The 144,179-nt window shown below is 39.7% G+C and overlaps 3 protein-coding genes and 1 pseudogene across 6 annotated transcripts; 1 reads left to right on the plus strand and 3 right to left on the minus strand.

Moving 5' to 3' along the window:
• Positions 1-5,372: 5,372 nt before the first annotated feature.
• On the minus strand, positions 5,373-21,307 carry LOC125415167 (olfactory receptor 4C11-like; annotated as a pseudogene).
• A 3,006-nt stretch (positions 21,308-24,313) lies between these two features.
• On the minus strand, positions 24,314-29,531 carry Uqcrb (ubiquinol-cytochrome c reductase binding protein). Its single transcript, XM_048457331.3, has 4 exons — positions 29,413-29,531; positions 27,017-27,088; positions 25,036-25,202; positions 24,314-24,521 (listed from the first exon to the last, which is right to left on the minus strand). Exons 1-4 carry the CDS (start codon positions 29,429-29,431, stop codon positions 24,444-24,446), a joined length of 336 nt encoding a protein of 111 aa, XP_048313288.1. The 5' UTR covers positions 29,432-29,531; the 3' UTR covers positions 24,314-24,443.
• A 1,437-nt stretch (positions 29,532-30,968) lies between these two features.
• Positions 30,969-53,633, minus strand: Mterf3 (mitochondrial transcription termination factor 3). 3 transcript variants are annotated; one of them, XM_048457424.3, is made up of 9 exons: positions 53,468-53,626; positions 51,728-51,858; positions 48,785-49,124; positions 46,727-46,879; positions 41,552-41,741; positions 35,532-35,679; positions 34,959-35,030; positions 33,827-33,988; positions 30,969-31,265 (listed from the first exon to the last, which is right to left on the minus strand). In XM_048457424.3, the coding sequence occupies exons 3-9, from the start codon at positions 49,107-49,109 to the stop codon at positions 31,071-31,073; spliced, it is 1,245 nt and encodes a 414-aa protein (XP_048313381.1). In that variant the 5' UTR covers positions 49,110-49,124; positions 51,728-51,858; positions 53,468-53,626; the 3' UTR covers positions 30,969-31,070. The 3 variants fall into 3 exon arrangements, with proteins under 3 accessions (XP_048313381.1, XP_048313383.1, XP_048313382.1); XM_048457426.3 differs by lacking the exon at positions 33,827-33,988 and having other exon boundaries at positions 53,468-53,633; XM_048457425.3 differs by lacking the exon at positions 51,728-51,858.
• Positions 53,634-53,916: 283 nt separating this feature from the next.
• On the plus strand, positions 53,917-111,391 carry Ptdss1 (phosphatidylserine synthase 1). 2 transcript variants are annotated; one of them, XM_048457420.3, is made up of 13 exons: positions 53,919-54,236; positions 65,085-65,176; positions 73,865-73,909; positions 76,997-77,121; positions 82,876-83,034; positions 85,538-85,689; positions 89,340-89,481; positions 91,276-91,388; positions 93,443-93,508; positions 101,055-101,154; positions 107,843-107,911; positions 108,922-108,991; positions 110,367-111,391. In XM_048457420.3, the coding sequence occupies exons 1-13, from the start codon at positions 54,058-54,060 to the stop codon at positions 110,474-110,476; spliced, it is 1,422 nt and encodes a 473-aa protein (XP_048313377.1). In that variant the 5' UTR covers positions 53,919-54,057; the 3' UTR covers positions 110,477-111,391. The 2 variants fall into 2 exon arrangements, with proteins under 2 accessions (XP_085535259.1, XP_048313377.1); XM_085679133.2 differs by lacking the exon at positions 82,876-83,034 and having other exon boundaries at positions 53,917-54,236.
• Positions 111,392-144,179: the final 32,788 nt, after the last annotated feature.

Below are 144,179 nucleotides of genomic sequence, written 5' to 3' on the forward strand. Positions count from 1 at the left end.
ACTTTTGTTGCCTTACCCATGTTCTTTCATCCAAATCCTTAAAGGGTAAGGCACTTAAATACAGTTGGGGAGGATTAGTGCATATGGAAAGGCAGAAGGCTGAAAACAGATTTCTCCTCCATGGCAAAGGGAACAAATACACAGCTGCAGTGCCCACACACATCTAGAGAGCTGATGCAAAGGAAGGATAGCATTTGTCAAAGGTAGCAGATGGGCTTGTTATCATGTGAGTAAAAGTCCAGTCAAGCTCCTGGGGAATGGTACACTGAGGAGTAGGAGGAGGAGAGGTACTAGGGCAGGGAAGCACACAACACGAGCTGACAGCCCTTACACAATGAGAAATGGACCACAATGAAGCAGCAGAAGGGAATTTCTTTTATAGAAAGAGATAGTTTTTTCTTTTTTTCTTTTCTTTTCTTTCTTTCTTTCTTTCTTTTTAAGCCCCCATTCCAGTAATTAGAAACTGTCAAAATTGTGCTTAGTTAAATCAGGTTAATTTGCTAAAGTTGGCAGTGGAACTGATGTTAAAGGTTGTCACAGTCAACATTTGGTGTGGTGTGTCCTGGGGGCACTCTATCATCACTAATTGAGTAAATGACATGAACAAAAGAGATGGACAGGTCTCTCTTCAGCTCATTTCACAGAGTCCTGCTGCTTGGGAAGGGCTTCTGCCAATCTTAGCTTTTCTTCCAAAAAAAAAAAAAAATGGCGCTGGAAGCAGCTTTAAGAATTAGGTCAATGAGATAGGGCAACCAGAGAGAAATCTCTCGTTCAAGTGCATCTAATTTGTGGGCAATACCCCCTTTAGGGCCTTATCACAGAATCTTTCAGCACCTTAGGTTCCTGCAGAAGTTACCAAGAAAGAATACTAGTAACATCTGACATACAAGGGACAGAGTTTAGCGCTGGAGAAGAGAGGCCATTGCATGGCAGACTAAAGGCATACTGAATGCAGAGGGCCACACCACCCTGTGAAGTTTGACTCCAAATCCTTGGTGTAAGAGATTTATTTTGGGTCTTGAAATGTTTCTGACTTAAGGCAGGAACTTTGCAGCCCTTGAGAAATCAAGCTGCACCAGTTGGAGCCGAACCAGACAACCTGCCTATTCTGCTAATTGAATTTGGGGATCTTTGTTGATGTAGCCTGCCTGGACTGGACATTGGCTCATCTCGGCATGAATGCCTAATCGAGTGTCCTAGGAGGACGCAGAACCCCACACAGTAAATGAGCCAGATGGCTGGGCCATGGACAGTTTCAAAATGTCTATATGTGGTTATTCTCAGTTGGTGACTCTTTTATTTCTTACTGATCAATTAAACTTGTCTAGCTATTAAGAATTAAATACTCTAAGTTAAATCAACTAAAATTTAGCAAACGGAGGCTACTTCTGCCTCTTTCTCTAAGAACCCTCCATAGAATTAACAGTTAGGTGTTAATTGCGAATGATTAAGAGCTTACCAGTATCAGAGTCCTTTCTTTAATATTAATGAGATGGATTAGCATGGAATGTGTCTTCTATTAATATTATAAATGGAAATCTGCATGGCTCACTGAGTACTGTTTTGTATTAGAAAGGAACACTTAGTTTAAATGGGTAAAAAAAGCTACATTCTAAAATGTGTCTTCCTTTCAATTGAGAAGTGAAGTTACTGAAGAAAATGTTCAGATATCACTAATGTAGAGACGAAGATAGCATTTTAGCAATGATCATGGTAGCAAACTTTCACATAACACTTTCATCTGTAGTTCATGAATAGGTACAGTGCATTATACCAGCTTAAATTATTTTATAAAGTACATCCAGAAACCACATCATCCCAGAATACTAAAATGAATGACTTGGCAGTTCTAGGCTACATCAGTCTCTTGTATTAACTTCCAACATCACTACTTGCCTGTTTTTTTTTTTTTTAACTACTAATTGTTTTCTCCTGCTTGTCTGGAAACAGCAGAAGACCACTTTCCTCTTATTGAAGAAGTTAGAGTAACTAATCATGTCTCCATTCCCACCTTTCCAATAAAGATGCCTCTTTAAAAGGCTTGGATTTTACACACTGTTGTCTTAGAACCGACCACAATGAGTCTAAGCTATAAGATGAGTGTCATTATGTTTCCTTCCATAGGTGGAGTCATTGAAAACGACATTCATTTTGTTAAGTGCTATTTGAACAGGCTACAGGGCCATAAAAGATACTGCAATGCAGAACAATTATTTTTAGGCTTATGGTAGAGCATCATTTTAACTCTTCTTTTCCCTTGTAAACATGTTTTAAGTGAGAGGACGGAAAGGTATGAATTCATACAAATCAAGGTTGTGTGAGTGCTGTAGCATTGTTCTTTAAGGGCTTAACCTTCCAGGTTGAACATTTTTATCTCCTATTCTTTGAACTTCCATATACATATTTATCATTTGCCTGGATAAGCAGACATGCAACCAAAGACTATCACATGGTAACCATGTCTCCCTTCTTAATAATATCTGAGATATTCACTATTATTCTCATAAATACTGAAGAACATGATGCGAAAAATCAATTCATAACAGCTGTTGCAGGTAGAGGAGCTATAGAGATGACATAGTTGTTCAAGTACTTGCTATGCAAGCAAGAGGGCCTGGGTTCCATGCCTAGAACCTCTCCCTGCCAAAAACCACCCATAGTGGCATGTTTGTCACTTTAACGTTGTGATGGCAGAGACGGGGGGGGGGATTCCTTAGGCTTAATGGTGGATCCTATAGACTCACTGGGACACAGCCCAACCTAATTGATGAACTCCATGACGCAAGAGCCCCTGACCCAAAAGAAATAGTTCATGGTGCCTGAACATTGATACCAGTGATTGTTCTCCAGATACCACAACTCCACGGGTAGGACAACACACATGCACCCACAACTGCTCATGTAGAGCATGCACGTGCATGTGCGCGTGCGCACACACACACACACACACACACACACACACACACACACATTGTGAAGATTGGAATCTAAATGAGCATCAAAGAGGCTGGGCCTGTGTATGTCCTCTCTCCTCTTCTTTGAGTATAGTGTCAGTGACTGATGATCTATCACACTCACAACTGGGTTCATTTTTGAGCAAATCAAAGATTAAATTAATGTGTGGAGTTGACCCAGTCAAGTGATCTCTTTAATATTCTTTCCTCCGAACCTGGGGAAAGCAAGCGACCTTAGAGATTGCTGCAAAGAGGAGAGTCTCTAGGAAGCGCAGGCAATTTTAGCAGAGAGCTGGCAAGAAGGAGGGACCCACAGTAGTGCAAACGGTACTCCCAAGAAATGAATTATATCAGAAATCTGTAACATTGAAACAGAGCCTCAAGTTTAAGGAGGGGCCACAGCAACACGGGCATGTTAAATACAATTTAGGAGACCCTTGGAGGATGCAGCTAAGTCACAGATAGATTCTTGACCCAGCAAAACTACAAAATAATAAAGTCACATTGTTATGAACCACTAAAGCTTATCACCCTTTGTTAGCAGCCATAGAAAACGAAAGATAATTTGGTTTGAACAATGAAGAATAAATCTAACTGACACAATCACTCTTCACATTTAATAAAACCTGGCTGCAAACTTATAATAGCCCACAAAACATGATGTCATTCATAGCAAATGAAAACAATCATGTAGCCTCAAGTATTATTGCTAATTACAAAGAAAAATCAGTGTTTCATGATCTTGCTTCCTTTTGCTCTTTGGATATTATGTTGTTATCATTGGAAATGACACTACTAATCATTCTTGGGTGACTTTGCAAGAAATTGGCAAGGCATCTCTCCTAATTCTCTTTGCTACTCATTGGATTCAGACTCAGAGACTCATTAAAAATGTTGAGTCCTTTACCCAGTCTACAAAATTTTGCAGTCTTGCATGGCTGCACCCAAGATAGTGAAATGCCCCAATTATATATGCTTTTAAGGACTCTTGGGCTCAAGAGATGACAGTTATCTGCTCCAGAAACTCTTAGGAAATGGTCAGGTTTAAATGTGGCACTGATTGAGTCATACTTCTTGTCACCTCACCTGAACATTAGCCCGAGTCAATAACATCCAGAATGGAACACATCTCAGGCACTGATTTCAAATATCTGAGATTCTGCCTTCTATCTTCCTTGGCACAAAGCTCTGGTGTTGTGTTGGTTGGTTCTAGGTTAACTCGACACATTATTATAATAAAAAGTGCTTGTGAGAAACACTTCTGTGGTTATAGCCTAGTTACATTCCCAAGTTGAACTAAAGTCATCAGAGAAGTATGGTTTTCCTTTTTCTGTTGAATAATCCTGGCAAGAGGCTGTATTTATTTGTATGTTATACATTTCTCTACATATCCATCCATCCTTCCCTCCAGTAAGCACCTTGCATGGGCTCCCTCTCATGGTATGGATCTCTATCAGTAACAGTCATTGATTTGCCACACAACAAGTCCTGTGCCACTTCTTGAGGGTAGGACAAATTGTAAGTTGATGGTTTTATGGCTGAGTTGTTGTCACATTCCTCCACTGGAAACTTGGTCTGATAACAAAAGATGGCCAGTTAAGGCTCTGTAATACCCATTACTAGAAGTCTTAGCTATTGCCCCCTAATATACTCCAAAAATTTTGGAAAATAAAGAGGAAATGGATAATTTTCTTGATAGATACCAGCTGCCAAAGTAAAATAAGAATCAAATAATTTATAGATCTGTAGTTCCCAAAAAAAATAGAAGCAGTCAGTAAGACTCCCAACCAGAAAAAGCCCAGGACCAGATGGTTTCAATGTAGAATTCTATCAGAAGAGTTAATATCAATACTACTCAAAATTTTTCACACAATACTAATGGAAAGAATATTGCCAAATTATATTATGAGGCTACAGTTACCTTGATACAGAAATTATACAAAGATACAACCAAGAAGGGTAATTATGTACCACTCTTCCTCATGAACATTGATGCAAAAACATTTAATAAAATACTGGCAAACTAAAAGAACACACAAACAAATCATCACTATGTTCAAGGAGCCCTCATCCTAGAGAGCAGGGATGGTCCAACATATGAAAATCTGTCAATGTAATCCACCATATTAACAAACTGAAATAAAAAAAAAACACATAATCATCTCATTAGATGCTGAAAAACCATTTATTAAAATCCAACACCCTTTCATGATAAAAGTCTTGGAGAGATCAGAGATAAAATGAACATACCTTAACATAATAAAATGCAATATCCAGGAAGCCAACAGTCATTATCAAATTAAACATAGAGAAACTCACAGCAACTTCACTAAAATCAGGAAAAGACAAGCCTAGACACTCTCTCCATAGCTATTAAATATAGTACTTAAAGTTCTAGTTAGAGTAATAAGACAATTCTCTTTTCTTTTTTCTTTCTTTCTTTCTTTCTTTCTGGACTTCAAAACATTTTTAGATAAACATTTTAAGTTTATGTCTTTCAGTCTTACATACCTTATATCTCTTTTATAAATTCCTTCTTTGAATTTGTTAACAAAGTTACAGTTGTAAGTATATCTATGTAATCTTTAACTCTATCAGAGAAACTTTTCTTAAGAAACAGAAGTTGCCAAATATTATTTTGTAAACTGGAATTTAGAACTTAAAATTCTGGAATAACAGAGTCACAGTATGGTTATGGGAGACTGAAACTCACAGAATATAAAAGAAGTGATATACACTACACATATCAGTATAGTTTATTGTAGACTCTCTTGATTTCTACTAGCACTTCAAAATATAATTATACTTTGAGATAAAGAAATTATAAGACAGGTCTATATCTCTGTTAGAGAGCCCATGACCTACCTGCATGAGTAAGGATAAACATTTAATCTCAAGGATTCAAAAAATAAATAGAAGGAATATACAATAAAACAAACAGGCATTACAAAACCATGTTATCATATGACTCTTTTAATTTTTCATTCTCCATTCAATTGTGCACATAGCCAGGATTCCAATTTCACAAGCTCCATTGATTGCTTAATAGCTCTGACCAGGAGTGAGCAGGGCCAGTCAGCCTCTCTTGGCCAGCAGTATAAGAAATGGAAGTCTTTACATCCCCAGATACCTTAAGAAGAAAACTCTCGTCAGTGCTTTCAGGGCTGTAATTCATATTAGGGTACAAGGGTAGGTCACCCAGAGATATGTAAATACAAGGATGCCACTTGCAGTTTCCAAAGTTCTCTGTAGCATTCAATGACTTCTCTTCCTTTTTTAAAAAAAAGGACATGGTTCCTAAGACATCATATCAATTCTTCCATAAAATATCAATTCAACTTTTGCATCTTTTAATTCTCTTTCATATGCTAAAGTTTTGTGAAAAACATTGTGAATATAGTTAATAAAAACAAAGTGTAAAAAGTAAGACCTCCTATGCCCATGTGTTGTAGACTACTTCCCATTTTCTCTTCAATCAGATTCAGTGTGGTCAGGTTAATATTGAGGTCTTTAATCCATTTGGACTTGAGTTTTGCGCATGGTGATAGAAATGGATCTACTTTCATTCTTCTACAGGTTGACATCCAGTTATGCCAGCACCATTTGTTAAAGATGTTTTCTTTCTTCCATTGTATAATTTTAGCTCCTTTGTCTAAAATCAGGTGTTCATAGGCTTGTGGGTTAATATCTGGGTCTTCGATTCGATTCCATTGATCAACAGCCCCAGTAGCACAGATAATAAGAGCAACAATGAATAAGTGGGACCTCCTGAAACTGAGAAGCTTCTGTAAAGCAAAGGACACTGTCATTAAGACAAAAAGGCAACCTACTGATTGGGAGAAGATCTTCACCAACCCCTCATCAGACAAAGGTCTGATCTCCAAAATATACAAAGAACTCAAGAAACTAGACACTAAAACTCTAATTAACCCAATTAAAAAAAGTGGGGTAATGAACTGGACAGAGAATTCTCAACAGAAGAACTTGGAATGGCCAAAAGACACTTAAGGTCATGCTCAACCTCCTTAGCGAACAGGGAAATGTAAATCAAAACAACTTTGAGATACCATCTTACACCTGTCAGAATAGCTAAACTCAAAAACACCAATGATAGCCTATGCTGGAGAGGATGTGGAGTAACAGGAACACTCATCCATTGTTGGTGGGAATGCAAACTTGTGCAGTCACTTTGGAAATCAGTGTGGCGGTTTCTCAGGAAACTGGGAGTCAACAAACCTCAGGACCCATCAATTCCACTCTTGGGAATATACCCAAGAGATGCCCAATCATACTACAAAAGCATTTGTTCAACTATGTTCATAGCAGCACTATTTGTAATAGTCAGAATCTGGAAAAAACCTAGATGTCCCTCAATAGAAGAATGGATAAAGAAGGTGCGGCACATATACACTTTAGAGTTCTACTCAGCAGTAAAAACAATAACATCTTGAATTTTGCATGCAAATGGATGGAAATATTAAACACTTTACTGAGTGAGGTAACCCAGACCTAAAAAAGAGGAATATAGTATGTACTCACTCATTAGTGGATTCTAGCCATAAATGACACTGAGCCTATAATTCGTGATCCGAGAGAAGCTAAATAAGAAGGTGAACCTAAAGAAAAACATTGTTATCCTCCTGGATATTGGAAGTTGACAAAATTGCCGGGCAGGGGTTGGGAGCACGGGGGTGGAGGTGAAGTGGGGTTAAGGGGAGATGAGGGGAGAGAAGGGAGAAGGGGAGGATGGGGAGAGCTTGAGGGAATGGGATGGTTGGGATGGAGGAGGGGTGGATGTGGAGCAGGGAAGTATATATCTTAATTAAGGGAGCCATTTTAGGGTTGGCAAGAGACTTGACTCTAGAGGGGTTCCCAGGTGTCCAAGGACATGTCCCGAGCTTGTTCCTTGGGCAGCAGTGGAAAGGGTGCCTGAACTGGCCTTGTCCTATAGCCACACTGATGATTATCTTGCATATTACCATAGAACCTTCCTCTGGCAATGGATGGAGATAGAGACAGAGACCCACATCGGAGCACTGGGCTGAGCTCCCAAGGTCCTAATGAGGAGCAGAAGGAGGGAGAACATGAGCAAGAGAGACAAGACCGCGAGGGGTGCATTCACCCACTGAGACGGTGGGACAGATCTAATGGGAGATCACCAAGGCCAGTTGGAAAGGGCCTGATGGAGCATGTGATCAAACTGGACTCTCTGAATGTGGCTGACAGTGAAGGCTGACTGAGAAGCCAAGGACAATGGCGCTGGGCTTTGATTCTACTGCATGGACGGGCTTTGTGGAAGCCTTGTCTGTTTGGAAGCTCACCTTCCTGGACCTGGGGGGAGCGGGGAGGACCTTGGATTTCTCATAGGGTAGGAAACCCTGACTGCTCTTTGTCCTGGAGAGGAAGGGGGAGGGGGAGTAGGGGGAGAAGAGAGGGAGGGAAAGTGGGAGGAGAGGAGGTAGAAATTTTTAATTAAAAAAATGTAAGGCCTCATAGAACTCAAGTTTTAGTGGCTATGTATGGTTCTTTGCAATTATTTATTATTTGCAAAAAATAATTCTTACAGATCTTCCTAAGACAAAAGTTCTCAGAGGAGAGGATTTTCTGGTCTCTTCTTATTCTAGAAGTATGTTTGTTAACATTGAGGTAAAATGTGATGTCAATCTCACAGCACAATTGCAAGATTTTGGAGAATATAGAAAAGAGAATTAAAGAATTTCTGTCTAGAGCACAGATATTATCATCACAGACCAAAAATTTATAGCAAGTATTATAAACATTACTAAACACCTCCAGTCATTGCATAACAAAGAATTCATTTCTTTAATATTTTAAAAATAAATTTTTATTTGCTTTGATAACTCAGGTTCATAAAAGGAAACTTTATAATTTGCTGTGGTATGAATATAAAATGTCTCACAAAGGCTTTTGTTTTTGAAAATTAGTCCCTGACTAGTGGTACTATTTTGGAATGTTGTGGGAAATTCTGTTCACTGGCTTAGTTGGTCTATTTATGGCCCTAGGGCATTGGTTATGAATTATAGCCTGGTCCATATTCATACCTAAACACTCCCCATTTATGCTTCATGATCATTTAAGATGTGATGAAGCAGTCATGCTCTACCTGCTCAGTTACTTTAGCCAATTTGCCTTTCCTGCTAGACTGGCTGACAACTGTAGTGTACCAGCTGTGTGCTTTGAAACATTCCCTCCAGGAGAGAGAAGAGATGAACACGAGATTCAGAAAATGAACAACACACAAGTCTCTGGAACTCCTTTAACTTAAGAACATTCATAAAATGCTCTCCAAAAAATTCTGTGAACAGTAAATGATTGCTGAAGGAGGAAACATTTTGACAAGTCATGCTGCCTGTAAGATACTACCCAAACAAAGTCTTTAAAAGAAGTCCAGACTTGCAGCTCTCCTAGATTAACACCCTCCCCCCCAAACGGGTGTGCTCTCCAGTGATAAAGATACACTTGCGTCACCTGTGAATAACCCCTTACTCATACTGCTGTACATCGTCTCAGTATCCTGATGGACATTATTGAAATAATTACTTTGTTCTGTTGCTACTTACTCCCTACTTGGGACATATAGGTATGTGATCATATCTCCCCCAGAAAACTTTCAAAGTCTCAAATTGTACCCATAGTATCAGGAATTCTGTTATCTCCATTTCTGTAGCTCTTACATTAAAGATATGGGCCACTGTGTCTACCTTTTTAAAAGTATGCTTTTGAGAGTTTGAATTCAGGTTTTCATAGTCAGGTGACAAGCACTTTCCTGAGTCTTCTTCCTAGTCTGAAGGAATACATTTTAATGAAATAATTTTATTTCACTAAAAATATATTTTATACTATATATACTAGCATATTGTAAGTACATAACATATATATGCACTCACATATATACCACATATATGTATATACACACATGCAAGTATATGTGTGTATATATATATATATATATATATACGTGTGTGTGTGTGTGTGTGTGTGTGTGTGTGTGTGTGTTACACATATGAACTCATGGAGACTGACAGCAAGCAGAAGGTCTGCAACAATGTCAAGCCTGATTGGGATCAGTGTTAAGATAGAAAAACAGACATAGGCTCTCACACCAAATAAAAAGCTATCTACAACTATATCTGCTTGAAAAATAAATTTTCGCTTTCTCCAATGGGGAGTTATTAGGTATAAAAGTCATACTTCAGAGTATGTACCCTGCCAAAAACTAATTGGTCAATATAAAATATACTCAATGCTATTTTTGTAGACTTTTTGTCTTATATTGCTTTGCTTTGGCAAGTTTTGTTTTATTGTACTTTTGTTTATATAATTTGTTTTAGATTTTGTTTTTGTGGAGTACATTGTGGTTTTTACTTCTGTTGTTTGTTTTTCAATGAGAACTGGAAGGAAAAAGTGGAGTTAGTGTATGGGACAGTGGGGAGAGGCTGGAAGAAATTGAGGGATGAGAAAACTGTGATCAGAATACATTATAGAAATTTTTCAGTAAAACATATTAGTATGTTTCTGTTTCCAACACATAAACATAAGGGTTCTCTATAATTCATCTAATTATAAATGTTGCATTAACAATGCTGTTTCACATGAGAGAAAACTGACTCACACAATTCTGTTGTGAGATATTTGATTGCAATGTGAAATCTGAGACTGTGCTAAGAAAATTAACCTTGGCGGGGCCAGCAGCTAATTGACAGGAATTAGCCTTAGAGAGAATGGAGGAGACAGGAATGCAGACAGCAATGCATAGGAAGGAATAGGGAGGGACATAGAGATTCAATTTTTTTGGTTTCAAACCAGTGGAGAGACTCTTCTCTTGCTCGGTCTTCTGTCTTAAATAAAGGTCAGCTGGTTGCTTCTTGGATTCTCTGATCTAACTTTTTTGTTCACTGCAACACATTACTCCCTAGTGTTCATTGGTAAATAGAACCATAAAGACTTAGTTCAAGCCTACATGGCTGAATTCAGGGGGACTAGAAATCCTGCCATGCTACAGTCTTAGTGGTGGAATGTTGACTGTGGGGCCAAACAGTGCAGACCATAGTTAAAACATGTGTAGATTCAGGTACAGCCACGAAGCCAACAGAAAAACTATATTTGTCATTCCAAAATGGACAGGACCACACAAACAGAGAAGCCACACTAACAGTGTGCTGCTTTTCTTACAAGGATCTCTCCAAGTCACAGCCATCGCTTATGGGGAACTCCACATAAAGACTCAGGAATTATGGAAGGGACCCTCACCTTGATGTTGATATCACTGCTGCAGACAAATTGAAAAATCAATGATTTGATGAAAAACCTGGGAAATTTTTAAAGAAAGAGTTAAGAAATTTTCAAAAGAAAATTTCCCAAGTTAAGAATGAGAAATATCAAACTTCAGGGAGTTAGAACTCTGTAGTGCTAGAATGTATAGCATGAAAATGGAAAGTAAATAAATGAAGGAATAATTAACTTAGCTTTAATTGGCATAATACTGATTACAATTACTATAATTTTAGCAATACATATTTTACCCTTAAAATTCTTCGGTAAAAGTGCCAAATATTAAAAGTTAATAAGATGCAAGCTTTAGAAAGATGTACTATTGTTAAGATATAAGCTTCAGAGAGACCTACTAATAAAAATAACTCAGACACAGACAGAGGAACTTAGACAAGTACCTGCCATAGCTATGCATGATGAAACTTAAGAGGGGTGGCTAAAGTTTATCAGAAATCAACTTTAGATTCTCTAACTACTATACAAGAGTGACCAGCAGATGGTAGGCATTGAGAGGTGACGTAGAAGTTAAATGGAATCCTAAGAAAATATTTAATTTGAGGAGAATTACGGAAGTAGTCATTTCATATGGTATCTTTTCTGTCTATGTGAAGCATTGTTAAAATCATTGGCAACTCAGAATTCAATTATGTCCCCAAACTCAAAAGATTTAGCTACAGCAATATTAGAAGCTGGTCCTCAATTACAATTGATAATATGGTGGAAGCAGGAAGAAAGGGCCATAGAACAATGAAACAAAGCTAGAAATATTGATATTTTTCAAGATCAGTTATTCAGGAAGACCAAATGCTGAATTTCAAAGACATTTTGAATTTGATGACCACACCTTTGTCCTATGGTGTTTAGCATCTTTGACTACTCAGGACAAGATCAAAGAATCAGAAAGGAGGTCTGAGCCATTTACTAAAACTATATATGGCACATATAAGCCTTCACTAATTGATTGATTGTTTTCAGCTGTAAATAGAATAGCATCAGACCCAGAAGTCAGAAAACTATTAATAGAATCATTGGTTTTAGAAAAAGCTAATTCAGAATGTAATGAGGTCATTAGGCAATTAAAGGCCAGATCAACAGCAATAGATGATTGGATTAGAAATACAGTTGACCTTCTCTCCTTTGATACAACACAAAAATATACAAGATTCCCTGAGAAAATTAGGAGTATGAGGGTGGTGGGAGAAGGAACAGAGGAGGGAGAGGAAGAGGGGAACAGGGGAAGGGCGAGGAGAACTTGTGTGAACTGTATTATTCAGATGGGGGGAGATCAGAAAAGAAGAGCAAGGAAAGAGATATCTTTATTGAGGGAGCAATTATGGGGCTAGCAGAAAATCTGGTGCTATAGAAATTCCAAGAAATCCACAAGGACGACCCCATTTATGACAGACACATCGCTTTTAGAAAACAATCCAAACACTGAACTTTTTATATTTCAGGAAGTGAAAACAAATGAATGTATGAATACTATATCATATTTTATGGGAGACCTGGTTGGAATTAGTAACACTTTCTATTGGCTAATGAGTAACAAGTTTCAGAGAAAATGATGTCTGGTCCTAATTAAGTTGGCATGCAATTTAATGCAACAAAATAAGCATACTAAACATTCATATTATAATTCAGTGCTAGCCTGATGCTGTGCACAACTTATTTTTTCTGAAAGCTTTGGGTATGGAGATTTTATTAGCAATTCTGACCAGTGAATCTACCCATATTCCATATTGAATCAAAGGAAATAGGGAACATGACTCACTGTAGGAATAGTGAGTTATCTTCAATTTGCTATTGAGAAAATAATGGTATTTTATGAGTACCTGCAGTAATTACAATTACTTTCAGCAGACTTAGAATATAACTAAAAATGAAAAGAATAGAATCTTGTTTGAAGGAACTCTTCAAACAGAAACTAGAGAAACAATGGGGAGTGCTGGCTTGATACACTGACTCAGTCACTACGCCTGGTAAATGAGGAGACAGGTGACTACTTCACTAGAAATGAACATTAAAAGATGAAAAAATGGAAAACTGTTTTACAGGAGTTTTAGCAGTTGTGAGAAATATATTTCTTCTTATTGAACATGCATGTTAGCATATGACTGTTGCATAATTTATAGAAATATTGCAAAATTTAAACATTCAGGGAAAAGAAGACCCAAGCATAAGATTTGAGAAAAGCTGTCAGGATATTACCAGAAAACAAACAAAACAGACAAACAAACAAAGGAAGCAGAGAGGAAATCTAATATACTAGATTTTGTGCAAAGCTTGGACACTTTTAAAAATTGGGGACTGCCTGCTTAGATGAAAGAATAAAGTAGAAAGACTAAAGATACATAAGTTTTATGAGATAACCTACATTCTGTCTAGTAATGGCACAAAATAACCTAGGAATTTATTATAGTCATCAGTTAGGAATATTATTTTAGAATATGTAATTTTTAAACATAAATTTTGTTGGATATATACCTAACTAGTATTATTCTGCTCTGTGTAGTTACATAACACATGGATAGAAATGACAATTTGAATTTGAATACTCTTTCTATATTCCTGGTAACTGATGATCAATGCCACCAATTTTTTTTTGTTTTGTATTTTCAATATACCATGAACTAATCTTTTCAAATTGTCCCTTTCCTGACTAATGGCAGTAGTGGAATAAGTGTCTGGTTGCATTTAGTTAATTTAAAATTATTTGTTCATTCTCTGACTAATTATTGCCATCCTCATTTTTAATTTTTATTTAGGACATGAGAGAATAATATATTTGTTCTGAACTTTTTTCCTTTATTTATTAAGGAGTAGTAAGAACACAGAAAGCGATATGCTGTAACATATAGCTACAATATTCAGAAATGGTAATATTTGATATCTAGATTCATTCAGTCATAATTTTAACATGCCATAAATTTTTCATGGCATCTTTTACTTCTGCATTCCTTAGCGTATAGATGAGTGGGTTGAGAAAGGGTGTTCCAATTGTATAAAATACTGCTACCATCTTGTCCATAGGAAAAGTGGTTGGTGGCCGTGCATATATGAAAATGCAGGGACCAAAGAATAGGATAACTACTATGATATGAGAAGTGCAAGTAGAGAGAGCCTTTTTCCTCCCTTCTGCACTATGGTTTCGCAGAGAGTGTAAGATGACAAAATACGAGATCATCAAAAGAACAAAACTGCTTGAGCAGATTGTACCACTGTTCGACACTAAGAGCAGGTTTATCATATATGTGTCCATGCAGGCAAGTTTTCACAGGGCTGCAAGTCACAGCAGTAATGGTCAATCAAATTGGGCCCACAGAAGGGCAGTCTCAAGGCCAGAACAATTTGAGCAGTGGAGTGTATAAAAGACCCTGTCCAGGCGAGAACAATCAGGATGACACAGACCTGACGGCTCATGATGACTGGGTAACACAAGGGTTTGCTGATGGCCACATAACGGTCAACAGCCATGAGAATAAGGACAAAGATCTCCATGCAGCCAAATAGATGGAGAGCAAAGACTTGTGTTACATTCATTAGGAAATGATGCTCTTTTTAGAGATGGCATCCACAATGAGTCTTGGGGCTGTGGATGTTGAAAAGCATGAGTCAGCGAAGGACAAATAAAACAGGAAGAAGTACATGGGACTCCTAAGGGTCCGGCTGAACTTGACTGTCACAATAATGAGTGTATTCCCCACCACAGTACCCATGTAGAAAATTAAGAAGATTACAAACACCATTTTCTGCTTTTAGGGGACCCTGTGTCAAGCCTAACAGTATAAACTCAGTTACACTGCTGTTCTGCTGCATTGTGTCAGTCCATGAGAGGAAATCACAGGTCAGAAATAATCTGAAAACGAGAAATGAAAAGTATAAAATGCATGCTAAATTTGGAAGTTAAATAGGGTCCGTCCAATGACTTACTAATTGCTATTCTCTATTTTTGTATCTGAAATTATCAGTTCAATCAATATTAAATAAACTGCACATTAAAATAATGAAGGAGCCATAGATTTTTGGATAGAAGCATTAATTTTGGAGGTATAATTTGAGTAGTTAATTTTCAGAATTAAATGCCCCTTACTAGTTTATATGAGATCTGTTTATGATTAGTATGTTGAAAACATTCAAAATATTTTGCTAATGATCATTTAAATATGTGAGCCTAACAAAAGAGAAACAATGATAATAAAACTTTATATTTGAAGAACAACCCTGTCTGTTTATCCCACAGTAAGAATGACTTAATTACCTTCTCCAATTCAATATATTCCATTTTAATAGGTCTCAAAATCTTGAAGCTGTTAGGATTACAAGAAATTTTTATCAGAAACACTAATGTGAACATGCAGGAAAGAAGAGAAAATATCTGAAATAAATTAGAACTTTTCTTAATTTTCAGGTTTAAAGAGATATTGGTATTCCAGTTAATTACTGAAACTTTGATGGAATTCATACTATGTTTATTATGGAGTATTTCATACACTGATACACACACACATATATGTATGTATATGTGTGCTTACATATACATATGTTCGTTTACTTTCTAATTGTTTTAATTATATATATATATATATACAAAACAAGTTAAAATAAAAAATTTACCAAAGTTGTATTTAATAGACACATATCAACTGATTTTAAAAGAGATACCTTTCCCTGTGGAAATTAAATACATGAAATGTGCAGTTCGATTCATTGAGTTATATGCTTAGATTCCAGCTGGGGAGCTTCATATAACAATGCTTTTAATAACTATTTTTTAAGCAATGTTGCTTATACATATGTAAGAAAGTCAGTTACGTTTGTTAGTTACACAGAAAAGGTGTTTACCATAGGCATAACCACTCACTGGAAATGACAATCTGTTCAGCATTTTTATGGCTGCAAGGGTCAAAAAGGACTTTAATATCATGAAGTTATCACTGAATTAAAATAAATCTATGAAGACTTACATTAGAATATTTCTGGTCACATCAGTATGTCACTGGTCCATCACAGAAATTCAGTTGCAAATATGAAGCATTTACGCATTTTGAAGATGAAATAAATCTCTGGAAATACCATTACATGAGTGAGCTGTAAAGATAGTTCTGAAATTGAGTGTCCTTTAAATATTTCATACACAATTACCATGTGGACATTAATTGAAGGCTCAATTTGTTGGATGTATTCCAACATCACTCTTTATGAATTGTCTTAGCCAATGAAAACATTCTGGGGTTGAATTAGGTAAGATACATATTATAGACATATCTGCATATTTGCACAATATACATAATTATTAAAATATTTATTCATGTGGAGTACAGGCATTTGGATTCTTTATAAACTAAATAAAGTGATACCTACTTGTAATTCTAGCACTTATAATACCTTGAAAAATGAACGCAAATTTAAAGTCAATCTTTGCTGAACGTGATACTTTTGAAAAGAATATCAAGTACAAAGAGTGCTATATAAGTTACAAGGACTAATAAGAAGCCTGACCTAATGGGCCAATCAGTTTATAACCTTATGGAGTCCTGTGTGTGATTTTTCTTTGGGGTTTGCTGGCTGTGGGGTACTGGGCGGGACAGAAACCCCAACAAGCCAGCTTTCATGTTACAGTGCTATACATGCTGACATGAAGAAATTTCATAGGATTGACCAATGCCCTATAAACATAAATTAATCATGTTCTACAGCACTTTATATTTAGCTATCATTTAAAAAAATATTTATCTCTATCATACTACATTCATAGAAAAATCATCACCTATCATAAAGGATTTTTAGTAATATATAAAATGGTTATACTTTTATATATTTAATATTCTAATATTATTAGTCTAAACTTACTTAATAGTGTCCCATTCCAATGGGAGATATCATATATTTTAAAATTTTATTTTATCAATTTAGATTTCAAAGTACTCCTTCAATAAAGCTTCTAAATGTCTTATTCTTCAAATGATCCTAGTATATGTCAGACACTGGTCATGACACTAGTATAACTAATATGCTGCAGGCACGAAACATGATTAATTTCATGAAAATATTACCTGTTTGGTAAAATATTATTTGAGATTAAAGATTGTGAAGAACAAAATACCACAACATTGAAATACATATAATTTTATCATATACATATCAGATTTCTCATAGACACAGATAATCAAATAAATAACTGAATAAATTGGGCATAATATAGAAAGCTCCACTGAACACAATTTTTGAATAATTTATGCATTGTGCCCTCCAATAATTTGAGCATAATTATCTACCTTAGTAAAGTAAGCTGATCAAAGAGTCTTACCTCTAGAGATGCAGTGGAGGAAGGACAGACAGAGTTCTTTGGAAGGATGAACAGCATAAATACTTAATTTGTCAAGTGAGAAACATTAACAAGAGCAATGTTAATGCATATTGTAACATGCATATACATCAGACATGATTAAAATTGCACTTGGATAATTTGGTATTTCATACCAAATCCACGAAGGCTTTTATCAATAATGCCAGATATAACCAAATCTTGTTTAGAATTTAAAGACATGTCAATGCTTGTAACCCATTTTTATAATACAAATAAACTTAGCCATTACGGAGAACATTTTGGAATTTTCTAAAAAATAAAACACAGACATGCCTATGACTTAGCAATTATCCTGTTGGCATCATATGCATAGGAAAAAAATCAGTATTTCTTAATTCATAACATTACTATGATTATTGTATCCTTATTAACAACACCCAAGATAAGGAACCAACCATAAGTTCCATCAACAGTGCTGTAGTTTGTCATTGCAGTAGAAAACAGCATAACTAAAAGAAATCTTGGACAAAAGGGTTTGTTTGACTTATATATTATAATTCATCACGGAGAGAAGCCAAGACAGACACTGGAGACAGGAAATGAGGAAAAGAAAAACTGAGGAGGAATGCAGATTCCTAGCTTGGATTTTAACTGACTCTGGATCCATTAAAATTGACATCCAAGATTTGTATCACCAAATAGATGATTGTATAAAGAAAGTATGGCATAAACAGGCAAGGAAATGATATTCAGCCATAAAATAGAAGGAATTTCTGGCGTGTACAACAGTATGGACAAAGCTGAGAGACAATATTGTAGGTTAAATGAACTGGACACAAAACGTAATAAGCAAAATCTCATTTATACTAAAATCTAAGACAGATTCACAGCAGAATGGTGGTTTCTAAAACAGTGTGTTGTAGCAGACAGCTATTGGTCAGGGGACAAACACAGACCTGATTTGAGATTTATCATACAAATGTTACCTATAGATAATAATAGTAACATACTGCATTTCAAAATGGTTAAAGCACATTTTAAATATAGGCACCACAAAATACGTGAAGTGATGAAGCAATCATTTTAGTTTAGTCATATCTGTCTATCATCTTGCTTTTTATGTATCTATATATCTATATGAACATTTACTGTCTTACTTTTTATGTATGATCTTTTGTTAACTGAAACTAAGGTGAAGGAAAATACAGAATATTAGTAGTTAGTTTAGAGCAGAACAATAGTAGAGTATACCTTTCTGAGTTTGCTATTTCAGTTCTGTAAATAAAGTTGTGGGGGATGCGTTTTAAGTAGATTTGGGCTAGAATAACAATGGTTTGACTTGGTGAATGCTTTAACACCATGGCTTCATGGTGTGGGTGAAAGTATCTTGATTGCCCTACAGGAAAAGTCAGGTTTATACACTGTTGGGATATTATAAAAGGGAGAATTATCATGATTTCACAAGGTTTCTACAGAATTCACAGTGACTTATCTAAAAGACAGGTGTTCCCACAGCTCTGCAAAAACGTGTTCTTCATAATATTATATTTTTCGTGAAATTGTCTAGTTGTCTGTCAACTGTACATTTACTATATAATACATGTGGACTCACCACACTTTGCCATCAGGGAAATGCAAATCAAAATGACTCTGAGATATCATCTTATATATGTCAGAAAGGCTAAGATGGAAAACACTGATGACAGCTTATGTTGGAGACGGTATGGTGTAACAGGAACACTCCCCCACTGCTGGTGGGAAAGCAAGCTGGTATAGCCATTTGAAAATCAATATGGTGGTTTCTGAGAAAAATGAGAATCAATCTACTTCAAGACCTAGAAATACCACTCCTGGACATATGCCCAAAGGATGCTCAGTCATACCACAAGAATGCTTGCTCAACTATGTTCGTAGCAGCATTATTCATAATAGCTAGAACCCCTAGATGCCCCTCAAACAAAGAATGCATTAGGAAAATGTGGTACAATTACACAATGGAGTGTTACTCAGCTGTAAAAAAACAATGACCACAAAATTCACAGGCAAATGAATGGAACTAGAAAAAAAATCTTTCTGGGTGAGGTAACATTATTAACAGATTTTATGCCATGAATGTCTCTGCCTTGCCTTGCTTAGTCACTAATACTTACGATAAACAAACTAAAAGAAAGTTGGGAATATCCTGTTACTCTAAGTTCTTTATCATGGTTTTGAGGTGCTCAGAAATGACAGACTTACAGCTAAGAGAGGAATAAGTTTGACTCAAAGGCAAAAGATGCACTGCTTGTAGTCATATTGATTTATCATCTTTCTTTCTTTTTTCTTTTTTGTTTTTGGTTTTTCAAGACAGGGTTACTCTGTAGCTTGGAAGCCTGTCCTAGAACTAGCTGTTGTAGCCCAGGCTGGCCTCAATCTCACAGAGATCTGCCTGCCTCTGACTCCTGAAGTGCTGGGATGCACCACCACTGCCTGGCTCTTTACCATCTTTCTTAAGGAATCATTAGAAGAAGAATATTGTACACATATGGGCAAAGTTCACCCTGAATCCTAACAGTAGTGTCACAATTTTCAGATTTTAGATGTAAGTCACTTCAAAAAGACACCGAGGTGGAAAGCTCCTTTGCTTCTCATGTTCCCTTAATATTCTGTCTCTCTATTTTCGCTCAGAAATTACGAATTAATCACTCTCATTCACCTCTTTTGTGACCTATTTTTTTTTAACAATTCCATCACTGACAGTAACACCAACAAGGACTGCTAAAGATATCTTTGAGTGACTCAGAACAAAGTTATGTTATACTTTTCCCCTGTATTATATTGTCTTTGAATGTTTTAGCACTTTGAAAACCTAAATTACATGCCCTTCTAAATTCCTCAGATCTATCACCCACTTTATTTGTGAGGATAATACATTATGGTAATCAGCATAACTGATAAGGGTGCCCTTCTGCCCTACCCCCATATGCCAAAAACAATGCTTATTCTAAGAATAGGAAGTAAGTGTTTTATCAGGAGAGCTTTACACATAGTTCAGTTCATATATATATTTGTTATATGACACCATACTGAGGTCAAATGAACTGAAGGTAATTTTTACCTGGTTGTCACAGGGACTTCAGATAACCAGGAAAGAAAATCAAGAACTAGATCACAGATTTAAAACATAATAAGTCTTTCTCCCACCAGGAAGCTGCATGATGGTTCCATTCCTTTGGAGTTTCATTCCTGAAATTCAGAACAAACTGTTGGCAAATGAATAATAATGAGTAGTCTTCAGAGAAAGTTGAATACTTAGAAAATAATGAGACTAGGAAAAAAGTGTTTATGAGCACTAATGCTATCACATCTTCCTCAATGAGCAAGTGAAAAAACCCACAACAGCATTATTCAAAGTTGTTTACATGAATAGCACTGGAAGAATGAATCTCTCCATGTATATAGAAAGTGGACTTATTAGAATGTCTTTCAAGCTGTGGTCCAGGCAATCAAAAAAAGACTGCCTAATAATAGAAATTTGAAGAGTAATATTTATTAAGTTCATAAGGCTGGATATCTCAGCTGGTCTTCAGAATATACCAAATTTTCAAGGAAGTAGACTCTAATGCTGGTAAAGAAATGAACTTGGTAGCCAGAGGTAGGACAAGCAGGCAAAGAGAGAGCTTCACTCTTCAATAATGAAGAGTCCAGGAATAAAACAGAGAAATTAAGGGTCCAGTCCAGAAATACAGAAATATAAAGCTCAAACACATTTTGGAGAGAGAGAGAGAGAGAGAGAGAGAGAGAGAGAGAGAGAGAAGAAGGAGGAGGAGGAGGAGGAGGAGGAGGAGGAGAAGAAGAGGAGGAGGAGGAGGAGGAGGAGGAGGAGGAGAAGAGGAGGAGAAGGAGGAGGAGGAGGAGGAGGAGGAGGAGGAGGAGGAGGAGGAGGAGAGGAGAGAGAGAAAGTTGCCAGCCACTGTTAACATTTAACAAACACTTTCTGCCTTAAGAGCAGACATCCTGGCAGCCACTGTGTACAGAGTTAAACTTTTAACAATCGTTCCTGCCTCCCAGCTTTCCCACGAGGCAGGTACTGGCAAAAAAGGTTAGCTTCTAGCTATGGCCTCTATGGGACCCTCTGCTTGTACTCTTCTAATGTCTAACTGTCCCCTTGTGTAACTCTACTCTCTGCCTTACATTCTTTCAGGTGCAGTGAAAAGTGGCTGTGCCAGCCACTAACTTTCACAAACACTCTAAATTAATATTCTAATGCTGTAGAAACAAAAGTTGTAAAACTAACACTGTAACATGACTTTAAGCCTGACCTCAAGGTGGTAAAAACTCTTTGACACACACATGGTGCTTGATTTACTTACCTCTTCATAAGGCTCCAAATCAGCCCCCAGGGCCACAGTTTCAGATATCAATCTCTGGCTGTGGTTACAGATACAAGTGACAAGTTTTGTGTGTCCATGGTGGTTTTTTTTTTTTCTTTTTCTGGATTAAAGCTTGCTTCAGGTTTAATAAATTTTGGTGGTCTATCCCACCATAATTGTGTGACCACCAAATACAACAAATATCCTTTATATATGTAGGGGACTAACAGAAAGTGTGACCCAGATTTAGGGCAGATCTTATTCTTTGTTTGGTTGTTTTTGTCTTTTTCTTTGTTGGTGCTTTTGAGACAGGGTTTTTTGTGTAGCCCTGGAATTCATTCTGTAGAAAAGGCTGGTCTCAAACTCAGACAACCTGGCTGCTTTAGCCTCCTGCATGCTGGGGTTAGAGGTGAGCACAGCAACCAAGCATTTAAAGGTGGATATCACCTCAAATGATCCAGATGAAAGACAGGTCTTTAATTTCAAAACCTTTAGAAAAATCCCTCATCGGTACACCCATAGGGTTTTAGTTAATTCCAGATGTAGTCAATTTGACTTCCAAGATTAGCCACCACAACAGTCAAGACAGAAGAAATGAGAATAATTGTTACCTGAAGTGGGCAGGGAAAGGATGGGAGTTATCTCCAAAACAATGCTTTTCCAAAACAAAAGAAGCATGTAGATTTTACTAAGGGAGTCTCTACACATTTGTGTTGAGTTCTGTCTATTCCTAAGCAGGCTCAGTTAACAAATTCATTTCTGAACATGACGACAATGTAAAAGTGAAGATGTTTAGGGACATTCTCACTTCAAAGTCATGTAGAAACATATAAATTATAAAAATGATGTAAAGAAATGCCTTAGGGGTGTTCATCTTGTACCACAAGTGTTAGTATTCAGGCATCTGTACTGGTCTGCCCTTGGGGTTCTGACAGGATATGTCCTCAGCTGAAGTCACTAAGAGCACCTCCTATGCACATTAAAGGTGGGCCTTGCCCACTTCCTCTCTCTCCCTTTTCCTCCCCCTCCCTCCCTTTCTCCCCTTTTCTCTTTCTCTTTCTACTTTTTTGCCTGTCTCTGTCTCTTCCTCTCTCTCTTCTCTTCTGATGCTCCTTTATCCAAAGACTGGTCTCCCTACCTTTCTCATGTTCCCTTTACCCTAATAAAAAATTCCTCCATGTGAGCTCTTTTGTGACGCTTTTTAAATTTACAACAACAAGGTCTTATAGCTGAAAATCAGGTAAATGACACAGTGAAAGAAGATTGTTTAGGAGCCTCTGTGACCTGTCAATCTTGATGTTTGATCTAAAAGATAACTGTACCAATGCTATAATTCTCACAGATACAAAAGTTAGAGAACATAAATACAAAAATCTTCAAGGAAAGGTCACTTAACAGCACTGTGTACTCTGTTCTTAGATGGACGGTTATGATAAACTCTATTAACCTCAGAATAGAGCTGCTTTCACCTTGGTGCAGGCTACCTCGGCAGAAGACCACAACTATTTCCATGCAAGATCAGAAGGAGTTCATTTTAACTAGCCCTGACTGCTGTCTCAGAACTGTGACACCACTGTAGAGAATTCTATTCTTTCCTTTTCTTACTTTAAAAAATAAATAGTTGTATGGGTGTTTTGCCAGCATGTTTGTGCACAGTACCTACAGAGGCATGAAGAAGGCAGGAGACGCCTGGGACTGAAGTTACAGCAAATGGTTAGCTACATGTAGGTTCTGGGAATGGAACCTTGGGATCTGTAACAACACTCAGTGCTCTTAATTGCTGGGCCATCTCTCTAGTCCCTCTTTTCATTTAAAACTATTTCCATAATGATGTGGGAGGTCCTTCTATCTCTGTGTTGATTTTATTGGTTAATGAATAAAGAAAAGTGGGTTGGTCTATAGCATGGGAGGAGGAAGGCAGAGTTAGGAGAAACCATGGAGCTACTGGAGACAGATGCTGGTTGGAATCTAGGTGTTAAGCCACAGTAACATGTTGATACACAGATTAACAGAAATGGGTTAAATTAATATTAAATTCATTTCCATTGTTCACTTTAGAAGCTGATGGCCCATCTGTTCAGTGCTGGTTGCCTCTTCCCTCATCTCACAACTGCAGTTTAGGTCTTGCTATGACTTCCCAGTGTCTCACTACCCCACAAAGGGAATCTAAAGCTGACTACAAAGCTTATATAAAATGTTATATTCTTTAGTAACCTGGTTAATTATCTATCCAATGAAGAGATGATGAAAAGAGACTTTCTCATTTTCAGGCAGCTAAGCAGCAACTAAAACATCTTAGAAGTCTGGAAAAAATTGTGTCAGAAAAATGATTAATTATCAAAAGTAAGACTTTCCAATGATTAATTATCAAAAGCAAGACTTTCAATTAAATTAAAAAATTCCAAGAATGGCTCCAAAACACATTTATTTAAAGTGAGGCATCTGCAGAGCAAATAATTCTTAAATTGTGATTCAGGTTGAAACAAGTTCATAAAAATATGCTGAGACCAGGCACATCCACAGATCTCAACGACAAGATTACTTCTTTGCCCATTCTTCTTTCTCTTTTCTTTCCCGAATAACTTCTTTCAGATAGGGTTTAAGGTAGAATTTGTCCTAAAGAATGAAGAAAAATAATGGTCTTAAACCTCAAATATAAAGAACTTTCTGCTTATAGCATAAGAAAATATAATCTGAAACTTCTAGGAACTATGTGCTTTTTAACTGTAAAACCTCACAAAGATTACACAGTGAGGAAGTTAGGAGGAGGAGTACGGGGGCGGGGGAACAATGCCTATAAGTTTGCCAGGTTTCAACGATATCTATGCTAGGAACAAGAAGATCACTCAGGGATCTTGATATAACTAAAACTCTTTGCATTAGAGAAAGAACTGAAGTAGAGGGGAAAAATGCCACAAGACAAAAAAACCTGGATTCTAGCCCAGGCCTTCCATACTAAAGACTAGCTTAGTGATTGTAGAAGTCATTTCAGCTCACCTCACTCAGCTGTTGAAATGCTACTTATGTAGGAAGAATTGGAGAACACTAAAGCACTGTACAAATGAGTTTTTCCTGTTTTTGACTGTATGCTGAGAGACAAACACTGTCAGACAAAGCAAACCTACTCTACCTCCTCATATTTTGTCCACTGCTCCTTAGGCAAGATCTGATGCCGCATGCTCAGGTCCAGGGCTCTCTTAATTCGAAACATTCTGTCATTATAAAGATGCTCAGGAAGCCTTCTTATGGCTTCTTTCACATCTTCAGTCTCATGTAGTGTATCATCTCGCATTAAACCTGTGATAGAAACAGAAAAACCAGATTAAACAGCTATGTCAATTTTTTAAAAAAGTGATTTTTAAAAAGTCTCATTAGGTAGTCCGGACTGGCCTTGAACTCAGAGAATAACTTGCTTCTCCCCAACTCAGTCTCATATTAGCCTTGAAATAACCATCTTCTTGCTTCCATCTCTCCATTGCAAATTATAGGCCTACACCTAGTAGGAGATTTTTCATGTATGTGTGTGCATACACATACCTGTACCTCCACATTCATGCAGAGAACAAAGGGTAAACTTAAGGTGTTGGTTCTTGTCTCTCCACCTTTCAAGAGCTAGCCCACCAGCTTCTAGAGATTCTTGTCTCTGCCTCCAAACTTCCCAGAGTGGCACACTGGGATTATAGCTGCTTGTGCTATTGTTTCAACTTTTTTTTTTAAAAAAAATGTTTATTTATTCATTGTATATACAGTATTCTGACTGCACGTCTGCCTGCAGGCCAGAAGAGAACACCAGATCTCATTATGGATGGTTGTGAGCCACCATGTGGTTGCTGGGAATTGAACTCAGGACCTCTGGAAAAGTAATTAGTACTCTTAACCTCTGAGTCATCTCTCCAGCCACCCTGTTTCAAACTTTTATGTGGGTTCTGAACTCAGGTCATCACCATCTCATCCACCCAGGAGTTTTCTTTTCTAAAGAGCAAAATATCTTTAAGATTTATTGGTGTGAGAGAATTGTCCGTATTCTGACAATAATGTTTTAAATAAATGCTGATTGGCCAGGCAGGAGGTATAGGTGGGTCAACCAGACAGGAAGTAGAGGTGGGGCGATGAGAACAGGAGTATTCTGGGAAGCAGGAAGCTCTCTCCACACTCCTGCCCAGACCACTGAGAAGCAACATGTGAGCTGCCCTGCTGTGAAAGGTACTGAGCCATGTGGCTAGCATAGATAAGAACAATGGGTTAATATAAGCTACAAGAACTAATAAGAAGACTGAGCTAATGGGCCAATCAGTTTTATAATTTTATGGAGATCTCTGTGTGATTTTCTTTGGGGCTTGCTGGCTTATTGGGGTACTGGGTGGGACAGAAACCCCAACAAGCCGGCCCTTCATGTTACAATTTATAACTCAAGACTTGACTGAAAAAGCACCAAATCACTATATAAGATGGAAACCAAAAGAATTTTAGACCTGAGTTATTTCTTGAAGGAATATCTGGGCCTTTTAAAACCACTATCATAAAATTTCTATTTTATATGACCCAGATCAGAAAATATTTAAAACGTGTATTTTGCCATTGAAAACACAAGTAGATCACATCTCCTCTAATCTGAGATAAAGAAGATATTAAATAACTAGGACTAGTGAGATGGTTAGGCAAGTGAAGGTATTGAACAAGCCTAATGACCCAAGTTTGATCCCTAGACCCCATGGAGGAAGGAAAGAACTGTATCCTAGAAGTCCTCCTCTGACTTCCACAAGCACACTTGGTATAATAAATTCTTCTTTAAAGTCATAAAGAACTTAAAATTATACTAAAGACCCCCAAGATCTGCTGATGCTTCCATTCAGCTTCTAAACCACAAAGTGAAGATCAGAGCAAATTAGATAGCTCTAAGAAAGCTCACAAAACATATAAAGATGTGGGGAAAAAAAAAACATTTAGAATTTTAGTCCATTTTGATTTCAAAAGATCAAAAACTCAAAATATTTTAATTTTAAATTTGATACACACAAAAACAAAATAAAACATCTTTTTAAGACTATAAGAATTTTTAAAAAGCACAGCATTCAGGAACAACAAGAGGACCACAGAAAACAGAAACTCACCCAGTTTGTTGAATCCTGCAGCATTATAATACCATTTTCGAAAACCATCCAGCCACTTGCTTGATGCTGCAACTATAATTACCACACTGTTAGTTGCTACACTTACAAATGAACACATCAATAAACAAAGAACTCTCATACTCTTATAAACCTAAGAAAGAATATCCCTTTGCATAATTTCACTTACAACATCATGGGAGAAAACCGTGAGCTCAAAATTAAAGGTGCCTAATATCCACAGAAATACTTCCTAACACTTTGGGTTCTAAAAGTTCAAAGGCCCTCTGCCTTGACCTGCTACTATCAGAACTGAAAGGACAAGGGACAGGAAAGAGACCTGGAGCATTTCTATCATTTGTAGTCACAGAAAACAAATTTTTCTTTTTAAAGGGGGTGAAGCTATGAGAGTTCAGGTTAGGTGGCAGGTTTGTTCTAGTCTCAAAAACTTTTAGTCTACATAATCTAATTTGGACATCATTTTAAAAATATAATTACTGGAAAAACTTTTATAATATCAATTAATCATTTAAATAGCAATATGTTAGTAAAAGAGCCCATTTTCCTCCTCCCAAACAGCTAACTGAACACAAATAAGGAGGAATACTTCATGTTAAAATTTATTGTAACAAAGCATGTATGTAAACTCAGCACTCAGGAAGCTGAGGTAGTTTAAGATTGTAAATTCCAGATCTTGTATACAAAGAAAAACTAAAATAAGGACTGGGAATGTAGCTCAGCCTTGGAGCTCAAGCCTAGCAAGCAAAATAACCCATGCAAAAACAACTCATAATTCTTTGGGGAACAAGGCTGAGCATGATGAATAAGAAACCTCAAAGAGGTCAAGGAAGCAGGACAGTGCCTGATAAGATGGCATCTTTCACTGACCTGGAATTTGCCAAATAACTATCCGAGATCCACCTGTCTCCACCTCTCCAGCATTAAGATTAAAAGCATGACAGGCAGGTCTCACCATGTAACTGGCTGGTCTGGAACTCAGGCTTTATTAAAAAACAAAAAAACAACATGGGTTCTGGAAATTGAATTCAGGCATGTGCTTGCACTGCAAGGCAAGCATTTTATCAACTGAGTTCTCTTCTCATGGACTAAACTTTCTTTTAAAATTGTGACTAGGACTAGTTTCTTACCAAAGAAGAGAAGCAAGTTCTCAATTAGCTCCTTCTGACTTTGTACACCTTAGTTTAGATTACTATACGGCTTTCTCCAACCTCAGAAATTAAAATAAAATTGGTTCTAAGGAAAAATTAAAACAATTAAGGGCTAATCACTCAGTTGGTACAGTGCCAGCCTAGCACGTACTACAGTCCTGGGTTTCAGCACCAGCACGACATAAAATGGGTGTGGTGGTGTATTCCTTCAATTCCAGCATTTTTAGGGAAGCAGAAGGATCAGAAGTTCAAGGTCACCCTTCAGTACACAGTGAATTCAAGACTGGCTCAAAAATTCAAACATAAAATTTAAAGAATTAAAAATAAATCTAACAACAAACACATAGGAGCTAAACTGTAAACATCGCAGTAATTATAATAACAATTAAATTTAACACTTATAACGTGCCAGGCACTACTCTGCTCACCATTTTCACATTAGCTAGTTGAAAGCATGTTGCAGAAAAGGAAGCAGGCTCATGGAAGGGAGTCAATCTGATCTATACTGAAATCAAGTCTCTAGTATTAAACACGAACACCGACGCAGAATACCTTAAATTTAGTACCATTTCTTAAAATTTTTGTCAAGTGGGTGACCTTCACAATTTCTAGGGCCTGTGAGAAGGGCCAGTATTTTTAAAAGCTATTCCAATTTAAAGCGCCAGAGGGCAAAGAGTGAATGAGTTAAATATTCTGGCATTCTATACCACGACAAATTCGTTCTAGTGCCTACAGTAAACAAAAGTTGTTTCAGCTCTGCAGCTCACGTTCCAGATACACCTCGCTAAAGCTATAAACCTATCTAATCTCTCTCTAATTTTGACAAAAGTTCGTGGGGGACTAGCTCAGAGAGTTATTTGCTCCTATCAATGTCACCAGCATGAAAAAGGTAGGATTTACGTAGCTAGTGCAGAGGACCGTGTCCGTCTCCAAGGCCTCCCTCAGTCCACTGCGGAAGACTTTCACTCACCTCCTCACTTCCCCAAGCAGTCCTAAGGTCGAGGGAAAGGAGCCTGGACCCACTGTCCAGCCATGAAGGGCTCCTTCCGCAGAGGTCCCGTTCCAGACCTTAGGCGGGCCGGGCCTGGCTCAGCAAAACCTGAGCTGGAGCTGGACTGGGACGCCACGTCCCTTACCCTCAAAGTGACTAGTTTGTTAGAGCAGAAGGGGAGCAAGATGCTAGGATGAAAACCGCCCCGCGACATTCACTAAGGAAGACCAGTCACTTACCAGCAGGTCTGCCCGCCATGATGACCTGAGATCGAAGCGCTGCCTTCTGGGTAAGTCCTAGAGGACACCCAGAGCTCTCGCGCAGGCGCCTGTCAAACCTTGGAGATGGGGGGGGGGGGGGAGGTGAGGAGAGGACTCGTGCGCAGGCGTCCTGCATACTTCCTGGTGTGTGGAGGGGAGCAGCAGCGTGGAGGGGCGGGGTGGCTCGCCCGAGCAGGCGCAGCTCTGACGGCCCGGGGAAGGCTTAGGTGACCTAGTGAAGTCCCTACTTTGGGCTGATGATTTTGCGCTCTGTTTCAAGGAACTTTTTTTTCTTTGATACAATGGGAAAAACAGTGACTGAGATATTAGGAGACTGTTATTCAAGGTTTTGTTACAGGAAGGCACTTTTACGATATTAATGGAGTCATGATTCAGAGTTAGGAAATGTGGTAGAAGATTTTCAGGCACACAGATTCTCAGTATGGAAGGAGAACCCCTTTGATGCCCGAATTCCTTATGTCAAATGGTGCGGTGTTTTAATACAATCCACATACATCTCCTGCATTCTTTAAATCACCTTTAGATTACCTTTAAAACAGGATATAAAATGCTGTCACGCTGCATTATTTTGGAAATAACACAGGAAAATGTACAGTCATTAAGACTCTTGCGTCATTAAGAGTCAATAAGTCAGTACACTAAGAAGTCTTCTGTAAAACAATCTCTCCTAGAAATGGCTGCATAAACAACTGGAATGAATGGCAATATCAATGGATATGCCGACATGGAAGGGGGAAACTTTTGAGGGGTCCCATCCATAGACAAATAATTATAGTTAACTAATGACTATGGGATTAGCCTCTGTATTGATTGGTGTAGTGGTTTGAGTAAGAATGATTAGTTACCAGGGTGTGGCACTATTTGAGGATTAGGAGGTATGAAGGTTTTGGAGGAAGTATGTCACCAGGAGTGGGCTTTGAAGTTTCAAAAGTCCGTGCCAGGCTCAATCTCTTTCTCTCTGCCTATTGATAAGGATGTAGAGCTCTCAGCTATTTCTTCAGCACCCTATCTGTCTGGGTGTGGCCATGCTCCTTGCCATGATGATAAGGACTAATCTCTGAAACTGTAAACCACCACCCAATGAAATGCTTTGTTTTATAAGAGTTGCCTTGGTCCTGGTGTCTCTTTACAGCAACAGAAAAATGACTAATGCAGTTGGCCAATGCAGAATGATGAGCCCTGAAACCATATACACAAAAGCAACAAAGACTCAGAAGACTGTGCTTATATATTTGTGCATGCACACACACACACACACACACACATATATATATATATATATATATATATATATATATATATATATATATATATATATATATGCACTTAGTAGTAATAAAAAGAAGCTATCAAATTGAGGGAGGGTATAAAAAGGGTGGGAGAAAGGGTACCTGGGAGAGTCTGGAGGGAGGAAAGGGAACGAGAAAGTGATGTAATTCTTCTAATAAAATAAATAATAAATACAAAAAGCCAACCAAACCAAACAAGTACCAAAAATCAGAATTATGAAAAAGTTTTCAATATTGAAACCTGAGGCATTTATTTTTAAAAATACACTGATTTTTTTTCAAGTATACATTTACTTTACAACAATATATTTGAGTTTTCATCAAAAACTAAAGTGTTTTTAAGAATTTCTCAAAATCATTTACTGAAGTTTTGGCAATCTCTTTGCAGAATACTTCATCAGGAATAGATACGACCTTGTCCAAAGAGACATAGTTAGGTTTTGCTGGATCATACTGTGCTTTTCCCAAGTAGACAAGAAACAAGTGTCTTTCTTTAATTTTAAATACTCTTGTATTAAATACCTGGAAAAGAAAGAAATTTACAATAAAAAGCTGAAATACTAACACATTTTCTTGGTTACCTACTTTAACAAGTTAGTTACAATGACTGTATGTTCAATAAATATGATTAATGCTAAAGGATTTATGTTCTATGGTTTCTGCTCAGAATTATAGTTAAAGAGGTTGAGGGAGTAGATCGATTTAAAGATAAATGTGTAGGACAGGAGAGGGTCTGAGTTTGATTCCCAGTACACATGTATTATTAGGTAAGAAATTAGGGGTTGAGCATAGTGGTGCCCACCTGCAATCATAGCACTTGGTAAACTAAAGCAAGAGTAGTAAGTCTAGAACCAACCTAGGTCACGCAGTAAGTTCCCAAGTACGCCTGAGCTATTGGGCAGAAATCCTGGGCTATAGGGCAAAAGAGCATCTTTAAGAAAAATGAAGGAGAAGAAGGTAAATTATGATTCAAGAGGGACTAAAAACCAACACAGAATGATAATGAAAGAAAGCTTTTGCTGGATGATGGTGGTATGTGCATATGGGAGGCAGAGGCAGGAAGATCTCTGAGTTCTAGGCCAGCCTGGGCTATAGAGCAAGTTCCAGGGCAGTCAGGGCTACACAGGGAATCGCTGTCTTGGGGGTGGGGAGTAGCCATCATGATGATGCGAGACCCAGGAGAGCATTACAAGAGCAAATCCTTAGGTTTCACCCCCAAACCACCTCATCTGTAACTTGGGAATGAGGCCCAGAAATCTGTTTTAACAAGTTTTTTAGAACAAACATTAGAGAACAAGATCTCTGTCAGCAAAAGGGAATTCATCATCTATGTAGTGTTGAAGTGTCTCTGTTTTGATCTTTAAATTCTGTTACCCCCAAAAGAATCAAAATGAAATGAGGCTGTCATTTTGGGAGGTGAAGAGGGAAAGCATACCTTTTCCTGTTAAAATCCCCAAAGGAACCATGAAACAACTAAGTGCCTAAAGCCTACTGCTGCAGAGGTGAAGGGAGGACAAGAGAAGGGCTCCCACTGGAGTGACAGTCTGCAGCACAAGGACCTGGGGCTCCTGAAGGACTCAAGCACTTCTCTTGGCTGTGGGACACTCCACGGGGAAAATACTTTTAGATGTCTTTCCTAGTGTACAAAGTGCTAACTGTGCACAAGGAGAGACAGGAAGAAAAACAACTGTTGAAAATTCACTTGAGAACAGTGACCACAGAAAGTATATGCTGCTAACTTGGTGTGACACTGGTATGCTTCTAGAACAAAACATCCCTTTGTGTCTCTGCATTGATGGTCATGAAGTTCATAGAAAAAGAAACATGAGATAGAATAACACATAGAAACATAGAAAAAGGAGACCTGTACGAACTGGCACAAGCCATCAGTGTTGGATTTGCAGCCAAGGTGCTGGACTAAAAGCCCCATGTGAGGTTATGGAGAAGAATCATAATAAAAAACAGACTTGCTGCAAAGAGACTGAGAGGAAACGAACAACTACCAAGACAGACAGACTCCTACCCTCAAGACACACCTACACAGCCTACACAACCTTCAAAACCCACTACAGGTTTTTGTGAGACAGTGATTCCTGGGCCAGTGGTGGACAGGAATCTCACTTTGCCCCTTTGATCCATTCTGTAATGAATGACTGGACCTCACTTGTTGTGGGATGATCTTTTTGTACACTGTAAAGATATGTTTCTAGCTAAGGTACCTTTTGATTGATTTAATAAAGAGTTGAATACCCCACAGCTAGGCAGGAGAGAATAGGCAGGGCTTCTGGGGAGAGAGAGAAGCAGAGATGAGAGGCCAGTGAGATGCAGAGCAGGTTGGGTGTACAGAATGGGGGATAAGTAAAAGCCATGTGGCAGAACATAGATTAATAAAAATAGGTTAATTTAAGTTACAAGAGCTAGTTGGGAAGAAGCCTAAGCTAATAAAGGCCAAGTTTTCATAATTAATAATAAGTCTCAGCCATTATCAGGGAATTGGTGGCCCCAAGGAAAGTCTAATGAGAAAGATAGTTATACCCACTGGGTAGGACAAGGTCAGGTTTCCATATAACCCACTCTCAATAATCTATTGATCCAGGAGACAAGAAACTGTCACTGCTTTTTCATAGATTACTTATAATTATTCCATTATTATATATTATAATTATTCCTAGAGTCAAACAATTCTAGGCCTCCTATACTTTTTTTTATAATGTGCCAGCATCATTCTATATTAAGGGCTATTCAGATGGGCAAATAAACATCTCTCTATGTGAAGGAAGTGGACTAAATACAATCTAGTTCTGGGAGTTATTAAGGTTATATATCTTTTCACATCTCTATATCATGAACAAATAAAACAATAGTTTTAAATTTAATGGATTAAAGTCCAAGAGACTATGCTTGAGTTTTCTCCTGATTCCAACAGGCAAAGGGAAGAGTAGGTAAAACTTACAAAGAAAGAGACAAATTGAGTCTTCTTAGGAGTCCAGCAGCTGTGAACTTCCTATAAATGCACAGCACCACACCTGAAGCCTAAGTGCAGAACAAGGGCAGCTGTCTGAGAGAGCTGGGAGATATGTTACCTGGGGGAACTTGACAATGATGTGGTGGGGAATTTTCATCACGTTGTGTACATAATCAAAAGTTTCCGTAAGTTTCCTTTTGTTTGCAGTTAGCATCTTTGGGACTCTGGTGACCATATGCTGAATTTCATTATGTTTAAAACCAAGTTCAAGGTGATAAACCTATAAGAAAGTAAATTCTCAGAGTCATGAGAAGAAATAGTCTTTTGGTACTATGCTGTAGAGCAAATTGATTCTTCTAAAGTTAAAATAATGACCTTTTAAAATTTGGGGGCATTTATACCACTGCCCCTAAAGGGATTATAGCTCACTGGTTGGGGTCACCCAAATTTCAAACCCCTTACCCAAGCAAAAGCTCCTCTACATTGATGGTCATGAGGTCCACAGAAAAAGAAACACGAGATGGAATAACAAAGGAAGGAGGCCTGTATGGACTGGCACAAGCCATCACTGTTGGATTTCCAGACAAGGTGCTGGACTAGAAGCCCCCGTGTGAGGTTATAGAGAAGAGTCATAATAAGAAAAAATAGACTTGACTGCAGAGACTGCGAGGAAACGAACAACTACCAAGACAGACAGACTCCTACCCTCAAGACACACCTACACAGCCTACACAACCTTCAAAACTCACTACAGGTTTTTGTGAGACAATGATTCCTGGGCCAGTGGTGGACAAGAATCTCACGTTGTCCATTTGTACTCTGGTATGCAGAGACTCTCTGCAATCTTGAGAGATAACATGTTATTTGAAACTGAGGTATACTGGAGGCTTGATTTTGGGGAACAACAATGAGACGGTGATCCAATCTGAAATATCTTCAGTGTGAGTGAAAGCCAGCCTACAAACCACAATCCCAGAGAACTTGACAACAATGCGGACACTAAGAGAGACTTACACAGATCTAATCTATATGGGAAGTAGAAAGTAGAAAAAGACAAGATCTCCTGAGTAAATTGGGAGCATGGGGACCTTGGGGGAGGATTAAAGAGGAAGGGGAGAGGAAGGGAGGGGAGCAGAGAAAAAAGTAGAGCTCAATAAATATCAGTAAAAAAATAAAAAACAAAACAAAACAAACAAACAAAAAATAGGAATGTAAAGAAATTAGTTTCTTATAGCTTGAAGATATGTTACCTTCATATTTTCTTTCACAGGCTCCAGACTTCCTGTTAGTAGCCTTGGAAGACGAACAACCAGATCTCTAGTCTACAGTTAAAACATAGTAATTATCATCACTATACATGCATATTTAACTAGTTTGGAAAACTAAGACATTACAAGGAATGCCAAGCTAAAATTTAAAATATGACCCAATCAAAGAAATGACAGAAAGCTTGGAAGTATGTATCAACCTAACATTATTTGATGAGAAATGTAACATGGAATAAGAATTTAAGAAGCTATTGATGGTATACTATAAAGTGATGGAGCCTTCTTTTTAATCAGGCTAACACAATTTTTGTACAGAAAGTATATTGCATTTATAGGATTTGTGTAGGTCAGACACCTAGAAACATGACATTTAAAGGTTACCAAAAGAGAAAATACATTTCCTTTATCTATCTATCTATCTATCTATCTATCTATCTATCTATCTATCTATCTATCTATCTATCTATCTATCTATCTATCCATCCATCCATCCATCCATCCATCCATCCATCCATCCATCCATCCATCCACCCACCCACCCATCTATTTATTTACCTTCTTCACACTCAGTTCAAGCTCTTTCTGAAAAAACCCCAGTCTGTTATCCAGTCTTTCCACAGAGAAGCTCAACAGAAATGGTGCATTTCTGACCATCCGCGCGATATCTGTCTTACTGAAATGTTTTGACTGTAGATAAGCTACTCTGGAGAAATAATAATAAAAAACATATGCATGATAAACATTTCCTACAAAAATAAAATTTATTATGCTAATTTCTAAGGTAATATCTAAACTTGTTTTGAGACCTTGAGTACAAACAGGAGTACTGTTATTTACATAATTTCTACCCCACCTCTCCTGTGTCCCATCCTCATCTCTTTTCAATGAGTTATTTTTACACATACATATATATATATATATGTATATATATTCACACATATGTATATATAAATAGAAACTTCTGAGTCTACTCAGCGCTAATTTTTTTTTAAAGGACCCTATAACGTCCCATAAAAAAAGATCAATAAAAGCACTCTGTAAGCTGTGTGGTGGTGGTACACTCCTTTATCCCAGTAGAGACAGGTGGATCTCTGAGTTTGAGGCCAGCCTAGTCTACAGAGCAAGTTCCAGGACAGTCAGGGCTACACAGAGAAGCCCTGTCTCGAAAACCACCTCCTCCCCAATAAATCCCTTTGTAATATCCCAAATATGGACACATTTTCAGGAGAAGCACTGACAATTTTTTTTATTAGCTTCCATTTACTTTAAATCAGAAAATAATTCTAATATACTTCCGGTAGATCTTTAAATTAAATAAATCATTATTATATGTGTATGATGGGGGAGGGGAGCATACACATGCCTTGGGGCTCAAGTGGAAGTCAGAGGGCAATCTTAGGGGTTGGCTTTAGCTTTCCACCTTATTTTGAGACAGGGTCTCCCATTGTTCATAGCCACATAAGCCAGGTTAGCTACGGTGTGAGCTCCAGAAGATTCTATTCTCTTCCTCCCATCACCAAAAGCTGACTGAGATTACAGATATGAGGCAAAGCACCTGGCTTTTTGTGGTTTCTGGGTATCCATACTCAGGTTCTCACACTTGGATGGCAAGCACTTTGTCCACTGAGCCATTTATTCCCAGTCAAAATTTTTGGTTTTGAGACAGAGTCTTATTACTTAGCCCAGGTTAGTCTTGATCTTTTCATTTTCTGGGCTTAGTTTCCCAAGTGCTGGGATTACAAGCATGCATTACACACCTTACACAAAACAATATATATTTATATAAACTACATACAGTTGATTCATTTAGAAATTCTACAAAAGACCTGCAATTTTATACACAAAATTATTTTCACTGAAAAGAAAGTAAGTACATAAAATTGGTGCTATTATGGATATTGTAGAAAATAAGCCTGCTATATCTAGCAAAGCCAAAAACAAGTTTTAATTAAATATTTTATATCCCTGCCTACTCAGTAGGAAGTTACTGTTTATCATACATCTTTTTGAGTATATACAGATGAAATACTACAAAAATTCAAATAAACATTTCTCTGCCCAGTCAGGAACATGTGACAGGCAACTTGAGCAAGAAACTTGCTTCCTTAACACAGGTTTCTTTTACAGAATTAAATGTAGGGAGATGCTTTATACAGTAAGCAGTCAAGACTCTGGAATTTGGTCATCTCAGTTGGAATACTAGCTCTGCCATCTATGCTATGTGTGTAATCTTGGGAAAATTACTTAAACTTTCTATACCTCATATAATAATTATGTGAAACCTCTCAAGTGATTCCCACTGCCTGATATTCATGCTTTCCTGGAATAAATCTGGAGCAATGAGGCACACTGACTTTTGAATGGTGAAGGAATCTCTCCCCGAAGCCAGGATGCTGGGTGTGAAGTTCTTAGAACCACCCTTTGCCTGTGCCACGTGAAAGTTTGTATCATAGGAGCCTATAAGTCGCACAAGAGAGCATCAGTCTTTTAAGTCTGTGCCTAGTCCAGTGCCTTAACTATGAAAGATGCTCAATGTAAAAAATGCAGATGTTTTGAGGTTCATTTTTTTTCTTACTTCACAGAAAAGGAATTAGTTTATTATTAACTCAAGAAACTGCCAAACCCTTACCAGTTCAATCTCAATGTGGAGAACAGTCTCTAGAGCACTGGTTTTCAACCTGTGAGTTGAAACCCCTTTAGGAGAGGGTTAAACGACCCTTTCACAGGAGGGCATATCAGATGTTTACATTACAAATCATAACAGAAGCAAAATTATAGTTATGAAGTAGCAATAAAAATAATTTTATGGTTGGGATGACCACTGCATGAGGAACTGTACTAAACGGTCAAAGCATTAGGAAGGTTGAAAACCACTGATCTTGTTACTGGACAGCAAGAGGAGACAAATGTGATCTTGGCAGGACCAGGGGAAAATTATTCTAGGCAGAGATTGAGAGAAATGTCCAACAGATGTCAGAGATGGCTGAGATGGAACTGAGGGGTCTTGGCATTTCACTGAGGTAAATGCCAAAAGTTATGAGTGATAGTTGTGATTTGGGTAATAAGACAAACAGAATAATAGTATTTCCACTTGATGTGTCTGAGAATACACACCATGGTGAGGTAAGAGTTAACTTAAGAACAGGGCAATGTTCTGAATGGTATTATGTATATTAATATGTAATACATCAACATCTTACAGTAAATGTTTTCAGATTAATAACTCTCTGACAGATGAATGAAATGCAAAACTGTTTAAAAATGCTCTAATGGTCATCAACTAATCTTGCCTTTCAACCTGACTACACCTGGAATCAACTACCCCAAGTTTCTGGGTATACCTATGAGGAATTTTTCTTTTTCTTATTTTTTTAAAAAATTTATTTATTATATATAAAGTGTTCTGCCTCCATATATGCCTACATGCCAGAAGAGGGCACCAGATCTCATTATAGATGGTTGAACCACCATGTGGTGTAGGTAGAGGACTGCGCATTCATTTCCAGGCCGCCCAGACTGCAAATAATCAAACAGCAACTATATTATTTACAATTCTGTTTGGCCAGTAGCTTAAGCAAATTTCTATCTAGTTCTTACATCTTAAATTAACTGATTTCTATTATTTTATATTTTACCACGAGGCTCTTGATTTACCGGTACCAACCTCTGTCTCCTCTGGTAGCTACATGTTTTCTCACTGACTCCACCTACGTTTTCCTCTATTTTTGCATGTCTAGTTCATATAGCACACCATTAAGTAGTTCAGGCAAGAGCATTTTCTTGCCCAAATGGCTAGCCAGCTCCATAAGAAGCCTTTTCGATGCCACCAGGAGCAGATGTGTCTCATTGTCATGAAAAGTCATAAGATCTTAAAACAGTTAAAATGTCATATTGTTTAGGTCTTTGAAAGGTTGGAAGATTATCTATCTAACTGAAATATATTTCTATATATCAAGAAAACCTAACTGACATGATCACAAGTCTGACTATTATAGAAGACTATTAACCTGTATTTCTTAATTATACATCACATTTTTAAATGAGCTACACAAACACAATACCTTAATCAAGAGCAGAAATATATATATATAACAAAACTGACCTTAAATTTGTATCAATAGACCAAGATCCATACCAATGCATTGTAATTATTTCTATAGCATATCCTCCTTTAAATGTAAATAAGCATTTATAAACAATATTTGAGAACTTGGGTGTAGTTCTCTCTAAATGCTTCCTGCTATTTGTTGGGTAAAGTATTTTTTGGGGGGTAGATTATGGAGACCTTTCAGAGGGTCTTGATCCATCGAACCACATTAGTCTGGAAGAAATCCACAGGTTCTCATCCTCTGTGGAGACAAAAGAAGAACCTCTTTTCCAAAGCAATATATCCTTAGACTCAAATTTTGAAGTCAAGATACCTTTAATATATATTGGTTTAGCTTAGCAGCCTGTACAATGAAATGTCTCTCTGTACTTAGCTCATTGACAGCCAAAAATTTAAAGAAAACACAATAATATACATAATCCAGACTCTCTGTGTATACTTCATTTTTAGTTTTCTTTACTCTATTACTTTTTCTACAAGTTTAATATAGATTTTATTACCTTTACTCTTTTAATCTATGATTGCCTATATTCTATCTTTTTAAAGACTTTATTTTTTTATACTCTTTTTCTTCTCTTCAAGTCGATGTACATTTATCCAACACAGTGACCCATTTAGAGGTCTTTCTTATCTGAATTTGTCTTTATTGCATATCTGTAATCCTTTTCTGACCAGGAACACTTTTAAAATGGTAAGCAGCTTGGTGGCAGCAGCTCTAGATGCTGGCTCTGCCTCTCTCTGCCTTTCAATATGGAGGTACCATTACCACCGAGTAGGAGCTACATTCACCAGCTTAACTCTGAGAAGCATGTAGCACATAAAAACTTTTTATTTGAGTAACAACTAAATCTTCCAGGCGGTGTACTTTGCGGCCTGGAAATATCTCTGTGTATGGCAGTGGGAATCTGCCATGCTCTCTTGCCTATGCACTCCTAGCAGACCTGACCCTGCCACCTACCCAGGTGGGAAGCGCTGAGCCACAGGCATGGTCTCAGCTACTTTTCTCCTGACGCCAAATGGGCATATAAGCATTTGGACCTGAAGTGAGTGGTGGGCACCAGCCCCAAATGTTTCAGACCATACTGGTACCCCAATTTGTAGGCAGAGACTGATTGTTCATTTCCAGGCCACCCAGACACAGAAACTATATTACTTGGAATATTGTTTGGCCAATAGCTTAAATGTATTTCTGGCTAGAGCTCTTATATTTTAAATGAATACATTTCTATTATTTTATATTTTACCACAAGGCTTATGGTTTACCAATAGTGGCATCTGTCTCCTCCAGCAGCTACATGGTGTCTCACTGACTCTGCCTATTTTTTCCTCTGAATTCCCACCTTACTCTATTCTGCTAAACCACTGGTCGAAACAGCTTTATTCATTAACCAATAAAAGCAACACATATACAGAAGGATTTCCCACACCAATGTGGTTGTTGAGAATTGTACTCAGGACCTCTGAAAGAACAGCCAGTACTTTTAACCTCTGAGTCATCTTTCTAGACCTGAGGGATTTTTCTTAATCAGGTTATTTGATGGGGGAAGACCCACCTTAAATCTGGCCACACCTTCTGATGGCAGCCTACATAAAAAGACCTAGAAGAGGGAAGGTTTTGCTTTTTTGTGTGTTGCCCTCACTCTACCTGACAAGATAGAAATTCATTTATCCTGTTGCTTTGGCATTCCTTTGATGGTATCAGTACCAATTTCTTTGGGATTCCACCTACACACCAGGAATTCATGATTCAGCAGCTGTCTAGGTCTGCTGAGACGTTCGACTTCATGGACCAAACAATTAGAGCATCCTTGGCCTTTTCGTTATGAGACAGTCATTGTTGGACTAGTGAGTCACAGCCTGTAATTCATTCTAATAAATGTATATTAAAAGACTACCAGTTTCCTTATTTAGAGAGTCATGACTATGATAAAGGGAATAACCTTTCAACTTATGGAAAAGTGTATTATAAACAAATTGCTCAAAGAATACTAAATGTCTGCTATCAAAAATTAGAAATGCTAGGTATGGCAGCACACATCTACAAATTCCAGTACTTAGCAGGCCAAAGTAGGAGGATTATGAGTTCAAGGTCAGTTAGAGGTACATGAGACGACCATGTCTCCAAACAAGAAGAAGTAAAGAAAACAATCACAACAACAACAATCTATGAACTTGTAAGTGTACTTAGATAATTTATTATTTGTTAATAGAGACTTTAAAGAGACATTTCCAGGTTCTGAAGAGAAATATTTCAATACTAATTCATTAGTACGTTAAAAAGAAAAACAACTGACAGTTGACAAAACAACTATTTTACTCTATTTGCATTAAAAGTGCATAACTATAAGAACCATTCATAGTCACTCAATAGATCCTTGAATAGCAGACTAGAAAATTTCTCACACATACATGAGTAATTCTTCCATAAGCACTTCCTAGGTTATGTGGAAATGATTTCAAACGTTACCTTGTCTTAAGATTTTCAAGATCTTCAGAGAAAATAGTATAATTTTTTGTCAGGAATGGTCCCAAGTGGCTATCTTCTAAACCCAAATCTTTAAGAAATAGGAGTATTTGCTTAATGTCCTTTTCAAAATCCAGTCTTAGAAGAAAGTTGGCTACATCAAGATGTCTTTCTATCTTAGACAAATCCACTCCTGTAACAAATGGAAAGGATTGGTTTAAAGTCAATTTCTTATTCAGTCATTAATTTCACACAGGAAAAATTACTGATGAATAATCTATTTAAGGAAGAAATGACAAATGGAAACTTAAAAAGTATTCTTAAATGAAACTGGTTGTAGAAATAGATTAAAATTAATTATAGTGTTTATGTCAAAGGTCAACGTAGAGGTAAATTTTCCCCAAAGAGAAAGTCACTAAATCACTCAGCTTCTTGGGAGGCTGAATGATTCAGGAGAATCATAAGTTTGAGGCCTGCTTGGGTTACACAGTGAGCTCATGGTCAATGTTGAAAGTTGAAGAGAATACTTTAAAGTACAAAAATAAAATAAAATCTGCAAAGGCTAGAGATAGTTCAGTGGTATAGTGCTTGCTTAGTATACATAAGACCACAGAGTCAATCTTCAATGTGACAAAACAAAACCCATTTACTAAAATGATTTTAGAGGCACCTTCATACAGAAGCAATGAAATAACATTGTCCCCTAATAGCATCCACAATCAAAAATACCATCATATTCACTCACCAAATTTAGAAACAAATGTAATTCCAAATCTAAATTTCTTGGTATGAGTATGTGCACACCCACCCACACCACACATTGAACACAGACCAGAAGCAGACCCAGAATGAACATAAGCAATTTATCACACACTAGGGATGGCATTTTAATTCAATAAGAAAAAGATAATACTAGTCACTAAAGTACACTGGGACCACTAGTTACACTGTTTCTGTGTCTTATTTCCAGATTGATTGATAATCTAAATATATGCTAGTTCTACACATAGAAAACAAAGAACGCAAGCAGATATTAATTATGGAAAAATAAAAAAGCCTATGGCTAGCTTTCTACTTACTTTGTAAGAGAAAGGTTTGGAAAGTTACCCAATAAACTGGTAATAGTGGTTATACTTGGGAGCAAAGGTACCTCTTGGAATAGCTGAACTTCTATCAACTATATATAGTTCTTTTTTAAAAAAAAAATTTATTTATTTATTTATTTATTTATTTATTTATTTATTTATTATGTATACAATATTCTCTGTGTGTCTGAAGGCCAGAAGAGGGCACCAGATCTCATTATAGATGGTTGTGAACCACCATGTGGTTGCTGGGAATTGAACTCAGGACCTTTGGAAGAGCAGGCAATGCTCTTAACCTCTGAGCCATCTCTCCAGCCTCCATATAGTTTTTTTGTAACTTAAAAAAATCACACAAAATCAAGTCTCATAAATGAATGAATAAAAAAAGGAGATGGAAGCCAGTTTCAAAAATCTGTGATAAATGGGGAAACAAAGCTTTAAAAGTAACCTAGAAGACTTGAACTCCAAGTGATTTTACACACGTTGGAGGGCCTTGCGCAGTTTGAGTTGTAACACCCTGGCTGTGAGGAAATGGAAACCTGCTTTTAGTAGTAGTGGGAGCGTGGAATCCCATCAGGAGAGCTCAAGTCCTCAGCTCACTCAGAATTCTACTAAAATGAAAAGCTGGACACTGCCTACTGTGGACCAGACACTTCTGCTAAGCACTGGGATGAAAATGAGCAATACATGCTCTAAATGATTTGGACAGTGCATCTCTTACTGTTACATGTATTTAGTCATCAGTCAGAACTGGAAAGAAGAAACATTATCCTACAGAGCTCAAATACAAAGAAATATAATACAGCAGCATGAGCAGAGTAAATGGACACACAACGTCTATCTAGCAGCGAGATAAGGAGGCCACGCCTTTTCCAGAGCACAGAGGGAACTGTAAGCTATTAGTGAAGTGTTGCAAGACAGAAGCTGTTGCCATGGGATGAACAGTTAAAGGACCTGAAGAGTGGGAACAAGGAAAATGACCTGACCTGACCCTTCTGCCCTTTATGTCATAGGAGCCCTGTGCACAGGACTGGCCTCCTAGGATCTTGAACAAGCAGAGAAAGGAGGAAAACAAACAGAAGAGAACCATACTTTGTCACTAAAAACACTGACAAGCAACAATGGATCCTCCAAGTTACTGTCATTTACAGTTACTTCTAAGATATGCTATTAAGCTTATTAGCATATACAAAACGAATAACTGAAACATACCTGGAAGCTCTAAGTATACTGCAAATTATTTATAGGTCTGGATCATGGTGATCATCACCCTGAGTACCTGCTGCAGGCTAGGGAAGACGTTCTGGAAGAAAAGGTAATTTATTCTCCTGCACACTCATAGCAGGTGTCAGATGTCATCTTTTACCTTTGAACTTACTTCAGAACATCTTTTAAGCTGTGAACATTCCAAAATTCAATAGATATTTTAGGTATATCTACATCTTTCTGTGGATATTTAAAACATACTTAGTACATCACAGATTTCCAGAACTTACTAAGTATGGGAACTTTGTTCTTTTCCACCAACATCTCCCCATATCCTCCTCCCTATTCCAAATCACCATTCTTCTCTTTCTCTGCTTCTACTGAGACATGTCTTTGCATGCAAGTCCTCCAAGTCTTGTTGGGAATGTTGGTACGTCACTGTCTACTATTGTTGACTAGTATTCCATTGTTTATTTGTTTAACACATTTCTTTTAACCATTCAGTAGTTTATGGATACGTAGGTTAATAAAAAAGGCTTTATTTGTATTTCTAATTTTAGAGTTCTCATTTTACTTCCACCTTCATCTTTCAGTTCTTCTCAAATAGGTATTTGTAATCCTGACTAGCCTAGAACTCACTATGTAGACCAGGCTGTCCTTGATCTCAGAGATCCACCTACCTCTGGCTTCACAAAGAGATTCCATGCCTAGCCTCACATGAAGCTTTTTGAGAACATAGATTCCTTGGGTACCTACACATTTGGGTAACATCTGGCTAACTAGGTCCTAAACAGGAGTGAAACATGACCATATTTTGTCATTAGTACAGGTATAAAAGCAGGCAAAGTAGAACTCAGAAGGGTCAGTCAGATAATAGGGACAGAGAACACATTTCAGAAGCTATTTGAACTTGAGATAAGTTCTCCAACTGCCAGTTAACTAAAGGAGTGATGTAGGCAAGAGGGGAGGCTGACAAGATGAGCAGGAGGAAAGCAGGGAGAACTCAAAGACCTTCGAAGGCTTCGAAGATTTGAAGCAGGGCTAGAGAGATGGCTCAGAGGTTAAGAGAACCAACTGCTGTTCCGGAGGTCCTGAGTTCAATTCCCAACAACCACATGATGACTCACACCCATCTATAATGAGATTTGGTACATAATAAATAAATTAAAAAGAAAAATAAAATTAAAAAAAAGATTTGAAGCAGTTAACCAGTGCTTTCAATTAGCAATTTAGAAGGAACACTAACACCATAGAGATTTTTCAGGGTCAAAATAGCTGAATAGGAAGTTATAAACTTAGGGGCTGTGAGTTTGGCTCAGTAGGTATAGTGCTTGCCTTATAAACAAGAGGACTTGAGTTTGCTCCCCAGAAGCCACGTTAGCCACATTAAAAAAAAAAAAAAGTCTGGCAGCTGTGCACTTATAATTCCAGCAGTGGGTAAGTGGAGACAGACAAATCCCTGAGGCTCATTGGCCAGTCAGTTCAGCCTATTTGCAAGTCCAGACCAAGAAAAGAAGCTGGCCTAAATCAAAACAAAACAAAAGGAATTAATCAAAAGAAAATAAAAACTATCATTTAGCCACGTGTATACACACACACACACACACACACACACACACTTGATAGGATTATCAAGGTAAGTAAGTGACAAATGAGTTCTAAAGAAGGGTAATTACAGAATAAGAGCAAACTTGAGAGAGATAGAATATGGAGGATAAGGTTCTAAAGAGATGTTAAGGAGGGAGGGAGAAAAGAAAGAAACAAGGACAACCCCTAAGAGTCTCTTGCATGGCGCAGGTATTTTTTTCCCTTTTCTGATAAACAAAACAGCTCTCCAAGATATGGTGAATGAGAAACAAAAAGGGAGCTTCTTTGGTGAAACAAGATTTATCTATATCCCCCAAACACAACATATGAAAACAGAATTATCAAAATAAGACATGGAAAGGCCCACAAATAAGAATTCTAATGGAAGATGCCAGTATGTGAAACACTGAAAATTTTAGAATTTGTACTTTTTGGATTTTGGATGATCAACTGGTAAAGTCTATGCAGATATTCCAAAAAATATAAAAAAGCCTCAAATTTCAAACACTCTCAGTTCTTGGTATTTTGGGTAAGGAATACTTGTGGTTGTTTGAATGAAAATGATCCCATTGGATCATAGGGAGTGGCACTATTAGGAGGTATGGCCTTGTTGAAGGAAGTGAGTCGCGCTAGAGGTGAACTTGAGGTTTGATGTTTAAGCCAGGCCTTGTGCGACTCTTCCTGCTGCCTGCAGAATCATGCAGGACTCTCAGCTCCCCTCCAGCACCATGTCTGCCTGCATGCTGCTATGCTTTCAGTCTGCCCTAATTAAATGTCTTCCTGTATAAGAATTGCAGTGGTTATGGTGTCTCTTCATAGCACTAGAAACCCTAAGACAATACTCAATACCTATTAAACAACAATAACAACCAGAAATTGGAGTATCTAGAGAATAAGAGGTCCAAGATAAAGTACAAGCTAAAAACATGATACTATGTATGGCTATATGTGGAAACATTGATTCCTCAATCTCTTAAATATCCAATTCCTCTTAACTTCTCAGGGTCATTACTGCGAAATCAAGAAATCAAACCAGACTCAAGAAAGACAGGTTCAACAAGGTTGCTACATTTCAGACAGGACCAAAGGAAAGTGTGCAATGAATAGCTCTAGCTGCCTTTAATTCAAGGATAACCTACCAGCCCGCATATTAAGAAAGTTATGGTACAGGATGAAAGAACAATCCAGATGAGGGCAGTAGGCTCCAGGAGGAAGGTCAGGGGAAGACAATGCAGAAAACAGTGCACCATGGATCAACAAACTAACACATCACAGGATGACTGGTAGGTTAGAAACTTACCAAGCTGCACTAGTTGCTGCAGAGTCTCGGAATGATCTATGTAGTCTCCAAGTGTGAAGGAGGATAAGGGCAACAGAGGGTGTGCGACAATCTGAATAGCCTCCTCCTCTGAAATTGATTGCATTGGAGACAGCGAAGGTAAGTCATCCAATTCTTTGCAGCGAGTCATGAGGAAAGAGAGAAGCCATGTCATGTACATATGGAACATTCTATAAAGGGGCTACAGAAATGGTTCAGTGGTCAAGAGTACATACTGCTCTTGCAGTTTGGATCCCTACATCAGAAAGCTCACAATCTTATAACTCCAATACCATCTTGTGGGCTCCATGGGCATCTATACTCATATGTGCACACATATACACATATGCATAATTAAAAATAAAATTCACCTTAAAAAAGAAAACAACCCAAAATCCACTTCTATAAATATTCTATCTTCCTTAGTTTGTGTCTTTCATTGGTTAAGTACTGAGATCATTTCAGAATTAGATGTTTATGAAGTACAAGCTTAGAGTGATGGTCCACACCTGTAATCCCAGCATTCCACTGGGCAGGCTGAGACAGGAGAATTATAGCAAGTCTGAAGCCAGCATGGCCTAAGAGTGGTGACCCCCATGTCACAAAGGTCCAAAACTATCCTAAGATTTAAGAGTACCCAGAGAGAACAACTATTCTCCCTTCAAGGTATGAAGTTTGTTGGTAAAGTTCAAGATATTCAATCTATTTTTGAGACACTGAACACAAGCCAGGCAATCATCCTACCTCATCTTAAGTGCTAGGATTACAGATATGAGTCACCTTGTCTGGGTAAGACACAAAACTATTTCTCTTCACCTTTTATCAACATGTAAGAATGTTAAAGATCTACTGCTCTTCAGCAACATTTTGAGAGACATGGCTTGTGAACTTGGCCAAAAGTATGGCTTTTTTTTAATACCCCAAATTCACATTCTAAAGTTATGCTATTCCGAATTTATTCATTTTGATCCAGTGTGCTCCTCTCTAAATTCTCTTAAGAGAATGTCTATGTTCTATCATCTGTAAACCTTTGCCAGTCCTCTAATTTGCCCTGATATGAATTCTCTGCTATTGTTTTAATATGATTTGGTATGAAAGACATTTGAAGCTGTGACTTTAAGGAACCCAGATTATGATCTCTTACTGTTTTACTCTCTTAGCTATCCTCACTTTTTTCACAGCCAGCTTCTCTTCCTTGCCTCCCCTTTTAGAATTCATTCACATTCTCCTCATGGAACATTATTTTACCTGTGGCATAATAATATATTCCTATATCAAGAGGCATATAGAGAGGAGGGTTGACTATAAATCAATTCAAGGGAAACCTGAAGTGTAAACTCACTGTTCCCACTTGGTAACTATTATACAATATATATGTCAAACATATATACATATAAATATGTATAATTATAAATATATAAAAATAAATATAATTAAAAAATATATGTCAAAACTGTATACCTCAAAGATAAATATCAATTAAACCCTAATAAGTCTAACTAATGCCAAAAAGACACTTTTCAAGAGAAGCTACAAAATCAAATATTTAAAAAGCAAATGTTTTACATATTTACCTACAAAAACCACAAATTAACCTGGGAACTTACTAAAATAACAGTTTAATAAAACTAAATGAATAGAACCGATACTGTTCCTTTTCCTGCCTGGTATGAAACATGACATGAAATGGGCAAGTATTGTCTAAATATGTAGTGTTGTGTGATACTTTGTTTGTGTTATGACAAATAAAGCTTGCCCTGAGATCAGAAGGTGGAGCTAGCCACTAGTTAACCATAGAAGCCTGGCGGTGGTGGCTCCACCTTTAAACACAGCACTAGAGAGGTGGAGAGAGAAAGTGATTGTGGGGCTGGACTGAAGGAGACAGGTAGGAAGCACTGGTGGCTGCTTCTCTGATCTTCTAGGTTTTTACCCTAATATCTGACTCCTGGCTTTTTATTAAGATTAATTAGATTAATGCTTCAATGTAGCATGATCAAAACAACTCCTGAAAAGGGGACTTTTCTCAATGTTCAGAATTACCTTCAAGAAACAGCTCAGATTCAAGGCTGGGTATCCTCTCCGGCTTTTCACTCACTGAAGGGAGCAGAGTGCTTTGCTCAGAACTGTTCTCTTGCCTATTGGAGTTGGCAGTCTGGAAACTATTCCACAAGGAGGATGTCTTGTAAGTCTTAATTCCCCAGTGGAGAAAGCAATTGTCAGGGGACAACAGAGCCTGAGATGAGAAGCCATTTGACAATGTTTTTCCTGGTCTTGTAGAGCGTTTTGTGATCTGTGCAGCCTTAATGAAGTTACTGAATTTAATTGAGTTGAACCATCTGGGTAACTGTTCAGCTAACAGGGCCATTTTTTTTTTCTCAAACTACAAAGGAAAAACACAACCATCAAAAGAAGACAGATTAACTTACTCAAATGTTTAAGCCAGTAGTGAAACAGCAAATGAATAATAATAAATTTCTTCCTAAAATAAAAGATTTAAACAAATATGTTTAGGGTAGTCAAATGTTTCTTATATATGAAAAGCCATAACCAAAGGCAGTCTGAGCTACCAACCAAAACAGGAACTTCAGAACTGGAAAAATAAAGATATGCCTTACAATTTAAAAACAAGACAAAGAATGACTTTAAACCAAAAAGATCTGTAAATGCTCAAATTACAACAGATCCAAACCAACTATTAATTTTATCTTCAAAAGGAAAGAATAACAGTAATGTAATGAAATGTTCTTAGAACTTGGTTTGAAGTGTGTTTAGGAAATATATTACAGATTATAATGCTGAGTTACTAAAATGTATTTTATGCATATAAATTAGTCAAAAGTTAAAAAAAAAGAAACCCACTGTTTTAAATGAGTCATAATATTGCTAAATCAAACACCAAAACTGCTGTCTGAATCTGATACCCAATCCTTCCAAAGACAACAAAGGTGGTTTCATAAAATCCTGCTGCAAGAAAAGAATGGCTTTCAAACAGAAAGGGTCAAAGTAAGGAGCAGCTGGACATGGTAATGAACACCTCCTCTAACACCTTCTTGGGACACAGGCAGCACTGAAAGTTTAAGGAAAGCCAGAGCAATGTATTTGAGGCTGTTTAAAAAAAAAAGAAAGAAAAGGATAAAACTCAAACAAGTACCAAACCAACCCCAAAACCAAAACAGCAGAAACAAAGAAGTAAGTGACCAGCAACACTTAAACACTAATTAAAATAATCCATATAAACAATATGGAAGGGGAGGTCATGCTTGTAATCCTAGTACTCAGTAGCCTGAGGCAGGACTGCTCAAAGTTCAAGGCCCGCATGAGCTGCAAATGTGAGACAGATTCAAATAAACAAACAAATAAATGGAAAAGCCTCAATAAATGTTAGCCATGATTATTGACCAGACTGTATACTGTCCCTTTAAGAAACAAGCCCTACCCACTCCCCTTCCCCCCTTTCCCCAGTATACCACTGAGGCAGGCAGATCTTCTTTCTTGCTTGCAGCCCAAGTCTTTTCCTTTCCACGTCTCCCCCTAAGAGGTAGCTGCTGCTGTGGCTCCCCCCTTCCCCCATTCTCTCTCTCTGCTCTTCTCCCTTCTCCCCTTTCCTTCCATAACCCACTAATTAAATATCTAACCCCACTCTGCACAACCAGTCTCAGTCTATCCGTCTCTGTCTCTCATCCACCATATGACTCTGTGCCTAGGACCAGCTGGCCCTCATGGCCTGTGGGCCACTTGGAGGTTTGCTTCCTGGGACCTGGCTGCCTTTGTGGCCTGCCCACTGCCTGCCTCCACTCAGGGACCAGCAGTGTGGTCTCATGGCCAGCTGCACACAGTCACTACTCGGACACAGCACAGTGTTTTTATTTAAACCATAACATTGGTGCTTGGTGACTCAGCAAGGCTCGCCACATTCCCTCCTGTCTGTGGGTGGGCCGGCTGAGGACACATGGAACCCTGGGCTGGGGAACCAGGTTTCTTTACAACAGCTCTGCATTCAATCTGCCTGAATGCTGACCTCTACACACACCAGCAGCTTTGGTGGTGAGTTTTCCCTTCCGGTCAGTCAACCACAGCCATCATGGCTACAGTCCTTTTCCTTTGGACCACTCATCAATGGTCCCCACCGTGAGAGATCACTCGGAGCAGCCTTGGGCCTCTTGGCTTCCAAGTTGCCCCGACCAAAGCCAGGCAGGCTTCAGCACCCCACCTGTAGACAAGAGACGTCTTTTTTGCCGTGTCGCCGCCATTTTCACACCCCACCTATAGAGGGGAGACATCCCCCCATAAGCCTTGTGGTGTCGCTGTTTTCACATTTTCAACTATGGTATAAACCCTCACTCCGCCTGTGTCCCACCAGCTTGGCTTTTCTTCAAACTGTCCCTGCTACAGCTACTGCTGCCAACAAGTTTGGTTGGATCCATGAGGTGGCTGTTTTCAATTCTAGCCTTTTGCTCCCCGCTGTGGCTTGTGGCATGGAGGCTGGGCGACAGGGCGGATTACGCCTCTAGGTTTCTCTTCCATATAACATGTGACCTTACTACTATCTTAACTGAGGTCAGGTGACTTCACTGCCATCTTAACTGAGAGCCAGGTCAGGTGACCATGTCCCGCCATCTTTACTGAGGTATTCCCTGCCTGGTTCCCCTGTGTTGACTCTGTTACCTGTGTGTTTTGTGCAGTGGCATGCCTCTGGTAGGGCCCACAAAGAGCATCCACTTTGCCCAATTCCTGTTCACTGTGTATGTATTCATACATGTAACTTAAATACACCTATGTTTACTGTTAAATGTTATAATTGTCTGTTCATTGTATCTCATTCCAGACTACAAAGCAATAAGTCTCATGTTTTAAATGTACTTTTAAGTCTCTTACATAAAATACTATATATTTAATCCAACCCTGCTTTACCAGTTGAGAGCCAGTACTGTCAAGCTCAGACTCAGCTCTCCAGTCAGATTCTATACTGTAGTTATAACTCACCTATACCGGGCAAACAGCCTTCATCTACTCGGGGACTCCCTTCCTGGGACCCGGCTGCCTTTGTGGCCTGCCGTGATCTTGGGACCTGCTTCCCGCCGCCACTCAGGGACCTGCAGCGTTTTTATTTAAACCTTAACACAGACAGACAAAAAAATGTTAATTGTCAATTAACTCTTGCTTATGCCTCTGTATTTTGATTTTCTACACAGTGGAATTCAGCTTGTTTTAGGCCCTGAATCAAGGGTCTAGTCTCACAAACACTTGAGGGTTAACACTTGGAGGTCTGTAGTTTGGGGATGTTGGCTAAGTTTTATACAAGAGCAAATCTCTTTCCTTCTTAAGTGACCCGAGGAAGGGTGTGCTTGCAATAACCTTGTGGGATAGGTAACTTTTGTTACATTTTAGGAACCTCCAAACCTGTCAAAATTTCCCTCAAACTTCTTATATTCTCCATAGTAGTGACATCAAAGTGGTAACTCAGTTATGTCACCGAAACAAGACCAAACTTTTAGTGAACCTTCCACACAGCCAGATTGGTCCTATCCACAAATGGTCAAGGACAGGTATGAACGATGTGGCTCAACACAAAATCATAAGCTTTCTTAAGACATTTCCCCCCTTGGTGGTTGTAACTTTTTTTTTTTTTTTTGTTTTTCAAGACAAGGTTTCTCTTGCTCTGTAGACCAGGCTAACTTTGAACTTACTGAGATCTGCCAGCCTCTGCCTCCCAAGTGTTGGGATTAAAGGCCTGCACCACCACCGCCTGGCGAAAACCAGGTTCTTGATGTGAACTCGCGGCAATGTCAAGACTGGACATGCTATTCTAACTCATGATGATGGAGGCTCAAAAACTCCACATAATGCTTTTATGTGTGTTGTGCTGGTGAAAACTGAACCTGGGCTACACTCTCAGCTCCAACGTATGTTTTCATAAAGGTGGAGAACACCTAAGTGTCTAAGCACTTTGTGATACTTCTAAACCAACTCCCAGAGTCTGTCCAGAAACCTTCCTAAATCTAGTGGACTCACTGTTAAATTCTTTTTCCATTCAAAGATTTGAGTTCTAACCACTCATTTTTACCCTCCACTTTTACTTGCAACTACACTGCCCTCACATAACTGCTCCAATGTCGAAGCCATCAGAACAACCAACTATGCAGAAGAAAAAAGCTCGGCCCCCTCCCTGGACCCACCTTCCCAGGGACTCTCCAGCACCAAGTTAGGACCTTGAACCTCAGGGGGTTCGGGTTTGTTGAGTGGGAGCGATTACAGGACAAGTGCAGACACACACAGCTCTCAGAAACGAATAAAGATTTGCACTCGTGTATAATGTCCTGCGGTGTGTACATCAGGAAGATTTAAGAAGAAAAAAGAATCCTTAACATCTCTCAAGCTGTACCCCATACACTATTTCGTTAAGAACAGAAAAAAGAGCGAGAACAGATTTTTCTTGGTTCAAGATCTCAGCTTTTTAACTAACCCTGGCACTCCAGAGGTGAAAAGCGCACTTCGTAATAAAGGGCCTCTAGGTAGCGCAGGCTCCCTCCCTAAGGTCATTTAACCAACACTCTTTAACCAAGCGTAGTGTTAGGATGCCTTAGAGTCCCTAACAGAACTTCGGCAGGAAGACGCGACACTCTCGAGCCTCCTTCTAAACAAGCGTGGCAGCGTTGCCACCTACAAGGTTCAGGGACGCACAGAACAAGCCCGAATTCCCTCTCCGGGTCACCGAGAACCTACCAGCCCTCGCGAGGCTCCCAGCTGCTGCTGTTGCTGGGTGCAGGCAGATCGGGCTCCAACACCGCCGGGCCTCCTGCTCCCAATTCACCTGGGCCAGGTCCGCGGCGGCGCAGATCGAGCCCGGCTACACTGCCGGGTCGCCCAGCAAACCAGCCAGCGATTCGCCGTGCCTGCCCGGCGCCGCCACCTACGTGAGGTGAGCTCCGAGTGGGAGAGACCATCGGCGGCGGATTGGGAGGGGGAGTCGGTGGACAGAGCCTGCCAGGGTCTTGGAGGACCTGCTACCGATCGACACGTTCTCCAATTCAGTGACTCCACGGCTCTGCAAGGGAGGGTTGAGGTTAGAGTGAGCTCTCCGTGATGTCTCCCTGCCAGGGCCAGCCGCCTCGCGGTCCCCCCACCCCGTACAGCAGTGGTGGCGCCGCGACCACGCCCTCGCGCGTCGGCCCTTCCCTCTGCTAGCACCCTTCGCAGGGCGCCAGCCCGGGTCCCGGCGTCAGGCAGCTACACTGCTGTGGTCTGTCACTGCGGAGGTCCCAGCCTTCGCGGGCCGGGGCCTCCGCCGCCCCGGCAGTACGGGGAGAAGGACCATGGCGTCCTGCGTGGGGAGCCGTACTCTGAGCAAGGATGATGTGAACTACAGGATGCATTTCCGCATGATCAACGAGCAGCAAGTGGAGGACATCACCATAGACTTCTTCTATCGGCCGCACACTATCACCCTGCTCAGCTTCACCATCATCAGCCTCATGTACTTCGCCTTCACCAGGTGAGGTAGGCCTGATCGCGCGCGGGGCGCCAGAGGCCAGAGGATAGAGGCGACAGGGAAGCTGTGGCTGGGAGGATGGCTCTGTGTGACTGGTGGCAAGGAACCGAGTAGCTGCTCCACGCGTGCAAGCTCGCGGACACTGGGCCCACGCAGCTCCTCCGCCCACCGCGTGGCTTACAGTCCTCTCTGCTTACTCTTCCACCTGCTACCCTTCACCTTTAAACCCCGTCTCTCACATTCGGTGCCTCGTGCCACACCAGGAGCTCATGCAGGTCACCTAGTCGGGTCACCCACATCCCTTGCTTTCTATCATTCCCCACACGTCACTACCGGGACGTTCTGCTCCGCAACCACTTTATCGATGGTCTGTTCCTAGCATACCGCATGAATCATTCCGTGACTGCACCGCTTTTAGAGCAAACTACACCCCTAAAACACACCACACGGAGGCCTGGTATACAACTAGATTCCCAAGGAACTCTTCTGGTATGCAGTATTGCCAGGAGTGCAAGCGCGCATGCATATGTGAGGTGCACCACAGTGTTTTTCCAATACAACACCTCTTTTATGCATTGCATACCATCATCTAACATAAGTTTCCCCCGCCCCCGTCTCGAACACTACAACATCAACAGTCGCTGTTGACACACATCCCAGTGGACATCTCCCATCAAGCACAGCCCGATATCCAGCAGTTCCAATGCATTGTACTGCATAGGCTACAGCTGATCACACATCACACGGGGCAAACCCTGCCCTGTCATCCATCTCCTGATATACATGCTGAAAGGAGGCATTTCAAGCAATTGTGTAGTACCTGGAGACTACTAAACTCTAACAATACTAAACCAAACACATAAAATGTATACAACACAGCACAGCTCTCTTATTCCCCTAAAAATATATGCATGTGTTCAAAGCACTTCTAATAGGTGCTTGCATTCATACTTTTCAAGGGTTCTGCTCCTGTGGCTTCTTGACCACAGCCAAGGAGCTAATGGATCCCACAGCACACATACCCCATTTTTATTTAGATTTGTATGATCTGAATTACATATTTTAAAGAGAGGGGAGTCATACCCTACCTGCCACACCATTATGACTTCCAAGAATGACTGCGAGAGACTGTTGGTTTCAAAATTGGCCGTGCTTTTAGTGAAGTTACTTAACTTTGTTCTGAGTAGGAGGGTCCATGCCTGCAGAATGAATAAAATTTTTATATTCACCTCAGGGTATGAAGACTAAATGAAAATGTGCACACCTTTTGAATAGAGTACCTGGTATATGATACCTGTTAATGGCGCTTTCTTGAGTTTCCACCCCTTCTTTTTCTTTGTGATAGGATTAGACAGTATAGCCTAGGCTAGCCTTGATCCCTCTCTCAATCCTGCCTTATTCTAGTGTTGTGAGTATAGGCTTGTGCCACCATATCCTGCTTCTCCTCATATTTTTATCCAATGGTCATTCAAAGCCTGGGAAAATATGCAGAGGTAAATTGACCAGTCACAAGTATTAAAGAAACTTCTGGTATCTAGTAGAGGGGAAGAGAGAAGTTTCTTTAATTAAAGAAACTTCTGGTATCTAGTAGAGGGGAAGACAGAGGCATGCAATGCTACATACAGAACAGCATTGTACAGCACAGACTAAATTGCAAATGTTTATTTTATGAATCATTTCAAAGATAAAAATAGTAGGTAACAGTTATTCTTTCTTAGGGGTGCCATGACCATCATTGTAAAGTCTGCTAATATCTTGCATATCAGACCTGCCTTCCTATAGTTCTGACTTTCGAGAGAAGTCACTTTGAGATTAATTATGGTTACCTTCAACTGTTCATTGTGCCATCTGATTTTGCCACATAAAATATATATGCCCACATAATTTGTTAAACCCCAGTTTCCTCATCTATATACAAAGTGAAAATATCAATATTAACATATCATAGGCTTGTCATGAGAATTAATCTTTTTTGATAGTAGTTTAGCTCAGTGCATGACATTGCGTTAAGTGGTTAAAAAGCATGATTTCATCGTTTGATAATGCTTTCTAAATTATATTTGTTACTGAATATAGTTTGTTATGGAATTGAGAAAAATGTAGAGGCATTGGAATATGAACTTAGTATGACATACCTACTTGCTTCACGACTTCATCTAATAGGTGGGTTTTAAATGATAGAATGAGCTGGGTGGTGGTGGCACATGCCTTTAATCCCAGAAGGCAGAAGCAGGAGGATCTTTGTGAGTGCAAAGCCAGCCTGGTCTACAAGAGCTAGTTCCAGGACAAGCTCCAAAGCTACAGAGAAACTTCGTCTCAAAAAATCAAATAAATGATTAAATGATGAGGGGCTTCTTTTGAAATGAGAAAAGCAATTATATTATTTTATATTAGATGGTGAAAAGCAAGAATCAACCATATGTCTTTAATATTATTATAGGCCCTTTCAAAATAGATCTTTCTCTTTTCTAAGGCAGAAAGTAATGTTCTGGATTTTTTTATGCCATATTCTGTCTAGTTGATGCATTGAGACAGTGAAGTATGAATAATGAGTGTGACTTTTAGCAGCTTGTCAAAAAAAATTTTAAAAAGTCTGAACCTTGGGTTATGGATCTCTCCAGAAGTTATAACAATTTTATTTCTTCTGTTAGTTTCATAAAGAAATCACACATAAAGGAACTAATTAATCACACATTTTACCTTAACATAAACTCAGAAGCATAATTAATAGAATTAGTAGTTATCAGTGTCTTTTTGTAGTAATTTATGATCCAATAAGTGAGATATTATAAAGATAGCTCAATTTTACTCCATGAAGATTGAAAGTATGTTTTTTTAAAAAAAATTATTCTTCCTTTGGTATTTTTCCTGCATGTGTCTGTGTGAGAATGTCGGATGCTCTGAAACTGGAGTTACAGACAGTTGTGGGCTTCCATGTGGGTGCTGAGTCGAACCCAGGTTCTCTGGAAGACCAGTGAGTGCTCTTAATTGCTGAGCCATATCTTCAGCCCCAAATGCAACGGCTTCTAAAATGAAAATTTTTCATGTATGCTCTTTTGTAATGACCGTAGTACCTTGTATAAACTTTCAGTTAGGTAATTTTCAGTGCAGTTCTTTCAATCAAACAATTAAAATATGGCTTAATGTTTGTTTTGCAAAGACTAGTTATCTAAAAGTATTGAATACTTCGGGGGTTTTGTATTACCGTATATAAGAATAGTGCCTGGTGAGATTAAGTGCTATGGATACCATGAAAGAATTTTGGAATGTGAAGGATTTGATACTTCAAACAAAAGTCTGTGGTAAGGTTGGGTTTGTCCAGCAGTTCTTTTAGAGAGTTCTTTTGGGTTGAGTATCATTCAAAAGTCCTTATTGATGGGAGGTTAAGTACAGGGTTTGATATTGGGAGATGGAAGAATCATTCAGAGATAGTGCCTGTTGATAGATTCTTATGATCACTAAGGGCATTTTCTTGGATGGTTGCTTTTAAATTTACCCCACTCCAAAACTTCACTAGAAAAGTCTTAGAAATGGAGGAACCCTGTTCTCTGGTCCACTACTTTAAATGCAATCATCTGACATAGTGACTTTCCAGCAGCCAAGACTACATAGTAAGATCCTGTATCAAAAACAAAACACCCCCCCCCGCCCCAGATTGCAATCACACAAGGTTCTGTCATTGTTATCCATGATATGAAGGGATACAGGAAATTGGCAGCCCTGTTAGCACTTGCCAACAGGAAGTTGTCTAGATGAGGTTGCCTCATTGCAAATGGCTATACCTATGTGATTATCAATTCATTTGTTCTTGTTTTCTCTGGATATGGAACTAAAGATAGAGGATAGACAAGGGGCAAAAGAGTGAACAGATATTTGATTTGTTTTTAAGTAATGGTTTTTTCTTAATTTCCCTTACCAGCTTTGGAAATTACACCTTTTTCATTTTAACTTGGATCATTATTTCTGGCTCTCTATGCTTCTCTAGGAGTTTCTCCCAGACTTTCTGACTTTTCCCCTCAAGACCATATGAAGACCCAATAGAAAATGCCTCCTAATTCTACCAACGCGGTTGTCTTGGTCCTGCTTTTCTATATCTTATCTTTTTTATCTATGTAAGAGAAACCTTGATGTCTCTGGCACCAGCAGTGCTAATTGATGGTTTGTAGTAATAGCTCAAGAAGTACACAGCTGAGGCCAGACCAACCCTAGAGGTAGAGAGTAGTTAGGCCACATTGTGTTAGGTTGCATTTGAAGGTCAGTTAACATTAATCCTCATCATTTCTCTTTCCCAGTTGTTTGAATCATTTTTAAATTAAATTAAGTAAACATCTTTTTATATTTTTAAAAACTTATCTCTGTTTTTTTCTTTTTCTTTTTATTTCCCTCTAACAAGACCATAGACTTATTAAAGAGATAAGCTATGTTTCTTTGAGGTCATCTGTAGTGAATAGACCGACCCTTAGTGACGCAGATGTTTATTTGGTTTCGATGATGCCCTGCCCTAAAGAGATTATATATCAAGACGTTATTACCTTTTGGGCTCCTCTTAAGCAAACAAAACTTTCAAATACTTGTTTATTGTTTTAATCATAACACAGTTTATCTTGTGGTAGTATTATTGTATCTCTAGATTTATGTCCAGGAGTAAGTTGTTTTTAAATTTCCTTTAGTTAAAAAACCAGGACTGGTCTAGTCAGCTTGGTCTGCTTCCCTGGTTCTGGCCTTGTGTTCAGTGCTTCTCAACAGCTGAACAATCCGTATTCCATTCAGCCTAGCTTTTTGCTATGCTGGAGTTCACCTGACTTAACTTTAGTAGATCTTTTGGGCCTTAACTGTTCTCCTTTGACTATTTTAAGCTTTAACTCAGCAAATCACCAGCCCCTTGGAATGGCATACCCTCAGGCCTATCCTTTAGGCTCATTACCTGTTAAACCCAAATTGTGATCCTGTCTGCCCCCTGCTGGTTGGGTAGCTGTATGCCTACCACCTGCAGAAAGTGCAAGCTGGGTGTGGAGGCTCTACCTTATGGAGTAGGTTGTCTGTTCCACTTTTGCTTTTCAGTGTCTGCACACAGCATACCCTTTAGACTCAGGCAACTCCTTGGCTCACCCTGGTACTGCTGCTGTCTCTTTCTCTTGACTCCTCTTGCCCTCGCAAGCTCCCAGTATCCTTCACAGCTCATTTGGATGGTTCTTTTCATAAGCACCTTTCTTTTCTTTTCTTTTATTTTATTATTTTTTTTATTAAATTATAAAAGTTTCCATTTCCGCCCCTCCTCCCAACACCCTCCCACTCCCCCCACTCCCTCTCCTCCTCCCTCTCCATCCCCTAGAGCAGTCAGGGTTTCCTGCCCTGTGGGAAGTTCAAGTTCCTCCCCCCTCCCTCCAGGTCCAGGGAAGGTGAGAGTCCAAACAGACTGGAGCGCCAAAATCCAGTATATGCAGAGGAAGCAAGTCCCAGTGTCATTGTCAATGGCTTTTCAAAAAGGCTCCGGGCCAGCCACATTCAGAGAATCTGGTTGGATCACGTCCTCGTTCAGTCCCAGTCCAACAGGCCTTGGTGAACTCTCATTATATCAGTCCCCTTGTATCAGTGGGTGCTCGCGTCCCTCGCAGTCCTGATTACTTTTTTTATTTTCTTCATCCTTCTGCTCCTCATTTGGACCGTGGAGTGCTCAGTTCGGTGTTCCAATATGGGTCTCCATCTGTATCGCCATCCAACGTCGGATGAAGGTTTCCTCTGCCCTTGCCTTCTTTGCTCACGTTCTCTTTCCTTCTGTCTCTCATTTGGACCAAGGGAGCTAGGTCCAGTGTTCCAACGTGGTTCTCCACCTCCATCTCCATCCATCGCCAGATGAGGGTTCTATGGTGACATGCAAAATATTCATCAGTATGGTTGTGGGCCAAGGCCGGTTCAGGCACCCTCTCCTCTGTCCAGAGAACCATCTGGGGATCTCTCCTTGGACCGGGGATCCCCTTTATAATCAAGTCTCTTGTAAACCCTAAAATGATTCCCTTAGTTGAGGTATATACTTGCCTGATCTCATATCCATCCTTCCTCCCTCCCCCCCATCCCAGTCCCCCGATCTTTCCCCAATCCTCCCCTACTCCCTTCTCTCTAACCCTCTCCCTTTCCGACAACCCTCCCACCCCTCCATGCACCCGAGGTTACCTGGGACTATTGCCTATTTCCTACCTCCTGGCGGATAGCTAAATGATCTTCATCAGGTTCATCTTCTTATTTAGCTTCTCTAGGATCACGAATAATAGGCTCAAAGACCTTTAATTATGGTTAGAATCCACTTATGAGTGAATACATACCATGTTCCTCTTTTTGGGTCTGGCTTACCTCACTCAGTAAAGCGTTTTCTATTTCCATCCATTTGCATGCAAAATTCAAGATGTCATTGTTTTTTACCGCTGAGTAAAACTCTAATGTGTATATGTTCCACACCTTTTTTAACCATTCTTCTATTGAGGGGCACCTAGGCTGTTTCCAGGTTCTGGCTATTACAAATAGTGCTGCTATGAACATAGTAGAACAAATGCTTTTGTAGTATGTTAGGGAATCTCTAGGGTATATTCCCAAGAGTGGAATTGCTGGGTCCTGAGGGAGGTTGACTCCCAGTTTCCTGAGAAACCGCCACACTGATTTCCACAGTGGCTGCACAAGTTTGCATTCCCACCAACAATGGATGAGTGTTCCCCTCATTCCACATCCTCTCCAGCATAGGCTATCATTGGTGTTTTTGAGTTTGGCTATTCTGACAGGTGTAAGATGATATCTCAAAGTTGTTTTGATTTGCATTTCCCTGATCGCTAAGGAGGTTGAGCATGACCTTAAGTGCTTTTTAGCCATTCGAAGTTCATCTGTTGTGAATTCTCTGTTCAGTTCAGTACCCCATTTTTTAATTGGGTTAATTAGAGTTTTAGTGTCTAGTTTCTTGAGTTCTTTGTATATTTTGGAGATCAGACCTTTATCTGTTGAAGGGTTTGTGAAGATCTTTTCCCAGTCAGAAGGTAGCCTTTTTGTCTTACTGACAGTGTCCTTTGCTTTACAGAAGCTTCTCAGTTTCAGTAGGTCCCATTTATTTATTGTTTCTCTTATTGTCTGCGCTCCTGGGGTTCTGCTTAGGAAGTGGTCTCCTGTGCCTATATCTTGTAGACTACTTCCCACTTTCTCTTCTATCAGGTTCAAAGTGGTCGGATTAATGTTGATGTCTTTTATCCATTTGGACCTGAGTTTTGTGCATGGTGATAGATATGGATCTATTTTCATTCTTCTACAGGTTGACATCCAGTTATGCCAGCACCATTTGTTAAAGATGCTATCTTTCTTCCATTGTATACCTTTAGCTCCCTTGTCAAAAATCAGGTGTTCATAAGTTTGTGGGTTAATACCCGGGTCTTCTATTCGATTCCATAGGTCGACTTCTCTGTTGTTATGCCAATACCAAGCTGTTTTCAATACTGTTGCTCTGTAATAGAGTTTGAAGTCAGGGATGGTAATGCCTCCAGAGGTTCCTTTATTGTATAAGATTGTTTTGGCTATCCTGGGTTTTTTGTTTTGCCATAAAAACTTGATTATTGTTCTCTCAAGGTCTGTGAAGAAGTTTGATGGGATTTTGATGGGAATTGCATTGAATCTATAGATTGCTTTTGGTAGAATTGCCATTTTTACTATGTTGATTCTCCCAATCCAAGAGCAGGGAAGGTCTTTCCATTTTCTGGTATCCTCCAATTTCTTTCTTCAAAGACTTAAAGTTCTTGTCAAATAGGTCTTTCACTTCCTTGGTTAGAGTTACCCCAAGATATTTTATGCTATTTGTGGCTATCATGAAAGGTGATGTTTCTCTGATTTCCCTCTCTGCTTCTTTATCCTTTGCGTATAGGAGGGCTACCGATTTTTTGGAGTTGATCTTGTATCCTGCCACATTACTAAAGGTGTTTATCAACTGTAGGAGTTCTTTGGTAGAGTTTTTGGGGTCGCTGATGTACACTATCATATCGTCTGCAAATAACGAAAGTTTAACTTCATCTTTTCCAATTCGAATTCCCTTGATCCCCTTATGTTGTCTTATTGCTATTGCTAGAACTTCAAGCACTATATTGAAGAGGAATGGTGAGAGTGGACAGCCTTGTCGTGTTCCTGATTTTAGCATAAGCACCTTTCTTGATGTTTTAAGAAGCACAAAGGATGACTTGTGAATATAGTTCTCTTATTATAGCTTTTCTCATTGCAATAGTTGTGTTTCCTGTCAAATTGTTGAGGCCCAATATCGTTCATCTTTGGAAGGCCCAACATCTTCCATCATTGAAAGGATGAAGGATGTCCTATGCAAACTTGAAAGAAGTTCTTTAGTGAATGGATCTTTAAGCAAATAATTTTTGACCAAACTCCTAAATTCCTTTAAGATTGAATGAGTGCATTGTTAAAACTATGACATCAAGATGACATAGGTCTACCTTGTAATTTAGGATTACATTTTTCACTGGGAGAGATAATCCTTGGTTGTGACATAATTTATCTAATTCAAGAACTCAAATTAAAGGAAACAAGAGGAGAGTAGGGACACATAGCCTAGAGACCTTTGTGTCATGGTGAAGAGTAGATCTTGTCATCTTTCTGGTTCCATAGAGAATAGCCCTGTCTAAAGATCATGAATAAGTGGTGTTGCCTAATCTCTTGAAGACTATAACCCAGTTGCCCATAGATGTCAGAAATGAAACTGACACAGAATCTGAGTCCCAAAGCTCTCCTGATTTCTCCTTTCCTTACTCCGGTTGTCCTCTCTCCCTGGGTGGTTTCTTTATTACTGGATCCATGTTCACCGAGTGGTGTTTGGAAGCCTGACTAGGCTGTTAATATCTAATGTGATCTCAGCAGGCCCCTGCAGGTGACCTTTTGCAGGGGGCGGGAAAGTCTGTCAGTAGACTCCTCATGTTAGGCTGGGATCCTCTTCATGTTATCCAAATCCCACCCACTCTGTCATATCATCTGGAGCATTCTTGCCACCACTCGTGCCCCCACTCCCACTATATTGCAGGTGCTTGCTATAAACCTGCTGTGAGCACTGAAGGACCCTTAACAGAATCAGATGGGACCTGTGCCTTGGGGAACTTAATGAAAATCTTGTTCACAGCTGGGCTTGTGTGCCACAGTGTTTATGTGAAAACTACAGGTCAATTTTGTTCCCTCCTTCCATCTTTGTATGGGTTCTTGGTATCAAAGGTTGGCACACCAAGAGCCTTTACCTACTGGGCCATCTTGCTAGTCCTTCTAAGATTTTTTTTTATTTCTTATTTTTCCTTCAGTATTTTTTTTTTTTTGAGACAGGGTTTCTCTGTAGCTTTCAAGCCTGTACTAGAACTAGCTCTTGTAGACCAGGCTGGCCTCGAACTCATAGAGATCCACTTGCCTCTGCCTCCAGAGTACTGGGAGCCTGGCTAGTAATACTTCTTACTATATAAATTCAGCCTCTTCTTTTCTCCTCTTCTCTTCTATTCTCTTTTCTTTTCATCTTTCCCCTCCCTTCCTCCTTCCCTTCCTTTCTTTCTTCTTTGTTTTTTTCAAGTTAGGGTTTCTTTGTGTAGCCCTGGCTATCCTAGAACTCACTCTGTAGACCAGGATGGCATCAACTAAGAGATCCTCTACCTCTGCCTCTCCTGTATTGGGATTAAAGACCTACAACACCACTGCAAAATGCTTCCTATTTGACTCCTTGTCTTAAAATATTTCCTTCCATTCTGTTTCATATTATACTTTCTGCCTACTCATTCTGTGTTTTAAAAACTGCAATGCTGAAATTTCTTCTCCCAAGCTTCTCAGAAATTATCAATAATTCAGGAAACCACCTTCTTGACTTACGTTTCTATTTCCCTCTTTGCATTTGCTTTTCTTGAGCCCCACGTGTGTTATCAGTCAGTGTCTATCAGCCTGTCGTGCTCTTTCCACATAAAGTGTCCAGCATAGTATTTGCATAATAGCTCTTCCTTATAAACTGTCAGTCCACAATATCTGTTCAGTGTGTAGCATGTGTGTCAGGCCCCAAGAACAGAAGGGAATAAGTCCCTATTTCAGAAACAGGCTCAGGCGAGGTAGACACATTGACCAACAGAAGGCCCAGTCCAGTTTACTGGAGTGGTAGGGCAGTAGACAAGCCAAGCATGAGAGGAAAGTTATCATTCTGTTTCTTCTCTGATTTTATATCTTATAATTTTTTTTCCCTGTTGATTTTCTTTTTCCTGATTGCTTTCTTGTTACCTGTTTCCATGCTTTCTCCTGCATCTTATAGGTCCCCAGCTTTCCATTTTCAAGAGTGGCTGATATAATCTTGTTACATTGCTGCCTTCCTGGTGATTTATTGTTTCATTCTGACTTTTTGAAAATTTTCTTACCACTTCCTGTATCAACCAAGTGCATCTTTTGTTGTTTTATCATCAAAAGATATTTCTCAGAAATGAATCTTGTGTTTTGATAAGCTGGGGTTTTGTTTTTGTGTTTAAGAACAGTGGGTCTCAAATGCATATTTGAGTAGAGTTTATGGTAGTGTTTAAGATGATCCGTTTTATTTATTTATTATTTTATACAATTTTGGTGTTGGAGATGAGCTTTGTGTGTGCTAACCTACTGAGCTGTACCTTCAGCTCCAGGCTGCCTTTCCTGTAAGAGCTGAGCTTTATTATGAGAGTGTTGGTTTTAGGAAGTGATACTGAGCAGTAAATTGTGTGTGGTGACTTTGCTCAGCAAAAGAAAATCTGCAGTCTTTGGGTGTTAGATTGTGGAAAACACCCTGCGTTTTGGTTTCCTGTTTAGATCTGAGAATGAATTCTCAATGTTTTCTATTTTCAGGGATGACTCTGTTCCAGAAGACAACATCTGGAGAGGCATCCTCTCAGTGATTTTCTTTTTTCTCATCATCAGCGTGTTAGCGTTCCCCAATGGTGAGTGATATCCTGAGCTGTTGTAGTTCTCCTGTGCATCACATCCTTCTGACTCTTTGAGATGAAGGTTACAAGATGGGTTTTGTGTAGTAGGTGGGCACAGACTCCTCCTCTCAGCTCTGTGTCCTGCTTCCCGTCCTTAAATGTGTTGGTTTTTCTACTATGTGAGGGCTAACTAAATTAATAATGTTAAACCCATGTTTTGGCTTGTTCTTTTATTGCTATAACAAAACACATAGGGCAATAATCCTCATAAAGAATGAAGGTTTTGAAAGTCAGTTTGGAACCTGAAAGTCCATTCTATTTGTTACTGACTTTTGGTGAGGCTTATCTTTTCATCATGGTACATTGTCTCATGAAGGAATTATGCACAGGAGGTGGATGGGGTGGGGAGCCTCACCTGGGAAGACTGAATTTGATATTTTATAATAACCCATTGATGAAAACCAGGGTCCTGAGAGAACTGCATTATTCATTTTAAGGACAGCACTCAGTGACCTCCCACTAGATCCTGCCTCTGACAGTTTCTACTACCTTTTAATATTCCCAACACTGGGATCAAGTTCCTGACATATGAACCCTTAGGAGTCAAACCACATGCAAACAATGACAAATGCTAAGCTCTCTGTAACTGTTCTTTTTGTTTTTTGTTAATAATTTTTTGGGGGTGTAGGGGGAGGGGACAACAAGCTCTACGTATATATTCCATGGCTGTCTGGAATTGGCTATACTTGACTGCTTGATCTTCCTGCCTTGACTTCCTGAGTGCTGGGATCACACAAGTGATTACAGGCATATACTGTCACGCCCTGCTCAGCTGTTCTTTCCCTGGATGTTTTTATTATTAACAGCTGTACAGTACTAAGTTACTGTTATTTTTTTTTTTGCTAAAGACAGAACTAGCTCCAATGAGTATTTATTACTTAAAACAATTTGCTATCTGCTATCACAATTGTCTTTGCTGATTGTATATTTGTATCTAGTAGAAATTTGATGATTATGAACCTGCTCTGTCAGGATTAAAGAAAGGAAGAAGAAAAACCTTTCTTGCATGCTTCTAGTTAATTCATACCTTTCCTCTGAAGTGTTCCTTATTTTTAATTACTATATTTTTAATCCCTTTTATATCTCCTTTCTAGAATATTCAGTGCTTGTTCTCTGTACCCATTTCTAAATGTTCAGTATATTTTATTTTTCTCACACCTCAGATCTTTTGCAGCCCTCCTTATGTTCTAGGAATCTTCACAAATATTAAATGACATCCTTTAAGATGTATTCATCATGTAGGCTCCCATGCTTCAGTAGATTGCTATGTATGGCATAGGAATCTCATTCTGAATGTTACTGAATGCTGTTGGACATGATCTATGGCAAAGGCCTTCAGATTTTCCAAATTGGTGGCAGTTCAATTTTGTTTTGTTGTTTTGCTTCTCCTGTGTTGCATTGTGTTTATAAAAATATAGTAATTTTTGCTGGTAGCATAGAAGTCAAGACAGTAGACCCACAACTCTGAGTTTCTTCAAGAAGGAATTTTAAGTGGCCCTGTTATTTGGAAGCTGAGTTTAACTTTCCTAGCATTTTAACCTGTATTTATTTTCATTTGTGTGCTTGTGTGTATGCATTCGCAAGTATATGTGTGTGGAGTGGAGGCCAGAGGTCAACACCAAGTGTTTTCCAGGATCACTTTTCATCTTATGTATTGAGGCAGGTCTCTCAGTTGAACCCAGAGCTCACCAGTTCCTCCACAGATGCCCTTACTCTACCACTGATGGGATTGCACGTGGACCATCGTGCCTGCCAGGCAGTGTTATGGGTGCTGGGAATTAGAACTCTGGTCCTCATACTGTGGGGATAACTTAATTATAGTTAATAATTATATGCTGAACCATCTCTCAAGTACCAACCTTAGTTTTTAAATTAAATTTACCTTTAGTGGAAATCTTGCAGTATTTAAAAATCTACAAAAATTATAGAGATATAATAAATTTTCTTTTCCTTGATGATTGATGGTTCTAATTATTCACAATTACTAAGATAGGAAGAAAAGATGTACATTATTGACATTGCTGTAAAATTTGCTAATAACAACTCCCACTGTCAAATATCTTTCTGGCTCTACCAGCTTTCCTTTTCCTCCATATAAACATCATTCAAGGTCTTCAGATTTTAAGCTTAGAAGGAGCCCTTGGTCATTATACAGCCCTTTGTTTCCTCCAGTGGTGTCATATGGGAATGTTGCTGAAGCAGCCAGCTGTGATGTCTCCCCTGTACTTTGAGACTAATGTTTTCATCCAAAGGTGGTTATAAAAATACAGCTTAGTTTTTTAGTGTGTTGGAAAAGGGCCACTTGTTGGTTCCCAGCTGCCAGGTTAGCGTAGATCTGAAATAATCACACAGAAACTGTATTAATTAAATCAGTGTTTGGCCCTTTAGTTTTAGCTTCCTATTGGCTAACTCTTATATTAATTTAACCCATTTTTATTAATCTGTATATTGCTACGTGGCTGTGGCTTATCAGGTAAAGTTCCCAGAGTCTGTCTTCTGTGGCTTTATGGCTTCTCTCTGACTCCTCTCTCTTTCTCCCAGCATTCAGTTTAGTTTTCCCCACCTAACGAAGTTTTGCCCCACAATAGGTTCAAAACAGTTTCTTTATTCATTAATGGTAATCCCACATCACCAGTGGTCACTTTTTCATGACTTGAAGGTATATTTATTTGTTTTCTGTTTATTTTGAGTACAGAGCTTTTTGAGAATTTGAGGTGAGTCTCAGTCACCCTGATCTGAAAGTATATCTTTCCTAGTGCTTCTTCAGTAACTGGGCACTGCAGTTTCTTTCACAGATGCCAATGGCACAGAGGTCAAGGGGTTAAATCTATTTGGTGTGACTTCTGGGTTTTCCTCAATCTCCAGTGAAGCCCTCCAATCGTGCTCTCTCTCAGCATGGGACTGTACTTTTGTTTTGATTTGGGAAAGTAAACCTGTACTATTGGTTCCTATCTATTACCTTATTCTTAGCCAAATAGTGCAGACTCTAGTCCAGGTGAAGAGAGGAACTCCAGTCTAGAGCTCATTTACTTCAGCCTGCTCAGTTTATAGATGAGAAAGCTGAAATCTGTGACTACTAGTGACATCATTCTGCCTGCCCCTGTTTACCTGGCTTTCAGGCTTTGGTCTGCATCCATCTTCTTTCTTCGGCTGTTACAGCCCAGGAAAAACCAGCTTCAGGACTGTAGGCAGAGCTCAAAGGAAAAGTTCACAGTGTCATGAAGCTAAGACTTTTTTTCTATCTGAGGGGTTTTTAGGAAAATGACATAGTTACACCTATTTTGATAGGTTCCTTCTTTATTCTCTCCTATTGCGTTCTTCAAGGTGTTCCTCTGGTACATTCTCTGCTTTCTCTATTCTGTGTCTCATTTTAGCTCTATCTTTACTCTTGATGTTTCCCTTCTAGTTCTCTCATACCTGATGTTTTCCTTCTAGCCCATTCTAACTTCTTCTCGTGATGTTTTCCCGTGATGTTCCAAAGTTTCTCTGTTCTTCACAGCTTTAATAGCCACACAATCTTTCAAGCACTATAGGAGATACATTTGGAGATCACATTCCATATCCAACCATATGATAAAAAACAGAGTCATCTCAACGGACTCACATGCAATGAATCAAGACAACCTGTCTGACTCAACTTCCTAATTGGTGAGCAGCTGCAAGAAGAGATGTCTTTTTGTTATCTTATCTATAGAGGTGGCTTTATAAAACTAAACTATTAAGGAGTCTAAGAGAAATAAGAAAATCGTGTGCTATATCATATACTTCTAAGTGTATAAACATTTCAAACTAATATTTTGTGCCTAACAATCGTAGAAATGTTGGGGAAAGAGATGTGTCAGGGAGAGTGCAATGATGAGCTTGGCCCCTAGCAGCAGGAGCTGCAGGGCAGAGGGCAGGGCTGAGCTCACTTGGCACTCTCCAAGGCACAGTGACATTAAAAGCGTTTTAAATCTTAAAATATATTTTCCTGACCTGCATGTAACCCTCGACCATAAAAAGGGAAACTTGGTAGCTCTTTCTCAAGGCTATGAAGTTAGTTTATTTTTTGTTGCCCTGGCCAGTTAGGGAATCTTTCCTTGAGGTATATCCAAACAAAAACCACAAAACTGAAGTTAGGAATTTGTACAGAGTTAACCATTGTCCTAGGTCATCAGTCAAACCTCGCCAGCAAGGAGACTGGCACAACAGTTTGCTCTGCACTTTTTACCTTGGCTCAACAAACCAGACAGCTGGCTCTATGTCCTTGTAAATAAGATTGTATTTCTCTGTGAATAGTTTATCTTAAAACCCATTAGCAAGGCAGTTGGTCTAATCTAAAGCTATTTTGAAGTTTTATATCAGCTTTCTTGGCAGCTGGGGAAATATAGCTGTTTTCTTAATTTCAGACTAAACTGTATCCAAGACAGCTCTTAGGGGGAACTTATAAAACCTGATTTGAGTAGCATTTCTTTGTATACATTTTTATTCATCAAAACTCTGTATAAACTAACATTATTAATATTAATTAGACAATACAACTAAAGAGGAGTCACATTCTTGACAATCTACAGATAGAAATGCCCAGTAGATCAGGATGTATTCACAAGATATACACATACTAGATAAAGACAGTGGGGGATTCCCCAGAGCCGCTAGGGAAAAAATGCAATAGTGCATGTGAAGTTACAGTCAGAAGCAAGAGCTATTCCCCAGTCTGTAGTCGTATAGCCTTACTTAAGTGAGATTCCTCTATCAGAGAGTTTGTTTCTGGCGGGTTGACACCTTGAATATTAATTGTCATCTGTTGTATTAAATGACAATGGCCTCTGGCGCTCAGCCTTGCTCCAGCCATCTCTCATATCAGGTGCACTATATGGGACCTTCACTTGATGGTGTAATATGCTTTCCCTTTTGTTTTCTTTTCCTTGCCGTCAGCTTTTCTTTTCCCATAGTGTAGTTGACCTATATGCATAGCATGCTTTGATTATTGCAGAAAACAGGTGAAAGTTACATATGTGTTGTTCTGCTACTCAGAGATGGTCTGTGATGGGAAAAAGCTAGAAGACTGATCTGAGCCTCCCTATGAAGAGGTAAAATAGGAGCTGTAAATAGATGTCTTTATCATAATCCACATTTTAGATAAATAACCCAGGCTTGTGAGACAAGGAATTTAGTCAAATTCATGAGAATTAACATTAACCTAATTAACTAAAGAGCTGTGTTAATCATCCAAATACCTCTTGAAGTTCCCTCCTCCTAGCACCACCATGGCAACAGTCAGCCAAGTAAGCAGTCAGATTTCAGCATGCATTTCCAGAGCTTCCGGGTACAAACCATATCAAGCCATAGCTTCAGGAAGACAGGCAGTAGGATTCTCTTGAAGCCATGCTTGCATAGCACATATTTACATAATTTGTTTTTCAAAGGTCACTTATTCACACTTTACATAGGTTGTAAAACTCATTTTTCCATGTGGAAGAATGCTTTAGAAGTAGCTTTAAGGGGTCCCTTTAGAGGGCTTTCAGGCTGATGGCCTTCCCGGGAAACACCATAGAAGGGTAAATTCTCAATTAGAGTGTATATTACATTACTCATCTCTTGCTCTAGTGTTGCTATGTTATTCTCTGTTCTCTCTACCCTTGTCACATATTCCTAAATGAAGTAAGAAATGAATGTGAGAGTGGGAGTCCCAAACTTATGTTTTCCTTCAAAGACATTTGGGGACATGCTTTCAAGTGGGTGACGTACCCAGAATGGTTCTGTTTTGGCAACTTCGTAGGTATTTGTCTTTGACCTATTAAAGGCTGCTCCAAATGCTTGTATGTAAGTCTATATTTGTTCATGGCCATGTGTTTCATCTTGCATGTGTGAATTCAGATATGACACCAGTGTGGTAGTTTTGGTCTACTCTTATGGACAGGGCTCTGTGATTCTTTTTGCAGAGTCTGAGTAACTTGAGTACTAGAAAACCCTACTCAGAATAGCTTAAAGAATAAGAAAAACGTTTACTCTCTTACATAATGTTGAGTTCAGAGAGGCCTTTGAGGTTGAATAATGCAACACTCGACTGTTGAGGCCCATATTCTTCATCCCTTTCTCTTCTATCATTGTGAACAGTTAACCCTGGGCCTCTTCATCCAGATGGTCTTAAGGGTCTTAAGGGTGAGTACTGTCCAGCAGCAATGAGCTTAGATGGTTTTTTTGATGTTGTTAGGAGTGAAACAGATTGTTTTTGATTTTTAAAAATCTTTGTGTGTATGATGGGTATGCATGTATGTGCCCATGTTAATGTGGGTGGGTGCAGGCACGTGTGTGCCATAAGACATGTGTGGAGGTCAGTGATAATGTTGGGTGTTGGTCTCTTGTTTTTTGCATTACATATGTCAGGGTATATGGCTTGTGAACTTCTGGAGGTTCTTCTCTCTGCCTCCCATCTCAGCATTAGAACCCTGATACATTTGAACTCAGGTTCTCACACCTGCCTAACAAATGGTTACCTACTGGGCCACATCCCTAGCCTCTTGCTTTTGATTTTTGACACATGGTCTAGTTATGTAGCCCAGGTTGGCCTAATTCTCTTGTCTTAGCTTCCTGTGCTTTTAAACTGTAGACTTGTGCCATGACATTGAACTTGAAAAATTGTTTCCTGAAAGTTCGTTTTTTTTTTTTTTTCTTTCTGGAAGCTTTTTAGTATGCTTAAGTTCTTAAGTCTTTTAGGCTCGAATTGGGGCATATACTTCTTCTCCTGCCAAGTCCTGAGGACAGGGATTTATAATACCCAGAGTCCAGTATGTATATAGATTCCCAATGGGTGTATACTGACTGAAAAGTTTCAGGGGACTAGATTACCTCTGTGGATTTAGAGTATACCCAAGTTAAACAGGACAGGGGTGGACCTCACCATAATCCCTTTGACTGTCAGTGGGTTGGTATTGCAGGATTCTGTTCCTAGACTTCTTCCTAGTCCTGTAGGGGGAGGCATTGTTCTATAAAGAGGTGTAGAGTATATATAAAGAGCCCTTGGGAGACCAGGGAAGGAGAAGATATGATGTCTGTTTCACATCCCTTGCCATCTCCTCCTTTACTCTTCATTCTTCTGTTTCCTTTAACAAACAAACAACAACAAAATCTTGAAGCTTTTAAATTCTACCTCTATCCCAACATAGCTAATGATCATCAAGTAAGTTTAATGTTAACCCATCACTGGGGTGAGATGAAGTCCATTTGAATCTGCAGTTAGTTATGAGGCTTCTCAGAAGAGGACCTTCCAAGGGCTCTTCTAGCTTTTGTTAGCCCTGGATATATTCTATAATACAGACTTTCCTTGACCTCTCATGACTGTGTGTAAACAGGAGTTTCTCTGTCCCACCCCATCCCTCAGCCGCTTCCAAATAATCACTTAGAGACTTATTATTAATATTAATTATTAATGTTCTACCAGTAGCTCAGTGTAGCACAAATTCTAATTAGTCTTAATACTAAAAACCCAGAGCCAGATATTGGGGTAAAATCAGAGAAACAAAGGAGCAAGTCACTAGAGAGTTCTTACCTTTACCTAATCCTCATACCGAAGGGACTGAGCTCCTGTCTTCTCCCACCTTATATTCCTGTCTCTACCTCCTTAGTGCTGGGATTAAAGGTGTATGACTCCCAAATCCTGGGACCAAAGGCATGAGATCCCAAGTGCTGGGATCAAAGGTGTGTGCTGCCCCTGCCTGGCCTCTAGGGTTAACTAGTGGCTAACTCCACCCTCTCATCTTCAGGTAAGCTTTGTTTGTTAGAGCACAAACCCCTCAGCTCAGGCTTATTACTAGCTAACTCTTACATTTTATATTAATCCATTTCTATTAATCTACATTTTACTATGAGGCTCATGGCTTGTTACCTCATTTTCTACATGTCCTGCTTGTTCTGCAGCAGACTGGCATCTCTCTCAACTCTGCCCCTCCTCATCTGAGTTCTCAGTTTGATTGTTCACCTAACATTATCCTGCCTGATTACTGGTCAAACAGTTTTTATTAATAATCAATGAGAGAAATACATATTCACAGCATACAGAAAAATTGTGCATCTCAGTGACTCTAGACATGGCTGCAAAGCTTCAGAGTCTAAGTATACTATTGGTAAACTGGATGGAGTCAGATTACTTCCTCATTCTAAGCCTGTTTTCTCATCTTGTTCCCCAAACCTGCTCACAAAACCTACTTGACATGATTGTCTTGAGCATTGGATATTAAGCAAACTAACAAAACCAGGTTGTACTATGGTATTTTTACATTGAATCCTACTGGAACCATCATTGCCATGACCCTCAGTTCCCAGATGATGGTGCCACTGACCACTACTGCCCCTGCTGACTGGAGTTGTAGAAACACGGAAGATAGCTGTGATCCTTCCTTGTTTTGTCACTAGCTCCTGAAGTCAGTTACAGCACAGGGCTACTGAAGACCAAGCCTATGCTGTAACAGGTTGCCTGACATCTCCCTCTTGACATTTGGGAGTTCTGCACCTTTCCAAGGTTAAGAAGGTTGTTTCAAAAGGTGTGGGAAAAGAAAAAAGAGAAAATAAAATTTAGCAGTAGAGATAGTTGTATGTAGATCAACAGAGCTTTCTTTTCTGCCGCAATCCAATTTATTCTAACTTCATGTCCTCTCTTTGCAGGCCCATTTACTCGACCTCATCCAGCCTTATGGAGAATGGTTTTTGGTGAGTCCTATTAGTAGATGACAAAATTCTTTCTACTTAAAAAAAAAACCTTGCCTGGCAATGGTGGCATATGCCTTTAGTTCCAGTACTTAGGAGACAGAAGCAAGTGGATCTCTGATTTCAAAGCCAGCTTGGTCTACAGGGCAAGTTCCAGAACAGCCAAAGCTACACAGAAAAACTCTGTCTCAAAAATCAAAAATAAAACAAAAATCTTTTTTCTCTGTATCATGATAATAGTTTTATATCATAGCTAAAAAACCAACTTTTTAGTCTACCTAATACAAAACTGTTACTAAGATTCTTTGATCAAAAAGATCAAATAAATGGCTGGTGATAGCATAAGTTCTCATACATAGGTGCCCTTTCTGTTCCATGTGCCTGCTTGTAGTGCTTTTGTTTCTTAGTGGCTTCAGCAAAAGCCCCTATTTTCTGACTTGTTTTCCTTTCCTACTAGTACAAGCTCAAGTTCATGCTAAGGTCACATTTTTCTTGTTAGTGTCTGTGGAAACCCAGCAGTGCTAGGAATTTGGAAAAGAGAAACCTCTTCTGGCAGACATAGCCCTCATTTGGTTGAAGTTTATTATTAAGCACATAAATAATGAGTCTTACTTTTACTTGATTCTGTCATCCAGAAAGTCAAATGATCTGAATGAGTGTAAAATAAATTTTTAATTCTTAGAATGTTTGTCCTCATCATACCTAAGTAAGACACACAATGAATTATTGTAGGTGAAAGCAATGTAACCATGCTTGGAAATGTAAGGGGATATTTTACTAAAGTTGCCCTTCTTGTTATATCCTTCAGCAGTAAAGGTCACTTCGTTTGTTTGTTTTGTTGTTTTGAAGCAGATTTGTGTAGTTGTGGCTGTCCTGGACTTTACTTTAGCTGGCCTTGAACCTGTAGAGAGTCCTCTGAGTGCTGGGATTAAAGGTGTACCACCATATCCAGCAACTCTTCATCTTTTTAAGTTTGCTCGTGAAGTTTTTTTGTTTTTTTGTTTTTTTCGAAACAGTTTCTCTGTGTAACAGCCTTGGCTGTGGAAACTCGTTCTGTAGACCAGGCTGTCCTCAAAACTCACAGAGATCTGCTCAAGTCTGCCTCCTGAGACTGGTATTAAAGGCATACTCCCCACCCAATCACACACAATGAGGAAGTTTTACTAGCTCTATTCACTGAGTGTTTGACAGGTTTGAAGACCTGAGGCTATCCAGGATAAGACAAATATGACCTTTTCCTTGGGAACCCCTCCACCAGACAAGAGAACAGGGAGCTATTAAAGTAGTCAGTAGTCAAAAATTATGAGTCCTTACTAAGCATTAGGTAGCTAAAACTGGGTGAAGTGATGGTGACTGAGTGGCTGCTTCCACTGGGGTTATGAGGGAAGGCTGAGGGACTGACTCAGTCTAAAATTTGGATGCAACTAAGGGACTGCTGTGCATGTGGCACAGTCGGGGAGTAGGACCTTAGCTGAAGAGGCTGCTGAGGTGGCCTCATGGCTGGAAAGTACTTGGCATTTTACAGGCCCAGGTAGGCAGGGAAGAACAGTGAGCAAAAGAACAGACAACCAGCACAGAGAGAAACATTCAGGGTTGTGGGCAGACAAAGGAGTGTGGTGCAAAGGATATAGGGAGCATTTTCCCAGGATGACATGATTTTATTTACTATTTGAAAAAGATATTCCCGGGGCTACAGAGGTAGCTCAATTGCTTGCTTCCCAAGCTTATAGACCTGTGTGCATTCCTGAACCTTCTCCAGCATGCGTGTTTAACACACGCACACACACACACACTCTCTCTCTCTCTCTCACACACATACACACACACACACAGACATACATACACACACACAAAACAGAACAAAACCCACGATTTTTGCTGTTAGTAGCTAGAGTTTTGTAGTCCTCAAACCCCAGCTCAAAACTCTAAACATTTCTGTGTCATAGGTCATTTCTTTCTGTCTCAAAAGAATTGTTTCACAAAGATTGTAATTTTAAAAGGTTATAGTAAGGTGGTCATTAAAGATGAAAATTTATAAGACTGCTACATAAATGCAAACCCAAGGTAGTTCTCATGTATCAGAAAATTTATATTCCTTGGTCTAGGGATGTGTGGCTGTGTTGGCCCTGCTCTACAAGGGACCTCTGCAAGCAGTGTTCCCCTTGGTGAATGGAGAGCAGCTGAATGCCCTACATCACTGATCTGATTCCAGCAGGCTCACCAGAAAAAAATGACAGCCCCCTCTGGTGGTGGGGATGCAGGGGGACCTTCCAGTGTATTAGTGGTTTTTCTTTTTTGTTTTTTGCTTTGTTTTTGTTGTTTGGTTGATTTTTTTTTAAAAAAAAAAAAACAGGGTTTCTCTTTGTCTCTTTGTAGCTCTGACTGTCCCGGAACTCTGTAGACCTGGCTGGCTTCAAATTTACAGAAATCCTCCTGACTGTGCCTCCCAAGAGCTGGGATTAAAGGCATTCACCACCATTGCCCAACTGGCTTTAATTTTTTAAATGATGTGGGGTTTGGTTATTTAGAATAGCGATTATGATAGGTGTGACAAGAGAATAATACTTGTCAGGGCTAATTTGAAGAAGTCTCAGATGAATAGAAAAGTGTGACCCACTTGTAGTCTGTTCATTCACCATCATAAAACTGTTTTGTTCATCTTTTCTTCATCATTGACCTTGGGAGAAAATCAGAAAGCCTTGCCTTGTCCCCTAATCTTGTCACTTCAGCACCCCTTAGTCCATTCTCATCTCTACCATCACTCCAGCCTCACCGTGAGATATCTCTCTTCAGGAACATATTTTCATGGTATTTCTCTACTTCATACTCCCCTAAGCCCACCATATACATCATCTGACTGCTGGTCCTTCAAGGCTTAACTTAAGTAGCATTTCCTCAGAGAGAGGAATCCCCCTCAACATGATTTAGGACTGTGTGTCAGATCCTCTCACCAAAGAAAATACCTAGGTATGATAGATTCTCAAAAGGCTACTTTTGTGATATTTTTGTGATATTCATGTGCACTATAACTCTAAGCCCCTGGGTCTATGTGTGTCTCTCCTAAACTTGACCTTGTTTTGTTTCCATCAGGCCTCAGTGTGCTGTACTTCCTCTTTTTGGTATTTCTCCTTTTCCTGAACTTCGAGCAAGTTAAATCCCTAATGTATTGGCTAGATCCCAATCTTCGATATGCCACAAGAGAAGCGGACATCATGGTATGTACTCGTTAGTGGCCCTGTTGTGTTTTGAATGCTTCGCAGGTTGAAGGAAAAGCTGGCGATGTTCTGGAGAAAGAACAGACATTTGCTCTGGCAAATAATAAAGGGATTGAAAGATTGGCGAGTAATCACCATTACAGAATGACTAGACCCTTCTTGGAATGAAAACTTCTAAATGTTTATCTTAACTTTCCTTGAGTACACAATGAAAGAAAAATAGGAGCAAAAATTATTTAGAAGCCTAGTTAGAATCTCTCACTCTCAAGAAAAAGAACAATAAAGGATAAAAACATAGTTGTTTGTAATGATGGTGATGGTTACCACTTTTCATTGTGGTAACAAAACATCTGGGACAGCTGGGTGTAGTGACTCAAACCTTTAATCCCAGCATTTAGGAGGCAGAGACAGACAGATCTCTGAGTTAAAGACCAGCTTGATCTTAGGACAGTTGGGGCTATGTGGTAAGAGCTTGTCTTGAAAAAAAAAATCCAAAACATCTGGAATAATTGGTATAAAAGAAGAAATAATTTATTTTGCTCTTTTGGAGGTTTCAGTCTGGTTGGATGGCCCTGCTGCTTTGGGCCAGTGACAAGGCAGAACACCATGGCAGGAAAACTGCTTAGCTCATGGTAACCAGAGAACAATGAAGGACTGACTTTCCATAATCCTTTTTGAGTGCATGTCCCCAGTGGTCTAAAACCTCTTACTAGGCTGCTCCTCTTAGAGTTTCTACCACCTTCCAGTAGCATAAGTTGGGAACCAATCCTTTAATATAAGAACCTTTAGGGAATATTCTAGACCCTACTATTAGCAATAATGCAAACGATAATTGTAGTTTATTCTGTCAGACACTATACTGGACATTATCTATATTCAATATAATCCTCACACACAGCTATTCATACCAGTTTATAGTAGAGGAAAGAGAAACCTTAATGCTGCCTGTCTTGCTCAAAACACAAAGCTCTTTCTGCTTCAAAACCTATAGTTTTCTTCAGGTGTAGCATGATCATAGTAAGGATGATCATGCTCACAGCAGTCTTAGAAATGTGAGAAAGGTATTGTAGGCAAAATATTTTCTCAAGCAGCTTTTTTTGTAACATGAAAGGGCCAGACCTGTTTGTTTGTGTTTCTGTCCTGCCCGGCCCCCCAGCTGTTTAGTCCCAGAGAAAAATCACACAAGAGATCTCTATAAGTTATAATGCTGATTGACCCGTTAGGTCAGGCTTCTTATTAGCTAACTCTTACATCTTGATTAACCCATTTTTCTGATCTATTTTAGCCATGTGGCTCAGTACCTTTTTCAGTGGGGCAGCTCACATCCTGCTGCTTCGGTGATCTGGGCAGGAGTGGGAGAATCAGCTTCCTCCTCCCTAGAATTCCTCCTGCTCTCCTTGCATCATTTCCACTTCCTGTCTGGTTTTCCCACCTACACCTCCTGCCTGGCCAATCAGCATTTATTTAAAACATGATTGACAGAATACAGACAATTCTCCCGTACCAGTTTTTAGACTTGAGCAAAAGAAAGCTGACTCAAAGGAAGTTGTGCTGATGTTTCTGTCACAGGACTCATAGTTTTTGGGAGCAAATTGAATCCAATAATGTTTGTAACCCTTAACTTCTTTAGAAACCTGACATCACAATAGCTGCAACAAGCTTTTACAATCTTATTTCTAGTACTGATAATTATTGCTAAACCAGACAAGGTATGCGGCTGTTTGCAGATTCCAGAGGTCTAGGTGATGTGGAAGTGGCTTCCTCTTTTACATCCCTCATCATGTTTACTTCCTTCAGTCAGCCTTTCGTGATACTGAGGATATCATGATGGGTATAAAGAAACACCTTCCTCTTTTGTAAGGACTCTTTCATTGTAGAGAAATGTTCTTTTTGTTTTGTGAGATTTTATAGAAAGAAGTTCCTTTAAGGGCTGTGACAGGATATAAACCACCATTCAGGAGGTTGAAACAAGAGAATGATAAGTTCAAGGTAACTTGGACAGCTTAGTAAGACCCTTTCTCTAAAAGTAAAAAGAAGACTGAGATGTGACTCAGCAAGAGAGTGCTCACTCAGCATCCCTCAAGCCCTGGTACTGGGGGGAAAAGCTGTTCTTGTATGTAAATCAGGTCTGTGAGTCACCCTGGTCCTGGGGTCACTGTTATTGCTATGCCTTCTCCTCCCATCTTTTCCTGATCTTGACGTACTTTGGTCTGTTGAAATTCAGACTCACATTTTCATTTAGGATTTCTTTTATAAATTGGGGGCAGGGATGGAGTTATTAATTGTAATAGAGGCAATTTCTTTTTTGTTTGTTTACTTATTCATGTTTTCTTTTTTAAGATAGGTTATTGCATATCCTATGTTAGTCTCCAACTCACTATATAACTATGAATAGCTTTGAATTGATTATCTTGCTTCTGCCTCCCAAATACCATGAGGTACCATAGACTTGCACCAATAGGTCCCGCCTAGAGTCGATTTCTTTTTAAAAATCTAATAGTGGATAGTTTGCTGCTTTTTAATGTGATTGATTGTGGGCTGGGATTGTAGTTCAGTAGTAAATTGATAATATTGCATGAGACTCTGAGTTCAGTCCCTAAAACTGATAGGGGATTCCCCTCTGTTTGCTATGAATACGTTTTATTACCATTGGTTAATAAAAATGCTGCTTTGGCCTATAGCAGGGCAGAATATAGCTGGGGGGGAAACTAAACTGAATGCAGGGAGAAAGAAGGCAGGGTCAGGCAGACACCATGTATACTCCGAAGGAGAATGATGCCAAAACATTACTGGTAAGCCAACAAACAGCCTCTTTGCAATACATATGTTAATAGAAATGGGCTAATTTAAGATTATGTAAGAGCTAGCTAGGAACACACTAAGCCATTGGCCAAACAATGTTGTAATTAATAATAGTTTTTGTGTAATTATTCCAGTCTGAGTGGCTGGGAAGTGAAAGCATAGTCTCCATTTACAGAATGACACCTAACATGGGCCAAAGTAAGATTAAAAAAAAATATTAAAAATGTGCCCTAAGTGTCAGGCAAATTTGAAGAGCACAGCCCTTTTTAAAATTATTTTGCAATCATTTTTAAATTAGTCTGTCTGAAGTAGTTGACTTTTGTTTGATTGATACTGACTGAGCTTTTCCTGGACTTGCCGGTGATAATGGGGAAACAGGTGAGCAGGCTCCCTCCCATCTTCTGGGAGTTAAAGTTACAGGTAACTAAAGTTAAAGAAAAAGTTGTTGGCTATTGCACCATAAAACAATTTTTAGCATAGTTTTTAGAAATTTCAGCATATTTTATGAATTTTAAAAGCATATAAGTGTACATGCCTGATACATGTTTTTTATACCTCAGTCATAATGAGGTTCCTATGTTGCATGAGGTCCTTAGGTTGTATCTTAGGGTATTCTGCGACTCTTGATTAGTAGTTTCTCCATGCATGTTCTCTTTTTCCTTGAAGTTTATTTATCTCATAGAGTTTCACACATAGACATTTTTGTAGCTTGCCTTCAAGACATTGCCATCTGTCTTCCTGCTGCCCACCTCTGCCCAGATTTCTTGAACACTAGAAGTAGGGATAGAGCTTGAGCTTGTCCCAGTTTGATTTCTATTCTGTGATAAAATGCCATGACCAAAAGTAGCTTGGAAAGGAAGGGGTTCGTTTGGCTTACATATCCCAATCACAGTTGATCATTGAAGGAAGTCAGTGCAGGAACTCAAGAAGCAGCAAAGGTAGGAGCCATGAAGGAATGCTGGTTACTGACTGGCTAGCTCCCTTTGACTTGCTCAGCTGCTTCTTATATTGCCCAGGACCTGCCCAGGATTCTCACAGTGGACTAGGCCTCCTAGTATAGAAAATATTCCATAGACCAATCTAATAAAGATAACTTTTCAGTTGAGGTTTCCTCGTCTCAGGTGACTAGTTTGTGTCAAGCTGACGAAAACCTAACCAGCACAAGTCTGGAATGGTGTGGTTGTTTGAATATAATTGGTCCCTGTGATTTTAGAGGGAATGACACTCTTTGGAGGTATGGCTTTGTTGAAGTGACTACAGCCTTGTTGGAGGAAGTGTGTGACTCTGGAGGCAGGCCTTGAGTTTTCCTACGCCCAGAATACCACCCAGTGTCTCAGTTGGCTTCCTGAAGCCTACAAGATGTAGGACTATTAGCTATTTCTACAGCACCACATCTGCCTACATGCTGCCATGTTTGCCGCCATGATGATAATGAACTGAACTTTTGAAACTATAAGCAGGCCATCCCAATTAAATGTGTTCTTTGTAAGAGTTGCCATGGTCATGTTGTCTCTTTACAACTGTAGAAACCCTAGCAAAGACAGATGGGATGCCACCCTCTTGCTTCATTCTTATTTTGAAGCTGTATCATAGTTAGTGCCATCTCTGATATCATCCATTGTTTCAACTGACTTTAGATCAAAAATATTCAGAAGGGAAAATTACCACTTTACTAAACATGTACAAACTATTTTTTGTCATTATTCTCCAAACCATTCAGAACATTTGTACTTTGTTAGGTAGGATATGTAACTTAGAAATGACTTAAAGTATATAGGAGGATGTGCATAGATTGTATGCAAAACTGTTGTTTTATATCAGTGATATGAACATCTGGATTTTGGTATCCTCCATGTATTCTGGGACCTATCCCTTGGGAGAGAGGAGGCAGCCAAACTGCTATGCCTACCCTGCAGCAAGGACCTTGGGGGCCTCTGGAGGTGATTATTTGGTTAATCTACTCTTTAAAATTTTAATGTTAGGATATGCAACTTGGCCTTTTATAGTTTTTTAAATATCTTCCTGTAATGAAAGCAAATAAATGTACATTCAAATCCCCCAGAAGCATTTCCAGCTTGTGATCATGCTAAGAGTGGTCACTGAAAACAAACACGCCCAACCTAGGTCCTTATTGAGCCCTAAGCAACTTATTCCAGAGTAATCATAGGGTGAGAAATTGAAGAATTCTAGGCTGATGGCACCTTGTCACTCTCCTTAAATTAATAGACAAGTGGTTTTAGACCCAGGTTGTTTCTCTGTCAACCAGGAATACCCTATAATGAGATCACATTGTTTCACGGTCTGGGAACTTGCCTCTAGGATTCCTGCAGTGAATGAAGAGATTGATAGGACTTTAGCACTGCATTTCCTGTTCAGTTTGGAAGGTTTTTATAGCAAGAGGCTTACAGTAGCATGCCATTTATAAGTGAGTTGGTGTAAGGCGGCTTTCTAATTGGTAGTTTCTAAATGGCAATGCAACACTGCTAAAATGAGAAATAAAATAATTTGGCAAAGGTTTAATGTATCTTTTAAAAGTGACATCACATGTACCTGGCCACTGAGAAGCTGAATAAAAGTTAGTAATGAAATATAAGGAATTCAGTAGACTTGATAATTTAAAAACACTTTCTAAAAATCATGGGCTGAAGAAATTATGGCTGAATATTTGTAAATATTCAATGACGATGAAAATACTAGAAGATACAGGTGAGGGACTTCTGAGGAAGAGGGAAAGCCTAAACTCTTTACTGGACAAGAGCTCAAAGGGAAGAGTCCCCACCCAAAAATGTATTCAATATTACATAAATTCAAAGCTGAAAGTTCTCAAATATTTAAGAATGTTGGTTCCATTTCTAATTTTAGCTTTGAATATATTGTATATTTCTAAGTAATTTTAAATCTTATATTTGTTATGCAAACAGTTATCATGTTTGAACTCTTTATGTTAATCAGGAGTATGCTGTGAACTGCCACGTGATCACCTGGGAGAGGATCGTCAGTCACTTTGATATATTTGCATTTGGGCATTTCTGGGGCTGGGCCATGAAGGCCTTGTTGATCCGTAGTTATGGGCTCTGCTGGACAATCAGCATCACCTGGGAGCTGACAGAGGTAAACCATGGACAAGGTATCCCCAGGGTCATGCAGTCACAATGTGTGTAGAGGAAGTTATAAGTTGTCAGGTGGTACTCAGATATTTCATCCTCTAGTCCCTGGTGTGCAAAACTTGACTTATACAATCCCATGACAATTCTGTATATTTTTGTTTAAGAAACAAATACTAAACAAAACTCTCTATGTCTTTAAGGATTTGTGCTCCTTTGTAGTAAGTCTTAAATAAAGACAAATGAAACCAAGTTAACAAATGAAGTTGGTGTCCAAAGTGAGACAAATCAATATAAAGAGGAAATCTGTGTAGAAGTGAGTCACTTTGTCCACACACCAGCTTTTTTTTTTTTTGAGATCTGTAGAATTGAGTGTTCTGTACTATAAGAGCAGGTATTTTGTCTCTGAGCATGATTTCCTAATAGAGCCCCCATGATATGTGATCCAAAGTTAATGTTCATTAATTAATGAGAGGTACACCCTGAGAAACTATTAACAAAACAAAAGTTGGAGAACTATTCCAATTAGTTTAGTATTTATTAATCATTTCCAGCACACAGTATTTGGCTATGTGCATAGCATATTTCTCAATGCCAGCCATTGCTGACTTACAGAGCATTCCAGTTAGGTGGACATCCATTAGTGTACTCCCAGTTTGGGAGGTCAGAGTCTGTAATCAAACTATGGTCATGGTTGCTTCCTTCTGAGCACTGCTGTGGCCATCCTTCCCAGGCTTCCCTCTTAAGAGCCTGTATCACTTGATACAGTTGTTAGCATTCCCTGACTTAGGGATGCATCACCCTGATCTCTGACCTCATCATCAGGTAGCCTTCTCCCTGTGTGTCTGAGCCTTTGTGGGCTTCTTTTTATAAAGACATATGTCATAAATGGATCAGGTCTTACTTGACTCCCGTGTGATCTCCGCTTAAGTTGCTACCTCTGTAATGACTCCAGTTCCAAGTAAGTTTGCTTTCTGAGGATCTGGAGGCCAGGGTATAAGAATTCTGAGAGGATGGACTTCTACTCATCCATAGCACTGCTCAGAATCCTTCTGATAAGCAGGGAGAGGCAGTGTGTATCTATTCCAATTGTAGAGGGAGGAAACTGAGTTCAGCCTGACATTGTAGAAAGCCACATCTGCATTGAAGACATAAAGCCTGCTGCCCTTCCATTATATCACATTCTACCTGGGTAACCGTATTCCTTACCCAGTTGTTCTGTGACTATATAAGGCAACTGGCCTTTCTTAGCCTCCTTTGCTTTCCCTCACCTGGCAGGGGCATCTTCTGCCCTTCTTTGCTGCTCCCCAGCATCCTTTGGTCCCAAAGTCCTGGAATTTTTCTGAATACCTGTACAGACACTGAAGTCTCTTCTTCTACCACTCAATGTCTGATTCATCTTTTGCTGCAACCTTTCTCTTCACACTGTTGTGAAAGTGTTCCTTTCCAGTCCTTTATCATATCAAGACTTCTTCTTCCTACAAACGATTTAGTGTTTAGAATCAGCTTATGAGTCCCAAGAGGTACTGACTAATGACTACTGACTCCCAACCTGTCCTCAGTGAACCCATCTCCACAAGCTTATGGTGCAGCTGTCTTTGTTCTTTGTATTTTTGAAGACCTCCTTCAGAACCTAGGCCCATTCCTTCTCCCTTTTTATATCCTTACCTACTAGCCTGCTATTTCCCTGGCTGTACTTGAAGGAATGTCTTTCTCACCCCTTCGTTACCAGTAATCCATGTTTAGACACAGAAAGCACCTCTAAATACCTCTCATATGTTAGATTTTTTTTTCTCGGCATCTTTTCTTCCAGGAACCAACCCCAGTTGCCCTCATTCAGACTGAGTCGATCTTATCCCCAAAGTCCATTGATGTCACCACAGTAGCACTTGCCCAAGTCTGATTTATTTTGAGATTCAACCTCCTTGGATACTCATTTTAGACACCCTGTTATCTGGCCACCATGCATGCAGTGATGCCTACTGGAAAATGGCACAGCTGGGCACCAATACTTCTATGTCCCATTGAACCTCTCAGTTTCCTTCACTATGCCATTAACAGCCAACCTCACTGCTTTTACAGCTACTCACAAATTGGCCACCATACTGGAACTGTCCCCAAACACACAGCTTGCATTCTTAGGCTTCCCATTTTGAGGATTTGCAGAGGTTTGTTGTCAGCTTTGAAACCTCTCTGTTTATTCCTCTTGAAGATACTTCTGTGTGCCATCAACCAATGTGGCTCATTGGGGCTGCCAATGTTTGAAATCCACGTTTTTGTTTTCTTTTGTTTGTTTTTAAAGGAGAGTTATTTGGGTAAATGTTATTTGTAAAAAACACTTCAATATTTAAAAAACAGAAGCATGTTTCAGACTTTGTTATTGTTGTTTTTATATACATTCGGGAAAAGGAAAACACATTTTATAAAACAATGTGTTATAAAGAATCTATATTCATGGTCCCTGCCTCATTAACAATATTTACTCAAATGTTGTCTCTTGTATTCCTCAGCTTTTCTTCATGCATCTGCTGCCCAACTTTGCTGAGTGCTGGTGGGACCAGGTCATTCTGGACATCCTGTTGTGTAATGGTGGTGGCATCTGGCTGGGCATGGTTGTTTGCCGATTTTTGGAGATGAGGACTTACCACTGGGCAAGCTTCAAGTGAGTCCTCTTCTTTGGAACCTTGGTCACAGTGTTGTGTATGGTTTGGGCTTTACTGCAAATGGGTTTTAGTATAATCTCACAATAACAGGTGAATGCTACATTGGCAATTGAAGCACATATACTTATAAATCTACTTTCAAATATTCATCTAGAAAATGCTGCTGGGTATAGTGATTCACATATGTCATCTAGCACTCGGGAAGCTGAGACAGGAGGATTATGCAAGTTCAAAGCTGTGGGTTATGAAGTGACTTTCATGCCAGCTTGCGGTACATAGTGAGACCCTGTCTGAAAACATGAGAAACAGGTATAAGAAATGCGAAATCATTTTCCATTTCATCTTTGAGCACTCGTTTGGTTCAAAATAATTCTCATAGCCATTCCTTTAATTCATTTCCTCAGCCTGAATCTAGTGGTCTGCCCCTGGGGATCTCCTTTCCAACTTTCATCAGACTGTTGTGTGAGGAAGTTCTTAAAAAACATTGGGTTCACCCTTTCACACACCCTGTCTTAGGGATTTATTGCTGCAAAGAGACACCTGACCACCACAACTGTTAGAATGAAGACTTAATTGGGGCTGGCTTAGAATTCAGAGGTTTAGTCCATTTAGTCCATTATCCTCATGGTGGAAAATATGGAGGCGAGCAGGCACACATAGTGCTAGAGAAGGAGCCCAGAAGTTCTACATCTGGATTGGCTGGCAGCAGAAAGAAAAAGTGATACTGGGCCTGCGTGGAGCTTCTGAAACCTCAAAGTGCCACCCCCCACCGATACGCTTCCTCCAACAAGGTCATACCTACTCCAACAGGACCACAACTCCTAAAAGTGTCATTACCTATGAGTCTGTGGGGTCCATTTTCATTCAAATCACCACACACCCCTGTTGTGGCTTCTCTAGTCTTAAGTACAAAGTGTCTATCCATGACCTGGGAGGGAAGACCCTTTTCCATGTCACCTCAAGCACCCACAGTCCCATAGCCATCCACATGCTCCTTTACTAGGGACTTGGTCTGCATTCTGGAGACTAGGCTAGCCTACTTTCCTTTGCTGACCCTGATTGTCATCTCAAGAAAGTTTGCCCTGACTCTAGTTTGAGTGTAATCCCCGCTCTGTGCTTGTAGAAGGGCAGTTTGTGTCACTGCCATTACTGCATTCATTGCTCCTCAACTTGTGGTGGGAGCCATGGATGAGAAGAAGAGCTGAGGTATGGTAATAGATGTTCTCACTGCATTAGGAAGTTTATATCACAAAATATGAACATTTCCCCAAATCAGCCAATATTCTTTCAAACGATGATATTTAAAGGCTTTTCCAAATATATCTCAGTATATAAACAAGCCATAAAATAGCCCATGATCATTTAGTTGTTTCTAAAGTTTTACTGTTTCAAAGGCTACAGTGAAAATCATGACGTATCTATGTGTCTCTATATGCATTTCCAGTCCTTTCTCTCTTTTTAATTGGTACTCTTCTTACAGCTAGAGTACACTGATTTGCAGTCTCACCCATCCTGAGTATGTACATGTATTCATTCACTGTTCCCTCGAATCTGTTTTTAAACCTTTCAGATTCATCCCATATTAAATTGAAAGGATTTCTGCCTAATTCTTCTGGAGTTTGTCTTTCACTGCCTTTTTTTAGTTCAAGAATTCTTTCATGTTGCCGTAAATGGTACTTTAGCTTTCCATTTTGATATACTCCACCCCCACAGTATTTGGATTGAGCCCAGTGCCTGCATGTGCTAAGCAAGTTCTCTGCCACCAAGTCATACTCAGCCCTCTCTTCATCTCCAGTCACATTAAATTGCTGTGGTGGCCTTCAACTCACTCTGTAGCCCAAGCAGATCTTGAATTTTAATCCTACTGCCTCAGGCTTTTAGTAGCTAGAATTTCAGGTCTGTCCACCAGGTACCACTTCTTTCAGTTCTTTGATTGTTTGTTTTTCATTAGAAATAATATATTTGCTTTATCTCAAAAGTTTTTGCTTATTTGTTTGTTTGTCTGTCTGAGTTTTTTGTTTTGTTTTGTTTCTTTTTGGTGTTTTAGATGGAATCTATTAACATAGCTTGGGCTGACCTTGAACTCCATCCTCCTGATTTAGCCTCCTGCATGCTGGAATTATAAACCTACACAATAATGTTTAGCCGAAGTTAAATTTATATTGGTATGTGGTACAAAGGAGAAGTTTTATACCTGTTACCTTTTGATTATCTAGTTTATGCTCTTTAGCTTACTAACAATCCCTTCTTTGACTTGACTTGCCTTTGTAATTATTTAAAGCTGATCTACTGTGTAAACAGTATCTGGGCCAGACACTGCTCCAAGCAAGTGGAGCAAAGTGCCACTTGAAAGCCTTGCATCATTCCTGAAGAAAGACAGTGCTCCTTTCTTGGGATGGTAATAGTGAAACCCAGGATCAGTAATTTTCCTAAAGACACATGATCACTAAACAGTTGAGTGTGAATTTATACTAGGCTGACTCAAAATACAGTCACGGTACACATCCATATTTATGCATTTATCATTCCAAGTTCGACTTTAGAATCATTTTGTCAAGATGCCAGAATATAAGCCCACACTAAACAAAGGCTCAGTATTTTCAAAGCCATATTAAATATATAAATGAATATAGACTATTTTAAATTAAATTAACCTCTTGACTACATTAGATAATCTGCTTCTGGATTGTAATGTATTTCAATTTGTTTTGTTATGTTTGGCATTTTGAAAATAAGGAAAAGGACCCTTTGCCATCCTTCTTAATTTGGACAGTCTCTGTTATTGTTGCTATTGTACCTCCATCTGTGCTGGGATGTCTTCCCAGCACATCCTTATGCTGGGAAGGTACATAAGGCAGGTGGATGAAGGACCTGACCTGCTTTCTCCCTGTTTTCTATCTCTCTCCCTCTGGAAGGAAAGGTCTAGAACATTGTTGTTTATGTCATTGACACTGAGCATACATTCTAAACACAAGAGTCCTCAGTATAGACCTCTGTTGAATTAGACTCCTCACTAAGTATTTAAATGGCCTGGGTTTTGACTTAACCAAAAGGTTAGCGTACCCTATTCCTATTTGGACAAAGCTGGTCTATACCATCCACCTAATCTTTAAACCTAAGTCTTCCCGCATGTGAGGTGCATTGTGTAACGTGAGACATTTGAATGAGAGATTCCCAGGATTAAACTGATGGAAAGTTAAAAAAAGAAAAAAATCATTTTCACCACAAACTCTGGGGAAGGACAAGGGGTGAGCTCAAGAACATGAAGCATGAGCCCCCTTACCATAACACCCCCTTGGCCCTTGGAATACAGAATGGGAAGGATTAGTATCTTTACTCTATCTACATTCTTCCTGGTTGTTTCCAGGTTGTATCTTTGATTCCTGTTAACTTCTTTTGACAGTTCACAAACTTAACCCTCAGTTAGCTCAGCAGCACCCAGATCTCTGATCTTGTTGACATCACTGTACCCTTACCATGAACCCCGAAGCCCCTCATTCAGTGTGCTCCTGTGACCTATGCTTGAGACCCTTCCAAATAGAAAGTTTCCTTTCTGTTCTGAGAAGCCACTAGAATGTCATCAGTGCAGCTTTACCTTTTCCTCTCTTTATTATCCCTGTATTTCATGGTTTTCATCCTCTTCTTCCAGGGACATCCACACCACCACAGGGAAGATCAAACGTGCTGTGCTGCAATTCACCCCTGCTAGCTGGACTTACGTCAGGTGGTTTGACCCTAAGTCTTCCTTTCAGAGAGTGGCTGGGATATACCTATTCATGATCATCTGGCAGGTAATCTTATAGATGTCCTTTCTAAGTGGGGGTAAAACAAAACATGAATCTTCCTGGAGGCTATAACTAATGGCAGATTATATTTTGTGTTAGCTGGATACTTTGAAGAGATTTTGTAGCTGGCATATAGAGTAATTAAAATCGAGGTTACTGTCTGAGGAATTGCTTCAGTGTGGAGACATTTAAAAATAGGAGTCTCTGAACTACAAATTAGGAACTGATTTCCTGGGAAGGATCATATTTAGCACCCATCCATCACCCAATGAATTTGTATAATACTGTTTTGAAGAATATTTTCAAAATCAAAGATACTATAAGAAGAGTTTTTAAAAAAATTTTATTTAATTGTTAATTTTAGTTTTTGCAGTGCTGGGGATAGAATCCATAGTATCCAGGGAATGTCTGGAACTCGTTCTCGATAGATACTGGGGGCAGTTGTTTAAAAAATTGAGACAGTAATTGGGTTGGTGTCAAGTTTTGTCTTTTCCTTATTAGAAGGAAGCACAGCTGGTTTTTCTGGGGTCTTGCATGTCCCAGGCAAGCACCCTACCATTGAATCTTTTATTCCTAATTTACTCTTTGGTGTCCAAAGTGTATTTCAGCCTTTCCCAGTTTGTATAATATTCTGAGAGCTTCTCAGCTGTAGGTATGGGATGCTCGGATAGTGTGAATCTTTCAATGAATTGGAGGAGAGAAGCATTCCAGGTGGAAGAAATCTCAGTAGCCACTGGGGAAAGAGTCTCATGCCTCTCGTTTTGGAGACAGACTTTTTTTCTATCTTTCTGTCCCTAGAGGTTTTCACAGCTTCTGGTGACTCACCATGGAAAACTACATTTTGCTTTAAAGGTCTTTCAGAATCATCAAACGTAAAATTTCAGGACTTTCATACATGCACTGTGTTGCACATGTGCAACTACACACACAAGTATGTAAATAAGTGGGAATTTTACTTTTAAGACTGAAAAATTTTGTTCACACAATTCCTTTCTTGATAGAGTTTATTTTACAGAACTGCAAATGAGTAAATCATTACTGTGGAGAAGTTTGCCTTGATATCTGCAAGATCCATGTCTGAAGAGTCAACCAATTGCAAATAAAAATAATTTTAAAAAATTCTTACAAGCTGGGAGTGGTGGCACACCCTTATAATCCTAGCATTAAGGAGAGTGAGGCAATAGGATTAACGCAAGTTCAATACCAACGTGGGCTACATAGTTCCAGGTCAGCCAGCACTGTTGTAGAAAGACCCTGTGTGAGAACCACCACCAACAAAAGTTACATCAACCCTGAACATACAAACTACATGCCTTATGTAGTTAGCTCTCAGATGAACCTCAAGCATCTTTAGGACAATACTGATTTATCTAGAGTTGGGCTGTTTTTAGAGTGGCCTGATTCTACAACTATAGAAGTACTGATTTGCACGATTTGTACTGGGCTCAAAGTCTGTCCTGACTGTCCCAACAGATCACGCAGAGGAGCCATGTGACAGAAGTGCACAAGAAACGTTTCAAATAGCTGATAACCAGAGATCATACACTCCTTTCCCACCACTTCAGTCATACATGTACACACACACACACACACACACACACACACACACACACACACAGAGCGACCTACTCCTAATTGGCCAGTGGTTATGTACTGCCTGTTACTACTTTAAGTATCAATCTCTGGATTTTCTTAAAGTGCTTTGGGCATATTGTTATACTTAGCTCTAGAAGGCCTGTTTAAGGAGTGTATGCTCATGATGTAGCCCAGCACAGGGTGACTGATCTCTCTTCTCTTCAGCTGACTGAGTTGAATACCTTCTTCTTGAAGCACATCTTTGTGTTCCAAGCCAGCCATCCTTTAAGCTGGTGTAGAATTCTCTTCATCGGCTGCATTACAGCTCCTACAGTGAGGTAATTCTGTCCAGTTCTTCTGCCATTTGCTGAGGACATATATTTGCTTTGTGTTTTCTTCCCCAGTATAAGGGCTGTCACATCAACTGACAGATTTTCTGTGAAAATGTTATTCTAAATATTTGCCCAGAATATTAAGAAAATGTTTTGATTTGAGACCTCAGTACTAACAATGAGAGTTTTTAAAAGAAAGTGATTACTTAGTGGCACCCGCCAGAACTGCCCTTGTTTTCGATACCTGTATAGTCCGTCCCTGCTGGTCTTCTTACATCCTGTTTAAAAGTAGTAAAGGTGACACTGGATTTCCTAAAATGAGATTATTGGTAAGAAGAAAAGTTTGTATAGAGTTGAAGTCACAAGCAACTTTATTTTTAGAATGAGATTTTGTTGAGATTCAGTTAAATTGATTCCCTTCTTAAATGCCCTGAAAATTCTCCAGGACAGCCATGGTGAGTGTAAGTGTCTATGCCAATATTATTCTGCATTCATAGGACTGGAAGAGGCACATCATTCACTGTCCTTCTTGGACACCCACAAGGGACAGTTAAAGCTAATCCTTTTCTTTTGTCTTAGTTTCCTATTTAGAAATAGCATTTACTCTGTATTGCTCTGAAAAAGAAACATATGTGTGGAAACTAAGCAGTTAAAGGAGTTACTGACTTTTAAAAACAATATAATTATTTAACTTATCCAGGCCACCACCCCTTTTTCACATTTTAGAATTTGTGTTGGGGTAGAGGTGGAGTGCCGTGGCACTCCTGTGGCCAGAGGACAAATTACAGGAGTCTTCTTTCTTCACCATGTGGATTGCAGGAACGGAACTCTAGATTGTCTGGCTTGGCAGAAGGTATCTTTACATGCTGAGCCATCTTGCTAGCACCATCATCACTTTTAGTCTGCATTTGAACCATACAAGTGGAGAGGCTCCTTTAACAAGGAGAGGAGACAGAGTCACTTTGCTCAAAGAGACTATCCCAGCCATTGCTTCTTATCATCTTTATTACCCCCAAAATCAACAAACAAAATTAAAAAAACTGTTCTCTAAAGGGTACCATGTCAATCTAGTAAAGGCAAATAAGGTAATAAAAATGTGGATGAAATGAGAAAACATATGTTCAGATTTTTTTGCTAGGGACTTTGAGGTAATGAGGTCATAGTTCATTAATGAGTATTAAGTGTTTGAGTCCCACAGAGTTAAATGTAAAATTTTGTGTGCATATATTATTTCTTTGCCACAGAGTCTCTCAAATCCTCAAGGGAACCCCCTAAAAATGGTGAGTTCCTGGTTCACTTGCCTTCTACAGGCATGGACAGAGCTCAGGAGTACTTGTGAGGCTCCAAACCACACTGTCTTATTTGACATTCACTCACCAAACACAGCCATGTGTGGCACATGTAAACACACATCTTACATGAATTAATTCAAGTGCAGTACAAAATACCTCATTCTGGTATTTTGGCATAGTTTTTATATTGGTCACTTTATTAAAGTGACTTTTATATGTCTTTATCCTCATGTGACAGCCTGAAACATCTGAAAAGTTCTGTCAGCGGGTGCTGCTCTGAGCACTTGAATACTCTTTGCTAATCTTGTCAGCAACATTCAGAGCCCTGTAATGCAGATAAAGTGAAGTGCAGCCAGGGCCCCTCCAGTTTCAGCAAAGGAAAGATGTCTACATTTTTACCTGTACAATCAACACCCATAACCCTGAAGATACCATAAGAGACAGTTGAAGAAGCCCAGAGCTGACCTTCTGAAGTGGTCTCCACTCCACAGAGAGGCTGGATCAGGCCCAGACTGACTTGCTTAGGGCTGTGGGAATGGTGCTGGAACAATGCTGTCTTTGCCAACACTGTGATCCTGTATTTAGTATCTCTTACAGGAATGTTTGAATAGCCCTGACTGGCTGTTAACTTGAGTAGAACTAGACCAAGCAGCTGTAACATGGCAAGCAAGGCAGGGCAGGTTTTTTTTATCCCCTCTGGAAAGTGCTGCTATTGTGTTGAACCTTGGCCTGTAGAGGTTCTCATGTATTCCAACTCTGCTCTTTCAGACAGTACTATGCCTACCTCACTGACACGCAGTGCAAGCGCGTAGGGACACAGTGCTGGGTGTTTGGGTGAGTATCTGTGATTGCAGGGGTTTCAAAACCATTTGAACCCCTAAATTTTGTAGAATATTTCTTAAGAGTCTTCTGGTGTAATTGCCCATCAAGGATGTTGATCAAGTTCAGAAACTATTTCGTGAAGAACTGTAGAGTCCTTGCTTTACAATACAAATTAGATCCAGTATGAATCAGTTGAATTCCTCTGAACACATTTGAGTTTGGGACATCGTCCTGTCCTGGGCTGAGCCACACCTCGTGTTATTTCGACCTTAGAAGGTCTCTGTGAAAGAACTTAATGCATCCCAAAGTATAATTTTATTGCTCCAAGAATTAACACAGCCACATGGTTACAAATTGTGGGTACAAATGTTGTTAGTTAATATACTGTTGACTATTTCATACTCCTTATTTCCCCTCCAAACCCTCTTACGGTCGAGCCTCTTTTCTGTGTGTCAGGTAAGTCATTCTACTGCTTAAACACCAACCATCTTTTTTCACATCCAGAGTTCAAGAGGGATCTGGGCAAATCTATATAGGAAGATGAGTCCCTGAAGTAGGAGGTAGCCTAGGTTCAAGACCTAATCTGGGTTCTAATTTGAATGTGACAGTATAGAATAAATTACTTTAGGTAGAATTAGAAATCAATGCACACTTAGTTAAAATAGCTGAGCAAAATATAAAAGAAGCTGTCATGCAAAGATGATCCAGAGATGATTTTTGCCCTCCCTCCCGAATTCTCCTTTGTGTGTATAAACATGTCGCTGGGAGGTCTCTATGGTTTTAAAGAATAAAAATGTAGATATTCAAGTTAGAGTTCAGTAAGTTCTTCTCCACCCCCCTTCCGCCCCCTATCCTGGGAGACAAAGGGCCATTGTCACCAGTTTCTTCTGAGTCTGTGGGTGAGCCTATTTTTCTGCCCAGGTGATTGCAGCTTTAAGAGTGATCAGGCGGATTAAGTTTTATTTGTTTAGTACTATGTGAGAAAAAAGAGAATTCACATTTCTACGATTCTGGTGTACTCTGACAGAGGATGTCTTCTGGCGTCATGTGGTCATGTGTTTAGTTCTGGAAAGGAGGACTGTTAGCAGTTCCTTCCCATGTTACTAGAAGGGATCTTTCCAGCCATGAACTCCTTGCTCTCAGTTAAGAATTCCCCCTGCCCCCCCCATGTGCAGTTTTTCTTCATGTTTAAGAGTCTTCAACAAAGATCTTCTCCATAGATGTGTATCAATTTACTCGTGGAAGGAGACATGGGCCAGATGGGTGGTGCTGTGACATTTTCCTTCTAATTGCATATCCAAGAAATACAGTCCAAGTGAATAGGAGAAACAGCAGAGTCAACAAGGCTAAGCATGGCAGAAAGCGCTGTGATAGAACGTTGTACCTTACTGGACAGTGATTAAAATTAAGTTCCCAGAAATTTCCTAACTTGTTTCTTGGTGATTGGAGTTGGGATTTGCATTAGACAGCAGCCTTTACCTACTCTCAGTTCATATCCCAAGCAGGTAATCTGAAGTGAGCCAGTTTGAACTTTCTTTTTAGAAACTCCATAGCCTAAATGGGCTAGAGTCTCCTGAGGGTCTCTGGTGGCTCCCTAACAGTCCTTCTGTCTTTAGTGGCCAATAACAAATCATCCACATTTTGAAGCAAGGTTGCCTCAGGGTACTTAACTGTGGGAGAGATGTAAATCTTGTTTCAGTGCTTCATTGAGGATAGTGGAAGAATTTTTGAATTCGATCCTGTCTGGTCCAGATTGTTCCTTTAGCCCCAGTTCAGGGTTGGCCCTTTTAAATGAAAAGATTGGCTCACTTCATTCTAACAGGGGCATAGAAAAGAATGCATCTGTTACATTCAGCACAGTGTAAACTTTATGCTCTGGTGGTAATATACTGAGCAAAATGTAGGGATTTTTAACATTGAGTGAATGGATTTTACCCTCTTGTTCACTTCGCTCAAGTCTTGTACTCATCATAGTCTGAATTCCAGGCTTTTGTGCAGGCAATCAAGGGGGTATTCCAGACTGCCTGGCAAGGAATAAGTATACCTGCTTCAAGAAGGTTTCTGATGTGACTCTTAGTCCTTTCCCTGGCTTCTGAACTAATGGGGTACTGCTTGACTCAGATGAGCATTGACCCAGACTTTAGTCGTGCTAAGATTGGTGGCACATATTTTACCAGGCCACGAGGATTGTCCTCTACCCAAACAGGAGGAATTTCCTGGATCAGCAACTTTTTCCATTCTCTTCCAGGGAATGGGTTGGATTTTGTAGGCACAGATATTCCTCAGTTATGGGGCAGGCTATAGTTAAAAGCCTTCGGGTTTCTCAGTTGCAACCTAGGAGAGTCTCCTAAGAATGACATTGTTGTCTGAAACTTGTTCAAGAGGTCCTGCCCCAGTAAACGGTAGGGACACTCAGAAATAACAATAAAAGAACGAGTCACAGTTCCTTCTCCTAGGTTAACAGTCCAGTTGGTGATTCATTTATATTCTTTGGTATCCTCTGTTGCCCCTTTTACTTCTGTTGTTTGGTAGGTAAGGGGACCTAGAAACTCCCATAATACTGAATGCATGCCCCCCATGTCCATCAGAAAATTTACAGGTTACCCCTAATGGTGAAAGTTACCATAGACTCCCAGGGGCCTAATTCAAAGAAGTCTTAGCCTCACTAATCCTCTATAACTATGATTGGCTTGGGTTTGGGGAAAACTGCCTGTTTCTAGCATGGGCATTCATTTTTCCAGTGACCCATTTCTTTGCAGTAGGCACATTGGTTCTTTTGTAAAGATCTCCTCTTTTTATCGTGGCATGCATGGGTAGAGTTTAAAATGGCTGGGGCTTGTCATGCAGCCACAGTGGGCTGTCTTTGCTATCAAACATCTTTAGAGCTATCTCTAATAGTTTTGACCTGTTCTTTCCTGCAAACCCATCCATTTTCTGCATCTTTCTATGCATGTCAGGTACTGACTGAGCAACAAAGGCCAGGATAATTGCCTTGTTTGCCAGGTTCTCTGGGTCTATAGGACTGGATAACTGACAGGTGTTCAGAACATCCAGGAAAGCTGAAAATGATTCATCAGGGTCCTGTTTCACATCTGCTATCCAGAAATATGGGTTTCTGTCTTGGCAGAGCATGGTCAATTGCCTTTACCCTTTGGTCATTAGTCATTGAAGCTATTCCAGGGAGTACTTCAGCTGCTTTTGTGAGAATCTATTCCATTTCTTCAGGAGTGAAAAGGGTATGGAGAATCTGCTGACTGTCATCCCATATGGGAGATCATTGAAAATATAGAATCAATTAGAGAAATTAAGGAATCAAGGTTAGTACTGAAAGGGGCTTTTGATTTTTCCAGTTGTGGAGATCTGTAGTGGAGAAGGAGGTAGTGATTTTTAGGAAACAGGCCATAGGGGAACAAAGACCAAAGGAGGTGTCAGCCCAGAACCAGGATTAAAGGAGTCAGGAGGGATATATGGACTCCTGGCTGGTATGCAGAGGGAAAAGTACAAGGGGAGGTAGGGAAGAGTTGGGGGAGAAAAAACAGGGAGGTAGGGAAGAGCTAGATAGTGGGGTAGGAGTAGATGTGGATAAAGGGGCAGAGTGAGGCTGTGATGGTAGGACTGGGGTGATGAAGGTGGAGGTTGAAGTGCGGGGGGATGGAATGGTAAAGTTATATGGAAGGAGGAGGTATTCTTCCTTCTGCAAATTCTGTAGAGTTTTTGCTAAAGGAGGGCCATTTTGCTGACAGTCAGCTTGGCCACCTTGCCCTTAGTGGACTATACAGACCTTCATGAGGGTTGGGAGTCTGGGGTTGGAAGTTTGCTTTAGTTCAAGGCAAGATGTATCCAGTCTGATCTAGGTAGCCATGCTTACCAAGAGTAACATTTACCACTGCCCAGACTATCTGAGAATCAAGTGTCAGTCAACCATGAATGTGGGCCATTCAACTTTACAGAATGTTCAAAGGCAGCTCTTGGTGAAAAGATAACATAATTCTCCTTGACTATAGAGGGCTAAAGTTTGTCAGAATTCTTTAGAAGGCTCTTGGGCTTATTACCTATACTGTCTGTCCATTTAGTCACCCCAAGTCCAAATAAATCAATTAACACAGGAAATACAAGTGTCAGATCAGAAACAGTAAAAAATGAAGCCGAAGAATACAAATGAGACATAAAATCAGAATAAGAACCTCAGATGAACAGTGCTACATCTTGTGTTTTGTCCTGGGTAGGAGAATATTGAGGTTCTGTCGAACACCCCCACGCCCAGATTGGGGTCTCAACAGACCATACTGTGGCTTACAGGGAGGCACCTGTGGATGCCTACTGCTTTTCTCAGCACAGCAGTTCACTCTATTAGTCACTGAAGCTGAAAGTGCACCCCAGAACCTTGGACCTTTCAAGATGTGTACCTTCTGAGCTAACACTTCATCCCTGGAGTTCTGGAGTGAAGGTCCAGCTTTAGAATTTGGGTGGGTGACCTGATATCACTGAGGCCTCCGGAAAATGTTATACCACTACCACAATTTTGAGCCAAATTTGAAGCAAATTTGGTTTTTATTGGGGTACACACAAGAGCTTACTAGTGCCTGCCTCCTAAGTCTGGTTAAAGAGACTTTTCTTTTCTTGGGCCTCTTTTAAGAAGTAAAATCATGAGTAGTTGCAAAACAGGTTTACAGAAGAAAGACAATGGAGCAATAAGAAAATACAGAAAAATCTCAGAACCACATGTGATCTCCATGTGGAGGGAAGCTTAGGGAGGGCCAGGTGTTCTTCAGAAAAACAAGCCAAGGTCATGGGTTGGGGCAGGTCAGACTCTAGAAAATAGACTTAAAAGCAGCAACTCAGCTTTTACAGTAGATAGAAGCTTACTTTTTTGTTTTTAGCAATATAGTATAATGGCTCCTACTTTAAAATGGAGTCAGGCAAGTTCCTCAACTCAGCTGTCACTGTCTTACTGAGATGTGTCCATATACACATATAGTGGCTTAACTGGGGCTTCTTATGTCCTGGAGATGCTGGTGTTTAGAAAAATCTGCAGGTCTTTATGAAACCCATTGAATATATCCTGATCAGTATTTAAGAGCAACATAGAGGACTAGAGAGATAGCTCAGTAGTTACTGACTGCTCTTCCAGAGGACCTGGGTTTGATTCTTATCACCCACACAGTAGCTCATGACCGACTATAACTCCAGTACCAGGGAATTCGATGTCCTTTTCTGGTCTCCATAGGCATGGGCGTCCATGCAGGCAAAACACCTATATGTAAAAATAAAAATGAAGTAAAAATGAAACAGAATGGAAAACCACCAAAGTAGGTGTCAAAGGACAAATTACAATTTAGTTAAAGATCTTAATTGCTCTTATTTTCTAGAATTGGGGAATATTTACTCTGTAAAGTAGGACAAATGCAATAAATTGAGGAGTATAGATTCATTTTAATGGAGATTAAAGGGTTGGGAGAAATCAGAAACAAAGAATAGAATGATTATCTCACGGCATTATGCTCCTTTAAGATAAAGATAAGGAAACAGAATCATAAACAAATATTTTACTATTAACATTAGGTTGCTTCAGTTTGCCTTCCTTGTAGGGTTAGGTAGAAAGAACTTCCTTATGCCTATGAAATTGGCATAAAATGTTTGGCACATTTTACAATTTTGTAATCGCTAGTTTCAGTTTCTTAAATCAGAAAAATACCTTGGTTTCTGCTTGGTTACAGAAAAACTTCTTTGACTGACTTTTAACCTGCTCTGTTGGGACCTGAGACAAGAGCTTAGTTGAAAACAAAAGCCTTCTGTAATTTTTGTTTAATGAGGGTTGCAATTATTTTAATGAGACTTGTGTTTAAATGGTGTGTGTGTGTGTGTGTGTGTGTGTGTGTGTGTGTGTGTGTGTGTGTGAGTGTGGAGGTTGTGGAAATGAAGTGGTTTGTTGCCAGCGCTAATTGGATAGTCCTGTATATTAATTATTTTTTTCATTGCTGTGACTAAATGACCAAAAAAGCATCTTAAAGGAGAAAGGGTTTTCTCTGGCTCAGACTTTGAGGGTGCAGTCTGTCATGGTGGGGAAGCAGAAAGAGGACATGAAGTGGAACTAGCTGTAAACCTAGGCTTGTCTCCTAGAGGTCCACTTCCTCTAGTGAGGTTCTGTCTCCTAATGGTTCCATATTCTCCTAAAACAGCACTACTAGCTAGAGACCAAGTATTAATATGTAAACATGAACTTCTTTACATTTCACATGTAAACCATAACACTGTGCTTTTTGAAAATAAACTTAAATCTAAGTGAACAATCAGAACTCATGCTATGCTCAGAATGTTTGGATGACTGACGTGAAGATACTCATACTTGGGTCCTGGACTCAGCCTCATTTATTGTCTCAGCGAAATAGTGACTCTTACTAGCACTACAGGCTCAAGCTGTCAAAGCCAACTGCCATCCATGTGAGATCATGGCCTAGACTTCAAGATTGGCATACTAACTATTTTGTAAGAATTTATGAGTTTAAAGGATTCTTAGGCTTGGGATTTTGGGTGGTGGTGGTAATTAAGGAGCAGTGGTCTCCAATATTTCCAGATGGCTACTATTTAACTTTGTTTGAGTTCAGATAGAAAAAGAGAGAGTCCCAAACTTTAGAAGTTAGTATCAAGAATACTTTCTGTTAATTTTCTCTGCTTTTCTGAAGTGAGCCTAATTGCAAACAATCTGCTTAGAACCAGCCATGTATTTGATAATGGCTTTGATTTTTGTCTGCCAGTGGACAGGGAGACCAAGGTACTCACTCACCAATAATTGATTGTCTGGATTCTGTTCCAAGCATACACTCTCTATAGTGGCGCTATTCAACATCTATTCTTCAGCCATCTTTCTAGCCCAACTTGTAACTCTCACCTCATCCATTCTTATCTTCAACCTCTGAGCCTTAATAAAGGCCTATTACTTTTCTTTAATGTTTTAGTTAAATGGAAATCATGAATTATTAGTGTGTGTGTGTGTTAGTTAACATTTTTTTTTTGTTCTTAGCAAAGGTTAAGAGAGGATAAAAGGTTATATTGTCAGTAAAACAAAGGATATTTAATCGTGAAACTCTTGAAAGACTAGAGGAGAATATGGTTGATTCCTACAAATATTAATAGACTCCATTGGAAAACTCTCATGCTCCCTGTTTATAGACAACAGGTGAAGGGTAGAGAAGGCAATCTCTAGCCCACAATAACCAACTCTGTAGCTGCTGGACTCTGACAAAAAACTGAACCACCTCTCAAAGATAGTAGGTTTTCTGTGCTTCAGAGGGACCCCTCTCAGGTGATGCTGGGTGTTTGTAGATATTAAAAGCCAATGAGTCAAGATTTTAGAGAAAAGAAGAGGGGAAAAATATTTTCAGAAAAAAAATGTGGTGGGGAGGAACTAACTATATCATTTTGTACAGTATCTGCTACCAGTGTCTGGAGCAGAAAACTTGACCATTGACTTTGTGACTCATCTGTTGCATGTTTCTGGCAATGAATATGCTCTAATAAGGCAAACTAACATAGAATTTCTTGTTTCTTGTCTGCTTAGGGTCATTGGTTTCTTGGAAGCTATTGTTTGCATAAAATTTGGACAAGATCTCTTCTCTAAGACCCAGATACTCTACGTTGTATTTTGGCTTCTTTGTGTGGTAAGTTATTATTCTCACACCCCAAACTGTTAACTAAACTCTCTAGCTGTCTCTAAGGAAACTGAAATAAAAAAAATTAGATTCTGTTGCACACAAGGTTTCCTTAGAGGTTTATAGACATTTTCTTAATAACTTAAGATTGGACACTAGTCTAAAAGTTTGATTAAAATACCGCCATATAGCAGCTGAAGTGGGTCACCTTGGCCATTTCCAAATAGATGCCTCAGCAAGTACACCACCTATGTGATTACTTTGCTTCTGAGAATGTGTCTACATGAGGTGAACCTGTGAGGACTTTGAGGCAGCAACAAGGACAATTTCCATGCCCTCTCCTTCATCCTGCCACTGTGGCTAAAACATACATGTCATTATACATGGGTTTTATACAACGTGGCATTGCAGAGTGGTTTTGGAAGCAATCAGACCACAGGTGTTCTGCCTTGTAGACCACATTTCTACCCCAGAGAGGAACCCACTCTGAAGAGAGGAGCCCAGCGGAGCATCAGCCCAGCGCTCCGTTTATTTCTGTCCTTTACTCTCGCCTTTGAAATCTAAGTGTTGGAAATTTAGCTAGCTTAATTGTATTCAGGTCTTGTGCAGAAACCACAGATGGTGTGAGTTCATGAGTGCAGTGGTCTTGTCGTGTCTAGAGGACACTGTTTCATCCAGGCTTCCTTGACCTATACTTCACATTTTTATAATTTCTTTCAATTGTTATCCACCCATCCCAAGTCGCTGTCATACCTGTCATGCCTCTTGCTCTATAGCATTTCCTTATGTCTTTAGCTCAACCTCCCTTGCAGTTTGAGGGAGAAAGCAGCTCTTCTGTCCTATAGATTTCTTACTGTCTTATCAACTTCATCCTGTCCTATAATTAGCACACTTCCTTGATTTTCCGTAAGGTGCTTTTGTTTTGTTTTATTTTGTTTGTTACTTTTGCTATGTCTGTTTTTAGGGTTGTAGTTTAGAAATTACAACTACACCAGCACCTTGTATCTTGTTCTGCCTTTCTTGATCTTGAGCAGTAACAGGGAGTGAGTATCTCCAATTTTATTAAAATACAGAATTAATAATTAATTGATCAAAGTACAGATTAATTGTATTTTTCTATCCTAGTAAGATTAGAAGAAAGAGTGAGTTGGGGATATTAGGTGTATGTGATGCTTTGCTTCTAATCTCCTTGGATTGTTCTCTGACATGGTACTTCAGGTTTGGATTTGAATATGACCTGAGGGCTGCTCACGTTACCTGCTACTGGAAAGCCCTGGGACCACAGCAAGGATAAGCCAGAGTGCTCCCCAGAGGTGGTAGAGGATACTTCTTACCACAGTGCATGGGGCCAGCCAGTCAGCATGTCATACCTGGCTATTCTAGTCCTAACCTATGTATTGGAGTTGATTTTGTTTATATCTGCATCCACAACAGTTTTCTTTGTGAGTATAAATAAGCTTAATCATTCTTTTGTTACCACTGTCATGAGTACCAAACCTGGTATCAGGTTTCTCAGGAATTTCAGAGAGTATGTAAAGAATGAGTACATAAAGTATGTAAAATTGGAGAGGCAAAGACTAGACATATCCAGATCAAGGGATCAGCTTGAGTAGACATGGAACTGTGAAAGGAAAGAAGGAACATTTGTAAATGGAGACTGCACTTTCATTTCCCAGCCACCAAGAACCAAAGAATCACCAAAATCTTTATTAATTACAACACTGTTTGGCCAATGGCTCAGACTTATTCCTAGCTAGCTCTTACATCTTAAATTAACCCCTTTCTATTATTTTATATTTTACCATGAGGCTCGTGGTTTGTTACCTCACATCTTGCTTCTTGGGTGACTACATGGTGTCTCCCTGATTCTGCCTGCTTTCTTCCTCCATTCAGTTTAGTTTTCCTGCCTAGCTATGTTTTGTTCTGCCATAGGCCAAAGCAGCTTCTTTATTAACCAGTGGTAATAAAACATATTCATAGCATACAGAGTAGAATCACACATCACACACTGAAGAGGATAAGAGTTTCCTGTATAGGAAGGTCTATGCGTACTTGTGTTGATGGATGAGAGCCTTGCTCGTCCTGGCTGCCTGGCTTGCTTACAACCAAAATAACCACACACACACAGAAACTGTATTAATCAAATCACTGCTTGGCCCATTATCTCTAGCCTCTTATTGGCTAACTCTTACATCTTGATTTAACCCATTTCTATTAATCTGTATATCTCCACATGGCAGTGGCCTACCAGGAAAGATTTGGCTTGTCTGTCTCTGGCAGCTCCATGGCAGCTCTCTCTGACCCTGTTTTCTTCCTCCCATCATTCAGTTCTGTTTTCTCCACCTACCTAAGTTCCGCCCTATCAACTAGGCCAAGGCAGTTTTGTTTATTCATTAACCAATGAAAGCAACATATAGATAGAAGGACCTCCTACACCATACTTGTAGTTGGGTCTTTTAGGTTTTATAAATGAGAAAAGAATGTGGTCTGATTTTTGTCACAGAGAAACACTGTGCAGGATGGAGTCTTGAGGAAGGATGTTAAATTAGAGTATGTTGCTAGGTCCTATTTGACAAGTGACAGGTGGAAGCGAAGCAGAGGCATAAAGGGCAAGGAAGGGACTAGTTGGTTTGTTAGTTGTCCTGGAGATAATTGTATAGGACACTTGCTGTAATTACCCTGGGGTTTCTGGATTGGGTAGTAACAGGTCAGTGCACATGAGAGCAGCCTATAACAACAGTTCTGAGTTGAGGTTAAATTTACAGTTGAAGGCATCTTCTCTCATTGTCTGCCTCACTAAAATTTTCATCTGCTCAGTAACATTGGAAAAGGCTTGCTCAGGGGTGGACTGAGCCAAGCTGTCCCTATGTAGGACTAGGAGACACCGTGAGATTATAGGAAAAGTGTGAAAACACTCTACAGGAACTTGGGATTCCATGGAGCAGCTGTATTTAAGAGGCCAAGTAGAGCTTATATATTTGACAGCCATAAGATGACAGTGAGACTCTGAAGACAGGCAGAGTTCCTGATTGACCTGATCAAGTATGGCAGGCAATGAGAGCACTCAGCTTGAAAAGAAACCAATAAGCTAGTCAGCTTCTATTCCTGTAACAAATATCTGAGATCAGTTCAAAGAGAAAGGTTTTGTTACTCTTTTGGGGACTTCTATCTACAGTCATTTATCCCCATGGTGTAAGCACAGTAAGAACAAAGGAAAAAGAAATTTGGCCTCATAGCCAGATGTGAAAGAAAGGACTCTGGCCTATTCCTTTGTCAGCCACATTTGCTGAGTATCCTCTGAAGTCAGTGTCCTTCTAAGGTCTCAAAAGAAGGAGTCTCAGTTCTCCAATTGTCTGCCCCCTTCTTTACCAAGGAGGTTGCGTTAGAGGCACGGTAGCAAGAGAGATATGAAACCCAATCCATATGTAAATAGCAGTTCTCTACATGATAGACTTTTAAAGAATGTGAAGGAGAGATTCATCAGTACCTTTAAGAGTAGCCCTCTGTGACCTAAGACCTTCTCCTGTGCTCTGCCGTTTGGGTTCCTACCACCTCCCAGTTGCGACAAGCTGTGAGCCAAGGCTAACATGGACCTCCAAGGGACATTCAAGACCCCAAACATAGCAAGTTCCACTGCTTTGCATGTTTCACAACCAGAAAGAATGGAAAATAAGATCCCAAGACTTTTCATACCAAGGCCTTTACTTCTCCCTCTCAGGAGTGAGATGATTGTTATTCAATAAGAGAGCAGTAGGTTACACTATGGCTGCCATAGTACTCAAGAAACAAAGGCCCTAATTCTTTCCTCTGCTTGGTAAGATACCACACACAGAATTTGAGATTAATGTGGAAGCTAGCAACTCATGTGCTGAATAATGAAGCTGTTGAATAATCATCATATATTTTAATGTTCTTTACCATACTGTAAAACAAAACTGGATTCTGTGTGATCACTAATGCTGCATCCATGGGCACAGACTCACAGAGTTTTCTATTCTCCCTCATCCCTCTTAAAACAAAATCTACTCGCAATTAGTATTTTAAATCTGGATCTTGACATTTTAAGTGGGTACTTGCCTGCATTTCCACAGGTATGCAAACCCATAAATTATAAGCTTTTGTGTCCTGAACCAAGTATAATATGAGCCTCTTGTACTAGGTGAAGTGGTAGATTTGGCAACCACATTAGGCCCTTCGTGTGGTGATCATGATAATGGCACCTTTCCTTTGCCACCTGCCTGTGTTTGCCTGGTCCTTCTGCAGAACTAGCTCTGTTTGCTGTTTCTGGTTGGAGAAAGCCTCAGCTGCAGCGTGAAGGCACAAGCTTGGATGGAGATAAGAAACTCTGCATATTCTGGATTTTTGGGGATCCAGTCTGATTAGATACTCACCTTCCTGGTCTTGGAGGGAGCGGGGAGGAACTTGAACTACCCACAGGGCAGGAAACCCTGACTGCTCTTAGGGATGGAGAGGGAAGAGGAGAGGGAGTGGGGGGAGTGGGAGGGTGTTGGGAGGAGGGGCGAAGATGGAAACTTTTATATTTTAATAAACTTTGAAAAAAAAAAGAATCTCAAGAGCTTGCACGCCTGCCCTCTGGTGGTCAGAATGTGCAATGGCAGGCCAGTGGAGGTGTTGCTGTCCTCCCAGGCTCATTCTACAGCCAGTTCTTTGGCTCTCCCAGTGTGAAGCCTGGGACATCCTGTTGTGCCCTTGTAAAAATCTTAACACAATTTAGGTTCACACGCGGTTGTACATTTCTGCTTGTTGCTATTCTTTCCCTTCCATGAGAAATGGCAAATGTTGGTATATGTTAGAAAATTTGGAAAAGTATTAGAATATGCTGGAGGTTAGAAGTTGTTTACATTTTGTAACTGCAGTATATTCATTCAGTGCATAGTTTTTGTTGTGAGGGAATGTGAACTTCTCTTTAAAACTCATCATGTAGAGATCTGTTAGTTTGCATGTGGACTGGGTTTTGTGCTCTCAGTCACCATGCCTCGCACAGCCAACTGGAGCACTGAGATTCCTTTCCTTTGGGTTCTTAGGAGGATACTGACTTCAGAGACTTAGCAAATGTTGAGGACATGAAGGAATGGGCCAGAGCTTAGGCTCCAGTCAATTGGGGTTAGGGTTACAATTCTGCTGCTCTTGCTTGTCTGTTTTTCACCTACCATACTGTGCCTGTTCAGGGTGGGTGAGGCTGGCGTCTGATGCTCTCTGATGCCTTGTTTTCCTCAGAGGATGGAGGAGCTCCATGGCGGGATCACAGTATCTTATCAGATCAATTATATCTTTAAAACTTGGACTTGGTCTGTCAGGAAACCTATGTTCTGACTCCAGCTTTTCCCCACATCACCAGAGTCCCTGGAAGGCATTCACCTCTCTGAGCTTTTTTTCCCTTTTTGTTAATGTGGGAAGATTAAGAATCTCTGAAGTGCCCTTCTAGATCTAAAGCTCTGATTCTCAGAAAGAACTAAAATTATTCTCCTAGGAAGAGAAGGTCCTGCCATGATTTCAGACCTGTCCCCTTGGTTGAGATGAGGTGATGGCTAACAAAGTACCCGAGTGTCCATAGGAAATAGTGTGAACTCTCTGGGCATTAGAAATGGCTCAGTATAAGTGTTCTGGATAGCAGGCTGTTTTTTGTTTGGTTGCTTTTGTTTTCTTCACTTACTCTTTCTGGTCCCTCCTTGCCCCCTTCATACCCATTTTCTGCTGACCCTCTTGTTCCCTTTGTCCTTTGCTACTCAGTCTGGGCAGCCAAAGACTTTTCCTAAACTTAGTTTTGACACATTTTGAAAATTTGAATTCTCAATACCCATGAGAGATGAGTTACATGTCCCCACCCTTGGGATATACAAATCCAGTAGCTATTAATTCCTACATTCTCAATGGCATTGCATTTGCACAGTGTATGCATGTCCTCCTATAGCATTTAAATCATATGTAGATAAAACATAAATACTGTGTAACTTTTTTTTTAGGGAATGATGAATATTTAAAAACTTTTATGTTTGGTACAAATACATTTTCTTTTCTCAAAATATTTCTGAACCAGTTTGTTGACTCTGAGGATGGGAAATCTCTGCATGCAGAGGGTCAATTATCTGTGATTTTGTTCTTTCACTAGCGTTTTATCTAAGGTGTAGCACTGGCTTGGTGAAGAGTCAAGGTTGAGGTAGAGATGCCTGGCTTCTGGGTAGCCACTCATCTCACTCAGGCTGTTACAAAGTATTTTCAGTCTCTTTGTTTTCCTATCTACAAAAGCAAAAGCAACAGGGGTCAGGGTGAGTAAAGTGGCACCGAAAAGCCAGTATGTAAGTGCAGCATTGTTGCTCTTGCTCGGTCAGTAGGGATGCCTTCCCAGGCATTGTTATGGTGAGGCTGAATGAGGCTTTTCCATCCAGAAGTTCTCTTTCTTAAGCTGAATCTCTGGACTCGCTGGGTAGAGCCACATGTCTGGTCTCACCATAGCATGTCTTACAAATGGAGTAGATATGGCCTGCCCAACCCCAGTCCACCAAGCCTGTTCATGCTTTTCTCAGTCTCATCTCTGCCACATCCAACCATTTTGAAGCCTTGACCTGAAGACAGATGGCAGAAAGGCACTGAGATATCTTCCGGAAACCCAATTTCTGGGAAATGAAGTGTGTGCACTGTTGTTTATAAAGGGGCATTGCATTTTTCTCTCTTCCAGGCCTTCACCACGTTCCTGTGTCTGTACGGCATGGTTTGGTATGCAGAGCACTATGGCCACCGGGAAAAGGTAGAGGAGGAAAAAGATTTGACTTTCATTTAAAAGACCTAGCGTGTATCCCAAACACTCAGAGGGAAATAAATAGCGTAGCAGCCTCAGGGAGTGATGTCAGTCCTGCCATATAGAAACTTAACATGTCAGAATGTGTCCTTGCTGCCCAGCTGTGTTTGCTTGTAGCTGTCCTGCCTGATCAGTATTTTTATCCTCCGATTGCAAGGTGTTTAAATCTTAGTTATTTAAATCAAATTTTAAAAATTAGCTAAAACAAGTGTAGAAATGAGAAACTCCTGAACCCGTTCTCGAGGTTATCTTATATTCTGGCTCTTTTGCCATTTCAGACCTTTTTATATGTCCCTGTCCAGACTCCCCATGCACTGCCTGCTCCTTCCAGTTAAAATAGAGCATGATTTGAGTGGGTTTTAACACTAGAGTAGTCCTGGGGATTATTGTATTTGGGGTGCGTGTGTTGGTTGTTGGTGTGTGGGTTTACTTATGTATTCAGGAGGATGTGGGTGGGGGAGATGTTTTGTGGAGGCCACAGGCTAACGTCAGACATCATCAGATATCATTTCTCTCTATGCACTTGTCCACTTTTTTTTAGTCCCTCTCACTAGTTATAATAAGCATGGAACACTCTGCCAGGCTTTTTAATTTGTGTTCTAGAGATTGAACTTAGGTGTCAGGCTTTTACAGAAAGCACTTTACTGACTTAGCTATCTCTCCAGCCCTCTCTTTGTTTAAATAAAGATAATGCTGTCATTCTTTGTTCATAACTTTGAGCTTGGATATCTGTGTATGTATGTAATATCATGGTCAAACACAGGGCCTTGCCCATGCTATATCACAGCCTCAGAGCTAATGCTCTCTAGAAGATTGCTTCTGTGTGGTTTTCTAGCTGAGAAATACAGGATGAATCTTTGTCACACTCAGCCAGGGTTCACGTTTTTTTTTTTTTTCATCCTGCCATTCTTCTCAGGACTTACCTAAAGTTTACTCACTAAGCCTGTGTCTCTCTTTAGACCTACTCAGAGTGTGAAGATGGTACTTACAGTCCAGAGATCTCCTGGCATCATGGGAAAGGCTCAAAAGGTAACAACTGTCTTGCCCATTGTTTAAAGCATTATTGAGTCATCTATACCCTCAGACTTACTGTGGAGATTTGGGGTCAGTATTCACCTCCTGAACTTCAGTGAGGAGTCTCAAATCTACTTATCAACTCTCACCTGCCACTTACTAAGAAACACAGTTTTCACAGACTCTGCCCAGATGCTTGCTTTGTGAGATGAGTTTCCACACTGGGTTCTGCTTTCCTCAGGCAGGAAGGCAGGGGACTTCAAGCCCCATAATAGGAGCGCTCTCTCTCTCTCTCTCTCTCTCTCTCTCTCTCTCTCTCTCTCTCTCTCTCTCTCTTTCTCGACTTTCAAAGTAAGTGAAAATGCTTCGAGAGGGCTATGTGCCCCTGAGAGAAGGCCTTTCAGACTGACCTTATCTGGTTCCATCCAATTTCATATCAACTCTGGGCACTTCTGGTTCTCCAGTAGAAAGAATTCATGAGTGGAAGATATACTGCTTATGAAGAACGGTTTAGAAAGAAAGAAAGAAAGAAAGAAAGAAGAAAGAAAGAAAGAAAGAAAGGAAGGAAGGAAGGAAGGAAGGAAGGAAGGAAGGAAGGAGAGAGAGAGAGAGAGAGAGAGAAGGAAAGAAAAGAGAAAAACAGTTCAGATTCAGATTCAGGAAAGTTTGGAGTGTGACAAATGATACTTAGAATTTAGACAAGACTCTGGGCCTTTGGGGAATGGGAGTAAGTGGCTGTCTTTGGTAAATATTTCTCATGGAACTGAGCCATAACTCTGGGGGAGAGGGCAGAGGGCAGTTAGACTTAGCCACTGGTGTAGGGACTGGCCACAGGCTCTATCAGTGTCACCTCAGGCTGTCACTCACAAGCAGCAGGTACCTGACTTGTAAAGATGTTGATATCTCTGCTAATAATTTTAATTTAATGAAGTCAAGAATCTTTTCCGACTGAGAGCTTACAAAGGCTGTTTAACAATTCAGTGTGTACAACTTGGGGAGTCTGTACTGTTGTTGTAAGCATAAGATGAATACTGATGTTACTGAACTTTTATAATTGTCCCTGTTTGGGCTTTCATTTGTACTCTCAATTCTGGTCCTCATGACTGCGCTGTGTCCAGTCTATTTTACATACTGCCAGAATAAAAATTTCTCAGGACCCAGGTCTTATGGAGGGCAGTTACCTTGTACACTTGAGGCACAGCCAGACTCTGTCAGGTTCACATGGCCTTAATTTATTGATGAAGCCACTAGAGGGAGAGCAAGTGTTGGGTAAGAGCTGAGTTCTAGCCAATAGGCTAGGGAAAGCTAGAAAGGGAGAACCACAGATCCCAGGAACCAGCAGCAAAACTCAGAGGTCCCTAGTGATGGTGTGTTGACTTCCTTTGGACAGGTTCTGAAGACAGCCCACCCAAGCATTCAAGCAACAATGAAAGCCATTCTTCCAGAAGAAGGAACCGGCATTCCAAGTCCAAAGTCACCAATGGAGTTGGAAAGAAATGAAGGGACCTAGTTAATCTCACATGTTCCAGAGAGTGCCTAGACCTGAGAGGGCAACAAAACACACTCAGACCTTCCTATGTGGAGATCAAAATGTACAGAACTTACACAAAGAACAGAAGGGACTTTGGGGATCATGATTTGAGAGTGTAAGTCTTGTCTCCCATTGCCCTGAACACACATTAGACTGGCCATGGCTTGGGGTACTTTGCCTACAGGAGGTGTCCTCTAACTTCAGCACATGCCGTGTGGTTGCTGATCTCTATGCAGTGTGCTGGGAGGACAGGATAGCTGTTTGCTCCTGGTTGCCAGCAATGGCTCTATGCTCATGTGTCTTGTGGACGCTGTATAAATAACTTCGTTCAGATGCCGACTTGACCAACTGGTTAATGAACTGCTCACTGGGTTTTATTTTTATGAATCTGCCTTTCCATTTGACTGATTAAGTTCACTTTGCTTTTTTATCTTTTATTTCATATTTTCTAGTTAGAATGCTTAAAAGCTTCCAGAATCCACTGCTGAAATTGGGGTTCCTTCGAGAGAAAGGGTGAGGGAGCTTTTGTGTCCCTGCTTAGCATATTCAGTCCCTAGCCACATGACAGATGATCAGCAGTCTAAGTTTGAAGGAGGCTGACTGCTTGCACTAGAGCCTGAGCTTCGGATTGGAACACTGTCCAGCCCGAGTGTACAAAAGCGACCCTGCTGCAGGAGCTGGGGCACTGCGGCTCCTCTCCTGCCAGGTGCCTTTCCCGTGTGCTTGGTTTCCTTCCGTGGTGTGTTGCCTACTTTGTCTTTCTGTCTCATGTGAGGTGCTAGTGAGTATTAATTAACTCTCATCTGTGCCATGCTCTCCTAGAACATTCTCCCACCCTGGATCCTTGTTTTAAATAAATCAGTTCACATGAAAAACTTCTCAAATATCTGTCTGTTAAAATGGCATTTCTTCGTACTTTTTTGATCTTTTAACTGTTTATAAGCAACCTCATATTTTACAATTGACTTTGGGATAATAAATATGTGTGTACGTTATAGGCTGAAAAGAAAAAGAATATTTTAAAAGGACTTATATGTCTTAGCCTGAATGTCCCAGAGTGATCCACAGGAAGTGTCGCCATTGTCTGCCACTATGGTCATGCTTATTAAGTCCATTTTCTTTCTCAAACAAGTGGCCTGCACAGATACAAACTTGCTAGCCCTTTCCCTTATTTCCCGGAGCACAATGATTTTTGTGTCTTTGCCCCTCTTAAAGGAAATTTTTGAACCATAGAAGCTAGGTTTTCCTTCTTTTAAAAAAGAATTCCCTGATGAGAGAGTTAAATGAATCATGAACAGGCAGGGTCACAGTCAGTGCTCTGGGTGACCACTTGATTTAGAGTTACCCACAGACTTATCTCTTCAGCCAAACATGTCCTGAGAAGAGCATCAGCAGCAACTGGCCCACACTGGGAGTCCAGGGCAGGCCATAACTGTCAGCTTCCTCACTGTGTCCCATGAATGTGTTTAAAGTGGGACAAAGCATTGCATGCTGCACATACTACCTGTCATTTCCCACCCCTTGTTTTCACAGTTCTGGAACTGAACCCAGGGCCTCCTGTGTGCTAGACAAGAGTTCTGCTGCTGAGCTTTGGCTTTCTTGCATTCCGTTTAACAAGCTTTTATAAACATAGTATGACTTTAAAACATCACTTTGCTTTGTAAGTAGGTGAGTTTGTTTTGTTTCTATGCAGTTTTGATGAGTCCAAAAATTTGTATCTGTCTTACAGATTCTATGGCATGTCATAAAATCTATAAGGGTTTCCAAGTCCATTTTCCGGGAAAGTTTGGTCTGGTGTTGTAGGACTCATCTAGTAGGTGGCTCAGCTTCTCCAAAGGGGCACATGCCCATTTTTTACAACCAGACAGTTAAGTGCCTGTGGAGTTGGTGGTGAATTTGACATTGCTGTGGTATGCACAAGAACCAAAGTACATATGAGGCAGTGTTTCCTCTCTGGTTTTGTTGGAAAGCACGTTGAGTTCAAAGTTTCTTTTTCCTCTTTGAGCAAGTGCTCCTTGCTACTGTATTGGCCAAACCAACACTTAATATGACTGTGGTACTGTTTCTTGTCTACACCACACCACTGGTCCTAGCCTACATTTCCACCCATCTCTGAAAATTGATCCCAGGTTGATGAAAGTAGAATACATGTTCCAGAGGCATCTTTCAGGGAGTGGTAACTGTTAAGTCACCTCATGACCCGCTAGGCAGATTGCTGTCTTTAAAGATACCACTGTTGAGGGTATAAAGCAGGAGGAAATTTTTGTGTCTTTCTCCCTAATTAACATTGTACTGAGTGACAGACCCTGTTTCATTTTTATCATCCTTGATCCCTACAGACCTCTTTTCCTTCCCTCTTGTTCCTTTCATTGCTCATAAAGAAGCCTTGACCAACTAACTGTTCTCCCACCCATCCTCAGATATATTACTGCCCTGTTGAGCGTTTTGAAGATACCCAACATCTGGTAAATGACAGTCTTCACTAAGACTTCTTCTGTGGTGAACTTGGACTTCGAGTTCTCATCCAAGAAAATAAAATTGGTTACGTCAGTCCCACCTTCCTGGTCCCCACTCAGAAACCACTTGCCTCAGAGAATTCTGAGAAATGTTACCTGCTTTGTTAAGGCCTGCATTTTGGAATTGGATTTCCAGAATATTTGGGGTAAATGGTGCATTTCGACGTCCTCACAGAGAGTGACTAGTAGTGAGACTGGGCAGAGAGGAGAAGGCTTACTACTAGATAGGAAGTAAGTGGGGCCTTTGGGAGCAGACTGCAGTGCAGCCTTTGAACACTGTGTTAACATCCATTGACTGTGCTTGGTGACTCTCATAGTCACTGGCCTACCACAGTGTTTACCAGGTGAGTGTGACTTAAACATTCAGAAAGTCCACAGGTGGACTATTGTACCTGCATTTTTCTTATTTCTGTGATGGAAAAAGACCTCTGGCTCCTGCATCCCATCGTTCAGTGAAACACTTCTTTTCTTTATGCATATGCATGTTTCTATGATTACATTTGAGATTTGGTTCTTTGCAGTCAGTATTGGAATGACTGATACTGATGAGCCGCAATCTTGCTGCTCATCCTAATTACTAGTTTTTTGTAACTTTTATTTTAAACCTTATGGTAAGATGGTCACAGGTAAACGCTGCAATATTTTTTTTTAGTCAGACTTTGGAATTTGATGCAATAAATAAAATGGATTTTTAATTTTGCCCTTCTGTGAACATAATTTGTTAGCATATATTGATTGTACAAAATACTTGGTTTCATTATGACATCTTCATATGTGTATACAATGTATTTTGATCATATTACCCATTGCTCTCTTTTGCCTCCCCTCCTATCCAGATGGTCTATAGTCTTTTCCTAATTTTAAAGGAACTATTAACTACAATAGAAGAGGGAAATAGCTGGACTTGTTTAGTTTGTAGGCATGCTGAATTGTAAAAGATCTTTCTTGTCTGTGATGTCCACTAAAAATGCCTTTGGTCTACTTTAAAAATTTTAGTGGTGACTTTGTCTATCCTGGTATTACTTTTCTTGCAATGGATGTACTGGAAAAAAAAAAAAACCAAGAGTTTTATATGTAGCCAAGCTGGCCATGAATTCACAGAAGTCTTCCAATTTCAGCCTCCTGAGTGCTGTGATTATAGGCATGTACCACCTCACCCAGCTTGGGTAGAAATTTAAAGCTTCCTGCTGTCTGAGGTGGCATATTTTGCAACATTTTCACACTATTCAAAGATTTGCTATGGTCCAGGTCCCATCAAGACTTCATGTTGAAAGCTGGTCTTTATGTTCAGTGTTCCCTACTAGCTGGAGAAGTGGGTGTCAAGCCAGCCTCCTGCTCATAGTCCTAGCACAGACTTCCAGGACCCCAGCATGATTGCTCTCTTAAGGCAGAGAAGAAGGTCTTAGCACATCCCTTCCCCCAGGGCCTAATAAGGACAGGAGCATCTTGAAGAAAATAGAATTTGCTAAAGAACGTTGCTGTCCAGCAGAGTCAACCAGCTTGGGGGTATCTAGCTATCTGGACTCATACTTATATATTTTAATATGACCATGTGTTAATTACTGCATTTTCTTTGGTACTGGAATGTTATGATGTTATTGAAACTATAAGGGTCTGCATATTGTGGACTCGAGTAGCATCCTGGGACAAGAGGAAGATTTTCTACTAGATACCCACACCCTCTCCTAGTAGTCAGACACTCCTGTTCCAGGATAGAGAGCCCCCTCCCTTTTCTGGATGCTAAATAAAGGAGTCTCTGTGGCTTCACAAACCACAAGAAATAAGATTTGTGTGTCTTTAAAAGAACATGATTTCTTAAAATCTCAAACAAAAGAATCAAAAACATTACATTGTTGTATGTAAAACACACACAATATACTAGTGCCTTTGTGTTGAAGACTTGCTCTCTGTGGGGCTCCTGCAGCTGATCTAGGTATTTCTTCTCTAAGAGAAGGCAAACTAGAAGACGTAGTCTTTCCCAGTAGTACCTGTCTAGAAATAAAACCTCATTGGCCTGTGGCATAGAGCAAGCAAGCAGACTGGTGAGACCAAAGCCCTTTGTTAGTGGCAGTGGGTCAAGTTGGGTACAGTACACATTTCTAGTATGGAAGTGTTCTGTCGTCCTACCTGTAATTTGGCCAAAATACCTAGACCAGCTGCAGGAGAAGTTTTATAGCACCACAGAGAACAGGTCTTTAAGACAAAGACCCTAGGAACCTCTGAAATAACTCTGGATGTGGCTCTCAGAATCCCTATCTTCCCAGCAGCCTCCATAACACAGGGCTTGCTTCACTTGCCAGGTGCCAGAGTAATAACCCAATTCCGAGGGAAGACTGTCCCAGATCTTCACATGTAGGCTTGTTCTGTGAGTCCTGTCAGTTCAGTGGTATCTGCCCATTTTCTGCGGTGAGATGGCATGGAGCCGTTGAGCACTTGCCCCAGGCACTGGGCCAAGAAGGAACTGTCAGTCAATTCAGAGCCCCAAGGCTCTTCTTCCAGATGTCTGGACATATGACTTGAGTTCCTGTCCTGTTTCCCCATCACTTGACTGAGCCTTTAGGTCTCTACCTACAGCCCTCCTATACAGCGTCATCAGCTCACAGATCTTTGGAGAATCACACTCTTTATGTGATTCTCCAATCACCCCTCCTCCTTTCAGATCTCAGGGCCTCTGGGGTTGCCTTCATTTGAGATGAATGACCAATCTGCCAACCCACTCTCCATATGTTGGCTGCAAGGGAAGTGACTGGTCCTGGCAATTAGGGTCTGTCTACAACTTTTCCGTCCCTTTGTACCTATAACCTTCAGTGGGCTAAGATGCCATCTCTAGACACAGAATTCTGCCTCTCCATTAGAATTCTTTTTCTGGAGGGTTGGTGTATGCTGTCAACCTCCAAGGCAATTTGTTCCTGCTACTAGCTCCCTCTGCCTGCAGGAATGTGATTTACAATCTAGAGAGACCAGAAAGCTCTAACCCTTCCCATCTGAAAAACAGTAAGCATGGGAAAGAATGTAAATTATATATAACAAATTCCTATGGTCAACAATAATAGGATGACTGGGATGGATTATTTTTTTAAATAAGGGTTGCATATGGCTTTAATTTCTAATGGGCCCACCATATTTCTACAAAGAACAGATAACAGTACAATGTCCTGCTGAGATATAGTGCTTTTCCAAAATGAAATATAGCACTTCTTGGATGACTCACTAAATACTTCCAAGTACCCATTCTACACTGATGGGAATGGAACAGTAGGTGGCAGTAACATACTAATACTTGTAGGATTAGTTGTCAGGTATCAGTCGTGTGTGTGTGTGTGTGTGTGTGTGTGTGTGTGTGTGTGTGTGTGTCCATCTCCTCCACCCCACCCCTGCCCAGCTCCCAAATTTCCCATAAGATTTGGCTAGAATAGTTTTGTTTTCTTTGTTCTTTTGTCAGTGGAGATTCTGTTCAGGGTTCATACTGCTACTGTAAGCAGGAAAAACAGCCACAAAATTGCCCTGAAGCATGATGGGTCAGCTCAGGCTTTGTTTTCACAAGCTGGGCAGCAGTGGCTCTTGACCAACCAAGAAGGGAGAGCCACTTGTTGCTGTGTATATTTTTTCTTTTAGAATCATCAGACCGCAGAAGCTTGTGTGGTGTTGATTTTCCTGGTGTTGAGCATTTTCCCATTCAACCCAGTCTTCTCCCAGTTCAAAGTGGTGGGTGAAAGCTGAGAAAACATGCAGAGCTCAAACTTCCCAGGCTTCTGTCATAATAGCCTGTCTCTGCCAAAGCATGTATTAAAGTCAACATGTGTCTGTTTTTCTTGGTGTGGTTAGTGATAGTTCTGACAGCAGAGCAGTGTGCATTGTGTGTGTGTGTGTGTGTGTGTGTGTGTGTGTGTATTGGTTAAAATCACAAACATATCCACTCAGAGAATACCCTCACAAACACCTATTCACTCACATACCCCTTTTGCCTTCCTGACATTTCCTGTGAGCCACATTTGGTTCAAAAAATGTTAGCCTCAGTGAGGTATCCAGATTCACATAAGGCTTGAAGGAGAAGAACCATTGTGGTTTCCCAAAACACCTCAACTGAGGATCCCTTACTTAGTACTGTCTCTGTTGGAACTTTATATTTGTGTGCATTTAAAATTTCAACAGGAGGAGGAGATAAGTGTAACAATGGTAACAACAGAGAATGTGTATGTTAGCCATATATTTGATTTGTAAGTTAGACTTATAAAGGAAAATGATAGAGAGGCATGGAGATAATAGCTCAGCAGCTAAGAGCACTGGCCACTCTTACAGAAGACCTGTGTCTACCCAGCACCCATATGGTGACTCACAACCATCTGTACCTCCAGTTGCAGGAGATGAGGTGCCTTCTGACTGCTTTAGCCACCAGGAACACATGCATGCAGGAACAACACTCATACACATAAAATTTTTAAAAATAGCTTTAAAATATAGAGGGAAATGATATGAACAGAGGCCTGGGACTAGGTAGAAAACTCAGTAAAATGCTTTCTCATTAAAGTTATATGAAGATATAGGTCTGGAAAAAGTCGGGTGTGGTGATGGATTTGATTAGTAAATGTAGGGATGGAGAGAGGCGCTCACTCACAAGTCAGTCTGACTGAATTGGTAAGCAACAGGATCAGTGAGAAAACCTGTCTCAAAAAATAAGGGTGGAAAGTGATGGAGGAATACACTTGGTGTTGCCTCTGGGCTTCCACTTGCAGGCACACACAGAAGTTCTGGAAAAAATGACTGCTTTAAAATGTGTTGCCATGTGAGTCAACTCACATTGCCCCTGGATTTTTGAATAATAATGCTATGAACAGCAGAATTGCCTTTTAGGTTTTGTTCAAACGCATAAGCATAATTTCTGGTACTCTGCTACACAACTGACTGACATCATGACACTCATCCAAAATGAAGGTTACAGAGTAAGCCCAAGAATGGAAACAAAAACCTACAGCATTCACTACTTCTGTTTTCCCATTTCACCTATTTCAGCCCTTGATTTGAGTTGTTGGTTTTTTTTTTGTTTTTTGGGTTTTTTTTTGTTGTTGTTGTTTATGTTTTTTGGGTTTTTTTTGTTTGTTTTTTTTTTTTTTGTTACCAAGTTAGTTGATGTGGGAGTCCCCTCTGTGTGTTGTCATTACCATTAATGAATAAAGAAACTGCCTTGGACTGCTTATAGGGCAGAACTTAGATAGGCAGGGAAGACAACTGAATTCTGGGAGAAAGAAGGGCGGAGTCAGAGGGATGCCATGGATCCACCGCCAAAGATAGATGTGCTGGAACTTTGCTGGCAGGCCACGACATTGTGGTGATACACAGATTAATAGAAATGGGTTAAATTAAGATGTAAGAGTTAGCCAATAAGAAGTTAGAGCTAGTGGGCCAAGCAGTAATTTAATTAATACAGTTTCTGTGTGGTTATTTTGGTTCTGGGTGGCCAGGACAAACAAGCAGTTCCTTCCTCCAACAGTTAGTTACAGAGATGAAGAAAATTCTTCAGTGTCCAGCTAGCTGGTCAGATTGAAAAAGAAAGGAATATTTCCATTTCCCAAGCAAATTTTGTTGCATCAATAAGTTGCCAGATTTTACTGTTGAGTTGCTGAAGTGACTAGCAAGTACTGCTTTTCGCCAAAATAATATTAAAAACTAACACTTGGGCTAGGGAGGTGACCTGGTTGGTAGAATGCTGGCCTAGTATGCATGAAGCATAGGTTCAATCCCCCTGCACCACATAACTCAACAGTGTGGTACATGCCCACAATCTCAACACTTGAAAGGTTGAGCAGAAGTTCAAGGCCATTCTTGGCTACATAGTAAGTTTGAGGCTAGCCTGAGTTTCATAAAACTGTGCAATACATGAATAAAAATGAAAACTAACAGTTGAGCTGGGAATATAGCTCAGTGGTAGCTAACATGCATGAGAGTCACGGTTTAAGTCCCGGTACTACAACAATAAAAAATTTAAAGCTAATACTTAAGCTAACCATGAACCAATAGCTATGCATAGTGATTCCCATGGGTCATCTGACTTAGATTCGAAGAACTTGTAGCTAATTCCAGACTGGATTTAGAATCACAATAAAAACAGACCTCTGAATGTCTCTATGTGGGTATTACCAGAAAGGTTTAACTAAAATGAGAAGACTCACTTTAGAGGTAGGCTGTGTGTGTTCCATGGACTGAAGAAAATGAAAACAAGTTGAACATCATCTCGCATCTCTCTGTTTTCACTCCTTGAACCCCTGCCATCATGCATTCCCCTCCATGATTTTCAAAATAAGAGCCAAAATAAACCTTCCTTTCTTCAGTGGTTTTGTCAGGTATTATGTTAAAGGAACAAGAAAAGTAACTAATAGAGGCTGATCTCATTTCCCCTGTTTCTACAGAAGCTCTTGGTCCTCTGGCCTAGGCACATCAATCATGGGGGGAAAGCCTTTCTTTTACTTAGTGTTAATTAGAAAATACCTTAAGCTGGGTGTGATGGCCCGTGCCTTTAATTCCAGCAACCAAGAGGCTAACTCTGAAAGTTCCAAGCCAGCCATGTCTACATGATAAGACCCTGTCTTAAAAAAAAAAATCAAAGAAAAGAAAATAGTACAAGGTATCCATTCTTTGAAGATAACTGAAAACTGCTGGTCAGTCTTTAGGACTTGGACTGGGACACGTGTCAGGAGCACACTTCCTTCCCCCATAACTTTGATTACTTTTGTCAGGCCCCCAAAGAAGGCTCAGAGTTTCTCCCTTAGTGACTAGTTCATGCATATCACTCAAAAATTCAGGCTTTGTGAGCCCTCTACTTGGGGTTTTTAACCTTGAAAAAATAAATACAAGAAGTTCTTGGGAATAATGTTTCACAAAAAGTAATGCCATGTGGCTTCATTGTTAGACTAACCCTAGAAGTCGTAGAGAAAAACCCTTGCCAAAGGAAGGGACCTAAAAGCATTGGTTTCATTAACATCACAGAACACCCACCTCTAGCAACCAGAGTAACTCATTTCACCTGCTTAGAGTTCAAACAAACTATATCTTGTATTTTTTTCATAAATTTTTCAAATCCCAAGATGTCATCATTTACAGGAAATGTAGTATTCCCTTAACCTCCAGGCCTTCTAGCCTACCCAAAATTTCTGAATATGGGTCTGATTATCTGTTCCTCAAGGTCAGCAAACTGTCTAGTCCCATCAATACAGTCCCACTCTGAGGTGCTACTATTACTGGCACAGCAGGAGCCACCAGACAAATGGTCTGCTCCTCCTCCTGGACCAGACTCAACCCTTACTGCTGCTTATGGAGCCAATTCTTCCATCCAAGCGCCTTTTTTGTTTGTTTGTTTATTTTTTGTTGTTGTTGTTTGTTTTTATTTTTGGTGAGTAACCTTCCTTTGGAGTCTTTATATGTACCCAACACTGTCAGATTTTACTCAGTTCGAGAAACTCCTGTAAGCACTGCTTCCAAAGTTAAAAAGTATAACCCTTAGTCCCTTTGTTCCCATTGGTCTGCCTGTAGATCCATTACTTCCGTTCTGGGCTTCTTGCTGATAGGGAGTGTGGCTAACAAGTATCTTGCCAGGCGCACAAAGCAGAACTGAAATGTTCTGCTGCTGCAGTCTCCCAGTTCCCAGTTTTATTGTTCCTTGCCCTTGAGCTGGCAGTACTAAGGTCATCAGACCTGTCAGTGTATAGGAGCATTCCTGCTCCCACAGAAGTCTCTTCCCTCCTGGTGGGACCAGTAACCACTCTGGTTTTCAGATGGGAGCCATAGTAGGGGTTTCCAGAACTTACCTGAGCTGCAGAATCTGGGAAGTTGACTGCATCTGCTATGTATCTAAAGATGCCTGTCTTGCAAGGCTGCTCATTGCTTTAATGAGTACAGAACTCACAAGAAAAGGCACTTCCGCTGGTGGTTGTACCCAAACTGATGTATCTTTCATCTTGCTAACTCTCCTGCTGGGACCAGTTTAGTTGAAGGAACTGTTTTTGCTTTTAAGCACAAATGTTCTTTTTTCTTGCATTCATTTACTGAAAGTTTACCAGATAAGCAAAAATTGTCCACTGAATTAAATGTTTTCATGTGAATAAAAATGTGGGTTGTTTTTTCTTTAAATGTGTTTACCAGAGAAAACCACTCTCACATGCAATATCCGTTTATGAGAGAGTACCTATATGACTCTGACTCTGGAGTAATGGAGCCAAGGACAAATCACTCATTGGCATCAGGGAGAAGTCAACCCTCCATTCTGCAAGATTACTACCCTGTAATCAACCCCCAGTTTCTTATGCTGATAGGAACCAGAGGGTTAGGTTGTATTAAAAGAATGCTGAGGAAATAAAACAGAATCATGTATTTTCACTTCCTTTCCCACCCAAAGAAAGTTGCTCCCAGATGCTCTGCCTGTTGTTCAGTCTCTGGTTCTAAACAGTTCAAGGAGAAGTTAGCCTGGGTTGTGCAAAATCCTGTGGAAAAGAGGCATAGAAACAAAGAAGAACCAGTAAAAAAGTCTGAGGGAGGAGGGGACTCCAAAATTTCCTAGGTCAATTACTGAGGCTCAAAATAGGCATACAGATACACTAGACTGAAACTAGCTATACCAGAGCCAGGGTTCCCTCCCATCCCAATTCGTTGGGTTCCTGCCCTCTGTATGGTTTTTACCTACTGTTGCCAAAAGTCTTCTGTTGCTTGTGAATTGGGAACCACTGCTTTTCTAACAGAATTCTTCCTCAACTTGCGAATTTTTCACCTCCAGGACCCAGATCTATCAGGGCTTCTATCATTAAGGGTTACAAACTTTAAAGGTAATATGCAAAAAGAAGTTTACATAGGTGAGGGTACACTGTTAATTACTTTATTCTTGCTGTGACCTAACTCCTGATAAGAAGCAATGTAAAGAAGAGAAATTATTTTGGTACAGTGTTTGAGAGCACAGTATATCATGGCAAGAAAATTACAATGGCTTGTCATATTGTACTCTCAGTCAGGAATCAGAGAGCAATGAATACTTGTACACAGTTCACTTTCTCCTTTTTATTCAGTCTGAGTCGCCACCCATGTAATGGTACTGCCAACATTCAAGATGAGTCTTCCTCAGTTAAACTTTTCTGGAAACTCATAGAGTAACATCCAGAAGTGTGTTTCCATTATGATTCTAAATTCAGTCAGATTGAAAATGAAGATTGACAATCAGGAGAGTGGCAGACACCCCTTCCCAGTGAAGTATTGTGGATGGCCAGATATGAAGTGACCTGTTGGTATAGGGAGAGGCTGCATGTTCGTCCCAGCTGCCCAGCTAGCTTACACACGAAATAACCACACAGAAACTGTGTTAAAACACTGCTTGGCCATTAGCTCTAACTTCTTATTGGCTAACTCTTACATATTAGTTTAATACATCTCCATTAGTCTGTATATCACCGCGTGGTAGTGGCTTACTGGAGATTCTAACTGGCATCTGTCTCAGGCAGAGAATCCATGTCTTCTCTCAGACTCTGCTTTCTTCCTCCCAGAATTCAGTTCTGTCTTCTCCACCTACCTAAGTTCTGCTCTATCAAGGACCCAAAGCAGTTTCTTTATTAACCAATGAAAGCAACACAAAGACAGAAGGACCTCCTATACTAACAAGAGAGGCTGGACGTGTGCTTTACATGGGCATATATAGTATAAGAAGCCACGCCCAAGTAGGCGGGTAACTTAAAGGCTATGGGTGGTAGTAATTCCTATAGCCCCTCCCCCTTTTGTTTAAATAAAAAAGTTCCAAGCCTAATACAAAGTTATATACAATAAGAACAAATATCAGATATAAAAATTAGAATTAAAACCAGCATAAACAATATCAAGCAAGAAACATGCAATAAATGTTTCAATAATTATCCTATCCTAATGAGTTTAAGTCTTGTGTAATAAATAACTTAGCCAAGTCATAAGAGAAAAGTAACTACAACTATCTATTCTTCAACTCCAATGAAAACCTGAGAAAGGATATAATATTACTTGAGTAAGCAGCAAATGCAATCAAGCAACTTTCAAAATGTGCAACAAATGCTGGACCATTATCTGTCTTTATTTGTGCAAGTATACCCATGATGGTCATAACTTCTAATAAACGTGTGATTACTGAATCAGCCTTTTCTGAGATTAAAGCAGTTGCCCACTGAAAACCTGAGTGTCAATGGTGTGGTGTACATATTTTAATTTTTCAAATTCTGCAAAGTGGAACACATCCATCTGCCAGATTTCATTCCTTTGAGTACCCTTTGAGTTAGTCCCTGCAGGTAGCAGTATTTGGTTATAGACAGAGCAAGTAGGACATCTCTTTATAATCTCCTTAGCTTGTTGCCATGTAATAGAGAACTTTTTCTTTAAACCTTTGCTATTTGCATGATGTTTTTTAATGGAATTCTAAGGCCTTCAACACACTTCCAATCAATAATCAATCAATTTCTGCATTACCTTGTGCTAGAGGACCTGGCAGACCCATATGGGATTGGATGTGTGTTATGTATATAGGACAAAGCCTATTCCTGATTATGTCTTGTACCTGTATAAATAATGAAGTCAATTCTGTATCATCTGGTATAAATTCAGCGGCTTCAATATGAAAGATAACTCTTTCTGCATATTGTGAATCAAGTGACTATATTAAGAGATTCTTTAAAATCCCTTAGCACCATGAGAATAGTATATAATTCTGCCTTCTAGAATTATAAGGGCTTTATTCCATCTTATTTAATTCTTCTGATTTGTATCCTGCCTTCTCTGATTTTTTTGCATCAGTATGAAAGGTATGGGCTCCAGTTATTGGAGCATTATGTACAATTTGGGGAAGGATCCAAGAAATTCTTTTTATAAGGTTAACTATCACTTTGGAGTATTAATTTCTCTCAAAAAAATAGCACAAGTTCTTTGCCATAGTTCATTGTCTTCCCATAACTTTTTTATTTCATCAGTAGTAAAAAACACTATAATCTCTGCTAAGTCTATCCCTTCTAGTTGATGAAGTCTCAATTTTCCTTTTATAATTAACTAAGAAACTTTTTCCAAATATGTTTTTAATTTTTACTTGGTTTATGTGGTTAAAAGATCCATTTTAAGATAATATCGTCCCTCTGCATTAAAATTCCTGTAGGAGAAATTCTAGAGGGCAATATGGCTAGAAGACAACTAAGATTTGGATTCACCTTATCCACATGTGCCTCCTATAATTTCTCCTTAACAATTGTCAATTCCTTTTCTGCTTCAGCTGTTAATTCTCTGGAACTATTCAAGTCTTTATCACAATCTACGGTTTTGTTTAAATGAGTTATTAGATCAGGTGTTATCCCAACAGCCGGTCATAGACTGGAAATGTCTCCTAACAATCCTTGAAAGTCATTAAGAGTCCTCAACCAGTCTCTCCTAATTTGTGCCTTTTGTGTTCTAATTTTCTGAAAACCTATTTTATAACCTAGGTAATTGACAGACTCTCCTCTCTGTACTTTTTCAGGAGCAATTTGTAATCCCCATTTTGGCAAAACTTTGCTTACTTCTTAAAACATTTTTTTCTAAAGTATATTTGAATCAGATAACAAAATGTCATCTATGTAATGGTAAATTATAAATTTAGGAAATTTTTTACGTATTATTCCGAATGGCTGACTTACAAAGTATTGGCATAGAGTGGAGATATTGAGAATTCCCTGTGGAAGGATAGTACACTGGTATCTCCTAGTAGGTTGAGAATTATTATAAATAGGCACTGTGAAGGCAAATTTTTCTCTGTCCTTTTCTTGTAAAGGTATAGCAAAGAAACAATCTTTTAAATCAATAACTATAAGAGGCCATCCTTTTGGTCATAGAGAAGGCAGAGGAATTCCAGACTGTAGAGAACCCATGGGTTGAATTGCCTTGTTTACAGCTCTTAGATCTATTACCATTCTCCATTTACCATATTTCTTTTAAACAACAAATACAGGAGAATTCCAAGGGCTGGTTGATTTTTCAATATGGTGAGCATCTAGTTGCTCCAGTACCAGCTGTTCTAAAGCCTGCAGTTTGTCTTCTGCTAATGGCCACTGTTTAATCCAAATTGGTTTCTCAGTTAACCATTTTAAAGGTAGGGCCATGGGTACCTTTGCTAGTTTGCTTTGTGTTCTTGTACAGCCTGAATGTCTGGTGACCTTTGTGTATGGTACCTTGTAATAATCTTCCAACAATTATGAGTTTCTGGGACTGCAGGAATGTTAATCTGGGTATTCCATTGCTACAGCAGGTCATGACCCCATAAATTCACTGCAATAACCACATATGGCTTTCCTATCTATCCTGGCTCTATGCATTCAACCCATCTTGTGCTTTGTTTAATTTGAGATAGGGTTACAATACGTAGGAACTGAACATCTACCTCTTGAAGAGGCCAATTTGGATATCAAGATTCTGGAGTAATGACACTCATGCCTGCACCCATGTCTATCAAACTCACAATTACAATGTCATTTATGTGCACTCTTAGCTTTTATCTTTGATCATTTTCGAAGTCTGCCAGAATATACATTTCCTATTTCCTATCGAAATTTTTGATTTATCCCCCATGTTTATTCCATTATCTAGAACAGTATTTTTTTAAACAGAAGGCTCTATATTTTATATTTTTCCTAGTGAGACATGTCCTCCACAGTAACTGGGAATAACTGAACCACTTTTGGGAGCCTGTGAGAGGCTTCCCACGAGTTTCCCAATGGTATCAGGTTGTCTTGTCTGTCTTTTGTTGATCCGCATTCAGACTAGACCAGAGGTTTGTCCTCATGTTGAGTTGCAACAGGCCAAGATGGAACCTATGGATGGATGGGACCATTAGTCAAGAAAGTGGAGCTGCACACCAAACACTGACTCTTGTGATTTCCGGATACAGACTTGCTGATTCTAAGGAGGTTCTGCTGTATCAAAGTGAGAGTTCTGGAAAACGGGGGTGATTCATTTTAAATACCAGTGACAGGAATGTTGTAACCTCCAGTGGACCTGGAGGTGCCCAGGAACATATGATATCCATAGGGTGATTCTCACAATGAAGTATAATTGGAGACTGTACGTTTGTTTCCCAAACACCCAGACCTGAATAATCACACAAAACCATGTAATTACAACACCAGTTGACCAATAGCTTAGACATTTTCCTAGCTAGTTTTTACATTTAAATTAACCCATTTTTATTAATTTGTACATTGCCACGAGGCTGTGGCTTACTGGTAAGCTTCCGGCATCTTTCTCCTTTGTCAACTACATAGTGTCTCCCTGACTCTGCCTTCTTTTCTCCTCTATCTCTGCTTGAATTTCCCATTAGATTGCTATATTGCTATATTATGCCCTGTCATGGGCCAAAGCAGCTTCTTTATTAACCAATGGCAATAAAACATATTCACAGAAAACAGAGGGGAATCCTACATCAATTCTGGGGTCAATTTATTTCTTATTATCCCAATTGGGCAATTATTTAGGTTAAAAAAACTATTTGGAAGTCTCTGAGCCTAGAACCTAATTACAATTTTTATAGATTTTTTATATTTGGCCTCCATTTCTAGTATAATGATTTTGATAATAATGTGAGCGCATATAAGTAGAAAATTCTACTTTGTTTTATTGGAGCTTAGTAAGGTGCTATATTTTAGAAAATCACATCTCTTGGGGAAAAACTATTGCTACATCTGAGATCTTGCTATTAAGTAAATGGTGACTCCTTATATGTAGTCCAGCGTCTGACTATTTGAACGTCAAGTATTTATGTTTAAACATAACTTGAAATGCACTTTCCTTTACAGAGTCCTTTCCTTTATTCTTCATGTTACGGTAAGTTTATTATACTCTTTGTAAAAGTTTGTAAGTGTAGGTAAGTGATATGATTTGTGAAATTCACTTTAAGAGGGCAAAGTCATAGTTAAAAATTAATTCTCATAGCCAGAAGGTGGTGGCACACTTGGGAGGCAGAGACAGGTAGATCTCTGTGAGTTTGAGGCCAGCCTGGTTTACAAGAGCTAGTTCCAAGACAGTTCCAAAGCTACAGAGAAACTTTATCTCAAAAAAATTTAATTATCATAAAGGAGGGTTGGGATTGATGGGGTTGATAATCAATGAATTTAGGCTATTACAATGCAATAGAAATGTAATATGGGACAAAAATTTAAATTTGAATTTTATGTCATTTTAAAACAATTTAAAATGAAGTATAATTTATTTCAAAAAGGAAGTAAGATCTGTCTCATGCTATAGCACAGATGATTTCTGAGAACATTGAGCTAAGTAAGTGGAGCCAATAGCAAAAATACAAATACCTTGATTTTATTTCTCTGTGGTATCTGCATAAGCTGTCAAGTTTGTAGAAAGTGAAAGTGGGGTGGTAGTTGCTAGGATTGATGGGAAATGGGAAGTTACTGTTTAATGGGCATGGAGTTTCAGATATGCAAGATGAACTCCTGGATTCTCCACAATGCTACTATATTCAACACTACTGAACTACAACACTTAATAATAGCCAACATAGTGAATATGGTACTCTGTGCTTTCTTAAAACCATAATAAAAAATTCAGAGTGAGTGAAATTAATCTTGACAATCAATTTTTTAATTCAATATGTTCAAAATACTGTTGTTTTAATGTGTATTCAATTTGTGGAAAAATTATCAACGAGAAATTTTGTTTCTTTTTGTACAAAGTCTGGAATCTCTATGCATCTGGTGGCACGTATCAGCCATTCCTAGGGCTGTCAGTCTCCTGTAGCCAGTAGCTGCATCATTAGATAGTGAAACAAATATCAACAGCTGACATTGACAGAGCAAACATCAGGTGTCAGGCACCGCTGAGAGTTCTCTAAACAGAATGACTTTTTATTTTCAAAGGGTCCTCAGGACGCCCAAACTTGAGGAGCTTGTCTGAGGTTAAGAACACAACAGCGAAGTGGAGAACTGGACACATGCATTCTGGATCCAGAGCTTAGCTTTAACTACTGTGCTGTGGGAACCTTCATCAAACTCTTCCCTAGGATGCCTTTCTTACTCTCTGGAGTCTGAACTTCATAGGAAGTTGCCAGAAGTTTCTTTGGTGTACCTGGAGTAGCAGAACCCTAGCTGGTCAGGCTTTAGGGCATTGGGTATCTCTTTTGTAAGCTTGTGTTTCCATGCTTTTCTGTGTGTTTGGTAGAGGTGGGGTTTCTGAGCAGCAGAAAGAAACTTGTGTTTACTACACACACACACACACACACACACACACACACACACACACACATGGATGCACACACGCATACATGCATACACACCAGCATTGTTCTATTCCATATTTCCATTAGGAAGGTAGTGGTCCTGGTGAATCAGAACAAAACACAGCTGTAACAAAAGATCCTGTCCTGACACACACATCTAATAAGATTTGTTTTGAGGACTTTGCTGGTGAAATGACTAAATTCCAATAACTTTTTCTCCTGAGTGTTCCTTAATCAAGACAGATTTCTTCATTTACTGGGGCTCCCTCAAGATTATTCTGACAATTTCTCCATTAATTATCAAATTATGCCATGTTTCAAAATGATTACATTTACTTCCTACCTAAATGCCTCCCCTTATTTATGAGAAGTTTCATTTAAAGTAATATGCTTTTAACTTGCTTAATTTCAGCACTTCCATAGAGGCTCCTAATGAATTGATTCCTTGCTTGACTGGTCCCTTGACCTTTGCTTGTATTCTCTCTTCCAAAATCAGTTTTGATTCTGCTGCCCAGGAAAGGAAAGGGCATGCTCCTGCGGTGTAGTTCTTGGTTGGAGCTTTTCTGAGTGATGGATAAACATAAATAGGTGACCTTGAGTCCAAACTACCCCCAAAAGTTGGGCTGCATTCCTTGCTTTAGAAGTGTGAAAATGGGACAAGAGAAAACAACCTCCCAGTTTCAACTGTGCAGCTTAGTGAATCATATGAGTATACCCAGATTCCCTTTACAGAGGCCTCCTTATTAGTATTTAATAAAGTGATGATTCTAGGCTATGGCCCACAAGGCTAGCAATATTATAATCTTAGAGCTGATGATATGCTTCCTCCCAGATGTTGTCACCCTCTGACAGAGGGAGCAAGGGACTTGAAGACTTCTCAGTCCCGCCTAGTGGAGAAAAGCCTGTGCCAAAAGCTCCTCTTTCTGGCACTGTCTTCCCCAAGGTGTCAGCTGGGTTTCTTTGCTGGAGTGCTGGGAATCAGGTCAGTCTGTTCCTCTGATTAACCCTGATCTCATTCTGTTGGCAGCAGTCAGTAGCCAAATGCCCTGCTGCTTTCCAAAAGCTGCCTACTAATGCCAGAGCACCTGGGAGGAGGAAGGTGATGAGTGCATGCTGCAGACATGAGCCCGGTTGGACTCTAAGAGGCTGCAATGCCCAGGGTCACCGAAGCTTTCACGTTAGTATCACTGTACTTCTCTCCCCATTTTATAGTTCAGGAAACCAAGGTGCATTTACAAGGAAATGTAACTAGTCACTGGGAGAGTTGTTTCCAGAGCCTAAGGGCTTGGTTCTTTTGCTATCTTAGCAAGGGTAGTGGTGAGGAAGGAAATACTGGGCTATGTTTACATGTCTAAGACTTTAGTAGTTTACATGTGGACATTTGTTGTAACCAGTGTTTATGGTACATTATACTCGTACTCCTCTCTGAGTATATGTACTCAGCCACAGTGACCTCACTCTACCCATAGACATAAATACATTATCCCTGATAGAACAGCAGATCTTTCCTGAGAATTTTCAAATTTGAACTGAGTAAAAATAGATGGAAGAAACTAGATAAATGTGATCCTCAGATTGCTCAGGGCATGCTATAGGTTAATGGAGAAAATAATAAAAACAACAGAGAGAATTCCAGTGGCATTTGAGTTCCCCATTAACCCTTGTAGTATAACTCTTACATTTCCTACAATGCGGATCTGCTAGTTAATTCTGTGGGAATTCATTCAGCCATTAGCTTTTGGGGTACCAGCCTTTAGGGCATGGTTTGAGGTGCTACATGTGGACTGATAAGTGGAAAGAAGCGTACTCACTCTCTTGTTCTGACTCTTGCACAACATAGAGGAGACCCGGGACTGCAGAGAGCCTTAAAAGTTTTTGTCTTTAAGACTCCCTTCCAGGGTTCAATTAAAGATGCCATGAATAGCTAAAGCAGGGCTAGAAATCTGAGTGTAAAGATCTGAGGGATAAGAAATGTGCTCACAATAGGAATTGCCCATCCATATTTTTTATTCTTCTTCCTTCTCTTCTTTCTCATTTCTATCAATTCTCCCTTGGTCTCTTGCTCTTTCTTCTGCATCATTCTACACTGTCCCTCATTCTACCCATTACAAGTGTTCCCAGTCATATATATCCTTAAATTCAGCAACTCCCCAACCCTAGCAGGTTCCAGGGACAGAATTCTTTTGCCCAAGAGAAAATCAGATAAGGGTTTACACACACACACACACACACACACACACACACACACACACACACAGAGATAGAGATAGAGAGAGAGAGAGAGAGAGAGAGAGAGAGAGAGAGAGAGAGAGAGAGAGATCCATGGGAGTGGCTAGTACATACCTGGAGAACTCCTTAATGGAGAAAGTTAGTTAAGAATGGAATTAAATCATTAGGAAATTCTACAGGGGAAGGTTAGTGTGCTATATTGATTTTTTAGGTGGTAGAAAAATGGTTAAGAGATTTGTTTTTAGTAAAATTATGAATAGGACATGAATTGTTTAAATCAGTGCACCATTTTCTCCCATATACATAGAGTATATCAAGCAACCTATGTAAATAGTCAGGGAGAAGCTGATGGTTCTTAGTCAGATAGCATGCCTCTACACTGATGAGAAATGATTAATTTCAGGGTTGATCCATGACAATAAATCAGATGCTGCAGTTTCTACAGGCCTAGGTCTGGAGTTAGACTTATGGCTCTAGGTGGTAAGTGATTTGTGATTTTGTTCCTTTTCATTGCAACTCCTGAAAATAATCAGTTTTATTATCTCTGTGAGTTTATGCTACAAGTCAATGATGCCCTCTTTACCCAAGTTAGCCCTAGTTTATGTCACTTATGATTAAAAGACTTTTGATGCATAACACCAAGCAGTTCAGGCAAGAACAGTTTCTTGCCCAAGTGGTTAGCAAACTCCATAAGGAATCTTCTTGATGCCCATCTTCCTCTTTAAGTAATTGGTGCTTTCAGAAGCACATGTGTCTCACGTCATAAAAAGTCCTAACATCTTAAAACATTTAAAATGCCATATTCCAAAGGACTCCGAAAGATCTGAAAAATACCCATTTAACTAAAATATATTTAGAAAACTCTATATATCTAGAAAACCTAACATGAGTTTGACTATTATAGATAACTATTAACCTATATTTATTAATTATACATTACATTTTTAAACGAGTTGCAAAACAATACCTTAATCAAGATCATAAATACATATATACAGTATAACAAAATTGACCTTAAATTTGTATTTAATAACAATAAACCAAGATCCATATCAAAGCAAATATCTATAACATATCCTCCTTTAAATGTAAAGAAACATTTGTAAACAATATTTGGGAGTTTGGGCATAGTTCTCTCCAAACTGCTTCCTGCTTTTTGTTGGGCAAAGTATTTTGGGGAATATTCATGGCAACCTTTTGGGGAATCTTGGTTCATCAAACCACATTAATCTGGAAGTCTTCCACAGGTTCTCTTCTTCTGTGGAAACAAAAGCAGAACCTCTTTTCCAAGGCCCTTAGTCTCAAACTTTAAAGTCAAGATACCTTTATGTTGATTTAGCTTAGCATCCTGTACAGTGAAGTGTCTCTCTGTACTTAGCTCCTTCACAGTCAAAAAATTCAAAGAAAACACAATAATATACAGACTCTCTGTGTGAGTCTGTATTATGTATATTATTTATATGGCTTATTTTTCTTTACTTCTTTTATCTATGACTTCTGTACTCTGTCTCCTTTTTTTCAGAATGTTTAAATTTATTCATGAAAATTTCTAAATAACAAACATTCCTTATAAACTTTATTTTATTTTTTATAAGCCATTTACTTCCTTTTATACTCTCTATACTATTTTTCTTCTCTCTCCCAAGCCTATGTACATTTTTAAAACATACTATGTCTCATTTAGAGGTCCTTTATGTCTCAATCTGTCCTTATTGCATATCTGTAACCCTTTTCTGACCAGAACTGATTTTTTATGCTAAGAGTGTGTGGCTAGGGACAATGTGGCCATGCCTGTTTGTTCTGCCCAGTCCAACATGCCAGAGGCATGTTTGTTGCCTCTGAGAGCCATGCATATTACCCCCCTTTTAGGTACACAGTGGGGCTATGCCTCTTTTAAGTAAGTTGTAGCTCTCTGGTCACAGACCCCATTTAAATGCTCGGTTTTCTGAAAGAGCCAAAGTTTATGCTTTTTTCTGCTACTGCTGAGTCATGAAGATCACTCATAAAGGAGCTGTGGCATGCCACCAGCAAACAGCAAGCTGTGTTAAATTCTCTCTCTCTCTCTCTCTCTCTCTCTCTCTCTCTCTCTCTGTGTGTGTGTGTGTGTGTGTGTGTGTGTGTGTGTGTCTAGAATTCCTTTTCAAGTTCTCTCAGGTTTTATGTGGATTTAGCGAGCACACATTTGAGTGCCAATTTGTAGTAGAAGGGTCATCCTTGGCTGTATAACAAGTTTGAGGTCAGCCTGGGCTACATAAAACCCTGTCTCAAAACAGCAACAACAAAAAAAAAGAAATACAATTAGATAAATGATGATATCAGCAGCTGAATAGGGCACAGGTGGCAGAGCAGACTCAGAGGATGTACATGGCAACAGTAGGTGTTAAGCTGGATTGCAGACAGCTCTGGTCCAGCTGGGGACAGCTCCAAAAGCTAGCACAGTATGTTCTGACACTATGGCTGAGGGTAAATTGTGCCATCACCTGCTCCTCACAGCCTCAGTCGTGACCACTCTTTCTGACCTGTACCTCATACCTGCTTCTTCCTGCTTCCAATACTATCAGTTGCTAACTATTTTTATCTTTTGTCTTTGAATCACTCTGCAAATCTGACAGGACAGGAATTGACTTCCTGTTAGGACATGGGCACTTGTCCATGGAATCTGCTTCTTCCTGCTGCTCAGTTAAACTGGTCACCTTTGCCTACTCCCTCTTGGAATGGAAAGGAAGGATGGCTAGCACTGTTAAAAACAAACATCGGACCATGCTGCGGAAAATGGGCTCCTGCCAATTTGGCTGTGTTTACTCAGTTAATTCTTCTGCAAGATATCTAGATATCATAGTTAAAAGGAGATATAGGTACTAAATCCCCTCTACTTCTGCCCCCATCTCAAGTATTGAACCCTGAAACACTTACAACTACCAATCAACATCTGTACAGTATGATTTTTATTTAGGCCCCAAACCTTACCTCTGTGTCTGACTTATCCTTTGCACAATGAGGGAATATTCTAGGAAAGGAATTCAGTAGATGCAAAGATTTTTTTAGAGTGCTGAAATGGGCATGGAGAGTCTAAATCATATTTCCAGGCACCTGTACAGTTTATAGGCCATATTTGTCACTAACAAAAATAATTTCTAGACTAATCGTACAAATGAACAAACCATCTATTGTTGAAAGAAGATGAGGATTGCTGAGGTTGTTGCAGAACCAGTTCTAGAGTGTGAGCTTCCAATTAGAGTCTTTAAAACTTGAAGAAACACTCTGGGGTATGTGTTCCTCATTGGAGTACTTCATAAATTAATGAATTGCTCATATGGCGCTGATTAAAGCTAAAGCACATTCCTTGGTCCGTGTTGAAGTTCATAAAATGAATGACATGTAGTATTGTTCACATTCAGAACTTTTGCATAAGTTTTTCTGTACATACAATGTCCCCATGCCATTCTCATGCCTATATCTGAATAACTTTTACTCATACTCAGTCCAGAACTTAGCATGGTGATTATCTCTTCCAGGAAGCCTCCTTAATCCTTCCCTCACCAAAGTAAAGTTGAATGTCATTCTTTTTTTTTAATATTTATTTATTATGTATACAATATTCTGTCTGTGTGTATGCCTGCTGGCCAGAAGAGGGCACCAGACCCCATTACAGATGGTTGTGAGTCACCATGTGGTTGCTGGGAATTGAACTCAGGACCTTTGGAAGAGCAGACAATGCTCTTAACCTCTGAGCCATCTCTCCAGCCCCCTTGAATGTCATTCTTATGTATCCCTTTAGCATCTTCACATAGTATTAACTCCTTATTTCTGAGAGTTCTTTGGTCTGTCCCCTTCATGTGATTTTTACTTCTAGTTTTTGTATCTTTAGTGCCAAGCAGACAAAGGTATTCCATTTGCTTATAAAATTGATTTCTTGTTTGATATAGAGTCTTGGTATGTAGTCCTAACTGACCTGGAACTCACTGTATGGACCAAACTAGCCTTGGACTTGCTATAATTAATTATTCTGCCTTTTATGTATTGGAATTTTAGTGTTAGCCTGCTTGTAAAACTGAATTAAGTTTAAAAGTGGGTAATGTTTTCCTTCATTCTTATGAATTAAAAGAGGAGATTGTTAGTACATGTTGTCAGTTTTGGATTAAACCATTTAGTGCAATGGGAATTGGGTGAGACTATAGGCATACTATAGTTTCAGAATAACTTGAAAGTGAGCAAACACAGAAAACTTCTTTATCTGCTGTCCTTTAAATGCTCCATAATTCTATTGAGTTTGTTTCCAGGGCAAACTCTGGAGCTGAGTCTGCGGCAAGTACTTCTGTCATGAACTGATCTTTGATTTTTATCCTGAAGAGGAGAAAGTGGTCAGAAGTCTCATTTAGCCTATGTTTCCCTGTGTGTTGTGTGATGGCCACGGAGCAAAGAAAAGCAAGGTATAGACAGAGAGTCCACCAGGAGACTGCTGACCTCATTTTGTTCACCAATGCCCAAATACACAGACCTGGGGCTTGACATTTTCCTAAGTGCAGCTGACCAAATGGCAGTAAAATGGTGTTCCACCTAATCAGTACCTCAGCTGAGGGGATGAGAGGCTTTCTGTGTCTCGGCAGAAATAGTAAGATGTCTTATTCCTTGGCAACTCAAAATCTGCCATTTAAAGTAAGGCCAGGCCTGTGTTTCATTCAGTTACGTTTCATTTAAATAAGCTGTGGAGAAGGCAAGAGGATGAAATGGTGCTCATGCATTCAAAATGTGTAAAGCTTACGCCTTGGGATTGAGTAGGAAGTGTTGTGATCAATTGACAGCTATTCCCCAAGGTCCCAGGAGAGGAACCAGAATCAAGAGTTTTTTAGTTTCTCTTCTGCTCCTTGATTCCCAGCCTTTATTCTTATTATCCCTAAGTCCAAGATTTTATGTCATGAAGTCACATCAGGTCTGCCATTTTTGGGCAAGAACATCGTTTAGGAAAGCTAGACAATACAGCTGAAATCATAGTGTGAGATAGTGATTGCAAAGGATCCCCTGGCATACCTTCAATTAGAGCTAAACAGGTTCTGACATTGTCTTCCTTATCAGTGAGAAAGCCATCCTGAGAAATGTGTTTGGTTCTTCATATGAAGGATATTCAGTGAATGCAATGTCAACTCAGTAGGCTATTATGCTGTTTGCTCTGGAAATTAGTAAATATGGTCAGGGGAGCATATGAGGTGTATAAAATTCTATGAAATACTTTCAGCATAGTCTGAATTCAGAATGATTTGATTCATGATCTTGGACCTATAATCAAGTTTTTCAGAAAGACTATTGCCCAGTTTAGGTTTTTAGGGAGAAAAGATTAATTCCAAATCTCCTTCCTAAGGAAGTCCCAAGTCTACCTGCAGCTTCAGGGGAAATGAAAGGAACCCCACTTTTGCCAGCATTTCTCAGAGTTGTTCTGGCTCTCTAGTGGTGTGTTTTCATTTTTTTTTTATCTTCTGCATTCTGCTTAAGGCAGCATGGGCTTCCTCATCCTGTTGATTTTCAAGATACAGAAACATATAGAATAAGAACAGTTAAGGTCTGACACTGTGCTGAGAAGTAGCTTCAGGAAAAACCTACTTCCAGCACTATTCAGCTGTCTGTTAGGTTCCAGTAGCTGCTTAACCCCTGCACCCATTCTTACTCAGCGCCAACCCCCATGAGGTTATATATGACTGAAGCTCACATTTGTAGAATGATTGCTATGTACAGAATATTGTGTTAAGAGTTTATCATGGAGGTATGTTTGAGCAAATCCACACTGCTCCTATTTTATAGATGAAAAAACTAACACTCAACAAGTTTTCATAAAAGGAGCCATATTGTTACTAAATGTAAAGCCTGACTTCAACACTAAATTGTAAATTGTCTAATTATTGTCATAACTCATTAGGATGTATGAAATATTTTGTAGGTTCAAGGACAGAGTTTGGGAGCTGTGATATCATGGAGTGATGATGGTGGTGTTACAGAGGGATTAAGCAAACAATAAACAGCTAGAGTCTGAAGAAAGATCATTCATTGGCTGTTGTTATTGCTAATTATCACCAGCATGGTGTTCTCTATTTCTTAATTTGGAGACATTGTTCACAGCTCTCTCAACATCTTTTAAAGTTGGGTCTCTTTCCATCCATTTGCATGCAAAATTCAAGATGTCATTGTTTTTTACCGCTGAGTAAAACTCTAATGTGTATATGTTCCACACCTTTTTTAACCATTCTTCTATTGGGGGGCACCTAGGTTGTTTCCAGGTTCTGGCTATTATAAATAGTGCTTCTGTGAACATAGTTGAACAAATGCTTTTGTAGTATGATTGGGCATCTCTTGGGTATATTCCCAAGAGTGGAATTGCTGGGTCCTGAGGGAGGTTGACTCCCAGTTTCCTGAGAAACCGCCACACTGATTTCCAGAGTGGCTGCACAAGTTTGCTTTCCCACCAACAATGGATGAGTGTTCCCCTCACTCCACATCCTCTCCAGCATAGGCTATCATTGGTGTTTTTGAGTTTAGCTATTCTGACAGGTGTAAGATGGTATCTCAAAGTGGTTTTGATTTGCATTTCCCTGATCGCTAAGGAGGTTGAGCATGACCTTAAGTGTCTTTTGGCCATTTGAAGTTCATCTGTTGTGAATTCTCTGTTCAGTTCAGTACCCCATTTTTTAATTGGGTTAATTAGAATTTTTGTGTCTAGTTTCTTGAGTTCTTTGTATATTTTGGACATCAGATCTTTGTCTGATGAGGGGTTGGTGAAGATCTTCTCCCAGTCCGAAGGTAGCCTTTTTGTCTTACTGACAGTGTCCTTTGCTTTACAGAAGCTTCTCAGTTTCAGTAGGTCCCATTTATTCATTGATTCTATTATTGTCTGTGCTACTGGGGTTCTACTTAGGAAGTAGTCTCCTGTGCCTATATCTTGTAGACTACTTCCCACTTTCTCTTCTATCAGGTTCAAAGTGGACAGACTAATGTTGATGTCTTTAATCCATTTGGACTTGAGATTTGTGCATGGTGATAGATATGGATCTACTTTCATTCTTCTACAGGTTGACATCCAGTTATGCCAGCACCATTTGTTAAAGATGCTTTCCTTCTTCCATTGTATACCTTTAGCTCCCTTGTCAAAAATTAGGTGTTCATAGGTTTGTGGGTTAATATCCGGGTCTTCTATTCGATTCCATAGGTCAACTTCTCTGTTCTTATGCCAATACCAAGCTGTTTTCAATACTGTAGCTCTGTAATAGAGTTTGAAGTCAGGGATGGTAATGCCTCCAGAAGTTCCTTTATTGTATAAGATTGTTTTGGCTATCCTAGGTTTTTTGTTTTGCCCTATAAACTTGATTATTGTTTTCTCAAGGTCTGTGAAGAAGTTTGATGGGATTTTGATGGGGATTGCATTGATTCTATAGATTGCTTTTGGTAGAATTGCCAGTTTTACTATGTTGATCTTGAATTTTGCATGCAAATGGATGGAAATAGAAAACGCTTTACTGAGTGAGGTAACCCAGACCCACAAAGAGGAATAAGGTATGTACTCACTCATAAGTGGATTCTAGCCATAGTTATAGGTCTTTGAATCTATAATTCGTGATCCTAGAGAAGCTAAATAAGAAGGTGAACCTGAAGAAAATCATATAGTTATCCTCCTGGATATTAGAAGTAGACAAGATTGCCAGGCAAACTTGGGTGCACGGAGGGGGGGATGGAGGGGTGGAAGTAAGGGGAGATGGTTAGGGAGAGGGGAGAGGGGGAGGATTGGGGATGGCTTGGGGGAATGGGAGGGAGGAGGGAGGAAGAATGGCTTTGGGAGCAGGGAAGTTTTTACCTCAACTAAGGGAGCCATTTTAGGGTTTGCAAGAGACTTGATTCTGGAAGGGTTCCCAGGCCCAAGGCGAGGTCCCCAGATTGTTCCCTGGGCAGCAGAGGAGAGGGTACCTGAACTGGCCTTGGCCCATAACCATACTGATGAATATTTTGAATGTCACCACAGAACCTTCATATGTCAAAGGATGGAGATAGAGACAGAGACACATATTGGAACACTGTACTTAACTCCCTAGGTCCAAATGAGAAGCAGAGGGAGGGAGATCATGAGCAACGAAAACAGAACCAGAGGGAACCTTCATCTGACAATGGATGGAGATAGAGATGGAGACTCCCATTGGAGCACTGGACTGAGCCCCCAAGGTCCAAATGAAGAGCAGAAGGAAGGAGAACATGAAAAAGGAAGTCAGGACCGCTAAGGGTGCGTTCACCCACGGATACAAGGGGACTGATCGAATGAGAGTGCACCAAGGCCTGCTGGACTGGGACTGAAGGAGCATGTGATCAAACCGGATTCTCTGAATGTGGCTGAAATGGGGGCTGACTGAGAAGCCATTGACAATGGTACTGGGTCTTGATTCGTTTGCATGGACTGGCTTTTCGGGGTCCTGGTTTGTTTGGATGCTCACCTTCCTGGACCTGGAGGGAGGGGGGAGGAACTTGGATTTCCCACAGGGCAGGAAACCCTGACTGCTCTTGGGAATGGGGAGGGAGGAGGAGAGGGAGTGGGGGGAGCGGGAGCGGGAGGGTATTGGGAGGAGGGGAGGAAGTGGAAATTCTTTAAATAAATAAATAAGGGAAAAAAAAGTTGGGTCTCAAGTATAACCAGTATACAGATTTAAAATGCTACCAGTCTCTCCTCAGTGTTTTCTAGCAGTAATATCCTTTGAAACAGATGTACAGACTGAGATTTCTCTATAGAAAGTTTGTTGGGAGTATTCTGGATGACCAATGCTAGGACCCAAAGGAAGCTGGCTTGCACAGAGGAGAAGTACACTGTAAGTTGTTGCCACAAAGACCTCTTACTACTTCATGGGTTGGACTGAAGTGAAGGTAATCTGTGGGGCTTTCTATGATGCCCATTCTCAAATATACATACTTATACATTATATGTTGGTATATTTGAGGCTTTTTCTCACTGATGCTACTTTAGAAAATTAGAAATTCCCTTTTTCTATTCTTGGTCTTGGACTTAAAATGGCAAGGTTCTTGGTTTATTCTGTGGTGTGGGACAATTATCTTTATCCTGTCGATTATGTTTTAAATAAATGCTGATTGGCCAGTAGCGAAGTAGGAAGTATAGGCAGGACAACCAGACAGGAAATAGAGGTGGCTCAATGAGAACAGGAGAATTCTGGGAAGAGGAAAGTTCCCTCTAAAGAACTGTCCAGACACAGAAGAAGCAAGATGTGACTACGCCACTGAAAAAGGTACTGAGCCATGTGGCTAACACAGATAAAGATAATGGGCTAATGAAAGCTATAAGAGTTAATAAGAAGTTTGAGTTAATGAACCAATCAGTTCGTGATTAATGTAGACCTCTGTGTGATTTCTTTGGGACTTAACGACTGTGTGAACTAGGCAGGACAGAAACTCCTCAGATAACATTTTTGGTTGTGAAAGATGCTCTAGGAATTAAGTATTTGGGTCCTGCCAGTTCTCTAGGGCACATTTCTATCTGGAATGTGATAGCCTTGGGACTATGACTTGAGCTGTCTTTGGTTACTTTCTAGGGGGTGAGCAGAGACATCATACCCTAGTTCATGCCTATCTAGAGCCAAAGTAGTATTTATTCAATAGGCCAGTGTTAGTATATTTTTTGTGGAAAACTACTTTAACTGTAAAGTATGGTGTACATTTGTTTGTGCTGCATTCATTTAGCTATGCAAAGATGTGTTGCTGTTTTACCTTGCCTGCCTAAGGCATCTGAAAACAAAAAAGCTGAATAGCCAAGGCCAATAGCCAGGCAGGAGAGGGATAGGTGGGATTGGAGGGCAGAAAGAATAAGTAGGAAAAGAAATATAGGCTTAAGAGAAGAGTAGAATGAGAAGAGAGAATGAGGAAAAAAGAGAGGAAATGTCTGAGGTCAAAAGCCAGGCAATTGCCAGCCAGACCCAGAGCAAGCAGTGAAGGTAAGACATACAGAATGAAAGAAAGGTAAAAATCCCTGAGGTAAATCCTGCAGAACCAGAAACAGGATAAAACAAGAACTAAATTAAGGCTGAGCATTCTTAGCTATTAAGAAGTATCCTATGTGTCATGATCTGGGGACTGGTTGGTAGCCCAAAAGAAAACATGTTACAATACTTCTCTGATCGTCTGCCACCATCTCCATCCCAATGTCAAAGACTGGGATTGTTACAGGCCTACTCCACAAACATATCACAGCTATCCAGTCTCAGTGTTATCTCTTCTCTTTTTCTAGTCTCAGGTTGTCTTTGTAAAACCAGTTTTTCTCTATAACACAAGCCTGTCTGCTCCTGAGAGCTTTCCACTCACCTCAATAACATGATCTCCCCTCTGCTTGATATGTCAGAAACAATGGTGTAGTGTCAAAGATAGGAAGACTAGCTTTGAGGAGTGAGTTCAGAGTGGTTCTAGGGAGTTATGGGGGAATGTTCAGTTGATGGACAAGAGGTATTCAGAACAAAGACTTCTAATATTCAAGTGAGGGTAGAGAAAGACACAAAGACAAATAACAGATTGTTTATTTGTCAAGGAGTTGGTTTTACGAGCCTCCCTACAAGCCAATCCTCATTAGTACTTAGAGAAGCACAGCTAGTCCTTAGGAAGGAATAGAAGAAGAGTTCTAATTGAATGAGGTACCTTGTCCCCTGGGGAGAAGCAACCCCTTTGCTCTTACTTTGAAAAACCTTTGTGTCTAATTCACAAAGTGGGGAGGACAGAACCCCCCTTGATAGAACACTGGGTTCTCTGCTCTGTGCTCTTCCATATGGAGGCTCACTCTTGAGAAGCCCACACTTAGTGTTTCTTCTCCATGAATGTCTATCTTTCTATTCAGTGGGAGTTTGAATAAAGATGGTCACCAAAGTTCAAATATTTGAATGCTTGGTCATTAGGTAGTGGTAGTACTCGAGAAATATTAAGAGATATGACCTTGGTGGGGTAGCTGTGGCCTTGTTGGAGAAAGTATGTCACTGGGGTGGGTTTTGAGGTTTCAGAAGCCCAAGTCAGGCTCACTGGCTTTCTCTTCCTGCTGCCTGCTTATCTGGAGGTAGAACTCTCGGCTACCTCTCTAGTACCATATCTGCCTGCATGGTATCATGCTTCTCACTATGATGATAATGAACTAAACCATGAAACTGCAAGTAAACCTCAGTTAAATGTTTTCTTTTATAAAGTCGCCATGGTCGTGATGTCTCTTCATAACAATATAAGACTGACAAAAACCAACCTCCATGTTCAACTCTATGTTGAAATTTCTTCCTAATAGCTGCAATGAGAGAGAAAAAATAAATCCTCAAACTCAAATGACTGGGTACAGTGATGCACCCCTGTTGTCTCAGAACTTGAGATGATTGTTAGAGTCTACAAGTTCAAGTTCCACCTGGGCAATATATTAAGATCTCATATCAAAAAACAAAATGAAATAAAATGCAAAAATATAAAATGTAACATGAAGGGGCCTGCTTGTTGGGGTTTATGTCCTGCCCAGTTCCCCACAGCCAGCAAGCCCCAAAGAAAATCACACAGAGATCTCCATAAGTTATAAAACTGATTGGCCCATTAGCTCAGGCTACTTATTAGCTACTGTAGCTTATATTAACCCATTATTCTTATCTATGTTAGCCACATGGCTCAGTACCTTTCTCAGAGGGGCAACTCACATCTTGCTTCTTTGGTGATCTGTGCAGAACTGCAGAGGGCGCTTCCTGCTTCCCAGAATACTCCTGTTCTCATCGCCCCGCCTCTACTTCCTGTCTGGTTGACCCACCTATACTTCCTGCCTGGCCAATCAGCGTTTATTTAGAACATGATCGACAGAATACAGACAATTCTCCCATACCAATAAACAATAAAAACAAATATGGATATTGTTAGTCTGCTCATCTCTTACTACTGTACCTGTGTCATTCATCCTCATGTTCTAGGTAGCAATTCTGTGACTGCCACTGGATAGTCAATCAGTAATTGTTTAATAAATGAATGACCCTTGTTTAAGGCTCAGGAATAGTATCACAGAAATCAGACCTAGAGAGCATAATAGTAAGTAAAGATTTTGATTCACAAAGTGCAACTTTTGTTCCTCTCCAGGGCCTCCCTGACCAGCTTTTGATACAAATCCATGCTACTTTTTCTTATTCACTGAAGGGGCAATGGAGGTTCCCTGGGAAGTGGTCTAAGTGGTCCAAGGTCTACTTGTTAAAGTTTCAAATTCCGGCATTCCATACTACTCTTCCCTCACAAGAGAAAGTCTAGAAATGTCCCCATCATGAGATAGGTAGACTTATTGTACGTTAAGGGTACAGATTTTTCTCATGTCTCTTGTTAACTCTGATCAGTTTCTCCTAAAGTTATCTATGGAGAATTAATAAGAAAGAGTAGGTGATTAATTAATAGTGTCTGACCCAGGAGTGGAAGGGAGGAAGGACTACTTTGATGGAGTAGACCATTCACGGTTTCAGCTACGTGTCCTTATCCAAAAGAGGTGGCTTGGATTCTCCCCCAAGAATTTAGATGTCTGTGGCAGTCATTAGGAGTAGGAAATAAAGTCTACCCATTTTGAAGTAATTTCTTTTCTTCTGTGATAATGCTGAATCAGACAGAAGAAGACTCCTACCCTGCTCTCAGCAAAATTGTATATTGAAAACTCATTTAGCCAACACTGTTTTTGTTTTTGTTGTTTTGTTTTCTGTTTTTGATATTAGCATGAACCTTTGATGGGATGCTATGGTTTTGGTCAAGCAACAGTCCCATGCATGACACAGTTCAGAAGTCCCTTCTTGCTCCTGACCTGTCTCATTCAAGTCACATCATCTAGCAGGCTCAGTATCAACACAGAAGTACTAGTATGCAAGTGCGCTGGATGGAAAACCAATAATGTGAGGTCAACCTTTCTTTTTAGGAAATGTATTCAGAATATCTAGAGATTGTCATCAGAGTTTTTAAGGTGGTAAGGAACAGGTTAATATAAGTGGTCTATGTTGTCACCTGAGACCAAGTTATGTCAAGGTCTATGCTTCCCCAAGGGTCATGTTTGTATCCATAGCCTTACCTCAACTTGGGTCTGTGTTAATGTCCACGGCCTATGCTACTAGAGAAGGCCATACAGATACCCTTTGCCTGGACTGCCACTTGAGGCTATGCTGATGTCTGAGAGCCATACTGATGTCCAAGGCCATAATAATCTGAGTGGGTTGTTCTGCCACCCGAGTTCATGGTGATGTTTAGGCCCAAGTTGAAGCTTCTGATCATGTTTGGGTCTAATTGTGTTTGGGGCCTGTGATGATGTCTGTGTGTTGTGTTATCACCCAGTGTAGCTGGAGGCTGCTCATTTGTTTCTCGACTGCTCTGGCTCCAAATAATCACACACAAACTATATTAGTTAAATCAATGGTTGGCCTATTAGTTTTAGCTTTTTATTAGCTAACTTTTATATTTTAAATTAACCCATTTCCATTATTTTATATTTTATCATGAGGGTCGTGGCCTGCCAGCAAAGTTGTAGCTAGCACCTTGTTTCTTTCCCCTCTAGCGGTTCCATGGCAGCTCACTGATTCTGCCTTCTTTTCCCAGCATTCATTTGATTTTCCTTACCTAGCTCTGTTCTGCCCTGCTATAGTCCCAAAGCAGTTTCTTTATTAATCAATGATAATCACAGCATACAGAAAAGAATTC

Source organism: Myodes glareolus, chromosome 19 (assembly GCF_982192425.1).
Source record: "Myodes glareolus chromosome 19, mMyoGla1.1, whole genome shotgun sequence".
Lineage (NCBI taxonomy): Eukaryota > Metazoa > Chordata > Mammalia > Rodentia > Cricetidae > Myodes > Myodes glareolus.

Coding starts and splice junctions, on each gene's coding strand:
- Uqcrb (XM_048457331.3), bottom strand. Junction 25,203..27,016: donor TGCAGGATTCAACAAACTGG/GTGAGTTTCTGT, acceptor TTTCTATCACAG/GTTTAATGCGAGATGATACA. Junction 24,522..25,035: donor AGTGGACAAAATATGAGGAG/GTAGAGTAGGTT, acceptor TTCATTCTTTAG/GACAAATTCTACCTTAAACC.
- Ptdss1 (XM_048457420.3), top strand. CDS start 54,058: ATGGCGTCCTGCGTGGGGAGCCGTACTCTGAGCAAGGATGATGTGAAC. Junction 91,389..93,442: donor ATTACAGCTCCTACAGTGAG/GTAATTCTGTCC, acceptor CTGCTCTTTCAG/ACAGTACTATGCCTACCTCA. Junction 107,912..108,921: donor ACTATGGCCACCGGGAAAAG/GTAGAGGAGGAA, acceptor GTCTCTCTTTAG/ACCTACTCAGAGTGTGAAGA.
- Mterf3 (XM_048457425.3), bottom strand. CDS start 49,109: ATGGCCCTGTTAGCTGAACAGTTACCCAGATGGTTCAACTCAATTAAA. Junction 41,742..46,726: donor GCAGCAACTAGTGCAGCTTG/GTAAGTTTCTAA, acceptor CATTTGTTACAG/GAGTGGATTTGTCTAAGATA. Junction 33,989..34,958: donor CTGTGAAAGAAAATATGAAG/GTAACATATCTT, acceptor ACTTTCTTATAG/GTTTATCACCTTGAACTTGG.